The sequence below is a fragment of the Diadema antillarum genome, unplaced genomic scaffold (assembly GCF_040938485.1).
Source record: "Diadema antillarum isolate AM-2024a unplaced genomic scaffold, OU_Dant_1.0 scf00000027, whole genome shotgun sequence".
Lineage (NCBI taxonomy): Eukaryota > Metazoa > Echinodermata > Echinoidea > Diadematoida > Diadematidae > Diadema > Diadema antillarum.
The window spans coordinates 1251518-1368184 of record NW_027270916.1 but is presented as its reverse complement, the minus strand read 5'-3'; the positions used below and the strand labels follow the sequence as shown (position 1 = coordinate 1368184).

The 116667-nt window shown below is 37.5% G+C and overlaps 2 protein-coding genes across 2 annotated transcripts; both read right to left on the bottom strand.

The window, feature by feature from the left end:
- Window positions 1-6652: 6652 nt before the first annotated feature.
- On the bottom strand, window positions 6653-41052 carry LOC139734824 (putative serine protease K12H4.7). Its single transcript, XM_071645613.1, has 11 exons — window positions 40794-41052; window positions 30451-30632; window positions 23347-23483; window positions 21653-21748; window positions 19493-19634; window positions 17327-17441; window position 16898; window positions 11000-11188; window positions 9973-10066; window positions 9192-9397; window positions 6653-7869 (listed from the first exon to the last, which is right to left on the bottom strand). The coding sequence occupies exons 1-11, from the start codon at window positions 40998-41000 to the stop codon at window positions 7751-7753; spliced, it is 1488 nt and encodes a 495-aa protein (XP_071501714.1). The 5' UTR covers window positions 41001-41052; the 3' UTR covers window positions 6653-7750.
- A 23060-nt stretch (window positions 41053-64112) lies between these two features.
- On the bottom strand, window positions 64113-93463 carry LOC139734834 (quinone oxidoreductase-like). Its single transcript, XM_071645623.1, has 8 exons — window positions 93374-93463; window positions 84375-84524; window positions 80541-80701; window positions 80065-80116; window positions 68787-68939; window positions 65578-65679; window positions 65011-65106; window positions 64113-64277 (listed from the first exon to the last, which is right to left on the bottom strand). The coding sequence occupies exons 1-8, from the start codon at window positions 93461-93463 to the stop codon at window positions 64113-64115; spliced, it is 969 nt and encodes a 322-aa protein (XP_071501724.1).
- Between the last annotated feature and the right edge of the window lie 23204 nt (window positions 93464-116667).

The following is a 116667-nucleotide window of genomic DNA, read 5'->3' as shown; positions in this document are numbered from 1 at the left end:
ATTTCTGCCAAGTCAACATTTTCAACTCTGAATCAGAGTCAAAAAATTTTCACTCCGATCCATGTAAATTTAACACCAACCGTGTACTTCTGACTCAAATCCGAGTTATCATTTTGGTTATCGGACTTTTTACACCTGCGCAGAGTCACATCAGAAATACCCAGCGCGGTGTACATGACATACGCGCGCTACAATTGGACAAAACATGTCATGTGTCCTATGTGACGTAGTACCCCCGCGAAAAAAGAAAAGAAAAAGAAGCGTCATTTCTCGACGGGGGGATCCGCCGCGGCTGCAGGATGTCTTGCAACTTTTTGTCTTCAAGATGGACAATTTTGTGTGCACTTTCCTAGAGGAATGCGGAATGGAGGAATATATAGGCCGGTTTTTTCATCGGTGAGTACCCACCTCATTCACAACACTCATATAAATAATTTCCTGAAACATGGTCTAAACAGTCAGTTTTATTTAGGGCAAAATGAACTTTTGACACGGACACATTGACTGGTAATGGCGTAGCCGTAGGCGGCCGTACGGTAGCTCGTACCTTTTGTACGTAGCCTGGGCTATATGCTATACATTAGAACCAATAATGTGAACCTACCTATTGTAATAACATGTAATAAATAAGTTTCAATCCACCCCCTTCGCGTAGTTTCATCGTACCATACGGGTAGGTTCCATGCATGTACAGTGGAGGTGTAGCTAGGTAGGTTCACATCTATTGCAGATTGGTTCTAACGTATAGCATATAGCCCAGGGCTACGTACAAAAGGTACGAGTTGCCGTACAGCCGCCTATGGCTACGCCATTACCGGTCAATGTGTCCGTGTCGAAAGTTCATTTTGCCCCAAATAAAACTGACTGTCAGGTAATTATTTATATGAGTGTTTTGAGTGTTTTGAGTGTTGTGAATGAGGTGGGTACTCACTGATGAAAACTCCTATTGTATTCCTCCATTCCGCATTCCTCTAGAAAAGTGCACACCAAATTCGAGTCATTACTACACCAAAATGGGTTACTTACAATGCGGGTAACGACACCGTATCAGAGTGAAATTGTGATCTTTTGATTCGGAAATCTGTGTCATTTTGCACCTGACCCCATTTCCTTGTCAAATTTGACACTTTCCGAGTTAATTTGACGCTACAGAAATGACTCGGAAAGTGACTCAGAATCCGAGTGAAATCATTTGACTCGGAAGTCCGAGTAGCTTTCACTCGGAAGGAGTTGACTCCCAGCTGGCGCCATTTCCGAGTCATATTTCACACTTTCTGAGTTATTTTTGACGCCGCAGAAATAAAGAGTGTATGTACGTGTATAATTGTCAATCTATATTTGTATTTTTTTCCCTTTTCACTGTCTTACTGGTATGTTTGTAATAAGATCTGAATATTGATGCATGTATCTGTTTTTAACATGTTCCTTGCTTTGGTGAAATAAAGAAACTTGAAACCTCTCAAGGTCACTATCAAGGTCAAATAAGGGTCAAGAAAAATTTCTAATATGTTACCTCTGGTAACGGAGCTGATATGTGGTATCAACATGTAAAAAAAGACTGCGTTTGGAAATTTTTCTAGAAAAAAAAATGAGCTTTCTAAAATCACCCATTGATTGTTTTGTATTCCTAAGGGATCAAAGTTTATGAATTGATCAAACATGAATGAAATCTTTGATGATGAATTTCATCATTTGTACTACTGCAATTGCACATCTATACACACACACGTACTGGATGACTCCCATCACTGCTTACTGCAGCCCGAATCTGCCAGGTCGCACACCTGGAAAGAGGTCTCCTTGCTCGCTCTCCACCGAAGTCAGACATCCTACCTGTTTTTCATCACATTTTGCGTGCTAACCACTGGACATTCCCGTTGTTGAAACGAAAAAGTTTCTTACACTACTTAGGAGTAATTTCTTATAGATTTATACCACTCCTGCACAAGTTTGGTCTTTCTTTGGCTCAGGTGAGCTGACATATGTCATTCAATCTACATAGGAGAAGATAATTCCCTTTCAATCCACTGTTCAGGTAATCGACACCTGCTATGGTATCCTCACAAGTGGACCTCCAACAAGTCCTTTCCCAAGGTAGTCTTGATGATGGAGAGACAAGAATCATCTGCAAGTGTGATTATGCTTTTGTGGTATCAATAAATAAAGCACTTTGTGTTTCAGTGTAGATTAAGATGGAATATCAAGTTCATTTAAAATGCTTGAAATAAAGGGAGATGTGTTTAACATCATGGACACATACATGTATACGAAATAGATAAGCAAGACATATGACACACAGTAATATTATGTATTAAAACAAAACAAAGCAGTGGCATAAAAATCAGAAATGCATAATATCCACATCTTATTAGGCAAGCAGAGAGAACAAAAACAAACACACAATCATGAAGTTGCAAAATGCATACAATAACTAAATATAAAATTGAAGGTTGAAGTTTGCAATCTTTATTAATATACACATTTTTATACTACTCATTCCCCTGCAGGCATCATGAGAGATCTTTCAATCTATTTCTACAAACAAATGCAAGCTTTAAAGCTATCTGCTTACACCAGCACAGAACACCGAATGTGGCAGGAGTAAGATATCAACACGGCTTCATTGACTACCTTGAGTAAGATACTGCCTCCTGTTGGTGCTTCCAAAATTTGACAATGGAAGCAAGTCTTGTTTGTAATACAAAATACATATATACAGTCTACATAGAGGTGACTATACACTACTTCTGCACCTTCGAGCACTCTTCCAATAACAATTGACTGACTTTCCATCATTCTACAAACTTTTGGAGCTTCATCAACAATCTGCATTATAAGGCAGACAATATCAAGTATGAGGTTAATGACAATCTAGTGATTAATACCATGATCATCATTTCGCACAAAGAAAAAGAACAATGAGAAATGCTAAAGTAATATTTACCACTTCGAAACAAAATTTACTACTGCTGCCAAAAAATGACCGTATTCAAATTCATGAAAAAAATTTGATATCATCTTACTTAAGTACTACATAAGAACATTCAGTGCATGAATTATTTTACATAAAAAAGTGTGTGTGTGTGAGAGAGTGAGTGAGCAATGAAAGGCCACACTCAATGCCATGAGTAGGGGCAAAATAAGTTATCCATTCATTTGTTTTGATTTGAACATATGTCTTCCTCTCCTTTCACCCAGTTTGCCTGGGTAAATATGTTGACAGATTTTCAGATGTACCTACAGTTGATATGACATTGTCTGTCCATATCAGATGACCAGTCTATGGGCCTGTAATCCCATAGGCCTAAAATCCTTTGTCGGTCCTATCCAACTTTAAATCAATTACCCGGTACTTGAAGTGCTGCAAAGGTGTAACTGTCGGTTATTCAGCTGATACTGTAATCTCATAGTGCTATGTACTTTTAATTTAAATTTATATGCAATTGCCTTCTCTATCATTCTTTTCCCAAATTTCCATTGTTTCCTTCAGTTTGTTGTATTTTTACTTTGTCATAGCAACCAGAAAAAAAAGGAAAAACCCCCTCAGAAAAAGAAGCACAAATTGAAAAACTAGAAATGTCGCTACGGCGACTGGTATGCCTCCCCCATAATGCATGATTCTCCTTAATAGGTACAGATAGTACATGTGGACAATGTGTGATTACATTTTCACAAAATTGGCAAAATATTAAAACGACAAGTTTGTCTCAAATGTGGTAAATGTTCACCTTCCTTGACCTAGGTTTAATTGGATTTATAGGAGAGCATGTATTTGGAAGTTACGGACTTTAACTTGACTTTGACCCATTCATATGTTTATGCATTGAGTTATTTTCAAGGTACGCAGAAAAGTGCAATTTCTGTATTGAATAGTAAATTGTTACCATTTTCATCTGGCCTTTGACCCTAAAATTCATAAAATAATCACTGTCAGGCAGAACATGCATAAATATGTAGTACGTTTCAAGATAACTTGAGCCACTTCCGAGATATGGAGGAAAAGCTTAGTTCAGCACTTTCACTTGATCTTTGACCTTTTGACCTTTGAGGCAAAAACAAAAGAAAAAAAAACTTTCAAAGAATCTCTATTAGGTTATGCATGCATACACCAAGTGTAAAAAATATAATAATCCTGCCAGCATTGCATAAATATGACGGAAATAGTAAAATTTTGAAGTGTTTCCCTTGACCTTTGACCCCTGACCTTTGACCGCATGAACCCTTAATTTTCTAGATAATCACTGCCAGTCAGTACACTATGTTCCATGAAGATACCTTGAACAATTTCCAAGGTACAGAGAAAAAAGGTGAAGTTGTAATATTTTTACTTGACCTTTTGATCTTTAACCTTTGACCTCATGACCCAAACTTTCACCAGAGAATCTTAATTGGGTAATACATGTATACACTAAGTTTCAAGAAAATATCTTCAGGCACTGCATAGATATGGTGGAAATAGTGAAATTTTATATATTTGACCTTGACCTTTTGACCTTTGACCTTGAGCATGTGCACCCAAAAGTTGATAGGCACAACTTCACCCCCTAATACACATACATGCCAAGTTTCATTAGGATACCGCAAAAGGTTTTGATAGTTACCCTGTCCACAAAATTCTTTACGGACGGACGGAAGGACGGACGGACGGACGGACAACCCGAAAACATAATGCCTCCGGCACCACTTCGTGGCGGAGGCATAAAAATGGAGTTGAAATGAAAGATGAATAAAGTTATGGTAACTATAGCTCCATCGTTTTTCTTCCAACCAATATTCATATTGTTTTTTCTCTACCGGCAATGGACTTGTATAAAACGCCAGGTAGGTAAGTCACATACTGCACTCAAAGTAGAGTAGGTCACAAATATGTTCGAACACACCCACATATAATGTCTTCATTTGTCTAAGTATATGAATGATAGATGTACCCATTGGCAGGAAAGATAGTTCCAAACTGACAGGAAACAATATCACATGATAGATGCTTTCACAAAAAAAAAAAAAATCAAAGTATTTGTAATCTACATAACACATTTTTCTAGCTCTTCATAACTATATTTCACACTTTAGTCACCTTAGATAAAATTTGCATAGAGCTTTGTACTGGTAAAATGTACTTTCATGCACCATATGCTTAAACAATTTAATATTTCCTTTCTAATTGCAATTTTGACAAATGGATTCAAATTTTATAAATTAGTAATATACAAGATGATAAATGTAATAGTACGAAGATGAAGACTGGTGTAGGCACGAACATACATTAAGAAATACATCTGAACAGTTTGATTTAAAGTACTTTTAAGGGTAAACGTAATTCCAGTTTTCATCTGCTAAGAACCTTCCCAGTTTGTTTCAAAACCTGAGACATAATTCTGACGACAAATGACATTATCTGTTACACAATACAGTATAGGGTATTCAATACATTGAGAGGGATGCATTGTACCCTCAACTTCAATTTTCTAAGGTAGCCAGCCATCATTGCAGCATCAACTTCCATATATACCGAGTATGCCACAAATCTATTAACTCTGACCTTGACAGGAATGTCATGCGCATGCATACATGTCTCCTTTCATTACTGTACTCCATGATTATGAATTTAACCACTTGTGAAAATGTTGGGAAGACCTGATTAAAAAAAATAGACTTGCTATTAATTTAGTGTATAAAGCACATACAGCTTTCGATTCTTTGCATCTCGCGCACACAGTGCCTACCCAAATTACATGTACAGTTAAACTCGCCTAAGTCGACATCGCATATGTCGAATAATCGCGCAAGTCGATGATTTTAATAAAGTCCCGATTTTTCCCCATTGACTTACGTGTATTAATTCACTCACAAGTCAAATTTTCTAAGTCGAATACTCGCCTAAGTCGATGAAATTCCAAGAACACTTTCACGAAAAAACCATTAAATTCACTGTGCCTAAGTCGAATAAGATTTTATTGTGCAATAAATCACTGTGGGCTGTGTATAGTCTGTGTAAGTTTGCAGTCTGCGCTGTGCAGTGGATGGATGAAGCTGCTGAGTTTTCAAAGCGGAAAGTAGGGGAAAAGTTTCTACGGGCACGGGTAAATCAAATTTACACCTCTACACGCATTTCAAGCCACGGTATGGTAAACTAATCAATCACTGCTCAAGATCGTTCATATTCACTTCCCCAAGGTTTAACAAGGGTGTAAAGTAATCGGACCTGTGCCAATACTAATGCACTGTCCATGCAAAGTTAGCCGCGGCCCTGCCAGGCGACCCATGCTGCGGCACACCTCTCCAGCTCTCGGCTCCAGAGTAGACAACATACATGTACATTTATTCATAATGTACGTGTGGTGTAACTGTTGTTAAGTCGATTTTTTTCGACTTACGCACGAGTCGAAAATCGCCTAAGTCGATGTGTTTTGCTCAGTCCCGAGAAGATCGACTTATGCGAGTTTAACTGTACTGTATATGTCCATATTTTAATATTCATTACATGTACGATCTCTCAACTGACATTTGTTTAGGTAAGCATGTTCTGCCCATGGGTGAACACCAAAATTGGTGTGACATTCTATAGTCAAGTCTATTCCAATAATGACAGCTATTTGAAAGACCAATACATATATATATATATATATATATACACGTTGTATATACACCGTACTCTCCGCGTAATCGGGTATCGCTTAAACGGGTACTCCATTTAATTGGGTAGTAACGTCAAAATTAGTTCCAATGCACATTAAAATTACCTGATAATCGGGTTGCCTCTCTGCATAAATGGGAAAATAATGTTCTTCTAATCTAATTTCTATCCACATTTTATTGCAGATATAAAACTTTGAAAATCACGAATGTCAAATTTTCCATGGCTAATCGTATTCTCTGCCTAATTTGCAAAGAAGACCGATCATTTGGGGAGTGATTCAACATGAAAACACATGTACCAGTATAGATCGACTTGCCACACGTAAACGAACATTACACATGTAGCTGGTACTCACAATTGCATAGATAGACAGGAGTTGAACACACTTGCGCTTCTCCCTTGCTCCGCAACAACATTCACAATACGAGAAGTTTGCAACAAAAATCGGGCCATGCACCAGCTCCATAATTTTGCTTTTCCCCAGTCACTTCTTGAAAAGTAATCCGACGTTCTAAGTGACTAGTGCACGCAAAGAGACGTGTTCATCAGAAAACGCCTGCGTGTTAGCGAGGAGTCTATAGTCAAACAACAGTTTTCTGAAGACATATTTGTCCATAAACAGAGTGTAAATTATTGCTCGTGACTGAGCAAGTGTAAGGTATGTATAATGTGCTGTGCAAAAGCATACAGTGTAGGTGTTTGGTGCAGTGTACAATGCATGTACATACACATTGTGAGTGTCAATTGTGAATGAGACATGTTCTTCTGTTAATCGGGTACTACACTTAATCGGGTAAGAAACGCTCTGCCCGAGCCTACCCGATTATGTGACAATGAACAATACAACATGACTAAAATGACAATGTACAGTACTGTATTTCCATGTGTAAGTACAGTAAATCAATTTTATTTAATGAATTTAGATTGAAATTTACATTTTCTCTGATAAATACATATTGAAATTACTTTCCAATGATTCTGACAACAATATGAGTGCTTTTTGACAACATAAATTCTTTGATATAAAACCAAAAACAAAAACAAAAAAATAAGGATTTGGTTTTCTCAAAATGGCCAGAATTGCTAATCACCAACATAATAAAGACTCACTGTCTAATCTTTATTTGTTGAAATCCACTTTTGTACTAAGTCCCTAATTTGAAGTCTTGCATTAGTCAGTTGAATTGGGTCATCCGGGGAAGAAGGGTACATGTTGGCACAGTGGGCCGTTCCTGCCACACAAGAAGTAAAGAGAGAAAAATATTTTAGGTCTTTTTACAGTAGAAAAATACATCACACAAGAACATGACAAACTACAAATGTTGCTACTGCAACTGGTATGACTCTTCCATATCACATGGTTCTCCCATTAGGTCTAGAGTATGTCTTGACAAAGAGAGACTACAGTTTCACATACTGTGTAACTGGCAAAAAAAAAAAATTGAAATGACATGTTTGTCACAAATGTGTTGAGTGTTAAATGTGTTGAGTGTTTACTTTCCTTGAATTGTTTACAAGCAAGTATTTGGGAATTTGAGAATTTTTACTTGCCCTTTGACCCAACATTCTTCAAAATAATCACTTACTGGTAAAATCCATTTTCATGACAATACTTTGAGCATAGATTTTAGAACTATTGGGAAAGACTGTGACATTCTATCATTTTCACTTGACCTCTGACCCCTTAGCTAATATCTTTTCCTACAGAATCATTGTTTCTAGGGTTAAAAGTAAATTTTTTGCATTTTCACTTGACCTCTGACCTTTGACCCAATGGCCAAAAACTTTCCCTAGAGAATCTTTATCTGGTAATAAAGGTATACACTAAGAAATACCTTCAGGGATTGCATAGAAAAGGGGGAAATAGTGACATTTTAAGAATTTGAACTTGACCTTTGATCTTTGACCTTGAGCATGTGCACCAAAAAGTTGATAGAAACAACTTCGTCCTCTCATACATACATATGCCAAGTTTCATTAGGATATCTCAAACAGTTTTGAAGTTACCTAGTCCAGAAAATTGATTACGGACAGACAGGCCGACAACCTAAACTTTGTCTCCAATCTCCGACAACAGCATCTGTGTCAACCACTCCAGCCACAACTAAGCTCAATTGTCGTTATTATGGTGGTCAAAGCTCCTCCTCAATTCTCCACTCAGAATCCCCCTAATTACTGCTCATTCCACACCATTATTATATACACACAACTCAATTGCAACACACTCAAGTTGTCCTGAATGATAGCGCGGGCACGGCCAACGATGTCATAGTGGGTAACCTCCTATGGCATTTTGTTTTCTCTGAAAGCCCTTTGCGGTGATGCTCTATAAATCTCTATATATTCCCAGTTTGCCCTTTTCTCATTTAAAACAAAGTAATTTATATCATAGTGAGTTTATTCAGATGGCCACAATGCAAGAGATGACCACAAAATCCACACTAAAATTACCTTGCTGCCTGCCTAAGCATGGTGGATCCCATAGAAAATCTATGGCTATGTTAAAATCTTGATGAGAACTGAAACAACTTATAATTCGTGGTAGAAGTCTCACCATTAATGTAGATGGCAGTGTACATTTCTGTGGAACCAGTTATGCCGAGTGCATGCCAAGGGTCAATGGAGCCATTAGGGAACACAATCTTTGTGGCCTGAATCTCCCTTCCACCATAGTTGGTATTAGTAGAATTGACACCTGCCTGGTTTTCCTCTTTACCAAATTTCACCCCATACACGTCTTCACAGAGTTTGATGGAGAAACTGCGGAGAAAATGGACAGACATTATTAAGATTGCATACAACATTTGGTTGAGAAGCAGTACTAACAGTTTCTTTGACTATAGCCTAATAGAAATTTCTTAAATAAATCATGCTCTGCACTTTACCATGTGACACATAAACTAACTTTAGAATCCATTCCTACCTGTAGCCTACTGAAGCCATATCTTTAACTCTTTACTCTTATAATAGTATATACATGCACTATAACTTGGCTGAACTGCTTCTGGATCCAGAGATTTTGTAATCACGCAGTTCGGGCCATTCAGGTTGTGCCTTTGGGTTGTATGGAGAGCAACTCTGCATTATGAACGACTTTGCATCCCCAGGAGCTGGGAATAATACCTGTCAAGTTAAGTTAGAATCCAACCATGAATTTAAATTGAATGAAAAATGAGTACATTTCTTGAAGATGCACAATGTATGACATGTAATGGACAAAAGAAGGAGAACAGATAATGGAGAAAGATCAACATATTTCACTGGCCTCAAGTCAACTGTAAAGCTGGAATTAGAAACTTTTATTGTGAGTATTCTTTCTGTAACCATTTGTTTACCTGAGTGGGAAGTGACTACCAAATGGCTGATTGGCACTGTCAGATGTCTGGTAGAATCCAAACTCAGTACATGTCTGATATGTCCATTGCCTCACTGTTAACAGGAAACATGGGCTTGTGATTTCACATCTGAAACTTCTTTATTAAGTTCTTCAATGTATTGATTTCACAACTCAAATTATATTTTCATCAGCACTCAAATCTCTTCATAATATTTTGGTCTCTGAGTTGTAGAGAAATGTTCACAGGCAAATCTCTTCAGAAAAATGCAATGAATGAAATCACCAAAATAATATGGGTGCCAAAGCAGTTTTGGGCCGAACCTTGTTTTATCACCACTTGTTGTAAGATTTGGACTCAGCACCTTAGAAATTGGATAAACCCTATTCTAAGATGCTGAATCCAAATATAGATGATGCAACTCTTGCATCCTTGAGGGTTTTGATAAAGTCAAGATGGTCATCAATATGTCAAAATCTGAAATTCCTATAAATTTCCAGATAAATTGTGAAAAATAGGGAAAAAATGGTTTTAACCTATTGCAAGGGTGCTGATATTGAGTTATTCAAGATAGCCTCCTGCTGTAAAATTGAAATACCCCTATAGTTCCTCAGAAATGGTGAAAAAATTGAAAAATATGATGGTTTACCCTATTTAAACGAAAAGTGAATCTGAATCTGGATGATGCAAATTTTACACTCCTGAGGATTTTGAGATATTAAAAATGGCCATCAGAATTCAAAATAGCAGTATTTCCTTTAAAGTACTTCTTGAAAGAAAATTAATTGTTCTATCCTCTTTTGAGGGTGCCAAATCCGACTCTGATTTTTGGTTGCCATTTTGTGGTCATCTTTTAAGCATAAAATGGTGTCAAAGTGAATGTTCCCATGAAATGTTCCTCATGAAAATTCATTATCTTTGTCTTTCACAACTGACTTTTGATGTTATTATTTGCTCATGTGAAGAGAGAAATACTTGCACTTTCTTGAAAAGCAAACATGCTGATGAGTTTCAGTTTGCCACTTACATCCATTAGCAGCCTCACTGTTCCAAGATGTGTTCTTCATCTGAGATACCATCTTGCTGTAAGAGACATCTATGCATTCTCCCTTATTGACCAGCTCATTCACTGCTGCATAGCGCTCAAGCTCTGAACCAACAGATGAGTTGGTCATGATGTTACACAGTGTGTCAATGGTGATATTTGGGCTGGACCCTGCAGTAGAAGTATGAAAAATCATGGTACTTGCTTACACATCACAAATAAGCCTCAAAATAAAATAGGCTCCTCATAGTGCACCAAAATATATATAATATATATATATAAAGATGCAGTTATGACATTTATTTCAAGACCACACAATAAAATTTTTAGCAATGTTAAAGTAGGTTTATCTTTGATTGAGTGCAGTATGCCCTCTGCAGGAAAAGGGTAAATAAAATTAAGAAGAATTCCTGAGCTCATACCCCAAAACAGTATGAAAATCTCTCAAATTTTGACGCACAGATGGTGTAATCATGTCTTTATTGGTAAAGAAATGAACAGATATGTAAACATATTCAGGAATAAATTTCAGATTGGATTGTGCAAAATGGAAGAAGCTGGTGGACTGATTCCTACTTAACATCAAAAAGGTCTGATTGGCACACACTTTGAGCATACCTGCTGTATTCCATACTAAGAGTAAAACAAGAGATCTAGGGGTCTGGCACTCACCTGATTATTGCAAGTTCACCTTCCTTAAATTCTTACAGACTATCAACCATGTGATTTTAGCTTATTCAGGTGGCTTTGGGGGCCACATATGGGAGATACATTTGACCTGAAGTGCAGTGATAATTGACCTTGATCTTTGACCTACCATAACTATCATATTCATGGAAATAATGGTCATTTTTATTTCCTCTACCCTGTCCACTAAGTGACATCATCACTGTATATTACCAGCTTAAATGATGACTGGAAATGACTTTTGAGGTGAAAGAGCAGTGACCACCAAACTTTAACTTGACTGCTATCATTTCATAATTGTCTATTCATTTCTGCCCTTCCATCCAATTCATATAATATATCACTGGCTATTACAAGATGAAGCTGCAGCTAAAAATGCCATATTTGGCCAAAGTTCAGTGACCTTTGACCTTCACACATTATGCCCATATCTACAGCCCTTTTTTCACTTGGTCTTCTTTGCCCCATATTATCCTTAACCCCGGACTATCCTTAGCCCCTTTTCTCACTTGCATATTTAGAACTGTACTATTGAGGCAGCAGGGTTAAGAAAATTGCGCCTGTTCTCACTAGCTATCATTAATCCTGGACTATCAAGGCTTCGAGAGACTCAGTTGAGCAAACGAATACGGAAGCTTATAAGTGCCAACCAGATGACGAGATAAGGAGACGAGAAGACAATTTAAATACCGAGAAGTCGAGTTGTTGGAACTCGGCACGTCGACTTGTTTGGGTCAAGAAGACAAGAAGCCGAGTTGTTGAATCGATTTATTTGGGAGGAGAAGACAAGATGATGAGCTGTCGAAACTCGGCAAGTCGAGTTGCTTTGGACAAAAATACAAGAAGACGAGTTGTTGGAACTCGGCAAGTCGACTTGTTTGGGTCAAGAAGACAAGCATCGAGTTGTCGGAACTCCGCAAGTCGACTTGTTTGGGACAAAAAGACAAAATGACGAGTTGTTGGAACTCGGAAAGTCAACTTGTTTGGGACAAGAAGTCAAGATGACCAGTTGTTAAAACTCGGCAATTTAAGTTGTTTAGAACAAGAAGACAAGAAGAAGAGTTATAAGAACTCAGAAAGTCGACTAGTTTATGACAAGAAGACAAGATTACCTTTTGCTGAAACTCACAAAGTTGACTTGTTTGAGACAAGAAGTTTAGATGATGAGTTGGTGGAAGGCGGCAAGTCGACTTGTTAAGGACAAGAAGTCAAGATTACAAGTTGTTGGGACAAGAAATCAAGAGGACAAGAAGTCAAGATTACAAGTTGTTGGGACAAGAAATCAAGAGGACAAGAAGTCAAGATTACAAGTTGTTGGGACAAGAAATCAAGAGGACAAGAAATCAAGAGGACAAGAAGCCGAGTTATTGAAACTCGGCAAGTCGACCTGTTTGGGTCAAGAAGACAAGATGACGAGCTGTTAGAATGTAGCAAGTAGACTTGTTTGGGACAAGATTTCAAGATGACAAGTTGTTTGGACAAGAGGCCGAGTTGAAAATCGGCAAGTCGACTTGTTTGGTACATAAAGACAAGATAACGAGTTGTTGAAACTCAGAAATTGACTTTTGGGTGATAAGAAGACAAGATGATGAGCTGTTGGAACTCTCCAAGTCGACATGTTTAGGACAAGAAATCAAGGGACAAGGGGACAAGAAGCCGTGTTGTTGAAACTCGGCAAGTCACAGATTTCTTTACGACATTTGCAACCTCATTGCGCCGTGGATTTGCATACTGAGTTTCTCTTCCACACGACAGCAATGTCTGGGAAAATTGATATCCTTCCTGATTTTTAAGCTATTTGCCATTTTCCACAAATTGTTATCATGGAAAAGAATAATGCTGGAATACGTATTTGACAGACGGAAGGCAGCAACTTGCTCTTTAAAGCATCTGAAACTATCTGAAATTATATTAAACTATGAATAAATTGCAACAGTGAAATAATACGTACCTATATGCCTTTCTCTTCAAGCTTCTTCATTTGAGATTTTAAAATTTTGGGAAAAAAACTGAAAATAAATTATACAACTAATTGGGATTAAAACCAAATCAAAGACCGGCACTATTCAGCCATTCACTTTGGAAATTTGAAATAGAATCATTAAGTACGGGTTTGTGAGTTATTCAACCTACAAACAACAATTGACAAAAGTAATATCATAAGCATTCTCAACACAATGTGATATTAACACATAGCATTGATTTACCAAGGGAGAACTTGGGAGAGGGCATATTTATCTACGGCCACTAGCACTAACTTTTTTGACAAGCTGCAAGAACTAGAAAAAAAAAAAGATAACAGAGTCAAGCTTATAGATCGATTTACAGAGGTGGAGGGGAGAAGGAGCTCAGTTCATAAACCTGTCACTTATGTGTATTATGGTCTTTCCCTTACTTCTACAGCAATATCATATTTCGCAAACATAACTCCCAGAGCACCCCTCCCCATCAAGCAGGGGCATAGATAGCTGGGGGGGGGGGGGGGGGGGGGGGGGGGGGAGGGAGGGTGGTATGTACAATCATCCCCGAAGGTTTCAGAAATAGTAAAATATATGTGTTCATGATAAATCACCTGATTTTTCCCTCGTGAAGGGTGGTGGGGGCCGGGGAGCGTTTGGGGCAGTTGGCAATGAAAATATTATCCCCGGCCCCCAGTAATTCCATTCAAAATGAGAATTATAGCAATATTACAAAGCAATGCTTAGAATGATAAAATATTAAAACTAATCTAGCATCAAAACACAACTAAAACAGGACAATTTCGACACGGGCTTTGCGCGGAAAAGGCCAAAACATCAATAACCAACAAACATATCACTTTGCTCCATCCCATAATAATTCCATTATTCCTTCCTTGCACAGAAGAAGGTAATGGTTACAAGAAAAGCTTAGAATCACACACAATTAAGCGTTAAAGAAACCCCCAGAACGGAGTAATTTTTTTATTCACCGCGAAAGTACGATGTTGTACTTTTTTAAAACTAATTTTGTACACCTAATGGTTTGATTGTGTATATAATCTTGCATCATTTTGTTGTTGTTTTAACCCTATTCTAACTGGGCTATTTGAGACCAAGTTTTTAGTGTGGGTGGGGGGTCAATTTGACCCCCCTTTCAGATCTCGACTGTCGGATCGCGCGATCGCCGCAAAATTTTGCCTGAACATAGAGCCGGATGTCAACTACAAGATTACATGGTCATACAAAAGAAAAATTTTGTTTTCTATTTTTAGTAAATTAATTATGCAAATTTATGCATGAAATCATATTTTCACCTATAACTCCATTGAAAAGACTGAATGATTGCTAAATTTTTGTGTAAGAGTTCCTCAAGACACATTGAAACAATTTTCTTGTAAAAAAAAATAGCACAATCAAAATCAGTTTCTTTTGCTTTTATTGTTTTGCTGATTTCTTATGTATTTCATTGTTTTTTGACCTTTTGTTTTCTATTGTTTTTTGGCCAAAATTTGTTGCAGGCACTTTTTCATGCTCATCTACATTAAAATTGATTAATTTCAATGGTTGAAAGTTGAAATAATCTAATTTATATCAATTTAACCAAAAAACACAATTTGCATTGGATTTGCACACGATATCATGAATTTGAGCCATTTTCGGGTTGACATGCATACGCAAAACATTATGTAACTTCAGAACGGTGTACCCGGACATCGCAAATTTGGTCTCAAAATATGCGGGAGACTTCAAAGAAAAATGTCATGAAATGACGCAGCAAAATCTTTGCGCGTTGCGGAATCGCGGCGCGAAATGTCGAGGGGGGGTCAAATTGACCCCCCCCCCCGACCCCCCCCCCCCCCCCAGTTAGAATAGGGTTAATAGTATCCTTTTCCATCATATTCTTTTGTCATATCGTACATTGATCTGGTTACTACTGATTTCAACTAGACGTTTTGCTCCTCACAACTCTGATTGCTTGTTTGTTGTGGTTTTTATGCTTATATTTATGTAACATGATTTATATTTATATAGTTGGATTGTACAGGACCTTGATGTAAAACAGCACTCACCTGCTGATCTTGTTATCCTGTCAAAATACATATATGTTGAAATTGATAAAATGAATAAAAAAAATAAATGTTTAAGGACCTTTTTTTTTGCTTCTTATCCAAACAAGTTGCCTTGCTGCGTTCCTATAACTCATTTTCTTGTCTTCTTGTCCTTCACAAACCGACTTGCCAAGTTCCGACAATTCGTCATCTTGTCATCTTGTCTCAAATAGGTCTACTTGCCGAGTTCAAACAACTCATCATCTTGTCTTTTTGTCCAAAACAAGTAGACAAGCCGAGTTTCAACAACTTGTCATCTTGTCTTGTCCAAAATAAGTCGACTTGCCAAGTTTCGGCAACTCATCATCTTACAAGTCGACTTGCCTAGTTACAATAACTCGGCTTCTCGGTATTTAGCTTGTCTTGTCGTCTTCTTATCTCATCATCTGGTAGGCACTTATAAGCCTCCATAAACGAACAACTGTCCCAAGAACAGACGACATGCAAATAGCTAGCTACTATGGTAGTGTTGTGTGCAATGAGTCACAGATAAGAACAGATATCACAAAGCACTTTTTAGCTATCTACCAATAATATATTGCTTAATATCAATGCAATATAAGCTTTTTATTTCTAAGTTTCCTACTTCCACTAGCGATGACCATTAAACAGTACATCCAAGCTATTTTGTCTGTGTTATCAAATAGCTTGACTTCATCATGATCACGTCAAGGAATTAAACATTATGGCTGTCTTGGCTGGGACTGGTTGCAGTGCAACCTCTTTCTGCTGGCTTCCTAAGTGCCCTACTACATGTCTTTCTGTTGTGTTCTCACTGGCGTTCTTAGCAACGCAATTATGGTGCTAATCCTACCAATTTGCAGTGCTAGATAGGCCCGTACTATCAGTGGGGCTCGCCCATTTAAAAAAAAACCCAGTGAGAACAGATATGATAGATCATGGGATCCTTCTCTCCATGCTGAAGAACAGGTTCGGCATAACCGAAACAGCATCAGCCTGGCTATCATACCTTACTGACAGAGAACAGAAAGTGATAGTTAACAGTAGTCACTTCCGAACCCATTCTACTTCGATGGGGTGTCCCTCAAGGATCTGTAATTGCAACTGCCAGGGCTAAGCAAAATTTTTGTCAGTGAGAAAAGGCCGTAATTGTAGCATAACACCCTCTCGTAGCATATACGGACTAGGTACCCAAAAATCCTACCTCATGTTGAGGAGATATTGGTGGAATGTGAAGATTTTTCTCATCTCTCTCAAGGTCTTTTGTCACTCATTTGCCCCTTTCACAACAATGTACAGCAGAAAAACATTTGCTTACTGAATAATTAATGACAGCTTTCTATTCTTAAAGGTAGCGGATCCAGGAGGGAGTGCACCAGGCATGCACCCCACTTTATTTTTTGTTAAAACAAAAGAAATAAAAGAATAAATGGAGGGGGCACACGTGCCCCCTTTAATTTTGTAAAGGCGCCCCCTCTTTACGGAATTCCTGGATCCGCCCCTGCTTAATACAATGAAAAGCTGTACAGCACTGTGCTAGTTTGGAGGCAGCATGGAGGATAAACAACATACATGCATCATAGTTTTCTAACCTCAAATGCTCGGTTGTCCTTATTGTACTGCACAATTCCCATAAAATTTCCGGCAACGGTTTGGTAGAAGTTTGCAACATCCAGCATGTCTGATCCCTTGAGAGGACTGCAAAGGCTACAAAATGAGCAACAACTTTGAAACAACATTTAATCCATTACTTGCTGTTCACTGAAGGCTCACACCTCCAGATTTCTGTTGTAGACAACAAATTTGAGCAGTTTGGAACAGTGCACAGTGTCTACAATAACTTTCCGTTTTGTTTTTGTTCTCATAATAATGTTTGAGAAATGCTGTCATGCATAATCTCTACTTCAATTTCAAAAAATATATGAGTATTATTTTTTTTTTTTTCACCACCAACAAAGCCACACTATTTCTACCAGAAATAGAGCAGTAAATTTTGGGTGTGTTCAAAGACATTATAAACCAACATGTACATGTGCGCATATAAAATTGGGGCCAACTGAATAACTTATTGCCATTGGCAAAGAAGGGCAAAAACCAAAACCTGGCTTAAACATACAGTACACCTCTACTACTAAACTGTACATTTGTCCTTGTTAAACGTTACTTTATATGATCAATAATGATATGAAAACTTCATTCATGTGTCAAACATTTTCATGGAACCTGGTGAGCTCCATTACTAATTGGTTATTGATTTTTTTTTACAGAATAAGGAAAAAGAACTACACTTTGAACTACACTTATATCAAGCTCTAATATGCATTTAGAAACCCTTTTTTTTTGTATTTCAAGCTGTCATTGTTTTCTTAATGTGCAGTCAGTGTCAAAAAGTCAGGCAGTTAATTGAAATTTGGACTCTCAGCTTTATTGTCAAATGATTCAATCTTTATATCTTAAGTTCAAATAACCATCATTTTAGACCATGGCATGTTTCCCTAAATTTTGTATGAGTGAGGACTGCTGATCAAGACCTTCACCCACTTTTTGATCTGACAACTCATATATCATGCAAAGTAAGTAAGTCAGACCTCATCTAATAGTTCAGACCACTCTGATTGTGATTGTCTAAAAACTATTTCTATTGATAGGTTTTTTTTTTTTAAATCACAGTTAAAGATATTGGCCTTTCCCTCTGCCCATGCATTGAGCAAGGATCATGAACATGATATGTACACTGTATGTAGCATGCAAAAGTTACTCCAGAATTAACTAAAGAAGCTTCTTGTGACCTAAACTTATTTAGGTGAGTTGCAATATTTGTTCTATAATAAATTGATATTTTGATAACTTAATGTACTGTTATTTACTGGCATATTGGTATTTAAAGAATTATGAGAAACTAAGTTTTTGAAACTGTATGTTGCTCCTTTTTTTTGGGGGGGGGGGTTAATGCATGACTTCAGGTTGAATGATTTTTTATGCTTACCAACTCACACACCAAAAATAGAATGCAATCAGCAGAAATTGTGCAGGCTGACATATCACTTGTGGTTATTCATACATGCATTCCACTAATTACACTTGATATGTAGGAAGCTTTCTTTGTAATAGTCTCATGTTTTGTTGAGCTTAACCTTTTACAGAACTCCCAAAATGCAGCAAAACATTAAATATGAACCTCAGGGGACTTGTGTAGGCCACTGCTTAGAAATTTGGAAGTCAACAGTTATCTACAATTTGAATAATGCACAAAACTCAACTACTCAGTAGTTTTGTGTGTCAGCCACACTTAAGCCTTTTTGTTGCAGTCTTCTGTATTTTTTCATCTATAAACACAAATCTAAAAGTATAAGAGCTGATTTAATAACATATAGAGTGTGTGGCAAGAATGTATATAGAAATGTTTGTAAGTTTTGATGAACTTTCTTCACAAAATATACATGATGGACACACATGCAGTGCATGGGTCTGCAAAGGTAGCCTAGTAATGTACTGGAATTTACGGTGAGCCCCGAAAACAATCAATTCAAAATCTAACAGTCAATAAAAATGTACTAAATGTTACCTTCCACTTTCAATACTTTATGGGAGTTTCTAAAATGATACTCTCTTCAACATACCACTGTGTTTATGACCCCTTTCACATTTCCTTCGTTATCAGCCTTAATTATCTACATGTCATCAACTTTTCTGAAGAGAATTCCTTTGCTCTTTATTCAGGCATCTTCCATCATGAAACCTCTCAATCAGGGTCTTACTTGAAGACTTTAGAAAGTGCCTGCCAGCCAGTCATATGCAACATGAGGCGCTCAATGTCTTTTGTTGCTACGCTGATGGCATCATTGCACTGTGATCCAACCTGACTGGTTGCTAGGGAGTCACGCACCACTTCAAGGTATTCTGAAAGAGACGCACATACAAAACGTAAAATTCTATTATTAGCCTTAGTTAGATTAATACACACAGTGTACTTCATATCACTTTCCATAGTTTTGAGCAAACTAATCACACTACTGACAAACTATGTGTAATCATGAGTAATGCAAAACTATGGGAACTAGAAAAGCACTCTGAGAGCGCAGACCTCCGCCAAGCAGCTAATTTCCACCGATGTCTTCCCAAAGAGATTTTCTCCTCTCCACCACTGGGGAAAAGCTCTTTGGACAAACTTACTAACAAACTAACTATTAAACTAACAAACAAACAAACAAACCTGCGGTAACGAAAACATAACCTCCTCCCTTGGCGGAGGTAATAAGGTTTTGGTCCTTCACATGCTGCTCTGCATGGTCAAGAACTGAACACCCTCCTCCAAAGTCAATGCCAATTTGTGTATCGTGATTGTGAGGGTAACGTACAGTAGCACTAATGCTAATGGACAGTGTTCCACAGCACTCGGCACACACACACGCTACCCACCACTAAGAGTATATTCTAGAAACTAGAATATTCACAGTGGTCAGAACTACTAGGAATAGAATGTCAGCATATCAGCACTTCATGCAGTGGTGTTCTGTGTATTATTTGATTGAGATTAACTTTTAAAACATCAAACTAAGGGGCTGGGTGACATTGATTGATTAAATCGACTGCAATGAACAGTAGTGCTCATACTCAAAACTAAATAAATATTAAAATCTGGTATGTTTATACATTACATTATCAGTAGAATTTACTTGATATCCCAGGCCAAAAATTACCTGCATAACCCTTCAAACAACTCTGCTTGCAGTTGACAGGCTTATGCCATGCATATAGCTGCACTGTTGTCAAGAGCAGTTCCATAAAATCTTAGTGCAATAAATACTTGCAGACTGGGATGGACAGCATGATTTCACTTTGTTGCATGTATCAAGCTGGTCTCAGTCTGTCTACGAGGTGCACCACTCCTGCAGGCACGAAACGATATCTTTTGAGCATATATCATCATGTCTAGGGGATTGAATCTGTCCCTAAAAGTCCTCTCCCTCCTCGAGCCTCTATTATGGAGAAGCTTAAGGTAGGCCATAAAGGTTGTGTTGTCATGGTATACATGATAAGTTGCCACTGTAGTATGTCCTGTGACAATGTCTATCGCCCCAGAGACGTTATGATGCCAATCATGCAGCATCAACGTTTACAGCTTGAAGCTGCAGGTTGGAAGTTGACACTGAATATGGGACCTGACATTGTGTCTCTGGCTTTATGAAACAGGGCCCATGAGGGCAGTATCCATTCACATGTCCTACCACACTGTCAAACATACCTGCCAAGTCTACAGGAAGTTTGATAATACATTTTCAAAAAGAAGATATGTGAAAACTGGCCTCCACTTTGCTTCCACCCTAAAAAAGGGGTCCATCCCAGGATTTACCTGAAGTAAACTTGATAGTACACAGCCTTATTTAATTTGTACAGTGACTTACATATACAGAATATCTGGTTTCATAGAAAAAAACAAAAACAAAAACAATTGTAAGATTCTCTAATTTAGAGGTTCATGGGGCCCAAAGTGGGGCATTTGCACAAAATGTATCCAATCACGCTAGCCAAAATACCTGCCAGTTTGGAGAAAATTTGACCATGCATTTTCAAGAATGTGAAAAATGTCAAAATTGGTCTCAAACTTGGCCCACTGTGAACACTTACACAAATTGAGATTTTGTCATCCTCGAGATGATGCCTGCTAAACTTGGTGAAAATACATCACAGGGTTTTTAAGAACATGCTGAAGACTTAAATTGTTTACACACACTGGATGCCAATTGATGAATGACTGCAATAGCTCACTTGAGGCAAAAAGAGTTTTCAGACTGACAACTGGAGATCCCAGGTGCTAGGAGGAGAGAGTTGCTTTCTTTGTAAGAAATGGAAAAGATCTAAAGAAACTGAATGCAAAATCCGTACATTGTTTGATACAAGTATAAGAATGATCAAACCTGGAAAGTCAAGTTGTGCTTCCACGGGGGCACTGCTTGCAACTGCTCCAGTCACAAGATGAGGGTACTTTAGGCGAAACCATGCCGACAAGGATCCTATGCATTTAAAACAATTACGAAGGATATAAAACAATGCAATGTTTCACAATACTTTCTCAAAACAGAACCAACTACCACATCAAAAAGAAGCCCCGATCCCTACCTGCCATTGGTCCTTTGAACATCTTTTGAAAAGCCTGCTGTTTACCCAGAGGTAATCTAGCATATAGTCATATTAAACCGATCTGCCACACTTGATCTTGAAATGCTGCAATGTATTGAACCCTTGCCCCCATCCCCCCCCCCCCCCAAAAAAAAAAGATGATGAAACAAAAAAAAAAACAAATATATATACATATATAAATATATATACATATATATATATATATATATATATATATATATATATATGAATTTCCAACCATCAAAAGTAATATTTTAAGACAATCTTTTTTCATCACAATAAGATTACAATGTATATTAATATGCACCAGATTTAGAGCTGAAATATGCTTAAGCACCTTCCCACATCCTCCACACACCTTAATCCCACCTCCCTCCACCACCTTTTCTCAGCCTCTTTACTCTTATCACTAACCAGATTACTCTGGTTATGCAAGACAGCATGTAAAATGTTATAGGTTGCATTGGGCATTTACACTGCCACCAAATTGCAGTTTTCAATTGGAAGTTGCTGTGCAACTACCAGTATGTGAGCAAAAAAAAAAAAAAAGAATTGAAAAACCCTCCTCCAAAGTGAAGTTTTTTGAAGTGCAGCACTTTTATTGAGGTTTCCTGCAAGTGTAAATGCTTGCTCAACAGTTTATTCCCACTGTTGGTCACATGACATCCACCCACAGGGGGATCTCCTGCCCACCTGCCTACACCACTGACCTAGAATCACACAGCCTACTCAGAGACAAAGGCAAGTTGCACATGCACATTATTGTTTACTTACAAACAATTAAAACAACAAAAAACTTTGAAAATTGCAGTTTTCCTCATGCATGCACATTGTTTGGAAACAATGGAAGTTTCTGTTTTTCTGGCTGTGAAAATATTTCAAAAAACTCTGGTTATCCTATTCTGATTTTTTTTTTTTTTTTTTTTTTTTTTTTGCAATGATATATCATGCCTTTACTGACTAGAACAAATTGATTGGCCTGTCCCACTTTCAAAGACACACTTTCTGGTTACTTTCTGCAGAAACATGCTGCATGACAAAAATAGGAAAGACGTGATTTCAGTTGCCAGGGCATAATAACTGCACTTCCACCAAAGCCTGTTCATTGATGCTCCTGGAGCAAAATATAGGCATCTTCCAAGTTTTCAAGAAAATGCCTTGCTATAGACAAAGTTGCACTCTGTATAATTGATGATTGCTAGAAACATGCATTAAACAACATAGGCCTACAGTGCACTCCTGTTATAACGAACACGGTTATAACGAAATTCCAGTTACAGCAAAGTAAAAATTCAGGCCGCCAGATTATCTACTCTATGTATTTTTATTGTTTATTTGTTCGGTTACAACGAAATTTCGATATAACGAAGGAAAATTGCCGGTCCCGAGGACTTCGTTATAACGAGAGTCCACTGCACTGCCTTCTCACTCCAATGCCTTCCACACATCAAATGACATCCAGCAATGATACCTGGATAAGACCCCCCAAATGAGATCCAGGGATTGTTTTCCAGCCCCATCTCACGGCCAATCACTGTTCGGAAATGGGCAAGATCAGCTAAGGCCTGTTCACTGCTGAGGAATTGGAGATTCTGCGCACTAATGTCTCTGTAAAGAGTGGGAAAGTAAAAGTATGTGTGAGTAATTCTTCCTTATTACATGATACACTGGTATGTGGGGTAATTTCCGACAAATTCATTCTTTATCATTTCAATTAGATGTTACACAACCCAGAAGTGCAGATATAAAGAATCATTTTCTATTCAACAGAAGGCATTTATTAAACCTTTTTGTGTACGGGCATACAATTACGGCCATACAAAATTTCCATTACAGACGTACATTTTGAAATTGTTAACAATTTGATTATTTTGATGGATTTTAAGATCCTTTTACCAGAATTTAGTGACTTCTCATGCTGGAGGCTCTTAATCTTGCAATAATTTCAGATGACAATCACATCTTTTTACAAAAGCTGTAAACACCAAAATCATCATCTTGCACACACTTCTTGCTTCACTGAGCAACAGGATGATTACAGTAACCAAAGAAATATCCCTTTTGGTCAATTAGCTTGTCAGAACTTTGGTCGTAACAGCCTACTGCACCTGTATGCAATACTCAAAAAGAAATGCTAAAATGGTTTGCACCACATATTATACATGAAAAATAACTGGTGTAGGCCTACTATATTTTGCAAGCATTTCTAAACAAATCCTTCAACATTTATCTGAATTATAGACATACCTGTTCAAAGTTATGAATGTTTTTTAATTGCATTTGTACATGAAAAATTGACAAAACTATCATAATGATAAAGCCACTTACAAGATGAATCGATTTCAATATGGATGATGAAAATACATCATCCATGATGTCTCTTTGGTTTGTCCTATGTACTGTTAGTTTTTACCAAAATCTTTTCGCTCAGCATGTTAAAAACAAAATTATTCTATTATGTATGGTTAAACCGAAATATTTCTTTTTTGCTATTTTGTCTTAAAATAATGTAACATGGAAAGATGAAGACTTATGGAAAGGAGGACATAATTTACGGAGCAAAGAGTTTGAAGTTTGAGTTTTTCATGACAATACCTTGAGCTATCTTCAAAATATAGGAGAAAATTCTGACATTTAAACATTTTCCCTTGACCTCTGACCCATGACCAAAATCTTGTCATACAGAATCATTGTGCAATAATGCATGTTTATACCTTGTTTGATTAAAGGCATAATTTACCATTATGTGCAGATGAAACAAAAACCCAGCATTCATGTTTTAAAATAGTTCTAAAATGTGAGTTAGGGATAGAACTAACCACTGTAAAAATCTGATTCCATATAATCGATGGTAAGTATTGTTAAATACACAAAATGTGAACATTAGTTATCATAAGAATGCTTCCAGACTAAACCGTCTACAGTTATGGTTTATTGAGAAAAATGCTGATATCTCCTTATATTTTAGGCTTTATTGTGAAAATTTTATATGGTAGGATGTTTTGTGATACAATAGACCTACACATATGTATCAAATGTGATATGAACACTTTTGAAATCACTGCTCCCAAAGGTAAACTGGACCTTTAAGTTTATGCATAGAATAGTCTCCAGGTATATAGTATGAATAGTGTAATTTCAACATTAAATAGAATTTCAGCATTCTAATCTGACCTTTGACACTTGACCTTTGACAACATGACCCGAAAATTCCAAAGAGAAGCATTGTCAGGCAGTGCACGCACATGTACTAAATTTCATAATACCTGGAGCCATGTCCGAGATATGGAGAAAAGAGTAAAATATTTGTATTTCACTTGGCCCATGACCTTTGACCCCAAGGCCCCGAACCTCTTCCAGAGAATCTCTATCTGGTAGTATATGTATACACTAAGTTTCAAGAAATACCTTCAAGCATTGCATGGATATGGGGGAAATGATGCAATATTTGATACCCTGGGGTACAAAATGAAAATTCGCCATTTTGTTGAATTTTTTTTTTCAGCGCTGTGTACCCTGGAGTACCAAAAATGTGTAAAATTAATTCTTAGTATTATTATGCACAAAAATGCTTTCTTGTTTGTGATTATGCAACAATTAATGCATGCAAAAAATAACTTTTTTTCTCATTTACATGCTCTGTTCAGACAGCGCTACACAATGCCATACCCCGGTATATGGCATGACAAATAAAATAGTGAAATCTTGACAATTTGACCTTGACCTTTGATCCCATGGCCCAAAAAGTCCCAAGAGAAATACTGACTGCACATGCATATGTCCAAAGTTTCATGAAGATTCCTTGAGCCATTTCTGAGATGTGGGGGAAAAAAGTTAAATTTTTGCATTTTCACTTGACCTTTGACCTCATGGCCCAAAACTCTCTAGCTAGAAAATTTCTATGGAGTAATACATGTGTCCACTAAGTTTCAAGAAAATACCTTCAGGCACTGCATAGATATGGGGGAAATAGTACAATTTAGAGAATTTGACCTTCATTTTTTACCTTTGACCTTGAGCATGTGCAAATAAAAGTTGGTAGGCACTACTTTTTTCATTGATATACACATATGCCAAGTTTCATTAGGACACCTCAATCAGTTTTTAAGTTAATGCTGTCTACAAAATTGATTACGGACTGACGGAGAACCCCAAAACATAATGTTTCTGGCAACACTTCATGGCGGAGGCATAAAAAGGGATGCATTACCAGTACTTAGTTTTTAAACATTCAAAAGAACTAAAGCCTTAGCTCAGAAATAACCAGTCATAGCTTACATATAATTTTCCTCTTGTTCTCTGTTTTCCTTTTTATTCTACTTTGGGGGTGCTTTTTTGGAAGAGGCAAAATGTTTTTTTCCTCCCCCCTCCCCCCTTTGTACCTATGATGAAGATTCTCTATTAGCAAAGCAAATTCATTTTGTTCATGAATGATTGAGATGAACTGATCTTATTTGTCATTACTAATCTCATGTTGAAACTAACTGTTGATTATCAAAAAATGACATTATGACATAAAACAAGTTAATTTCTGGTGCAAGTTTCTTCACTTTGTCTCCCTCTACAAATTAAATTTGTTAAGATTTCAACTGCTGATCTGTAAATTAACAAACATGTCGGAAAAAAGGAACCAGTAGGACTCGAACCTGTCATCTACTGCTTTCCGGGCAGCGACACTACCACCAGGCTGTCCCTGGTTGCCGGCAGTGACACGATGAACATGGAACAAATACCTAAGCTCCGAAATTCCGACATTGTTATGTTAAGTAGTCCAAGGCAGACAAGGCATATTAAATGAAAGGAAGATATTATTCAGAGGGGTGAAGGTTCAGGTGCGAGTTTCTCCACTTTGTCTCCCTCTACAAATTAAATTTGTTGAGATCGCAACTGCTGATCTGTAAATTAACAAACATGTCGGAAAAAAGGAACCAGTGGGACTCGAACCTGTCATCTACTACTTTCCAGGCAGCGGATCAGCAGTTGCGATCTTAACAAATTTAATTTGTAGAGGGAGACAGGTTCGAGTCCCATAGGTTCCTTTTTTCCGACATGTTTGTTAATTTACAGCTCAGCAGTTGTGATCTTAACAAATTTGATTTGTAGAGGGAGACAAAGTGAAGAAACTCGCACCTGAACCTTCACCCCTCTGAATAATATCTTCCTTTCAAGTTAATTTCTGTTCAAGATCCCATTTCTCAAACTGCATTCTGCAAAAAAAAAAAAAAAAATACAGGTTTTTGGTGCAGATGGTCAAATATTCTTACATACCAAAAATTTTATTTGAGAAAACAGTAGAATCCAGGCGAGGGAGCGAAGCAGGGAGAGGGTGTGGGGAGGGGATGGGGGGAGGCTTATCCACCTCCCAGAGCAGGGAAAATATGAAATCTGAGAAGTAAAATGGCTCAGGCTATTATATGTAGAGGTTCCATTTCAACGATTAATATAATTATTAATGAGACTGCAAGATGAATTTAGACATCAGTCAATTCTACTTAATTGTAACAATCATGTAAGACCGGAAATACATTAATATGTCTTCATTCAGGATGAAGGACAATATGTGTTACAATTTGCAGAGTTGCTTCATTGAGTCTTGTAAACATATCTTTTTTTAGCGAAAACTGTTTAAAGGGATTGTATAGTTTTGGTTGAGACCTAATTTCAGGTTTCTCACATTTTTTGGTGAGATAATGAGAAACTTCTTATTAAATATGAAAGAGCATGTAATTCTATGAGGAATCCAACATTTATTTGATGAAAATTGGTCTTGAAATGGCTGAGATATCCAAAAAAGAGCAATTCTAATGAAGTGCGGGACCCACACTTTATTACGATCGCCTTGTCTTACTTTGTTTTTTGATGTTTCAGTCATTCCAAACCCGATTTTCATCAAATAAACTTTGAATTCCTCTTAAAACGGTATGCTCTGTACTATATTATAAATGTTTTCTTGGTATCTCGCAAAAAGTTAAAAGCCCAATTCTCATCTCCACCAATACTGTACTATCCCTTTAAGTGCACGGAAGGTGATATAATCACTCTGCCAAGTGAGGTTAGTACATAATTCGTTGAACACGCAATGTGCCTGAAAAAGTTGTTGGTAATTCATGCACAGGCAAGGTGGACACATAAAATTCAAATGTTAAAAGCATCGTGACAGAAAATGTAAACAGTATGTTCGAATGTTTCAATGTTTCCTGCTAAACTTATCCATTATCCAGTGGGGAAGAAAAAAAAAAGAAGAAAAGAAAATAGAAGTCCCCCTTCATGGGAAATGTTATGGGTGACAATGGGGAGGGAATATCCCGCTCTGTCTCACAATAGATGTCTAAGGTGGAACTGGGTGGAAGGTACAAAGACTCGCACTCCACGGGCCAGACAAACATATACTCTCTATTGTCTTCTTCATGCCATCAAGATATCTGAAAAACACTTGACTCATATTTTCATCAGTCAACCGTGCAGTCAGTACTTGGCAGTCTCACTGGTACCCTGTACCTCATTCAACCTACACTGCCAAAACCAAGATGTTCAATATGAATATCATAACAATGAAAGGGGTAGGATGTACCCGCCCACCATCACGATCAAAATATAATAATGCTATTTGGGCTTTGCTCAGTTAGAAGATGGCAGAGATCATTTTACAAAACTCTGAGAAAGCCACACTTCATTTCCCTCTATCTCTATCTCTCTCTTAACATATATGTATATATCTGTGTTTGTGTTATCAGAACAAAACAAAATCCAACTCCACAACCTCAGGATATATTTTTGCAACCCATATCATACACAAACACACACACACACACACATAACTTATATCCAAGAATAAATTTTATGACAACACCCAAACACCTGTTGCTTATATCTTTCTGCCATCGGGTATTCTCACTTCTCATTGCAATACTCTCAAACGGTTATCATGAACACAATGTCTTAGATCTTTCAATCGCGTGGGCTGCAGTCCACAGTACTTTTGCCCACTGCATGCCGACAAAGAATGAGTCATCAGCAAAAGCAGAACGTTAGGAGAGAGTCGGTGGTCATCTATAATCATTTGTCCTCGATATTGGCATCTTTCTGTGGCCATGTGTGGTGCTGACCCTTTCCTTGGAATTTGAAGGATTTTGCGGACACGTTTGAACTCAAAATATTTCCACAACCGATAACATGCCCTCTTTAAGAGCCCTTAGAAATACATAGGAATGTTTCGTCTTTTGTCTGTGATAGGAGGTAAATGTGACCTTGTACTGATTTATCACGCTTATGTGCTCCCCACCTACAATGTGTTTTCAGCTTCTTTTTTTTTTTTTTTGGTGGTAAGGATTACAACACAATCTTAGCACTGACAATAACAGGAATGTTAAGGGACACATTCTAAAAATTTCCAACTTTTTTTTTCTGAGAAAATCATAGTCTACACAGGTTCATAAACAAGATTGTGGTTTTTGGACCAGTATTTGTCTAATCTATTCTTAAAACTATTTACAGGTTGTTGAGACAATGTATTAGGGAGAATATTCCACAAATCGACAACTCTACTGCTGAAAAGGTATTTCCTCAAGTCAAGTGGAGAATCCTGTTTGTCCAGTTTCATACTGTGCCCTCCTGGACTTCCTGTGAGCTAAATGAAAAAGATCATATGGAGTATCATACATTACAGTCAAATATTTAAAAACCTTAATCATATAATCACCCCTCTTGTGCCAGTGAGCAAGAGTTGCTAATTTCAGTTGTACAACACTTTTGCAATATGACAAATTTCAAATCCTGGAATCATTTTAGTCACCTGTCTCATAGATCAGGACACTCTCCAACTTCCTCTGCTCACCTATAGCTTATAGTGACCACACTGCCTGACCGTATTTCAGAATAGGTCTACATTGTATTGTATACTGCATCAAGATTCTCAAAAATTCTTCGAACAATTCCTAGAACTCTACTAGCTTTCACAGTTGCTTGGGAAACTTGCTCTTTAAAACACAAATTTTGAATCTACTAAAACTCCAAGGTCTTTCTCAGCATAAACCTCCTTGAGAGCTACGTACTGAGTATAGTTCTCTCTTCACATAACATTCAGTATGCATTCCCATGCTTTGTTTCCCGATCTTTAACACAGTACACTTCTCAGGATAAAAGTGAAGCTGCAATTTTACAGCCCATTCCTCTAGTTTCAATAAATTGCTGTGAAGCTGCTCTACAATATGTCCTGTATCTGAGCAAACATACAATATTTTGTGCTGTGTCATCAACAAACACAATGACATTTGACTTAACTACATCTGGAAGATCTCTGACAAAGATTTAAAAATTTTGTTCATGAGAGTGTTAGTCTTTGGGGGGCTGATGTATTGACTTGTACTTTCATTTCAGTTTACTCGATCATTTGGTTGGGTGACAGATTAGCCAAAAAATGGTATACATGTATTTCTGTAAAAAAAAAACAGTAGGCGACCGAAATCTCTCACAAGAAGTAGTCTACTGCCAAAAGTGGTAGAGTTGGTAAATATGAATATTCCTTGTCCTACGTCAATTAAATTTTTATTCTATCATACTGTCTGTGGTGTCTTACTCAGTTGGATGACTTTTGCCATAGTAGCGATGTTCTAGCATGAGGCAGAATGCATTCATCTCCCTTGCATACTCAATCCAAGCTCCTTCCACCATCCAGATAGGGTTAGCTGTGCCCTCTCCTCCAATCATAAGAAACACTGGTCCTCCAGGCTGGTAGAATGTGTCATTGATGAAGAAGCGCTACAGGACAATGACATTAAGAGATGAGTCACGGTTGGTGTCAACTGCTTTGCAACTGTACAATATTTTTTTCCCTCATGATATACCAAAGTATTTGATTTTACTGTAAGTCATCAAATTTCATCAGCATTCATTCCTTCATTCTTACCCAACATCAAGAAAAAGAACCGAGCAATTTTTGTTAGAAAAACAGCATTGTACGGGAGCAGATGTAATCTCATGAAGCTCTCTGTTCTTGGTTGTTTGCTCAATTCATATTGTGGAGCTCTTTGCAAGGTGCACCTGGTATCAACAAGAAATCAGTGTGTATGAATCCTTATTCAATTTTCTGCAATCATTCTGTGAGTAGTGAGACACTACTTCTTTCCAAAGTCACAGTTTAGTCCTCTCGTGTCAAAGGAATCTCAACATGCAAATCATTTTCTATCACTTCGCATGGTTTGTTTTTATCATGTCTTTCACAGAAACTTCAAGGGGGTGGCTAGTAACTGATTAGTGGAAATCAGTGGGAATGGTGGAGGATGATTGTTCCAATCCTTATGGGATTCATTTAAAGGGGACCTCCGAATGATTTTCAGACTTTTACATTTGAACAACTATAAATTAGTTAAACTGAGTACAGAGTTTCAGAATATTTAGTGATTGGGATGAGGAATGAGAATGTTTTCAAATTTATGACAAATTGCAATGAACAAGGATGATGACATAGCAGCCTCACCATAAGAATGCATGAGTTGGGGCTCAAGGAAGCAGAACAAAAGAAGAAGGCATGCATAGATTTTTCGCGGGTGAACTTGTTGAACAAGCGGTATTGTAATGGAATTACACTGCTACATTTCTGAAATAGATGAGGCTCTGATGTCATCAACACTGTTCAGTGTAATTTGTTTAAGATTTTCAATTTATTGGTTTCTCTGCTCAAGGACCACTAAATTCCACAAATCTATACATGGAGCTGTCGATTTATGTACTACATGATGTGAAATTATGAAAATCGTCCGGAATGCTCCTTTAACCCTAACTAGGCCGGGCTATTTAGGTAGATCATAGAGCCGGGGGGGGCTTCCCAGGCCCCCCCTCCAGATCTCGGCCGTCGACTGCGCGATCGCGACAAAAATTGGCACACACATTGCCTATGACGTAATCTACGGTACCACGAAGTTGAATTTTTAAGAAATCATCATTTATGCTAAATTATGCTAATTTATGCATAATGATGCATGAAATCAGACAATTTGGTATTAATCACTAAATAAAGCTCAAAATGGGCACATTTTTTTGTGTAAATATTCTTTTTAGTGTCCTGAGCAAATATAAGATTAAACAAGAGACCCGCGGGTCTAGCGCTCACCTGAGTATCGCAAGTTCACCTTTCACGCAGTCACTAATCTAAATCATTCACAGCTCTACCAAAATTTGACGAGGCATTCTCAAGTGGAAGATGAAAATGTACAATAAGGGCCCAATTTTTTCAAGATTCCTTAATTTGGGGGAATTGGGGCCCCCTGGGGCCCTCTGGGTGGGGCATGGTGCCCAGTTTGATAAATTGAGATCCTGACCACCTAGGGATGCTACCTGCCAAGTTTGACAAAAATTCATCATGAGGTTTTCAGGAAGAAGATGAAAATGTACAATTCAGGCCCCCATTTGGACCCTTCCAACCACCCCCCCCCCCCTACCCCCAAGAGGGGCACCCCTGGATCTCCTATGAACAAACTTGAAACTACAGTCATTAATGTACTCACTCATAGTATTATCTCAGCTCTATAACTTCTGATTCTAGAGAAGATTTTTAAAGATTCCTTCATTTGGGGGGTTTGGGACCCCTGGGGGCCCCCTGGGCGGGGCATGGTGCCCATTTTAACAAATTGAGATCCTAACCCCCTAGGGATGCTACCTGCCAAGTTTGGTGAAAATGGGTCATGGGGTTCTCAAGAAGAAGATAAAAATGTACAATTTAGGCCCCATTAGGACCCCTCCTCACCCCCCCCCCCCCCCCCTGGGTCCCAAGGGGGGCACCCCTGATTCTGCCATGAACAAACTTGAAACTACAGTCATCAATGTGCTAACTCATAGTATTAACCTAGCTCTATCACTTCTGGTTCTAGAGAAGAAGATTTTTGCGGATTCCTTAATTTTGGGGGGTTTGGGCCCCCTGGGGGCCCCCTGGGTGGGTCATGGTGCCCATTTTAACAAATGGAGTTCCTAACCCCCTAGGGATGCTACCTGCCAAGTTTGGTGAAAATGGGTTATGGAGTTCTCAAGAAGAAGATGAAAATGTGCAATTTAGGCCCCATTAGAACCCTTCCCCACCCCCCTCCCCTGGGTCCCAAGGGGGGCACCCCTGATTCTGCCATGAACAAACTTGAAACTACAGTCATCAATGTACTAACTCATAGTATTAACTTAGCTCTATCACTTCTGGTTCTAGAGAAGAAGCTTTTTACAGATTCCTTAATTTTGGGGGGTTTGGGCCCCCCTGGGGGCCCCCTGGGGGCCCCCTGGGTGGGGCATGGTGCCCATTTTAACAAATTGAGTTCCTAACCCCCTAGGGATGCTACCTGCCAAGTTTGATGAAAATCGGTCATGGGGTTTTCAAGAAGAAGATGAAAATGTAAAAAGTTTACGCACGGACGCACGACGGACGACGGACGACGGACGACGGACGACGGACGACGGACGACGCACGACGCACGACGGACGCCGGACGAAGGGCGATCGCAATAGCTCACTTGAGCCTTTGGCTCAGGTGAGCTAAAAATTGCGGCATCAGAAAAAAAAATTTTCTTGTTTTTTTGAATTTCTTATGTATTTCTTTGTTTTTTCGACTTTATGTTTTTCATTGTTTTTTCGATGAAACTTGTCCGCGACATTGTTCCAAACAAGAAAATATGCTATTAATTGATTTTAATCAATAAAACCCCCAAATAATCATGCTTTTATGAAATTTGCCTGTAAGCACAGTTTGCATTGAAATTGTACACATATTCACGTTTTTGAGCAATTTTTGGTTTGACATGCACGTACATATTTATGCGCAACTTCGGAACAGCGCGCCCGGGCATCGCAAATTTGGTGTCAAAAGATGCGGAAGACTCAAAAGAAAAAAGTCATGAAACATCGCGGCAAAAGCTTTTCGCGTTAGCGATACATCGCGCGGAACGTCGAGGGGGGCCCTCGGAGGCCCCCCCCCCCCCCCCCCCCCGCCTAGTTAGGGTTAAGAGTACATTAGATATCTATTGTTGTGTGAAAATCATTTGCTTCAGAATGGTCTCAAATTCATGTAATGTGCAGTTCAATGTTTCCAGGTTAGCATGCCTGTACAGTGACAGTACATTTAACTGCACATTACTTGAATATGAGACCATTCTGAAGCAAATAATTTTCACACAATTGATATATAATGTACTCTTAAATGAATCCCATAAGGATTGGAATAATCATCCCCCAGCATTCCCACTGATTTCCACTGATCAGTTACTAGCCATCCCCTTTAAATGCTAAAATAAACACAAAAACCTTTGAAAAAATCAATGACTCGTGATACTGATAATCAAATCAAACTCTGTGAAATAATGCATAAAGAGAGAGTATACATTTTATATCATAGACAGAATTTGCTATTACAGCTCCAATCCTCCAACCTAAAGTTGGCAAACACACACAGTATTAAAGCCAAAACATAGTTCTGGTACGCCTGCAAAAGTTGTCAAATTTCGCTCCCAAATGTGAACGTATGCCTAGGAAATGTGCGGAATAACGCTGTAATAACAAGATATTCGATGGGTAACAACGAAAATGCGAAATATTAACCAAAAAGGTTCAGTCTAAGAACTTACCCGAACGGAGTCAGGCTAAACTCGGACTCAGGGATACAGAGACTCCAACCCCAAGCACCTTCTGATCTGGAGATTCTCCCGCCCGAAACCCCTAGCAAACGGGAGACTCCAAGTTGATGTGTGCGAAGCACGAAGTTCCTAGGGTTCTAGATGTTCTCTGGTGCTATCTAAGGCTTATTTTTTCAACATACAATAGCAATAATAAGAAATCCTTTCCACCGGGAGACACAGAGCCAGGGCGGGAGAAATCATATCTCCAGCGGGAGAACGGGATATTTTGCAAAAATGGGTTTTCGGCGGGAGATCTCCCATCAAAAACGGGAGAGTTGGAGTCTCTGGGGATAACTCGGCCTCGCTTTGACGGCGGGCTGAGTTGTATTGGTTGTCCCTCTGGATTGTACAGTGTTGTACTATGGGAGTGGCCTGTATAAACCAGCGCTTCGCGTTCTGGCTACTCGTATTAATGGTCTGAGTTGTTACAACGTGCGCATTGAAAAGTCATACACTGTTCAAACAAACACTGTGTGCTTGCTTACATTCAATACAATACCAGCCTCAACATTAACTTTCATTGCAGAGTATCCATGTATTGTTAATGCTGCATTCCCACTATTGTGCAATCTGTTACTACAATTTGTAACACCATAATTTACCATTCGTAACTGATCATGAAAGTTTTGTTCAACTCATAATCTGTAATTTCATGTTTGGACATGAGGTGGTGTGAGTCAAGAGGTGGTGTGAGTCAATATGTGCTGCTATGATTTGTTGCATTTATAAAGGTGCGATATATACATGATAAATCAATTTTAAGTGATATGATCTGTCATAGCCTGGTCTCCTGTTCAGATACTATCCTATTGTCCCGATTGAGTCCAAGATTGGCACTTGGGTACTGATCTGACACAAGTCATTACTATAGCAATCCCCGATCTGGTATGTGCAAGTTCATTCCAATAACTTTCTATACGACCATCACGAACTGATGCACTCTGCCGAGGTACAGTAAGATACGATATGTTTCACAATCGCGATCAAGAACAACCACCATTTGAGCTCCGATTGGACCCTGATGGGAAAACAGCCTAATCGTGAAATTCACTGTTTCCTTAACTTCTGTAGAGTGATTGCAACCTACAATCATTAATGCAAGCAATGGTTGACAGGTTGAGGATGACATTGTGACAATTGTTTTTCAGTATTGCTATGTTATTGGGTCATTCCATGGGGTTGGGTCTTCTCTAGATTTTCATGTTGTGTAGGGAATAAAAGTCATATTCTGAAAAATTTATCAAATAACTGTGGTTTGCGGTTATTCTTGGAGAGAAATGTGTGAAGAATTATTTGATGAAAAAAATAACCAAGCCTGTGTACAAATGTATTTTGTCTCTGACTGTTTCACTATTGATGTCTCATGGTTTTTTGTGGTTTATGTTGTGACATAAATATATGCCATTTTCATGGCAATGTAAAACAGGAATATACAACCTTTCAGCATTATGCCTATCATAATAAAGAGAGGCCAGGTGACTTCTACAAAGACTATAAGGCACATAAACATTTGTAACAAAATAAGAACACCAGAGCATCTTGAAAGCCACCTCATACCTATGTTACAACGAAGTCCGCGGCGATTTTTGTTGTAACATAGGTATAGCATGGTTTTACATGTACACTTCCAATCATAATATGATCAGAAACTTTATTTCTATAATGAGAGTTATATTTCAGGAGTATTCTTATCCAAAAATTAGCATCAAAATCCTCCAAATAAACAAGAAAATACGGAACATATCACTGTACTTCTGTGCGATGTCCGGCCTCTTCATGTAACGTAGGTAAAGAAAGTCGCGTCTCGCGACATAAAGAAGAGCTACTAACTTCAGCAATCGTATTCATGTCACTGGCAGTCCTCCCCCAATGGCAGGAAAACTACTCACAGCCAGTATACACCTACCTGGACAGCACAAGATCTGTTTTTCTGCTGATGTCCATGTAATGTAGGTAAAGGAGTTTTGATGTTTCTGATGTCAATTGGTAAGCTTTTACGCTATTTTACGAAATAAATAACATTCGTCATATTCTGTAACTGTATTGGAGGAAAAAAAACGACATCTAAACCTCTGAACTGGCCAAAAATACTGTGGACAATGATACTGTAGTCCCACATACTGAGATATTTGTTACAGGTTCATGTTCGAAATTTTGATCGCCAAATTTTCCTTCCATGCCGGTCTCTGCAAAAGGAGCATATATTCCTCTCTTAGAAAACCATACAAAAGTATATCAGTGTATCTTCACTGCAGTATAAAATTATTTTTCCTCCCGATTATTGTGAATTTTTGGACCTTTCTTTTATCATTAGGTATCTACCAAGGTAGACGTGCTAGAGTTAGTATTAATCACTATTATTTGATACTAGTTTGAAAACGTAGACGTCCAGACTGCATCTGAGCCAGAGAAATAGAGTTTGCCTTATTTTGCTGGTGATATTGAGGGAACTAGGAGCTGTGAAATTCTTTCTCTTTAACAGATTTACTTAAAAAATGTCAATGTTTTCCTTCAAAGATTTCACTGACCTGTTAGATGCTCTGACGAAGTTGTCAACATTTCACAAGGATTCACCATTTCCATTCCATGTTCACCCACTGTGAAGTCTCAAAGCTAAAATGCCAGTTTCCTATTCAGTTTGGGTGGGTAGTGGGTAGGAAAGACTTCAATAAAATTATGAACCCCAATCAAAATTGGACTATTATTGCTCTATACTATCATTCAAAAAGAGGGCGATAATGTTGATGGGGGTTGAATAAAAAATGGGGCCTAGTAATGTATTTTATTTGGAGTCTATTAAGGACCATACCCGTAACCGTAACCCTGACCCTAGCCCTAACCCTAGCTACGTGTAAGACACCGGGGGCAGCGACCTGCCCTTGCTAGCTTACATCTGAAAACAAGTTTTTAGGGTAGAGTATGAAAATGATATTTTCCCATGCTTTAAATGCTATACACGTATCATTATTTTCATGTTTACATCATTTTAAGCATAACCCATTTTTTTTTCAATTTTGGTAGGGGGTATACATGGAACTCTAGCTAATGGGTATGCCAAGAGGGAGAAATGTAACAAAATTGTTAAAATTATTTAATTCCATCGATAAACACACAGATACATCAACAGGAATATAAAGTCAACCCCAACAAAAATTTTCTTTTAATTTTTTTTATTTTATTTCTCTTTACACCTTCTGTTCAGTTTGTTGATGAATCTGCCATTACTCCTCCTCTGCCACCGCTACGTCTTAAACTACATGAAAGAGTGAAAAGGACACATCCACAGCACTCCACAAACAGAGAGGAAGCTGACAAAGCAACATCCGAGAAGAGTGAACATAAGACTAGACAAGAAGAAAACTGCACAGAGGGAAAATGGACAGAAGAAAAACAAAAACCGAGGGCTAAATGGACATTGGACAAAAGAGCACAAATTAACTTCAAACAACAAAATACATGGAGAACATGGAGAAGACAAGAAAACTTGTATGATTTCTCTTTATTAGTTTTCTTAGTTAGTTGACAACTAGTTGATGATGCTGTTAGTGTATATAAGGTTAAATTGTGTAAAGCTTCACTTTCTTCTTCTTCTTCTTCTTCTGATTAAGTCTGCCTTCTTTCATACCAGAGTTACAAAGAATTGAAGTCTGTGTAACATAGGTATTGTTCCACAGGTGTGCAGTAGGTATAATTCCAAAGAACTGTTACAATAGTATTATTTGTGGGAACATACATAAAGTCCATATGTGTAGGTTTTAACATCTCACACCACAATAAAGGAAATCAGTTGATATGTCGTAGTGTACCTATGTTACAAAGACATACTGACCATGTAACATAGGTACCGGTAGTACACTGTGGGCGAGGTTGTTGTACACACATGAAAACCCCTGATTATAACAATAAAATCATGTTTTCACTTGAATACCCGTACAAATCACTTGCTTCAATTGTAGTATTTTTAAGAATATTGTTATTGTGTCACTCTTGATGAAAAAGTTAAATCTTTGATTGAAATTGTAAATGGTTTGTAGAAAAAACATGTTAATAAAAGTGGCTTGCAGTTGATATCAGAACATACAGTCTTTCACTAATAATGATCTCATGCGCCTGTTAGATAACATGTTGATGTGCTATGGTGGAAAAAAAATGTGGATGTGTTCATTGTTATCATTTCAGAACACAAAATTATTAAGGATGTCAAAAAATGAAGTCCGTGTAACATACCAACGTAGGTATTTTGCCATACCTGTTTACCCATGCTGACTGAAAGTGTGCGAAGTATTAAACTGATTTCTAGTAGAATAAGTTGAAGAATGGGAGTAACAAATCAGGGGGAAAAAGGAAATTTCAATTTACTGTAGTGTGTCATATGTCTTCTTATTGCAAAATTTCTATCTCATGGGGGTATTTAAAGGACAAGTTCACCTTCATAGACATGTGGGTTGAGTGAATGCAGCTATATTAGTAGAACACATTATCAGTGAAAGCTTGAGGAAAATCGGACAATCCGTTCAAAAGTTATGAATTTTTAAAGTTTGTGCTCAGTCACGACTGGATGAGAAGACTACTACAGCTTGTGATGTCACATGTGTACAACAATATAAAGAAAGAATAAAGAAAATTCAACATATTTCCATTTTTCTCCCATAACAAAAGAACACTCGACTTCTCTCTTTCAGAAGACAGGGGGAATAATATCATCCAGGTTATAATATGTCAGTAACAAGTCGAAGAAATGTGCACTTTATTCACAAAGTAAAGTTTTTTGAAATTCTCTTTTTATTTTCCTAATATTGTTGTACGCATGTGACATCATACATTGTAGTAGTCTTCTCATCCAGCAGTGACTGCGCAGATACTTTAAAAATTCATAACTTTTGAAGGGATTGTCCGATTTTCCTCAAACTTTCACTGATGTGTTTTACTAATATTGCTGCATTCTCTCAATCCTTATGTATATGAAGGTGGACTTGTCCTTTTAAGTAAAGTTTCATCCGTCTTGATTTATTAATGCTTTACTTCAGCATTTTAACACACGCATGATTATAGTGTACCTAGCATGGTATTTGAAAAACAGTGCATACATATGATACATACTTGTATACGCACCAGATATTACTCCCCATAGTCAAAATGATGCAACTTTGTAATTATGAAAATGCTGCGTAAGAAAAATTATTTTGCGGGGGTACAATATTGTATTGGCATACACATTGACTAACTTCTGTGTGAAAATGAGAGTGATCATTTCAGTTATGTATGATTGAGCACACATTAACAACAATGGTAACTTTTCAAAAGTTACAAAAGTTATTTTTGTGGGGTCAGTGAAGCATTCTGCTTCTGGTGAATGTTTTAGTGGTGCTGTTATTTGTCATCCATTGCATCACCATTCATGCAATATGAACAGAATATTTTTGCTTTTCTTGCTCCATCTTCACAGTGTCCTCACTCAACAAAGACACAACACCTCCCTCTTATGTTCACTCAAAAAGTGCTGTTAAACTTTACATGTTGGTAGCATGTTAGTAATATCAACTGTCAATTCTGTTGGTAGTATCTGATCTAAATTCTTTCCATAAACTAAAAGAATTTTGCAGTTTTTGTAATGGTTGACCATAGCCATTTTCCTCTAAAGTTCACCTGACTTTAAAAAAAAAAAAAAAAAGTGTCAGGATAGGTGTGAGGTCAAATGATGGGTGGTGAAACAAAAACAGCGCTGACTTAATCATACACATACATTTACATTGTAAAAACATTTTATTAATTTTTACTTAAATTACTTTTGTGAGTCTTGTAGTTGTGCATTTTGAAAAGTGACTCCAGCATTGCCATGACTCGATGAGTGTGCTCAGTCATACTTGATTCAGCAAATCTTCTATTAATTTTCATACTCACCAATGCAGGAATATCACTGCCAAAGTATTTAAACTTATTTCGATTTCTTTTCTTTTCTTTTTTTTATATTACCACTGGCACTGGTACATGCATGGTATACGTTTGCACCAACATAGATATTGAATTTACAGTACAAAATGTCATAACAGATCACAGTTACAGAAAAATCTGTCTGATTGGAGGAGCTTTATAACATTTTTTGACGGTTTTTCTCCTTTATAGGCTATTATTATCAAAGACGGATTCCGTGAAGATAGACGTAGAGGACTAGCCGATGACTTTCTAGTAGCTTTCACGGAACACATCCCTGTCGATTGAAAATTTATTTGTCCAACATAGATTGATCTTTCGCTTCGGTCAAGCTACCTACCTGTTTCCATGTTCGAACATTTGCGTCATTGAAGTGATCCAACTGTTGAGTGAACCATTGGTCAGGAGGTAGTTTGTGATTTTCGATGTTTGCTGGAGATAAAAGCATGCCGTTTCGGTTTGTGGCCCTCCCATTCAGAAACCGAGGTAGACCCAACACAAATGGTAACACAACAGCCACCATAAAAATAACGAATGCTCCTTTCATGATCAGTTGGTTTGTGAGTACAACATTCCCTAGTGACTGTGTGACTGTACAGTGTCTGTGACTCGACTGTGAGGGTTGTTTGTATACTAGCGTTCTGAGCAACACCGCAAAACTACCAGCTTCAGTACCCCGCGCCCGCGCCCGTAAGACCGTGTGTGTGTGGGGGGGGGGGAATAGCGGCAGCGTGCTTTATCGCAATCACATGATGCTAAAGGTAGTCATGTGACAGTTTGCCCATCATGTGATTAATAAGTTTTTTTGCACCGGTCTCAAAATCTTCCTCTGCTGCTCTGGACTAGCAAAGATGATAGAGCGCAGCGCGCGCAGCGCAGTGTGGTTCTTCGTCGCATCGGACAGTTCCTACTAAATGCTCCGCCGACGATTGCTCCGAAAATTAAAAATGCTCCGCTTCAAAAGCATCTCAATATGTCGGTTTTTTGTTTTGTTTTGTTTTGTTTTGTTTGGGGTTTTTTTGTGAGGGTACATCGCTCTTGAGATCACAATGAATTACTAGCCCAATTACTATTACTATAATTCTTCTGCCTACGATGATGTATAATCATGACATCAAGAGCCCTGGAAAAGGGAGAGGATTAGAATAGAATCATTTTTTTTCCAATAATGATCTTGACAATTAGACAGTGTTTATTAGGGGCGTAGACAACGGGGGGGGGGGGGGGGGGGTGAAGGTATACATCCCCAAGCTCGTAAGGTGGGGATGACATGTATAATCCCCCCCCCCCCCCCGGTTTCGGAGATTTTTTTTTTATTAGTGGTATTCTTTTTATCGTGACTATGAATATCACTCATCTCCTTTTTTGTGTTCTTCTTCATTTTCTTCTTCTAACTGTTATTATGATGGGTTTTTTTTTTCCTCAGAAGGGATTCATCCCGGGAACAATGCGTGTATAATTTTTCATAGATTGTCGGTTAATAATGCAACCGATGTCTTTTCCTTTTATACTTTCATAGACGACACCTAATAAGAAGTAGGCTATGGATACTCTACATCTCAAATGGCTCTTTAGTGGTTTCTCGGGACCTCTGAAATGAAATCAGACCACCAAACTTCTAAACAGGTTATGTTTTGACGGTTCCATCGGAGAACTGTGTTGAAGAAATCTATTTTTTTTTAATGTTTCCTTTGATTGCAGGCCACGATACATTTCTTTTTTCGGGTCATCAAAATTCGAATTGAAAGATTTTATAAGCTATCGGAACAGGCCACCAGCAAAATAAATGAATAAATAAAATTCAAGTTTGTCTCGGAATTAACTTGTGAAAACTCCATTGATTCCATTATACAGGGAACGCGGGATATTGCGATGAATCATGGTAGTCAATGAGATACGTTGTATGACGCTACGTTACTCTTACAATATACGTTCACGTGTCAAATAAAAGAAATGAATATTTTATTCCACTGCATTTATTTTTTTGTATAGATTTCAGGAGCAAATCGAGAAAAGACAGGAATGCGCATCGGAAGCCAGTCACCAAAGGTAATGTTATTGTAGTAAATAATTTATATGAACTAGAGAAGCACTCTGAGAGCGCAGACCTCCGCCAATCATGCAGCTTATTTCCACCACTGATCTTGTTCTTCCATAGAGATATCATACGTACACACAGCATCGGTGCAGAAAGTCGCCCGATTTCCCAATATAGAAGCCTTTGTTACGTCATAAACCCTCAGCTGCACGGCGCGCCTCGCCCGAGCAGAAACTAGAGCACGCACTTTAGTGCCCGCAGGCAAACCTCAAATACGCGCAGCCTGAACTCCCAAGTTCATTGACCCTACCTGCCAAGATATTAAAAAAAAATCCTTCATAAATTCCCCCCAAATTCTCGGATCATTACCAAAAGTTAATCGTTTGTTACTTGTGTCATTCTAAACCTTCTCTGCAAGTTTCATCCAAATCCGTTAACTACTTTTTGAGTTATTTTGCACACGGACAAACTCAACTAACTAACGAACAAACAAACCAACGGTACCGGTAACGAAAACATAACCTCCCCCCTTGGCGGAGGTAACAAACGTGACCTGTTGTTTTTCGCGTCGTGTGTGTGTGTGTGTGTGTGTGTGCATGTGTATTTATGTTTTCGTTTTGTTTTGTTACCTCCTCAAAGGGAGGAGGTTATGTTTTCGTTACCGTTGGTTTGTGAGTTTGTGTGTTAGTTTGTCCGTGAGCATAATAACTCAAAAAGTAGTTAACGGATTTGGATGAAACTTGCATGCAGGAAAGGTTTAGAATGATACAAGTAGCAGATGATTAAATTTTGGTAGTGATCCGACAATTTGGGGGGGATTTTATGAAGGATTTTGATATTTTGGCATGTAGGGACAATGAACTTGGGAGTTCAGGCTGCGCGTATTTGAGGTCTGCATGCGCGCACTAAAGTGCGCCCTCTAGTCTCTGCTAGGGCGAGGCGCGCCGTGCAGCTGAAGGTTTATGACGTAACAAAGGCTTCTATATTGCGAAATCGGGCGACTTTCAGCACACAATGCTATTAAGTACGTATGGGTGGAATTATCTCTATGGAAGAACAAGATCAGTGGTGGAAATGAGCTGCATGCTTGGCGGAGGTCTGAGTGCTTTTCTAGTTTTTATTATCATTATCATGCAGCGAATATGATTTTGTATTGTTATTATCATCATCATTATTATAGTTTATTATTTTTCTTATCGTCATCTTCGTCATCGTTACCTCGTCTTTATTTCCATATTTCTAATCCGTATAAACAATTTTCTTCTGCCTATAATGGGACGGTGTCATTAAGCATTTATCAAGAGGCTTATACAATGGGGATGGAGCAAGTGCATCAATCTTACACTGTTATCGTCATTACTATCTGTATTATTACTTGTCTTAAAATCTTGAAACTAGCACATAGTAGGCAAGCGTCTTTGTCATTGAATGACGGGTCAGCATTGCACAACACTGAACCGTTCGGTTACCATATCACTAAATATTTATATTTCTTACTTTTTTCGATTGAAAACTTCAACATTCCACCAAAAGAGTGCATATCAGATCATTTCAATTCTAAAAATTCAAATTATTTTACTTCCTCGAAATGGAGGAGGAAATCCATCTCACAACTTACCCCGCAAGTTCCACAGCCACAAACTATTTACACAGTGAAAAGACGCAAACACAGAAATTTGATCTAGTCATTTTTGTCTGAATGGCCTCAATAGTTGTTTCTCAAGCGTTTGATTTAAAATTTTCTTCACATTCCCCCAAATATGCTCCAGATCGTTGAATTTCAGTTCTATATACGGAAAAGCTGGACCGTATGATGAGGGGGGATATCCCCTCCCACACCCTCCCCTTTCTGACCATCTCAGAAGACTTAATCTATACGGTGAAAAGACGGACACGCGGAAATTTCTGGCCGTTCACACTCCCTGAGTACTTTCTTACTTGGGATTGAACATTTTCCATTTATTCCCCTAAAAGTGTGCACCATGGAGGTCGTTGAATACCAGTTTTTAAAAATTCAAAAGCTCCACACTCTCCCCTTTGTTCCAGCTCCATAAACTTAGTACACAATGAAAACACACACGCAGAAAAGAAGGGTGACAGATACCATGCACAATGTAATCATGCGCAATGTTCTTGAATATTCATGTTTTCTTCTTTTGAGTTAACTTTTTTTTTTCTGAATATTCCCCCAAAGTGTACACCAGATCGCTGATTTTCAGTTCTAAAAATGTAAAATGCAAATTTATTTGATAAGCGTTGAACTTCCCGGCCTAAGAAATAATTCCCTGAATTCTTTATCACTAATCTCAAAATCATTAGGACTATCACTTATCTGCAGTATATATGACTTTTGTCATTCTCTGACAAAATATTCATAAATTTATCTGTTTGGACTTTATGCACTGAAAATTTATTTTCTGCCCAAAAATATTGAATGCTGAATCAAAATTTATTTAACCGAACTGCCGAACTCTACGTTGGATTACAGTGTCTTTCTAACTCATTGGTATTACTTTGATATAACATTATCTTATCTTGAACAAACCTTCTCCTTTAATGCCGAGAATTTGAAAATATTCCACATTCTTCTTCCTTCCTTTATTTAAAAGATTTGTTAACTGACATTGTGTGTTTGTGTATCATTATCGTCTCCGAAGCCCAGGGTGACTGTCAACTTATCCTTTATATTCTGTGTGTTCCGTGTTAATATTGAACTTCCTCATCTACCCTATTCTTGCAGGTCGAAGGGTGCGGACGTGCCGTGGTGCTCTCGCTGTTCTACTTGTACTATTAACCGAATTTTGCATCTATTTTCTGCCTTTCAGCTTTGATTAATATTGTTTGTTCTTCTTGATCATATGAGTGAACCTGTTTTTCATTTATTCGATCCTTAAGTGACACATTTCTGCTGAACTTGTTTTGAAATTTGACTGCGGATCTGAACCCAAAGGACAACGCATATCATCGTAAGTTGTTCGACTCACGGCAGTCAAGCACTGCTTTGCACAGTCTGTCGCAGTGCGTGCACGTCCGCTGCTCTTTAGCTTCCGCCCTATACAGTTTGAGTTACCGTGATTTATACATGTTATCACTTACTTTACTACTTTCTTGTGTTGATGTTATATACTTCGTAAGATCATTTATCATTCATTGTAGCGAACAGTATATTGTCTAATTGTTATTTTTCTTTTGTCTTAGATGTGTAGGCCTATTTTCCTCTGTTATGAGTTATAGTATCCACTATTAGTATTATCCATATATCTATATCTTTGATTGACTTCACCTGTAGTTTATTTGTGAAAGGAAAGTATTATCTGTCTGTTACTGTGTTATTATATATCCACTGTGTATTTACACCCAGATGTCAAAATTACATCTGATTCTGTGTATACTTGTGTAAACTGCAGTGTTCGGTCGCTGCACGTTGCCAAAGCTATAGTGTGTAGCTACATGTAGCTGCCATTTTGTTTCTCACCTCCTCTATACACGCGTTCTCTTTTGTACTTCCCTTTGTTCTATACTATCCGACCTATTTACTTTATAACTGATGAGAGGCCTCAGACTTTCTTTAGAGTTCCTTATCGCTTGGTCTCTCTTGTCATTGCCTGGTTTTTTCCTTTTCTTCGTATTCGGTCCGGTGCGCCTTTAGTCCTCCTTTTCCCTTTTATTCATTTCGCCTCTCCCTGCCCCACTTTATTGTTTATCCCCACTCGATCCTCTCCCTACATGGCCGTCACAATGGCGGCCATGTCTGGAATTCAGGACGTCTCTCCCCTCACTGTTCCCGCTAATGACTCCGAAGAAAACCCCAACAACCTCTCAGAAATGGAACCTGACCCCACTCCGATTCCTAGCCGCGACACTGGCTTTACTGAAGTTTCAAGAAAAAGACAGCGACCGAATTCCCAACCCTACTCCGATGACGAATCTGATCTGTTTCACACACCCACCCGTCCTCCCTTCAACCCGCATGTAACTATCATTGGCACAGTCAAAAACATTACTCTCATCAACCCCATCCAGATCGCACGTGAAATAAACAAGCTAGTAGGAAAAGTGTCTCAAGTCCAACGCAAACAAAAATCCTTCACTATCAAATGTTTCAATCCTAAACAGGTTCGTACTCTTATGGAACTGAATGAATTCTGCAAAACCCCAATTCGTGTCACTAACGACAAGTCATTCTCTCCTGTTCTAAAAGGTGTCATCAAACGCGTCTCGCCCGAGTTAACGGAACAAGACATCAAGGAGGCGCTGGCGGGCCAGGATGTGACCGAAGTTAAGCGCATCTCAAAGCGATCAAACGATGGTCCCACCCCAATCAATGTACTTGTTCTCTCTTTCGACTGCCCCTCACTTCCAGAATCAGTGTGCATTGGCTACGAAACTTTCCCAGTAAGTGTATATGTTCCCCCTGTTTCTCGCTGTTTTCACTGCCAGAGGTTTGGTCACACAAAAGATACATGTAGATCTAAACAGCGTTGTGTAAGGTGTGGAGAAAACCATGATCTCTCTTCTTGCCCGTCCAAATCCAATCCAAAGTGTCTGCGATGCGGGGGCCCCCATAGTAGCGCGGCATATGCAGGTTGCCCAAAGTTCAAACTTGCACGTAAAGTGCAAAATTACTCCACTTTGAATCATGTTTCCTACGCTGAAGCTGCCAAAAAGCTACAGGTTACCCAATCCAACACCCAGGCTATGAATTCTAACCCAGATCAATCTGACCCGCAACATCTCCCAGGTCCTCATGTGCCCGATTCTCCTCCTCAATCCACCATACCTGCTCCCATTCATAACTCCAAGTCCAACCCTACCACCTCCTCCATCACTACTTCTCGCTCCCATCCTACCACTGTGAATGTGACCCATGCATTTACTCAACCCCAACAGGCTACTGACAGGGCCCAGGTTCACAGAAGCCTCCCAGTCCCCACAGATACAAATACGGCCTCCACTCAAACTAACAAACGGCAACTCCCTCATACAACATCCATTCTCCTAGTAGAAAAACTAGTCTCCTTTGTGAGCACAGTTATCAACAATCTTCATGCGGCTGATTCTGACCACAAGAGAATCATGTTAGTAGTTCAATCTGCAAACACTTGTTTCGATGTGGTCGTTTCCCAGGAAAAGATATTCGAACTCCTACACCAGATCCAATAATGGATCTGAGCCTCATTATTTGGCAGTGGAACGCCAGAGGGCTCCCCTCTAATGGCGCGGAGCTGACTCAACACATCTACTCTTCCCCTTCTCCCCCACATGTTATCCTCGTGGAAGAGACCTGGTGTCACGATGACACAAATTTCTCCATTCCTAAGTATACTGCTCTGTGGCGCAATCGCGTCTCATCACGTGGAGGTGGCTGTGCAATTTTTATTCATCAAGACGTAAATTTCAGCAATGTTCATTATTTCCCTCACCTAGAGGGCTTAAAAGTCAATATTCTGTATAGAAATGTTTCTGTCACTGTGATAAATTTTTACAATCCCATAAAAAGATTGTCCACACAAGATTTACTTTCACTTACAGTCGACTGCCTGCCATACTATGTCATTGGAGGAGATTTTAACGCCCACCATCCTGCATGGGGAGGAACCACTATGGACCTCAACGGAAAAGTCATATTTGAATTTTGCAATGATCACGATATTGTTATACTTAACGATTCCTCAGCAACACGCTTTGACATTGCTAGAGGATCTTCCACATCAATTGACCTCACCCTTGTTCCTCCGTCATTAGCCCCCCACTGTAACTGGTCGGTATCCCCGTTTTCCCTCGGGAGTGATCATTACCTTATATATTGCAGTGTTCATTTTACTTTGCCATTAAAGCGACTTTCCATACCTAGCGCTTCCTCTCAAAATCATGACAATCTTCCGCCCCGTTGGGCTTTTCGAAGAGCCAATTGGGAATTATTTCAGCGTGAACTAGAATTGTTACATCATTCACACAGCTCCCGTCCAGCAAATATTTACGATTTGTATGATCTTTTTCTACAATGTATTACCCAAGCTGCTAATGCTTCTATTCCCCTCCAGACCCCGACCTGTCGCCCACCTCTTCCCTGGTGGTCGGCGGCCTGTTCGAGAGCTGTCCGCGACCGTCATCGTGCCAAACGCAAGCTTGATAAGTCATATCTTTACGATGACTTAATCACTTATCTACAATTCAATGCTGCAGCCAGGCGCACCATTATATCAGCCAAACGTTCTCATTTCACTACTTTTTGCAACTCTTTGAACCGTTTTTCCCCACTCTCAGATGTATGGTGCAAAGTAAAACTATTGTCTAACAATAACACCAGGAGTACCTTCCCACCCATACTTATAAACAATACTTATACTCATGACGCCCACTGTATCGCCAATGCTATGGCAGTTGCTTTCTCTCAAAAGCCTTCTTTAACTCCCACTCTCCCTCTCCCTACTTCCCAACCCCCATCCTATATACATGACAATGATTCTCCTCTCAACGCTCCTTTCACTCCCAAAGAGCTCGAAATGGCGATCAAAGCTTCCAAGAACTCAGCCCCTGGGGGCGATGGAATCAACAAACAGTTGTTAAGCCATTTAAATGACAATATGTTTTGCTCTCTGTTAGAGATTATTAACATGAGTTGGGAAACGTCTGTGATCCCGCCCCAATGGAAACACTCCATTATCAAGCCCATACTAAAGCCTGGCAAGGACAAACACTCCATCAGCTCCTACCGCCCAATTTCTCTCACACCTATTGTATGTAAACTCATGGAACGTATGATTGTCCGTAGACTCTCGTACATTATTGATAAATATGATTTAATTTCTTCCCATCAGTCTGCTTTCCTCCGACATCGTAGAATTCTCAATAATCTCCTTTGCTTAGAATCCGAAGTAAGGAAATCCCTATTCAGTAAAGGATATACGGTCGCTATCTTTCTTGACATTTGTCAAGCCTTCGACTCTATTAATCATCAGGCACTGCTTTCCAGACTTTACTCAGTGGGACTTCGAGGCCGATTTCTAAGCTGGGTACAAAGTTTTCTGGACTCACGAACTTTTCAGGTGCAAATAAACTCCACACTTTCAGACAATCGTACATGCCAAGCTGGCCTCCCGCAAGGTAGCGTCATTAGTCCTCTATTATTCAATTTGTTTATTGATGAAATTATACATTATTGTGCATCAAACGTGTCTATGTATGCTGACGACATCGCTTTATGGCATTCTTCTACCAGTCTTCGTCACATCAATACAAAACTCCAGTCCGATGTGAATAGCATCTCTGATTGGATGACACAGTATGGACTCTCTCTGTCTACTAATAAGTCTAAAGTGGTTATATTTCACTCTCGCCCAGTTTCTCCCACAGGTTTCTGCATTCGTCTCCAGAACGCTCCGCTTGAAGTCGTCCCTTCTCATAAATACCTAGGGGTTACCCTTGATTACTCCTTGTCATGGTCCCCTCATGTTCAAGACATCTTAATGAAATGCAACAAACGGTTAAACCTCCTCCGTTCGCTAACCGGTTCAAACTGGGGCGCCGATACACAAATCCTCCTCTTACTCTACCGGTCTCTAGTCCGCCCTCATCTCGACTACGCCTGTGAAATCTATGGTTCTTTATCCCCGCTCTTTTCAAGCAAACTAGATACAGTACAGGGCCATGCCCTTCGAATATGCACCGGCGCGCTACCATCCACTGCCCTGCATGCACTTCAAGTAGAATGTAACGAACCACCACTCCATATACGCCGTGAAAGGGCCGCCTTCAATTACTGCGCCTACGTCATATACACACTGTCCCCACTTCACCCCGTCCGAAAAGCCATTGTCAACTGCTGGCAATACTCTTCGAATAAATGGCCACAAAACAAACTTCCTTTCGCTCTCCGAGTCAAGCCGCTTACGGACACTTTCCTAAAGCTGCAACCAATGCATGTTTATCCCAGTCCCCCTTGGTCCATTGAACATCCCAATATTGACTTCTCTCTTCACAGCTCATGTCCCAAGACCGCCCTCCCTTCAGCGCAATATCAAACTGCTCTTCAAACCATAAAGACCACATATTCAAACCACCTGACAATTTACACTGACGGTTCCCATGATCCCTCCACTAACTGTTCTGGCATTGGAATTTACGTACCTCACTATCGTCATGAAATAAGTGAAAGGGTTTCACCCATCTCAATTTGTCGTACAGAACTGGTAGCAATTCTTCTTGCCCTATCATGGCTGGAATCCTCTCCCCCTCTCAGAGCTGTTATTTTCTCAGATTCTCTCAGTGCCTTGACACTTTTGAATAACCACACCTCAAATATCCTTGACCTTCCCAATGAAGTCCTTCTTAAATGCTCAAATCTTGTAATGAATGGGTGTGACATCACTTTAGCATGGGTACCAGCTCACTGTGGTCTAGCGGGCAACGAAAAAGCCGATTATCTTGCCAAACAAAGTTTACGTAAGAACATTACAATCAGTGTTCCTCTAAGTGTTGATAATATACGACGTGTAATTAAACATAGGTGTCTTGACGCTTGGAACGCGTTATGGCGCTCGTCCAAGAAAGGACGCCATCTTTTCAACATCCAACCCTGTGCCTCAAACACCTTCACCTTTGAAAGTCTGAATAGACGTGATGAAATAATAACTCACCGACTCCGCATGGGCAGAGCCAGATTAGCAACTTTTTATCATATTATCCGTAAGCATCCCACTGGTCTTTGCTCAATATGCAATGCACTGGAAACCGTGGAACATTATCTATTACACTGCAAACAACACACAAATCAACGTACAAATCTCATGCGTGCTATCCATAAGCAATCACTAAACATCTCTGATTTACTCGCAAATCACAAAGCTCTGGACGCAGTTATTGCCTATGTCAAGGAAACCAACAAATATCACAGTATTTAAGATTGCATAACTTTGCTGTAGCATGGACTTTGCAAAGTCTTGCAGAATGTACATGTACTAGTACTTTATCATTTTGCAAACGTAGATTTCAAGATATTTTGTGAGTCGTCGTATCATATGTTATTATGCATTATTGTTATTATCAATTACTTGTTTATTAATAATGTCTCCCACGTTGCTGTGGAATGCATTTGAAGATGTATGTACATGTATCATACATCTTCATATATAATTGCGAGTTACCTATATACACGTCATGTTGGCACATATCTGCTTATCAATGATATGTGGGTTTTTGTGTTTGTGTCGTTTTTTTTTTCTCATGCTTGATTGTGATAAATCTCACTTATGTTTTATTTAGTCTCGTTTTCCCCTTCCCAGTACTCAGGGGAAGGACTTTCAATCTCTCCTATCCTCAGCGTAATAGACCTTCACGACATTCGCAGCGGACATCGCTCTCCGGTCCCCTCCGACAACAAGCCGACCTTGGTCAGCCGTCACGTCGAGGCCTCCATCCGTCCACCTCGCCTCTAGGTGCCGGAATCTGCAGCAAGCGGGTTTGGGGAGTCACTCGCTGCTGCAGATCCCGGCATCTCCCTCAATGGGTCTCTATTATATAAAATATATACATGTATATTGTCTTACGTTCCTTGCGGGCGTTTCCCTAGCAAGAACAGGGGATCTTTTCGTTCATATACCTATAGTGTAATTTTATAAATGATACATTTTTCATTATTTTTGTGGTGAGAACAACTTAAAATGTTTGTTAACCCTCTTTCGTATGAGTCGCCTGCACCTAATTAATACTTTAAATCTGTGGTTTGAATTTATTTTGAAGATTGTTATGACTCCCACTTTCTGGCACTAAATTGTACTTTTTATTTTTTGGGGCTTGAAGCCCGCAGGTATACTCATACTTCTTTGATTCCAGGATAATATCTGTATCATATTTCTCCGTTGTTTGCTGCAAATATTTTTCTGTATCAACGCCTTAGAGCTCCTTGATATAAACACTGCAAGTATTTTTCTGTAAATGCAAATATTTTTCTGTATCATCGCCTTAGAGCTCCTTGATATAAACACTGTATATAAATTTTTTTTCTTCTCTCTTTCGAAACAATGATACAGTTATAGTAATTTTATCTATTTCGTAAAAAACATATCATTGTGTGTGTGCTCTATTTAAATACTGTACATTATTTTGGGTTGAACCATGATATGGGTGTGTCTGTGCGTGGTTGGAGGTGTGTGTATGTGGTTGAGTGTGTGCACGTGGATAAGTTAGTGTGCGGTACACGCGCGCGTGTATTGTGTAGTTATTTGAGTTTGTCTGAAGAATATGAGGTATTCATCAATATCATATGAGCTCCCTCGTGGAGACGTAATGAGCTCCTTTATGGAGACAATATGAGCTCCCTCGTGGAGACTTTATGAGCTCCTTTGTGGAGACAACATGATCTCCCTCGTGGAGACGTTATGAGCTCCCTCGAGGAGACTTGGTATGCATTTAATATTCTTGTTTATAACTCTTTAAGATCTATAATGTTTGTTTTATGTTATAAGTGCTGTCTAGGGCAAATTATTTGTATAGGGCCCCATTTCTCTCTCTCTCTCTTCTTTCGATCTTTAAAATAACAACAACAACAACCTATTCTGCTCTTTTTTTATCATTTCTTCCCGTTGCAATGTTTGGCAGCAATTTCTACTCATCTTGAGTTCGACACCATCCAAGTTCTTCAATTTCTCCAATATTATATCGCATACCTGGTTGCTTTCTCGTATTATGTGCATATTCATGGCACTCTAGTTTCGTTGGCAACGCAGACTCTCATAGATATGTCCAGTATTTTCAATGACTGATTTTCTGAATGCACAATTTCATTCCGTATCAAATGATGATTTTTTTAAGTGCTCATGCACACAATTTCAGAATCAAACCCTGGCAGTGGGGTAACTGTACCCGAATAACCCATTTTGATAAGTCTGTTGCTGATAATTTGAATTCATCAGCAATTGAAATACCCCACGATTTTAGCAGTGATTAAAAAGTTTTTCATTCTCATATTTCAAAAATAGGTGAAAATTATGCCCAAAATGTCTCTGTCACAGAAAATCATTTCACTGAATTTCTAGGTCAGCGTTGCCCTAATCTAATTCCATATTTTTGAAGCTATAGATATGAGAGGACTTATATTGTAGTTCTTTTTATAATGAGAGAAATAATTTCGTTCTTAAAGGTGTTCTACAATCAGTTGCTGATCCACTTGCTCATGCTGTTATCGATTTTTAATGGCGTGTTCCCTGACAAAGTGATATTGGCTGAAGTGATTCCGATATTTAAGATGGGTGACAAATTTGAATCAGTATAGTTATCATCCAAGTTCATTGTTATCCTCTCTGTCCAAAGTCTTAGAAAAACTCATTTGCAAGAGAATTATTAATTTCTTTAAGCTGCACATTTTTTTTTTTTGGGGGGGGGGGGGGTAATTCTCAGTTTCGCTTTCGAAATAAATATAGTACTACTCATGCTCTTTTAAATTTCGTTGATAGGATGCCTCACCATTTTGATGATCATTCTCATATAATTGTATTTTCTTGAACTTCTCCACAGCCTTCAACACGATCAATCATGATATTAACTCTACCGCATTATCGCATTCGCATTATCGCACTATGAAAAACGTGTGAAGGCCTTGGAGTGGTTCAAGAGTTGTTTATCTCATAGAAAACAATTTGTTCCAATCAAGGATAACCCATCAATTAGAGAAGTTAAGTGTGGCGTTCCACGAGGAAGTCTTTTATGACCGTTATTATTCAATATCTATAGCAATGATTTTGTCAGGTATCTTAAGTAATTTCCTCACATACATGTTGTTAAATCCAATCTACCCTTAATGATATTGATTATCTTGTTCAAAAAAGTTGATATTGAATTGCAAAAAGTGACAAATCTGTTCAGAGATATTAAGTTATCGCTGAATGTTCAACAACGAAGTATATGATCTTTTAACTGACACTGAACATATAGTTTTGGATGATTCTCATTTACAAAGAGTATCACATTTCTATTTCTTTGGTGTCTTTGTAGGTGATAAACTTTCTTGGAAATTACACATTGATTATGTTTGTAACACAGTCTCGTGTAATACAAATTTAGTTGTTCAAAAAAGACTGAAATTGCATATCCCTCAAAAATCATTACTTATAATATATTCGATCGTCATTTATTGACTTATCTCAATTATGGAGTCCTAGTTTGGGACAACATTCACCAGAACCTGTTGGATAGAGTGTCCCTTTTGCAAAAGAAAGCTCTCCGCGATCTGCTGTTAAAAATGACAGATTTGTTTTTTATTCAATTTAGGGCAGTTTATAGCAACAACTCACTTCCGCCCATCTTCGATTCTATGTCCCTCAAAAATGAGTCATTCCATGAATATCCCACTCGGCGTTCCAATGAATTTCATTTACCTCTTTTACGGACGATTTTTGGTAAGAACACATTTTATTTATAATGGCCCCAAATCATTGAAATTCCTTTGATTATGAGATAAGAAACAAACCTGTTCGTTGTATATATTCATTCAAATGGAGATTGAAGGTCTCTCTATTGCAATTTTATGATTTTACAATATTGAACTAGCTTGCTGGCTTATTTTGTTACCCTTTCGAGGAATTTGTGGTAATTTTTGTTTTGATATAATGCCTCCTATATTTTTGCTCCTATTGTCCTAACACACTTATTGAGCTAGGAGTTGACTCTCTTCATCTTGTTTCCGCAAATATTTCCATTTCCGTGTTCCTTTTCACGCGTCACATTTTTTTTTTCGATATACATCTGTCGAAGACTTCTGTCTCTGTGGTGTGTTCTTGTTTGTTGTGTTGTCTTACCGCCTGTTAGTCTTGTCTCATTCTGTCTTTTCCCATACACAATCTTTCCTATAGTAGATTTATTGTTGTCCAAGTCTCGTTTCATGTTCATTCACGTCTGTGTACAGTATCTGTGTTTGTTTGGTACTCTTTCTTATCAATGGGCTTCCTAACCTTTTTCTCTGTGCTTCTACTTATCTTTTTATATCAATGTCCTTTACCAGAGGGGCCCACATTCTACAAGCTCTGATTTTAGTGGATCCCTCCATGCCTTTTTCGCACTTTGCGTATGGTTTACTTCATCTAGATCACTTCAGTTTTCATGACAATGTAATTATGATTACTATATGGTTCCACAGTTATTTTATGTTCTTTTCATTTTAAATTGTTTTGCTTACCTTATTCTTTGTTACCAAAGAAAGTGAAATGTATATGTTTTTGTCCAAAAAAAAAATAAATTTGAATTACAACTGAATTGAATTGCAATTTCAAATTTCGGCGGTCATTTTGGATACGTCAAAAACCTCAGGGATACAAAATGACCATAATCCATATTCGGATTCAGCACCCTCGAAATAGCTTAACATCATCGTATCTTTTCAAGTTTTCATCATCTAAAAAGAAATGTACAGGAATTATTAATTTTTTGCAGCCATCTTAAATACCTTAGAATCTTCTTCTTCTTCTTCTTCTTCTTCTTCTTCTGATTAGGTCTGCCTCCTTCAATAGGCTGAAGATTCTTGCAGACTGTGCTATTTACTTTATGATAAAGTTTATTTACAGATACCAACAAGTACATAATAAATTTGAAGAGAATAACTAGCCACTGTGATCAATCGTTAGTCGTTTACGGAATGATCCTACAGATGGCGCTGAAACAATTTCTGACGAGAGAATTCCAGCTCCTTACAGTTCTTGGAAAGAACGAATGACGATGCGATTCAGTTCTCGAGTATGGTACCTAATAAGAATGTGGTTGCGTGGCTCTCGTCAACTGAGTAACCTGTTAGACGCTATAGTCCTGTGCTGAAAGATGAGTAAGATTATTGTGTATTTTGTACATCATAACTAGCCTGTCATATTTTTCTCTGCGCTGTTCCAGCTCTTCTCTGGACCATTTCCACTTTGTGGATGAGGTTCTTGGAAGATGGGTCCCAAACTGTGGAAGCATACTCTACAATTGGTCGAACCAACGTTTTGTAGGCTGTGGCTTTAACATCAGAAGATTTTATGCGAAGATTGCGTCTTAGAAATGCAAGGACGTTATAGGCTTTATTGACAGTATTATTGATATGTTGGGTCCACTTCAAATCAGAAGTGATGGTTACACCCAAGTACCGGTACTTCACGGATTCAACAGACTCAAGAGGAACGTTATTTAGATGATACACGTGCTGCACCTTTCTTCTTTTCTTGGATATTGTCAAAACCTTTCACTTATCTGTGTTCAAAACCATCATCCATTTTTTCGCCCAGTCACCAATTTTGTTTAGGTCCTCTTGAAGATTTTGCGCAATAATTATGATGTTGATTGTCAATGGTCATAGGAAATTGCATCATCGGCAAAAAGGCGAGCCTTTGACGCTAGACCGTCAGGCAAGTCATTAATGTAAAGCAGAAAGAGGCAAGGCCCAAGAACCGACCCTTGAGGCACGCCAGATCCTACCGCTATTGGAGAAAATTTGATACCATCCAAAACGACCCTCTGACTTCTTCCATTGAGAAAGCTTTGAACAACCTGAATAACCTCCGTCCTCTTACAGGCACACCAGCAAGACAATCAGAGGTGAGAGAAAGTACACTCCGAGCAACTGAAAACTGTTCAGGAATAAACGTCGTAATAAATTATTACCCGTATCGCCAGTACCGACACAAGAAAATAATGAACCGGTATGAAAACCTTGTGCAGATAAAGACGACAAAACGCTGCCATAACTCTGTAACATCTCATCAAAAAAGATATTTGAATCTCCCATCGTTTCTTCTATGCAACGCGAGGTCACTCAATAACAAATTAGATGAAATGGAAATAGTTCTGAGAGAAAACAAAACCGCTATAGCAGCAGTAACGGAAACATGGTTCAAATCCAATATGCCAACGCACGTCGCAGAAATAGCTAATTACAACTTGTTCACAAAGTCGCGACAGCATAGACAAGGTGGTGGTGTTGCGCTTTACGTGCTGGAAACATGTAACCCAAAACAAATGAAAATTGAAGTGCCCACAGAACTGGAGGTTCTTTGGGTGAAAATGCGACCTCAACGGCTTCCGCGAGCAATTTCGCAACTGATCGTAACAGTAGTATACCATCCGCCAGACAGTGTACTGACAGACAGACTCATCGATCACTTACAGGATACCATGGACCAGATCTTAAGCCAACATCCAGATACTGGCATAGCGATTATGGGAGATTTCAATCAGCTTGACTTAACTACCTTGCTTGCTAATGCAAACTTCACACAAGTTGTCAAGACGCCAACGAGAGATAATAGGATCTTGGACAAGATAGTGACAAACTTCCCTAACTTCTATGACCAACCACTCGTCTGTTGCCCATTAGGAGCTAGTGATCACAACATGGTGGTATGGTCACCGAGTACCCCTCCTCATTATCAAAACTCTACCTCAAAACGAATAACAAGACCACTTAGAGATTCAGAATTGAGGCGATTCGGGTCCTGGATCACAAGCTATGATTGGAGTTCTGTTTTGGACAGCATCTCATCAGACGAGCAGACGGAATCTTTTTATGCCACTCTTAACTCCCAGATTGACCGATTTCTGCCAACAAAAATGACCAGAATACACTGTCGTGACAAGCAATGGGTTACTCCTGTCATCAAATCTATGATCAAGGAAATAGACAAGCTGCTTTCAATAGTGGTGACAAGAAACTTGCCAGGAAACTTGCTAATCGTGTTCAAAAAGAGATACGTAAAGCCAAGCGCAGTTATTACAACGACCGAGTGAAGAAACATAAAAAGGCCAATCCTGCAGAATGGTATAAACAAATAAAAATTATGACCAACATGAGAACTAAATGTCAACTCACACATAACTGTTCCTGGAATTGACAGAGATGACACCGCCGTCATAGCGAATATGATCAATGATGCCTTCTTCACCTCGGTCGCTGAAGATGTACCTGCTATGGACACTAAAGACTTACCTGCATACTTACCTGATCCTTCTCCTCCTCCCCGCGTTGAACCATGGGACGTCTATCAGCAACTTAGGAAGGTGAAGGTTGGGAAAGCTGTTGGTCCTGACATGATACCTTGCCGAATCATTAGAGAATTTGCACTTGAACTTAGTATCCCATTGGCCCATATATACAGTACTTCACTTGCTGAAGGTGCCGTCCCGACGATGTGGAAGAGAGCTGTAGTTGTCCCTGTCCCTAAAACCACTCCTGCGAGTATTGATAAACTCCGTCCAATCTCTCTGACTGATACTTTCGCCAAGGTCTTTAGGGGTTTAGTCTCTAAGTGGCTGATGAAGTCCATTGGATCGCAGCTTGACAACAAACAGTTTGGTAATATAAAAGGATTATCCACTACGCATATTACCTAGTTGACTTATTGCATCACCTTTATCAGCACGCAGAGACCAGTAAAGCTGTATCTACACTTGTCATGACCGACTTCCACAAGGCTTTCGATCGAATCAACCACACTGTTGCCGTCCAAAAGATGATCTCTCTGGGAGTGAAACCTACATTGCTTCGCTGGATAGTACACTTCCTTACGGACAGGAGCCAATGCGTGCGCTACCGTGGTGTCACATCCAAGTGGGCGACTCTAAAGGCCGGAGTACCTCAGGGGACCAAACTTGGACCAATTGTGTTTTTAATCGTCATCAACGATGCGCTACGTGATAGTGATATAGCATATTGGAAGTATGTCAATGACCTTTCCATTGTTGACTCAAGATTCGCCGGAGAGCAACCCCTTTTATTGGAAGCGACTCTCCAGCGTTTAGCCGAATGGTCTACGTCGAATGGAATGTCTATTAACCCCGCTAAATGTGAGAGTCTGTTTCATGAAAAATCCCCCCAACCCATGGCCACTGCAAATTGACCAAGAACCCCTCATACAATCCACGTCTGTGAAATTGCTGGGAGTCCACATTCGTCATGATCTAAAGTGGAATGATCATGGTGATTTTATGATTAAGCGAGCTAACGGACGGATATATCTCATTAGGATTTTGAAAGGATACGGATTGTCAATTGAGGATTTCTGCACCATATACATTGACTTCATTAGACCCCTTGTGGAGTATGCCTGCCCTGTCTGGAATGGTGGCTTAACTAAAGAACAAGTATACTGTTTGGAAAGGGTGTAGAAAAGAAGTCTGAAAATAATCTTAGGCATGAATTCAATTCATCATACGAGACAGCTCTGACTCTCCTGAACTTGTCATCCTTGGCTGACAGAAGGAAACAATTATGTCTGACTTTTGCTGAGAAAATGGTCTCAAATGATAAGGTCTCCTACCTCATACCCCCTTGTAAGAACATTAGAAATCTACGCAAATCAAATGTCAGAGAACAATTAAGATGCAAAACAAAGCGATTCCGTAACAGTTCAGTACCGTATTTCATCGATTTGTTGAATTCACTTTAATCAGGCTGATGATTATATATAGTAAAATTAAGTTGCACATTGGTTGTATGTTACATAATTTATATTTTATTGTTCGGTTGCACTATCTACGAGGCATTATCTCTATAGACCTTTATACCTATCTCGCTCTCTCCTCTCCCTCTCGTTCTCGCTTCTCTCTTCCCATCTCTCTCTCTCTCTCTCTCTCTCTCTATCTATCTCTATCTCCCCTCTTCAAACTACTTTTATGTGACATAGTGCAAAGCTTTGTAATCACCATACAAATATAGTTCTCAGTGGTGTTCAGAGTACATTGGTTATCATTTGAGATTTGAGAAATTGTTTTCAAATGATAAGATTCCCTGCCTCATACCCCTATGTAAGAACATTAAACATTTACGCAAATCAAATGTCAGAGAACAATTAATATGCAAAACCCAGTGATTCCGCAACAGTTCAGTACCGTATCCCATTGATTTGTTGAATTCTTTTTAATCAGGTTGATAATGTTATATTATTTGTATGGTATATTGTAAAAACTAAGTTGCAGATTGTTTGTATGTTACATAATTTATATCTTATTGTTCGTTTGCATTATCTATGAGGCTTATCACTGCCCGCTTAATTTTTTTTTCAGTACATGTATAAACAAAATTTGAAAGTTGCTGGAGAAGTAAATGATTTTGTGTGTTTATATATATATATATATATATATATATATATATATCTCCGTTTCCATACACAAGTGTTTGATATCTCTTATGTTATCACTGCCCGCCTAATTCTTTTTTCAGTACATGTATAAACAAAATTTGAAAGTTATTGGAGAAGTATAATGATTTGTGTATCTTTGATATATTTTAGTCTATACGTTTGTGTATGTATATGTGATGGTGACATGAAGATTATGTATAATTTTTCTGGCAGATTTCTCAATGTGTATGTATAAGTGTGTGGTTAATTCTGCTATTTTGGTTATCAGGTGGTTTTGTATATACATGTATATATAATTGTGTAGTTTTATATTTTAATCGTAAACTGATTTTATGACTATGTATGTTACCATAAAATGAAATATCACATTGTACAAAATTCTGCAATTCAGCCATCTTCATGGCTGCAAATGAATTTTTGAATAAACCATTACCATTACCATTACCATTACAATCCATTTCAGATTTTTCCCCCTGATCAAGAATGCAAAAGTTGCATCATTCAGATTCAGATTCAATACCCTCGAAATGCAGTAAAGCTTCATTTCTGCGTCCAATTTTTCACCATTTATCAGGAAATGTATAGGAATATCTGATTTTGGCGGCCATTTTGACGGCCATTTTGAATATCTCCAAACCCTCAAAGATGCCAGAGTTGCATCATCTAGATTCGGATTCAGCATCCTCGAAATAGGGGGAAACCATCAAAACACATCGCGCAGACGGGAAAACTTGGTTAGGCCCAAAGTCTGACTTTTGCACCTGGACTAGTCCACCTCTTTATTTTCCTGGTTTGCGATATATCTGTAAATACAAAAATTGTAAGTCAGGGTACTCAAAGACTCATGAATATTAAAATATGTGTGCTCAATATATCATTTGAGAGAGCATAAGTCAAAGTTTGTCTTAACACGTGCATTCAATCACACACTCCATTGTTTCCACACATTAAGCCTTTGTTTTGGTGTTATTTTCATTATGGGGACTAAGAGCTGTCCATCTCTTTCTTTCTCTAATGCACCGAGGGTCTAAGCCCCCCCCCCCAAAAAAAAAAAACAAAAACAAAAACAAAACAAAACAAAACAAAACAAAAAACAGAAGAAGAAACTGTTGCAAATGGTTTTTCACATTAGATTTTCAAAATCACAATACGCAGAGATGAGTGAATAGATAAGCTTGTTTAATATAATTATTTGAAAGAGCATCAATATTGAAAGTTCATTTTTAACTCAGGTTTATTTTAAACATTGTGTTCCAATCATACGCCAAAAAGCCAAAAAGCCAAAAAAGAGTAGCAAATGGTTTTTGGCATTACATTTCTAAAGTCATGGTACCAAACACGCAGGCATGAATAAATGAATTTGCTTACTGTATCATTTTGAGAGAGTTTATTTTGAATTTCACCATGTGTTTCACTCGTACGCTCCATAACTTCAGCACAATAAACCTTTGTTTTAGGAGTCTTTTATTTCTAGGACGCACTGTATAGAATGAGCATATAAGTATATATTTTCATAGGCATGTGAATGTTGCATGTTTCTTATGTAATGATATATGCATGACTTTTTTTTTTTTATAAGGGGTGTATGTATATGTACATAGATATGTAAATAAATATGTATAATTATACGGAAAGAAGCACATTAAACTGCGCAGCCATCTTTCTGCCATATTACGTAGAAACTGTGCAACTTTGCCAGAAGCAAGTAATTTTGCATAATGGGTGTGCATAATTCGTACTATGTGCCCAAGCACTCGTGCCAACACATCATCTTATCCCCCGCTGTACCCTGGTGCCACCACTCACCAGCGCCTGCCATTATGCACCAGCGAGATGAGTGAAAGACAGATAATGACCACCAGAATGCCTGTTATCATGCATTCCAAAAACAATCCTTCATGTGACACATGGGCAACCCACCTCTGAAAGCCGCCACCAGACCCAAACCCAGATAGATACGCACCCTGCCACAATCCACACCTGGCAAAATACGTGATATTATCTGCTAATCCCGCCACAGACAGCCCCAACACAACCCAAGCAACACACGGCTCTGCCAAACAGGTAACTTTACTCAACTATAGTTTTATTTATTCATTTCTGCTTGCCATTACTTAATTCTTCCATTATATGATATGTTCGCATACGCCAACAACGGTTTTTTTTGTCTTTTATGTCCTCCATCGTTTTTAATTTTGTAAACGCCCAAAAGTGTTAGCCCCTATAGTATATATATATATATATATATATATATATATATACGTATATATATACGTATATACATGTATATGAATATATACAATCTTACGTTACAAATTTTCAAACATGATATAAGTTATTTCCTTTACACAAATATCAAATTCACTTATGGAATAAGGTTCCGCAAGCAGAAACTTAATGAAAGGGTAGTACCACTCGTACAAATAACTGTCCGATTAATTTCCTTCAGCCGATGTTTTCATTTTCTTGCTCAAGTTGCTGCAAAACCCTTAATATAAGAACATTTACTGCTCCATGAAAAGTTAAGACATCAAGTGAACAGATGTTTCAAAACGTTACATTTTTACATCGTATTACTGTGACATTGATACCCGCATACACCACGTATGACCACATCATTGTATGATTTAATTTGATTCGATTTGATTTGCGTCGTGCACTTTGAAATAAATATGTACGATACCAAGAATTTGTCATAGATAATCAGTGGTCTATGTTCCAAAACGTTTAAATCATATGAGATGCAAAAAGAAAGAAATGCATGATTACAATTTAGAATTTTGGCTCAACTAAACTGTATGGTTCGTTCGGCGTTCGTTACTCAAAAATCTTTGGTGTAATGTGACGTATTGATGTAAATTCATGTATGTATATGTCATCAACTTAGATGCATAAGACAGCCATTTAAGAAGATACTTGAAGATGCTTAGTGTGAAGTTGCACCCAATACAGCTGCTAGTATCACGTCACACACTTACTCTGAAGAAAGAAGAATATCTATGTATATAAAATAAAAATATATTCTGTTTTCCTTTAATCACTATACATTGACGCCTCTGTTTTTCTCTCTCAAAACACTACAACAAACGACAGGGCTTTTAGTCTCGAATTTGTACACCAATATTCAAGCAGCTCTATATAAACCGTCTTTTTTTCGTCATAACTAATACGTACGACTAGACATTTTCAAGAGATTTTCACTCTGGTTTAAAGGTTTTCAGTGAGATATTTCCTAGGAAACAAAAAGTATAAGACATTCAGCATTAACTAATTGCAACTAAATATGACACAAGAATCGATCAATTATTAGTGAACTCTATTTCTCTATTTCCAAGCTTCATTTACTACAGTTGAGTAATGGAAGCAGCAGACACCAATTTCCCGTAACGTCAAGTGCTATGGAGAGCCTTATTGGTGGAGGAAAACTGATAACCCCGGGATTTGGCGATGGTACATATTTTGCAATTACCTTGTACTGCACATTACAAAACGTCTACCCATCATATAAACTGTGATGCTAATTTCAATCAACTAGCAGTATTGTTTTGCCCGTTGATCCTTTGCGATTCTCGATGTCCTGGTGACTGGCAATGACTTCATCCAACTTGAACGTCCCACCAATGTAAGGCTTCAACCAGCCATCCTCTGTACCCCGATAGAGCACTTCATGCATGGTGCTTCTTGCTTCCTGTCAAGGGAATGAAGTGAAATCACACGCAAATAACCAGGCTAATAGCCATGTTTTGTTATAGGCTCGGAATTTCATTAGCTACGTAGCAGCTAGTCTTGTGTGTATGTTGTGTAAGTGTAAAGGATGGTCTATTGGGACACTTTTGTATAACATTATGTTTGTATGTATATGATAATACGTATACCTCACCTTGAGAATTGGGAGATATACCCAACTACTATATAATTGTTAAACAGTCCCATGATTCCAATTATATAGAGTTGGCAAAATGGCCATTTTCTAGCATCTGAAGGCAAAAAAGAGTATTTTCCGTTTTTTGTTATCTCACTCGTTATTAAGACTAGATAATGTAATTCCCATCCGTCAATCAGCCTTAACTGCTACTCCTGTATATTATCACCTGATTATCAGCGTATACAAGTAACCTGAAAAAAAAAATGGTAAAAAAGTACTATGAAATATATGGCACACATTTACATATAGTCTTCTATAGCCACATAAACTGGTGATCAGGGTATCATGAAACAATACAAGTCAACATACATCTGTACTGCATAGTCCCTTTAAGTGAATCAAGTTAGATTTCTCTAGAAGTTCAGATTTGTCTTTGGGCCACAAACGTCGTCCAATATTTTCAGACAAGAATGTTCGCAGAAATTACATTACTTAAAATCCGCAGACCTTTAACAAAATGCACCTCCAGGCATGAGCAAAATTACGAAAGCTTTACCGTGTCACAAAAGAAGAGAGCACTTCCGGTTACTGTGCTTTCTTTTGTGACCATGTCCTGCGGGGTACAAGTCGCTTTTCCTCTTTTGCCCACAATCTGTCCGGGAAATAAAGCATCATAGGAAAGGAGAATGTCAAATCAATAATATTAATTGCCAAAGTAGTGTCCATAAAGAAACATGACATGGTTATTCAAAGTTATCTCAGAGCTATTCGTAATAGGCAACTACATCAAGTTAGAAATTATGGATGTGGTAATCATTGTCACTATCTCGTTTCTATTTACATATGTATCACGATTTAGACATGTATTACGTGGATGCTAAGAAAGTATTAAGAAAGCAACCACGGGACAGACGATTGTAATTTCTCTCTAAATGCCCAAGCGATGGGGATAAACCTGCCGTGCTCAAGGGTTAGCGCTGCAACCAGGGGACTCAAAATACAGACTTCAAATTGACCCATAACAACTCCTCAAATCATGCTCTAGGTGAGACTATTCATTTGATTTTGCTTCTGCTGTTTTACCACTAATTACTTTCACTTTTTCGTAACCATGACAACGTACCACGATGTGACCATGCTTGCTGATGAGCTCCAGATCCATATCAAAGTTAACGTCGACATTAGTTTCAAGGATTACATTAACACCCATTGGACCGATGGCATTCTGTAAAAGAACGGGTATAAACAAAATCGTTGCAGTATTCAGAATCTGTCAAAGCTCATTCAACTCAGGGAAACTTAAAGTAATACTTTAGAATTTATTATGGATGGCAAATTATGCGTTGATAAAGATCAATGACAGTCTCAAAATGCGTGATTCTTTCTGACTGACGTTCAACGCTGTGTTTCACTGTTTCATTTTGTGATGAATCGCACATTTTTCTTTTCTTGTGACAACCGCGAATAAGATTTCTGGCATATCCAGTAGAAAATTCTGAGATATTGTGTATAATTTTAGTCTTGACAGAGAATTTAGGGAATCAGGTTAAAACTTTGCAAAAACTGTATGTGTCGAGCATTACCGGTATTAAAAATGCACAGAGTTCAGACACTATGTCTTCCTTCGTTAGTATTTTCGCCATGAAAAAAAAGAGAATGGCAAATGGTATAATAAAATCATTTTGCGAAATCAAAATTAGAATAGACTTTCAAAGGCTTGAGTATGAGTTCAAAAATGTAAACTATATCAAACCAACAAAAGTCACTGCAAAATCATATCATGAGTTAACATTTGGTAAAATTTTAGATTCATTGTCACACCAAACCATATCAAGTATATAAAAGGAGAATTTCACAAAGTTAAATTGGGGTGGGTGGTCCACATTGCTTTCGATATCCACTTATTAATGTGTGTTGCCCTCAATGTCATCCGGAAGCGCTGACTTATTCTTGTGATTGAAGTTGTAAAGAAATTGTTGAGTTCTCTTCATGATCGGTTGGCAGATGACTATCAACCATAACTTTAGCTATTCAAAACTCTTGAAGGGATTGCCTGATATTCCACAAACTTTCAAGGCTGTGTTTTGCATAGGCTTTCTACATGTAGGCCTACTAAATTTTCAGACATGTTTGGGACTATTTTGCTGACTATACTGACATTCTTCTATAATGATATATCGGATGTACTGTATATATATAGTTCAACAAACAATCATAACAGTATTAAGAGAGGTCGTTTAGGAAGGGTTTATGAGAGAATCCATTGTCTAGATCCACATAGCAATGCTAACTATATATGTTACAATTTTGAAGTTCTACCTATGTAATGGTACCACGTATTACGCACCACATTACATACACACGCACACATAGAATACCTGAGGAAAAGAAAGGCCCAAATCCAGTGGAGAAATTTCAAGAAAATGATATTTTGAAAATGCCAAATAAAATCCGAATATCTTGATTTTTCAGTTATTGGAATGTTATACATGCAATTAATAAGGTAAAACAGTCCTTTGAACGACCAGCAGCTACTAGTATAATCATTTGCATTACTTGGCAAAGGTTCTCCAAAGATGACAACCGAGATTTTACTTCGGCCGTCCTTATAATAAAGTATTCTATTGTACATTATGTAGCCTATGCATATTCTAGTTCGTGTCCTCGAGTTTTCTAACTATACAGTGATACAGTATCACCTGATGTGTAGTGTTCTTTATTCATTCCCAAACAGAGAGAAGTAACAGACATATGCATGTGTCATTGATACACTTCTAATAAAAGTTGTAATGGCCATGCCTTGTGCTGTCGTAATTGTTCGAATGATTTACTTCTTTCCATAAAATTATGCTGTCATATGAATCTGTTAAATCAGATTCATATCAATTATTCATATTGATTCATTTTAATTCATCTGCTCTGGTCCTCCAAGACTTGCAGTAATACCCCTTTGTTTGAGTCCTATGATTTATCTAATTTATTTGCCGTGTTTGTTGATTATATCTCAGTTCTGAACCTCAACTGAAGATTACCGGTGAAAATATCTCTTTAGTGTCTGTATCTTTATGTGCATCACCATTCATTGCTATTATTACCTGCACTTACAACAGCGTCACGTTCTTTTTTATGCAAATGTTTCTGACATTTTCTTTTTAATTAGCAATGAAGGATGTAACTGTGTCTATTGTTCATCTCAAGTGTTACAGGAGGATGATGTTAAAGCTTGAAAATGTATTAAGATGATCAAGAGGATTGTTTTAGAAGTAGGGCCTTACAGGGTGCAGAATATGATGCATATTTTCATAAAGTATTGAATAAGTAGTTTATGTACAGACCAAAAGGCAACAATGGAGTTCTATTGCAATGACCTTTAAAGGGTACCCCACATCATACAATCGCTACTCTTTATGGGAGTCTTCGAGTTTAACAATTGTACATTTGCATTAAATTGTGAAAAGCAAAGCTAATGATTTATCTTATTGTGGTGTATTGAATGGTTAAATACGATAATTCGTGCATCATACAGACCTCTTTTGTCTTCTGCTCAACTTTACATCTTTGCAAATAATCTAGTTTGTCCTCTGATACGAAATTGATCTAAACTTGATCTTAAAATAATTACTTTTCAAAATCTTCGAGTAATATTTTGTAAAAACATGCCTCGATTGAGAATTTATTTGAACGAGAGGATTCAAAACAAAACAAAAATAAACGGATAACGTCTGAATTAATCTTGGAAGGAAAAAATACACATATTCTTAGCTCTTGCATCCGTCGCGAGATATTTCTGTTATGTTAAAAAACCATCTAAATCTCAGAGTTTCTTCACAAGGTAACATTTAACGCTGTTTTCTTTGGACATAGGCTAAATTTTAATTTATCTTGCTGCTCACCCTTGTTCCCCTCAATGTGATTTACAATCAAGAGAAACAAAATTGAGACTCTAGTCGAAGACTGATTTGTCGTGTCATGCAATTGGTTCTTTCGTGGACATGGGAAATGAATTCACATCAACCAAATAACTTAATTATCTGTATGCTACATGAGATTTATCTGTTTACTATATGAAATGAATCTCATTTTTCATCAGTACTCGTCATCGAGGAAATTTTGTATTGTTACTCTTGTAGGTTTAAAGACGTGGAGAATATTGTTAAAATATCATATCGAAAGATATCAAAATTACAAAATACTAAATTTGGAAAGGAGAACATTACGGAAAGTCAAGCTGCAAGATAGAGGTTCTTTCATTTATCTATCATTTTTTCTTGACTTGATGCGGAAAAGGCAGTTATATATAATAAAACGAAGTCAAATAACTAAAATGTATACCTTTATTTCTTTTCTGAAATCAACAGCCTTATAGTCGAAAACTTCATCTGCTCCCATCTCTTTAACAATCTGGCGCCCTCTCTCGGTGCCGGCTGTGCCGAATATTTTCGACGCACCAAGTCCACGCGCGAGCTGAATTCCAGCCAGACCCACCTGTGGGAGATAAACAAAAATAGGCGTATTTGTTCCATTTTCTAGTTCTCAGTACTCTTAACACATCAATTTTCATAAAGTCATGACAAATTACTCATCAAACTTTCTTTCCGAAGGAACTATATATTTGAAAATTCAAAGGTACTCAATCAAAGTTAAACATAGGGTTGCTAAAGAAAATGAGTGTATCTAAATATAAAGACAAATGTGTTACAAAAGGAAGCGTTATAGAAACGTTCTTGCAACTGTCCTGAGAAATGCTGCAAGAAATTATTATAGTCATCTGTTTGAAAGTCAAATTAAAGAAGAATAAAAACCAAACTTAAAACTCAATCAATTAATTGTTATATGGTAGACATAGATGTAAGTCCCAGTATGTGGAGAAGTTGCGTGTAGAAGATGATGGCGGTGAAAAGGTTCTGATGTCTCAGACGGAAATATGTAAAGCTTTTAATAGCTTTTTTGTAAATGTTGGACAAGATTTATTTGGGAAGATTATTCATACAAATAACACAAAATCTTTTCAGGAGAGGAATATGGCTTTAAAAAAAAAAATCAGTAATACAGTAAGTAGTTAGAAATCACTTTGTTAATTCAGACACGAGAAAAGCATTCGGCTTTGATAATATTCTGGCCCAATTGTTAAAAGACGGCGCAGACATAATTGCCCTTCCATTGTCATATATCTTTAATATGTCTTGGATTGTAGGAATTTCCCTGATGCTATGGAGATTGCAGAAGTTAAGCCTAATCATAGAAAATAAGGTGAAAAGGATGTTCTTGTAATTATCAGCCAATATTAAGAGATAAGCCAATCAAAGGTTGCTAAATTTCTTTGAAACTAATGATTTGTTCTACGTATATTATGATGAACAGTATGGTTTCATAAGAAAAACAAATAGTACAGAATTATCTCCTGTTAGTTTAGTTAATGAGATGTCGCAATTTGTGGATGAAGGTAGAATAACACAGAAATTATGTTTATTGATTTCCGGAAAGCATTTCATACTATAAATCATGATACATTGTGCAGTAAATCAAAACATGATGGAGTCAGGGGCGTACTTTTCCAGTGGCTGCGAGGCTATTTGAGTAATAGATATAAATATCTTAGTTATGATGGGAAAATGTCTCCCAGACAAGTTATTATTTGTGGTGTTCCTCAGGAATCTGTTTTAGGCTCAACGCTGTTTCTTAACTATATTAATAATTTCCTCGATTCAACTGATTTCTTTAAATTCTGGACTTTTGCAGATGACACTAATTTTTTTCATACTTTCCCATTCAAATACAGCAGAGTAGATATGTCTCAAGTCAGTGTGAATCTTTGTGAGGTAGTTAACTGGTTTATATACTGAATTGACGATTAACTTATCAAAACTGAAAAAAAACCCCGAACTATATCATTGCTAGGGGAAGGCATAGATTGGTCAAGTTCGAAGGGGAATTACAATATAGCAAATGATGTGATTACAGAAGTAGATGTTGTATTGTTGGCCTGCATATTCACATTTGAATTGGAAAACTCAAATGGAAAAGGTAAACAAAAAAAAAAAACATGAAAAGGGTTGATGTATTATTTTGACCGAGGAATTATGTGCCAAGGTGTATTTTGATACTGATGTAACATAGTAAGACACTACTGCAACCTCATCTTGAATATGGAGTAGAAGTTTGGGGGAGTACTTATGAATCAAGTTTAAAGTGTCTGTATGTTACCCAAAAGAGAGCAGTAACAGCAACTTCTTTCAACTTTATTATGAGAGCATCAATGCCAATATTTCAAAATCTATGGTTTCTCAATATTTTTCAATAACATAAGCTGCAATATGTGTCTGTTCTTTTATATGATATAAATTTTTAACTGGTAATCTGCCTCATTCAGCTTCTAGACATTTCTCATTTGTATCCCATTGATATAATACTAGAAGTAATACACACAAAAAAATAAATTTGCCTAAAATTAAGACTAATTACAGAAAGTTTTCTTTGTCATTTGTTGGTGCATCTTTACGGAATGACATGCCGTTACCCATATGGGAGTGCAGCTTAACATACTCATTCCGTATCATATAGATCTCTAAAATCACATTTGTTGGCTGTGTAGTACCCAAAGTGATTTCAGGTGATAACGCCAATTTTACGGCTGAATATGTGAAATTATGTTTATATAGGTATATATATATATATATATATATATATATATATATATATTCATATATTCTTCCATTTAAGTATTATCTCTTTTTAATAGTAGAGTGTAGTCATACTGGGTGTGTGACGTGCGCGGTCACGGGAACAATTGTAGTGCAGAATACAGTGTGAACACACACAAATTAAAAGAGAAGAGCAAAGTAAAAGTGCAAATAAAAACCAAATGTCTTGATATTTTAATGGAGGATGACTGACGAGAGGCGGTGCTTGAAGACCTCAATGGATGTCATTGCTTATTGTATTATAGTTACTAGTACATTATTTTAGACCAACATAATCATGTAATTACACTTATACTCGAACATGTATTATCATATCAAGTTTTCAACTCAAATATATTATGATGTGAATATAGATGCGAATATATTCATATTTCATGTATTTTCAAACTAGAGATATTCATTGTTGAATATGGAAAATAAACTTCAACTTCATATCCCCATGTCAACACAAGGGCCCGTGCAATTAAACATGCCATTTGACTGCCTTTTAGCATGGACGTCCCCTTTGAAAAAGAAGCTCGAGCCCTATTTGACATTAGCAAGAATAAAATCAAACGAAACAGAATGATATTTCTTTCCTATCAGATAAGATAAACAGTTATAATTGATACAGTGATAATTTGCTATATTCGTAAGTGACTAGGTTGCAATCATGCTATTGCAGTTTAGATTCATTTAAAAAGATAAGATTGGGTGTGTGTATGCATAAGACTCAATAACTATGGCTGTATCGAAAGATTGAGTTATCGAACACGTATTCAAGATCATCGATTTTTTTTTTAAGATGTAAAATCTCATGGGGGTGTCAATCGTGTGTATTCATCTGTATATATAAGTTTAAAGACCCAAAAATATGAGAAGTTTGTTGTACTCGGAAATTAAGACATGCTTATTAATTTTTTATCAAAGATGAGACACATTCTATCTCACAAAAAATTGGGTGAAATTTTGAATGACGGCTTCAGTTTTTATTTGTTTGATTTCCCATTTAGTAAAAATCATACATAAACAAAGAGTACATGTATTTGAACAGAGATCCATATACAGCGTGTCCCAGAAAAAACGAAACCGAGTTTCATTGCAATTCTTTGCGATCATAATTACATATTTGCTTTATGAGTTGTACATGGATTGAAAGATACACTTCTCTTCTTTCATTTGATGCACAACTCATTGTTCAAAATTCCTGCATGACTGAGTTAGAACAATAGACAGTAGTGCTACTAAATTTTCATTTGCACGAGCAAATGTCGACTTTGAATGAGTTTTTCAGACTTTTTCAGCAATCTTTTGCAAAAAAAAAATAAAATCATAGCCTTATTATCCATTTTTTTTTCTTTTCATATGATATCCCATGCGTCAAAAATGATCAACGCCTGCTCTAGAAAACTGAATTTGAAAATATGCTTCCATCTTACCCAGATGGATAGATAATAAATAAGGAGCCAGTTAGCTTTCCCGATATGCCCAACTTGGCAGATAACAATGGCCTTCATGCTTCAATGAATTTACATAAACATGAAGGGAGGGGGTAAAAGAGATTGTTACACATGATCATGAGCTTGCCTGACCATGCAGCTAACTACAGAGCAAAGGGTGTTGGTGTTCATCAGCGGAATGATTGGGAAGGTGGGGTGGGAGAAACGGACCGAAAAAAACCTTCCGAGCCCCCCCCCCCCTCCCGAAAAAAAGACAGAGTATAAAATATTAAACAAATTACAATTAGATCAAAGAATTCAAAGATAAGTTATTTCCATCTTAAGAGAAAACATGATCAGGAAATCTGCCATCTGAAGCAGGTACTTGATAGTTGATGGCAGCCTGAAAAAAAAAAATACACTTAATGAACACACAAACACAAATGGGAAACTAAATTTTTGTTCAAACTTGTCCTGTGGTAACTGAACGGAATCAACAAAGGACAACGACTGAAAGAAGGAATGAAGCAAGGTGAAAGACTGAGCGTAAAGATTAGTGAATTAAGTTACATAAAGTATATATAGGTGCAATTTAGCATGTGCTTGTATTATTACTGAAGATCAGTAGAATATGTTACATGAGTAGCCTATATTCTGCTACAAGAGCTGGTCTTCCGTATGGATGTAAGGAGGGACCACTTCACACAGTGTTTTGCCTCTGTTAGACGGGAGGGTATGATTACACACAACATTCTCAGTGAGACCCGAAAATCGAACCTGGGTCCTTTGGATCGTGAAGCAGACGCGCTACTGACTGAGCTAAATCACCGCCCACTGAGCTAACTCACCGCCCGAATATAAACTATTAAAAGAAAAATGAAAGCATTACCAACATATAGTACAGCGTTGTAGTAAATCTATATTGCTGTCACCTACTACTGAAATGCTCATCTTTTTCTTCATTGGGAACAGTGTTTAAATATTAACCATTCTTTTTTATATCAGATTAAATCTGTGGTGTTGATTAGACGGTTGATAAAGATAAGGCCTATATTATATCTATATACAGTATTTGTGGTTTTGCTGTTTATGTCAATAAAGGGGTCTCCAGTGCTATCAATGCATAGATCCGGTCTTAATGATTTTGATCGTATTTTAAATGTACAGGACTACCCACTTCTTTGAAAACGATCAGAACTGTACGTTATAATTTCTAAGGTAAAGAATAGAGAGGAGTTTTCATGGAGACAGGTTTTTGACATTCATGATATTAAAAAGTGAAAATTGTGGAACTAAGTTTTTGGTTTAGACTTCTGGCATTGACATGAGATATTAAAACTCAGAGATCGAGAACCTGAGTATATTGCTGTGTGAGTACATGACGTAATATTGGGATACACTGAATTTAACAATGCTTGGTTCTGATACATGGTCAAAAACATGTCTATTTAGCACATTCGTTACTTTGAGCTACACATGTACTGCTATAATTGACTCGGAAATGCCTGTTATTTAAAGATATCGCAAACTGATAAATATCTGTCGTGTACCCAGACTTCTTGTTACAATAGTATGAGCAATTAGTTTGGCGATTTTTATCTGATCTAAAGGCAATATAGACACGTCGGAATCCGAAGTGCTATCCCTACTGTAGTGAGCAACCCTTGAAACGCCAGCGGCGATCCCAAGTATAGGTCTACCGAGGCTCTGGGCGCAAACATAGACAACAACCGATGGAGCACACAGAAAAAGAAGATGAACCAACGGCAACGGGGACAAAGCAAGTACCACTTATACAAACACCAATGACTTGCTAGTTACTATCATCAGCAAATTAGATGATACCAACAAAAAAGTCAATGATATCAATAGCAATCTAACATCTAGATTGGACATGGCCCTCAAGGAAATAGTTAAGTGAGAACAGGAAAACAGTGACATGCTCAAAGACAAACAAGAGAATGAGTACTAGAAATGTCGCTATGGCGACTGGTATGCCTCCGCCATAATGCATGATTCTCCTAATAGGTCTATAGTACATGTGGACAATGTGTGATTACATTTTCACAAAATTGGCAAAATATTAAAATGACATGTTTGTCACAAATGTATTGAATGTTTACCTTCCTTGACCTATGTTTAATTGGATGAATAGGAGATCATGTATTTGGGGATTTAAGAACTTTAACTTGACTTTGACCATTTCATATTAGTTTATGCACTGAGTAATTTTCAAGGTATGGAGAAGAAGCGCAATTTCTGTATTGAACAGTAAATTGTTATCATTTTCATCTGGCCTTTGATTTATAAGAGAAGCACTGTCAGGCAGAACATACATGAATTCAGCATGTACTAAGTTTCAAGATAACTTGAGCCACTTCCGAGATATGGAGAAAAAAGTAAGTTCAGCACTTTCACTTGATCTTTGACCTTTTGACCTTTGACCTTCTTGGCAAAAAAAAAATCCTAGAGAATCTCTATTGGGTTAGACATGCATACATCAAGTTTAAAAAAAAAATATCCTGCTGGCATTGCAAATATAAGGAAAATAGTAAGATTTTGAAGTATTGCCCTTGACCTTTGACCCCATGAACCCTAAATTCCCTAGATAACCACTGCCAGTCAGTAGATGCATATACACTATGTTCCATGAAGATACCTTGAACAATTTCCAAGATACAGAGAAAAAAGTGAAATTTTAACATTTTACTTGACCTTTGACCTTTGACCTTTTGACCTCATGACCCCAAACTTTCACCAGAGAATCTTAATTAGGTAGTACATGTATACACTAAGTTTCAAGAAAATATCTTCAGGCATTGCATAGATATGGGGGAAATAGTACAATTTTAAGCATTTGACCTTGACCTTTTGACCTTTGACCTTGAGCATGTGCACCCAAAAGTTGATAGGCACAACTTCACCCCCTAATACACATACATGCCAAGTTTCATTAGGATACCTCAAAAGGTTTTGGTAGTTACCCTGTCCACAAAATTCATTACGGACGGACGGAAGGACGGACGGACGGACGGACGGAAGGACGGACGGACGGACGGACGGACAACCCGAAAACATAATGCCTCCGGCACCACTTCGTGGCGGAGGCATAACGAGGTAAGCGAATTGACTGAGAGAATGAAGGAGCTAGAAAATGAAAATGACAAAATGAAGAGCGCTTTGTTGATCCTGCAGCCAGAGAAATGAGATGTGCAGCTGTATTCTTTGGCTTCCATGGGGGTGCGAGAAGGTAAATTGTGAAGGTCTGATCCAGAACTTTGCAACGTCACATCTAAATTTTGAGGGACACGATTTAGGAATTGAGAGAGCACACCGCTCCCCAGGCCAAGTTTCACGACGAGGGGCTCCACGTCCAATCAACAAGAAGCGCCATACTTCTAATGCCAGAAAATTTTTGAAAGACAGACCGTACAGCTACGAGGAGAAGGAGAGCCGCATCTTCATCGATGAAATGTTGCCGATAGAGATCAGGAATGAGCGGAAGAAGCTAGCAAAACACGAGACAGAAACTGAAGGAGCAACCTGGAAAGGACTATTTCAAGTACCCAGTGAGGCTGTTCTACCGGGACAAGGAGACAAAGAAGGGAGTCGAATACAAGAAGTGACACTTACAGGACCTGGCAACTGAAAAGAGATGTGTAGTAACAAATTCGGACAAACCAGAAGAGAAAAAAAAATGAATGTACAGTTAAATATTAAGATCAAGATTTAAAAAAAAAAATATTGTACGTGAAACTCTTGAATAATCAGGCACAGAGAAAAAATATTGTTATGATGGGAATCAAACTCACTCCCACTGTGCAAAGCACCACATGAACACAGTGAAAGATGTTGAGGGAATAACCTCGTGCAAATTAGATATTTCTTTCTTTTTCTTTAGATCATTGTTACTGTTATGATTCTTGTTACATATAGTGGGACAAAGAATGAGATTTTCCATTTTGGATAATGGAGTTAGAATTGATGACTCATAATGTTAGAGGTTTAGAGAACTTCAAAACCAGGAAGCGATATCTTAATTTTCTTTTTAAGCCTAAAAGGGACATCATACTATTGCAACAAACTCATTCAACTGAGAAGGCGGAAATCTGTTGGAGTAGTCAGATTAGAGCAAACATAATATTTAGTCATGGGACGTTCACAAGCAAAAAAAATTTTTATAATATTGAAAAGATCATCTGATATTAAGCTTATTGACTCCTGTAAAGGTAACACCTGATGATTTGTACAGATCAAAGTTGAAATTTATGAGAACATTTTTATAGCCAATATTTATGCACCGAATAATGAAAAAGATCAGGTAGAGGTTTGGACAAATGTTTATTCACCATTGCAAGAGTTTAATGATGAAGGGCGCATGAGTTTGATTGGAGGAGATTTTAATCTTATTCAAGACTTGGTCCTTCATAGACAAGGGGGTGCTATGAAGTCAATTTGGAAGCATGCATGTGCCCTGATAGATAGACTGAAAGATAATTTTAGTCTCGTTGATATGTAGAGTTAAAAACAAAACAACGAAAAGGTTTACTTGCAGACGGTACAACCCATATGAGCAATCGAGATTAGACATTTGGTTGATAAAAGATTGTTTATGGAACGATGTGATGAAAAATGATATAATACCATGTGTATTATCTTATCATGATTATGTCACATTACACCTTCATGTTTAAATAAACAGAGAATTGGACCGTCACATTGGAAATTTAATGATAGCTTACTAGACAATCTAGAATATGTTGAAAACTCTTCGCGCTAAGTTTCCAGTGTGGGTTGATGAATATGAAGATAGAGACGGTAAAGAAAATGTGAAAAGGAACAATTCAGGCAGAAAAGTAATAATTATTTCTTATTATATTAATGTTTCCGTATTAATGTCCTTAGAAACGTCAGTATTAAGCGCTCTATAAGTGTTATTTCATTATTATTATTATCATAATTATTAGAGAAAAGTCAGGCTGAAAGTACGAGTCGTTATCAATGTTTTGAATACAAATGAAGGAAAATAAGAAAACAAGCAAATATTCAAAAGTTTATCAAAGATTCATTCCACGAATTTTTCAAGGAACAATGACGATTACGCAGGAAGCTTGTATGGACTATATTAATCAAAGTAAAATAAAACACCAATGAGCAGATTCGGGAAAGACCTCATATGCGAAAGAACTTTAACATGTGGTGAAGTCAAAGAGGAATTACTTAAATGGCAAGAAACAAAACTCCAGGAAATGATAGGCTCACAGCAGAGGTTTATGAAACATTCTGGCATGTAGTCTGTAAATTCAAAGTTGGCTCTTTTAATTCTGCCTATAATGATCAATTCATGTTATTTTCACAAAAAATAAGGGGTCAAAAAATCAATATCCAAACCCAATAAGGATAAATTATACTTGGAAAATGGAGGCGAATCACTCTGATTAATGTTGATGCAAAAGTTCTTTCAAAATGTTTGGCCAAATGGATTTTCAAAGTAATAAAAAGTTAATAGATAGTCAACAGACTGCTTTTGTGTTTTTGTAAAAGGAAGATATACTGAAGAAAAGATCAGATCTTATTTTTTATGCCGAAAAAGATGTATTAGGTATCATATTAGGATAGGATCTCACAAAGTCATTAGACTCATTCAGTCATGCATTCATTTTTCAATGATTGGAAGCCTATAACTTTGGGCCCTCAATAATACAGTGGGTAAAAACCCTTTAAAATGACATACAAAGCTGCGTGCTTGTAAATGGATACATTACAGGTTATTTCCAAATTAGCAGAGGAGTTCGTCAAGGAGATCCTTTTGTTCATTTTGGGATTAGACTCTTTTTTTTTTAATAGGATGAAAAATAATGACCCTATCATAGGCCTGGAAGTAGGAGGAAAGGAAATAAAGTACACGACTTATGCCAATGACATAACCTGTTTTTGCAAAAATAATGAATATCTGGAGAAGGTTTTTACAGACTTTGAGGAATTCTCAGAAATGTCTGGCCTTTGCATTAACAAATCCAAAACTGAAGGCATGTGGATTGGTAATAACAGAAAAAGAGGTATTACCTGGCCAGAGAAGGGAATAAAGGTGCAAGGTATTAATTTTTCATACGATTTAGAAGAAATAAAAAGGAAGAATTTTGATGTTCATCTTATTTAGATGAGAAATACACTTGCTAAATGGAAAACAGAGGTTTAATTGTGATTGGCAAGGTACAAATTTAAAAAAAAGTTTGTAATGTCTAAAATAGTATATTTGTTATCACTATTCCATTACCCACTGATTTTGCTAAAGAATTTGAGAAGCCGATGTTTTCCTTTCGATGGAATGGTCCGGACAAAACATCAAGGACAACAATGTTTGCTGATTAAGCGGAAGGTGGACTCAAGTTTCCAAACATTCTGTGTATGATTAATACTCAGTTAGTAAAATGGGTTCATAGATATTTTTTTTATATCAGACCATAATTGGATTCTCCCTTTTGAAATTTTTTCAGGCCATATTGTGGTAAAACAATTTTTATCAGTAATTTCATTACTAAGAAATTACCCGGACTTGAAGATATCCCATCATTGTATGTTGATCTATTGAAAGCATGGTCAAAAACAGATATCCACTACCAAGTGGCTGTTGATGATCAAAGTCATGTTGCTATTCTGAAACAGTGAGTGTGGAACCACCAATTCATTGTCGTAGGGAAAAGATTATTAGGTCTATATTGTAAATCATTACATGAGGCTGGATTGTGTTATGTCTGTCTACCAATTGTTTGATGACAATGGAGAAATTATCCAGTTTGATTTCAGGAATGGAAGTGATGTACCAAACAGTCATTATCAGAATTATATGGCAATTGTGCACTCTGAAAAAAAGAGTGGAAGACCAGATTATTGATCAGTGTTGTTTTGATGGACATGTCAATCATCTGATCAATAACTTAAGTCTCAAAAGAAAAAAAAAATTCGAGAGTTTCCCCGGAGATTATTGCTGTCAAATAAGGGGGAGGGGGTGCCATACACGGACACGAACACACACACACACACACACACACACACACACACACACACACTAAAAAACAAAACAAAAACGTAAACGTTTCTCGGCCCCTGCAGTGGTGTTCATGCATCTCTGTACCCTATCACCTATTCAGAATTCGTACTATTATAAACCAGTGGTCCATGATCTTGTGTCACCACATCTAGAGAAGATACGAGAATAATTAGGCATACTGTATGAGAACACAGTGAACACCAAACTGATAATGGTTGCTGCTGGCGACTGTGATAGCATCATAACTTTGACGTTTGTTGAACGTTGAATTATTTGTATCAATGAGTAGAATTTGTATAAAGGGTTTTCCTTGCTGAAACATTCCACTTGTAAAATATATCGAACAAGAATAGCTTCTTTTAGAGTTCTTTAATTATATACATTATTCGGATAGAAATAGTGTGCAATCGAACCGTACGTGAACAAAATGCTTTACTTACCGCACCACTAGCTCCTTGGACCAGCACGCTGTCACCATTCTTAAAATTAGCTCTGCAATTGAATTGCCAAAGCATGGAAATCAGTAAGTATGGTAAACAAAACAAAGACACCACTCACACACGTGTAAAACTCAAGCTTACTATTAGTTACAGTACTTCTGAACATCCGCGATCCGACATGCAAATACGCATTATTAGGTGTGTTTTTTTTTTCTTGAGGATCAATGTTTATTTTCTTCAAACAGTAAAATCAATCCCTACTGCAATGTGCTCTTAGATCTGATTTTTGATAATTTATGTTGATGTTTGATAATTCTAATTTTCCATATCTCAGAAGAAAATTGGCATTTCATGAATTCCGTTCTTACAATATCTTTAATAGTACCACAAGCATTAATTTGGCACCAAACGTTTTCAAATAGATATGATTCGTCTTCCCAAAGCGTACATGGATACGGGGATCCACTTTAACCCACCTCGTCAATGCTCTTAACGCACTGAAATAAGGAATTGGTAGAAGGGCACCCTCTTCGAAAGTCAGATCCTCATGAAGTTTGTAGACTCGGTCTGCATCTGCTAGGCAATACTGAGCGTACGTTCCCGTTATCGGTTGGCACACATAAACACGGTCTCCAGGCTAGTAAGAGGGAAAAGCACATCATAATTTCAAGTGACTTGGTAGGAAAATAGCTTGGAGTGGTATATGGCAGCAGAAAAAAGAACTACAACATTCTGTTCCTCTCTGTGCAAGCTCCTAATATCAATTTTTTTAAGAATCACTTTGGTAGGGATGGGAGAAGCGAAGTGCAACCCTGATGTATTCCGGTTGGAGAAACGATGTATGCAACCATCTCCCCCATGTTTTGGAATCGAATGGAATGTACAGAATAATGTGCAAAGTGATAACGAAAACAATATTTTCAAGCAGAACGAATTGAAATTAAAATTAGCCAGGTTCTTTTCGCCCGATCTCTTCTTGGTCGCACATTAGCGTACACCAGATTGTGTCATTATTCCTTACCAATGGGGTAGATTTACAACCACATATCACAGACTTAGCATTAGATTTTATTCATCACAAGTGCACGTTGACTTTATTAAGAATGTGAAATAAGTAAAAGATTTCAGCATGAAACGAGATATGGAGTAAAATAATATAGATTACGTTACCGAGTATTTGCTAATCGTTAATCTTGTCTAAGTGCCCTGAATGTATCAACTGGGTTTTGAAAATAAAAGTCATTCTTGCTCTCGGAATATTCTCGGAATATTGGTGTTATCCACAGAGTAAAATTTCACCTCCCAATTACTCCGCTACTTATGCTGTATTCCTCTCAGATATCACCCTATTTACATTACGGTTTGTTGGCTTGGGGCAACGCTCATCAAAATCTCTCAAACAGGTTGCTGCTTCCGCAAAACAAAAGCACTCCGTGTCATTTTCAACTCTAAAATCTCACGCAGATCCATTGATTTTTAGAATAAATTGCTAAAGATAAAAGATTTATATCAACCTATAGCCTGCTCCGTGCATTTGAATGCCCCTACCGCATGCCTTTCCTCTCTCCCTTTTTTTTTTCTTTTCTCCTTTCTCAACACCCGTCCCGATTTTCGTTGTATTGCTACCTTTGTAGTGTTCTGTTTGTACTTCGGTGTATTTTAGTTCATGTACTTGTCTTGCATCTTGCTTGTTTGTGCTGTTAGTCTCGTCTCTACCGGGTTTTTCCGTTTCATTTAGTGTATCACCCCTATGAAACAATACAGATTTATGTATGTACTCATGTTTAAGTTGGTTAATTGTCCAAGCAACATTAATTGGATTTGGTGACCATGAATATCTTCTTTTTTTTTTCGTAAGTATATTGTATATTGCAACGGGGGGGGGGGGCACAATTTATAAGCTTTGCTTTTCAGTGAGTCCCCCCCCCCCCCATCTGCCTAATATGCCCCAATATAGGTTTTTCGGCCCAATTTCATAAGATTTGCATTTGATTTAACGATAAGATCATTCAAGTTCAATTAAATTTGAATGATCAATGAGATCAGCATTCAAAAAGGTAACTAGTCCATTCTGTTTAATTTAAGCAGCACGCGATTCCACGAGTTTCTCAAGCTTACGTGTAAAAGGGCGTTCAAAACACGCATGTATTACACATTTAAATTCGCATCAGCACTGCCGTGAAGAACGCTAGGAATTCAAATTCACGATAAGGCAAACATTTCCAACATATATGGGCAGTGTTTGTCATTGTTGCTTATGTTAGAATGGAGTTAGAATGGTTTACATCATTCCTGACTGACAGAACTCAATGTGTATTTTATGATGGAGCACTGAGCAGTTTTCTCAAGGTTAAATCAGGTGTACCACAAGGATCAATACTTGGACCGCTTCTGTTTTTTTTTTTTCATATGAATGACTTGTGCAACATTGATTATAATCAATTTAAAGTATCCTTATACACAGATGATAGTATTACGGCCATTTTTGTGGAAGGGAAAATGCAAGTGCTGTTCAAATTACATTACAGAATAATTCCAAATTATTCCAAATTTTGGTCAAATTTTAATCCTCTGTACAAAACTTGAATTTTTAACAGGAACCAATGATGTGTAATGAGTGTGTGCTTACCAATTGCTTACAATGACTCTGAACAATAAACATGAAACCCACCTGTTCAGAGCTTTGCTGACTAGGCCTCTGGTCTCTTGCTCCAAGGCACATGAATGCTTTATCATTAATTCATGATAGATTGCCCTGGGCACTGCTATTTTTAATTCATGGTAAAGGGTAAAATGCATGCACATTGTAAGCACATGTTTCCATGTTCTTGCATACACTACATTTCCGTATGAATTAAGACTAGCTGTGAAAGGGAATTCCTCATGAATAAATTATAAAGCATTCTATCCCTGTCCATTGTCCAGAACCATTGTCTGGGTATTAATCACACACTCTCGTACACAGCAATTGACCCCTGTGCAAAGTGAAAGTTTTGTACAGAGGGTTGAAAATAGAGCAAAATCTGAACCTTGACTTAAAAATTAATCTTGAATTTGATGAAACTAAGTTATGTTTCATTATCAAATTACCTCCAACAAAATAGTTCACTTTTCAGTTATTGCTCATGTCAATGTCAGTGTTATCTAATCATTTGTTTTTAAGGAACAAAGTGGGAAATGTTTTTTGTAACACCCAGTACTAGCATATAGCCCGTATAACTCAACTTTCGTACACATACATGTACATTTTATTGATACACAACTTTAGCGGCTGCTAGAGCAGAGTGTACATGAATATTTCGAATAGGGATAGAATTAGTGGGTAAAACATTTGACAATCAGCAAGACTAAGATCACTGGCGATACTCTTGAATGAAAGGGGTCTATACAGCTGAGCTGATTGTGACAACTTATGGTACGGACAAGGGCAAGGTAGGAATGTAATCAAGAATGTAAATATGGATGTGGACATCTAACAAATTCTAAGATGTAGCCATTCCCTAAATGTTGCATTCATAATGTTATGGGATAGATTAAAAGTGGAATACGACAGGTTAACAGGAAGGAAATACGTAAAATACTATTGAAATTAATTGATTACATGGAACTTTAAAATGAAAATGAAGTATGTAATCCAATATAACAGCAAAAAACAGGCGCGTAAAATTGAATACTCAAAGAATTAAAATGAACTATGACAGTAGAGTTGTAACGAAAATCGCTTGAATTGAACGTTTGATTAATTCGAATGCAAATCTTATGAAATTGGTTGGAAAAGCTTTATTATCATCCCTGCAGTCACCCTATCTTTAATGTGGCAGAACATATAGGACATTATGGCTATTTTTGTTCAAATACGAATACAATGTATTATGGGAGCATTATTGAAATACATGATTATCGTAACATACGGCCGAAATGTCATCTTCTCAATCATCATTTGCCAAAGAGCTTTGATAGAAGAACTAAAATGGTCACATTTGCAACGGAAATAATAGATGTTATGTTCAGACATGAGGTCGTACACTACGCTGTTTGGAATACATTTGAAACACTTTGTCGACATGACACCTGACAGCGTATATTTATGTTGACAAAAAAAAAGAGAGATACAGACTGCAACATCCCCCCCCCCCCCATAGTCGGCAAAGACCGAGTGACAATAAACAATTCCTGAGCTTGCACTATTCGCTCGCAATGATGAATATCTGCTAACTTTCGTTGTCATAAAACCATACACATGCACTCTTGGATCGCTTTTTCGTAGAAATTTGGAATATCCTGTCAGAGGAAACGTTTTAAAATACTACCTTGACATTGATGACTCCATCGCCAACCTCGTCGACGACACCTGCCCCGTCCATTCCAAGGATGAATGGCGTCATGAATCCACGCCATCCCTTCGCTCTGATACGAATCTCTAACTCGTTGACACCAGCTGCCTTAAGGCGGACCAGGACCTGAACGGTAATCAGACACACAATCACAACTGTCAAACATTTTGTTGGCAAAACATTTGTAGTTCCGGGTGCTGCAGAGTCCCTGACGTTTTGGCTTGGGGTGGGGAGGCATAGTACCCAATGCATGTGAAAAGTAAAATCGGGGGATGCATCACAATAGTTGCTTGTCCATGTAATTGACTATATGTTTTTGTGGTCTTTCGTATAATTCGCCAGTCAAATTGATACAGCGATCGTTCAATTTCGGGGGTCTTGGCCATACTATCTTGTCGTTCAAATTCATTTTCGATCAGTCAAATTTGTATTCATGTCAATCAAATCTAAAATGTTATCATGTAAATTCATAGAAAGTAATCCAACTATGCGCAAAGCGGTCATTCAATTTCTCGCGAGACGGGAATGTGATTGCGCAGTGCAGCTATTCCAACATTCAAATTCGCTTCGGAGCAATATATTTAACACTTCGAGCAATCAAATTAGCACGATAGTATTCTGGTCTCAGCTTATAATCATTAGACATTCGTGTGTCTTCATCCATTAACTTATTGTCCCCGCTGGAAAGAACACAGTGTTCCACAGAGTGTTCACATAGTCGGCTACATGATGAGGATGATTTCACACTGTGGTGTGGTTTTTCAGAGAGTTGTCATATAGTAATGTTCTGTTTCACACTGTAAATTGATGATTCACAGTATGTTCACAATGTTGAAACACTCAAATTCAACAATATGACGAGATTTCACACTGTGTTTCACATTCTGTTTCACACTGTGAGACACTGTGTTCTTTCCAGGAGACCTGTCCATGTCTTTTTTATTTTTATTTGTATTTTTGCATGGGTACATGAATCAATTTTACAAACTTCATGAAATCCCTTTCTATCATTTTCATTGTTACTCACAGTTACAAGAAATGCTCATTTCCATTGATTTGAATACTTAGTACATCATGTTGTGATATGTGTTCTTCCTATAATATGCATTACATATAGACCGTATGTCTTCTTGGGAAAAGTACATATTTCTATAGATTTTCCTCTTTTTTTTTCTTTTTTTTTTACTTGGGGAACGATTGCTAAGCACACTAAGATCATTATTGATTTTCTTTTTATTTCCGAAACGGTACAATCATATACAAAATCAATAGTGATGAACAAGACATACTTGAAACATGAATCAAGGGTAAAACAAAACACAATGAAAACAAATAGACAAGTGACAATGATAGTAATATTTTATGTAAAGATGGATAGCCCATTTCAGATCTATCTATATGATAAATCTGTTCTTTCATGGGGTCCGAGATTTATAAATGTATATGATAACTGCATGTCTTTAATTCATACAAACATCATTTACCATATTAATTATCACAAAACAATCCCTCAAAACAACCCCTTTTCCCTCCAGGGTGTTCGTCCGAGGCCTCTGATGATACGGGGTAATACACACACACACACACACACACACACACACACACACAGACATTCATAAATTCATTTTGAATAATTCTACTATGTTCATCATACAAATGCAGTTAACAGTTCAAAATCCACATTAAAAAATACGTTTTTTATTTGTTAGTTTTGTTCGCTGCTGAACTGTCTAACAGACAAAGGCAGATCATCATATAATTTGCTGCCACGATAAAAAAAAAATGTATGTTTACAATTTTGCGAATTAGGTTTCGGTAAAATTAATTTCTCACGTTGTCTTTAAGAGTAACCGATTTCTTTGTAAATAAATATATCATGTAAATTAGTAGGTGCCATTTCATTTGTACATCATCGAGTAAACATGCCATGTGCTGCGATTTTCTACAGTTTTCCAACTGAATTATCATGAATGTTCACTTATTGATTTATGTTCATATTACTTTATTTTTAGTATTATCCTGTGCGATCTGGTCTGCAGTTTCTGTAACGTTTCTACATTGGCTTTGGCTGCTGAGTGCCAGATCATATAATCACCATAATAAAAAATTATACAGTAGTATCATAGTTGACACGTTGACGAATCCCCTCACTCTGCTCAAACGCCTTGATAACCTATTTACACAATATGTAAGTTCCATTTTAACTACGGAGTGAATCAATGATGATGCGTAGATATTTGAAGCTTCCAACTTGAGATATATGATATACTCTCAGGTTCAGTATACCATGTTTTTGAGCAGTTTATTTTTGATTTATTATGATTCATCCACATGTTTGATTTCTGTAATTCTTCATAAAGTACATTTTCGATCATTTTGGGATCTCTATTCGAGAAGTATATGACAGTGTCGTCTGCATAATTCTTTTTGAACATTAAAACAGTTTAAATACAACAAAAATGTATCGGACAAGTATAGATATGTGTTACCCCATGAATTACTGGTAATTCTGATGATAGCTTACCGTTAACTGTACGTCTTCTGTATATCTATCTTTTAGGTGTGATGGGTTAGGCATTGAATTTTATAAATGTTTTTGGAGGGATATAAAAGATTTATTGGTTGAGAGTTTAAATGAAGCTTATGTTAAAGGTGAGTTATCTGAAAGTCAAAAGCAAGGGGTTCTTACACTTATATATAAAAAGGGAGATAAACGAATTTTAGATAATTGGAGACCGATATCATTATTAAACACAGACTATAAGATAATTGCTCGAGTTATGTCTCAGCGATTGCAAAGAGTTATTCATAAAATAGTTTCATGTGATCAGACTGGTTATATAAAAGGGCGTTCAGCTGTAGATAATTTGAGATTGATTCAAGATATTATTGATTATTGTCATGTATTAAAAAAGGAAGGTATACTTATTTTTTTGGATTTTCAAAAAGCGTTTGATTGTGTGAGTCATGTTTCTTTTGCAGGTTTTAAAAAGATTGAATTTTAAGGAATCATTTAGTAAATGGATAAATGTTTTATATACGGATGTAATGGCAAAGGTTATTAATAATGGATGGGTTACAAATGTATTCAAGATTACAAGGGGTATTAGACAGGGTTGCCCCCTATCAGCGTTATTATTTGTTTTAGTAGTTGAAGTAATGGCAACACGTATACGCTCTAACATGAATGTACACGGCATTAGCATACCGGTTTGTAACGATCCGTCCAGTGATGTTTATGATATACGTGTTTCACAGTTAGCTGATGATGCTACTTTAATTGTTGACTCGGTAGAGTCAGGTAATATTGCAATGCAAGAGGTATTAGTGTTTGGTGAACATGCTGGGTTACAGTTGAATTTTCAAAAAACAAAAATATTACCATTGAATATTGATATCAATGAAGTAAATTGTTTTAAAAGTTTAGAATGGACAGAAGAGCCGGTTACACATCTTGGTGTTGTTTTGTGTCAGTCAGAAAATGAATTTAATTGTTTAAATTGGTTAGTTAAAATTGAGAAAATTTAGCGAATAATAAGAATGTGGAGGATGAGAAATTTAACTTATTATGGGAAAGTAGTTATTATTAAATCTTTACTTGTACTCAGTTAATTTATCTTTCAACTTGTTATAAAATTCCTCAGAAATAAGTAAAAGAGTTGAATAAGATATTATTTTCATTTTTGTGGAATTCTAAAAGAGAAAAGGTTAAAAGAGCGGTTGTAATGAATTGTGTTTTACAAGGTGGTTTAGGAATGATTGATTTAGATGCAAAAATGAAGTCACTTAGGCTTTCTTGGTTGCCGAAATTATTAGATGCTAGTGATAACTCTTGGAAATATATATGTAAATTTTGGTTATATAAGATTAGAGGGTTTTATCTATGTTTACATCATAATAATTGTTCAGCTGCAGATATGGTGTTATTGTGTAAAAGATATAAATTACCGTTATTTTATTTTGATCTTCTTTCTACATGGGCAAAAATGCATTATACAAATATATTGCAGGTAAATGATATATCAAATGAAATTATTTGGAATAATACGAACATCAAGTATATGAATGAAATTTTATTTAATAAAGATTGGGTTGAAAAAGGTATTATTCATGTTAAACAGTTGATAAGAAATGAATCATGGAAAAATCATGAACAAAATTGAAATAATGAATTTGAATTCTTTATTAAAGGGATCGTATAGTTTTGGTTGAGACTTAACTTCAGGTTTTCACAGGTTTTTATCATTTTCTTGTGAGATAGTGAGAAACCTCTTATGAAATATGAAAGAGCATGCAATTCCAAGAGGGATTCAATATTTATTTGAATTTGATGAAAATTTGTTTTGAAATGGCCGAGATATAAAAAACAGAGCGATCCTAATAAAGTGTGGGAACCACATTTTATTACGATCGTTTTGTTTTACTTTGTTTTTTGGATGTTTCAGCTATTCCAAACCCGTTGTTATCAAATAAACTTTGAATTCCTCTTAAAATGGTATGCTCTGTACTATTTCATAAGTGTTTTCTTGGTATCTCACTAAAAAGTTAAAGCCCAATTTTCATCTCCACCAATACTGTACCATCCCTTTAATATCGTTTCAATATGTAAGAATTAAAAAAGCATTGCCACAGGTGTGGTTTGATTATTTGTGTAAAAGGCAATGTACCCGAGATGTTTCGTTTAATAAAGAATTGTTTCAGATAAATACTGGGGATATAATTGAATTGATAGTTTTAAAAACAAAACAGTTTTATTTGTTGTTGCTGGATGAAAAGAAATCTGAGTTAAGTGTGATATATTTTTGGACAAAAACATTGCATATACCTCCAGAATTGATTGGAAAGTGTTGTTTGATTTCAAGTTTGGAAAGTTATTCAATAATAAGGTGAAGCAATACAGTTTTAAGTTATTACATAGAATATTACCATTTAAAGAAAATTCAGTAAAATGAAAAATTACGTTTGATATGATTTGTAAGAAATGCAGCGAAGCTGAATCTATTTGGCATGTTATGTTATATTGCCCAGATACAAAGTTATATTGGGGAAAAATATCAAATTTTACATGCGCTTATTTTCATATTGATATCACTGTTAATGAGCGAATGATATTAACAGGATTTAATGTAAGAGATAAATCTTTGATGTTGTTGAATTTGATATTAGTTTTTGCCCAATATACGATTTTTCGTTTGTATGTACTTATCAATTATACAACAAAAGCAACGAATGTTTACGCACTATTGACAGATTTTAGAACGGAGCTCATTTTGAATTAGAAATTTTTGGTTAAAAAAAAAAAGCTACTTGATTTCACGAAAAGGCACCTTTATGAATTAGAGCAGAAGTTGAATCATAAAGATTATATTTGATTACCTGTGGATGCACAAATTAATATGCTGAGGTAATGTTACATTCAGGGAATATTTTGGATATAATTTATTTGAAGTATACTTTCACCAGAGGAATCGAAATTTATGTGATGATATGATTTTGACAATTAATTGTTCGCACACTTATTTTCTATGTTCGTACATCCTGCTCTCTATATGTCTTTGTGAATTTTTTTAGATATTTGAAATGAAATAACGTCCCTCGAAGGAGGATTAAGAAAAAAAAAATCTTTTAGATAGCTATGAAACCAGTCTGAGGAATTAAGTCCTGAGGTAGAAGCAAGCTTTTCCAGTAGAATGTCAGTGTCAACAGGGCCAAAAACCTTTTGAAAATCGACCTAAAAGATCCAGTGTGCATGCCATGGTCAAGTTACATTAAAAATAAGCCAATCATCCGTTACCTTAATGATCTCAGTACTTGTTGAGTGCAATTTTCGAAATCCAGATTTATGCGGAGTGATAATATCATTGTTTAAACACAAATCGGATTAGTTGACGTTGAACGATTTTTTTCTGAAAGTTTCGAGACGCATGGTTACAAAGAAATAGGTCTATGATTATCGGGATCGGCTTTATCGCCCTTTTGAACAGTGCTTTGCTATTTTCCATCTCTTCGGAACCAGCCCCTCACAAATCCACATATCAATAATGTGCGTTATACCTTTAACTAACTCAAGTCCGCATAACTTCAAAACATACAAACTTATACCATCAATGCCTAAGACTTTTTGTTTTAAGAGACAGAAATTTCTTTAAATACATGTTTCCCTCGCTGGTGATAACACAAATGAGTTTTCAGTCTTAAAATATATAATTTAATGGGATATCTTTAAATTACGACTCAACACACACCTTTTCATTTATTACTGTTTATTTATCAAGTACATCAGAAACTTTTGCAGCGCAGAAGAATATGTCTATAGGTTTTGGCTTTATAAACTTATATATTATTATCATTATATTATATCTTGCGACTCATTTTCCTCATAGGCAATTGAGTTGGCAACATTTTAAAAATGGTTATTGAATTCCTTGGCTATATTTTTTCTGTCTCCGGTAATATGATCAATTCTGAAGAATCATTAATCCATAGAGCATGGAAAGTGCTTTCTCTTTACACTTTTGACTCTGATTGGCATATGCTTATCTACAACTTCCATTACCAGTTTTTTCCCATTGAGGCACTGCCTCATCTAAGCAACCACATTCTTCTATTTAGACCAATTTTGTGACCGAATCATATCTTTAAATGCATCTACATCAATACCAGTAGTTTTTTTCAAATCTGTTCATCTGCTTTAATTTCCATAAAAGGTAGCTTAGCGGATGATCAGTGAACCCCACGTCATGAACACCCCAAGAGATTACCTTAACAGGTTAACTACACAATTATGATCTATACATGAGAGATTGTGAATCAGGAGATATACGCATAATGCTAATGCTGCATAATGTTAAAATCAATGTCCCCCGTCAAAATCATAGGCGCTCCAAACCCTTCATTAAAAGCAAACTTATCTTCATACTGTGAAAGAGCGTTCCAGTTTGAATTCGGTCTGTACCAGTTCGCAAGAAGTAGAGGCGTGCAGTTTGCAACATCAGTTAATTAATAGCAGTATAGCCTCCACCTGTTTACAATTCAAACTTGAATGACGATATTCATATGGCACTCTCTTTTGAATGATCTCGTTATCAAATTAAACGAGAAACGCACAAAAATACCTGCAAAAAAAAACCCCTATATTATAACGTGTGTTCATTATACAGTGTCCATTGTTGTCTCTGGAGAGAAAAAAAAGTCATTTCAGTGAAAATTTGGCCTACATATTGTGTCAAATACAATGACAAGAAGATCTAGAACTTTGACTGAGCCCATTGAAAATGATGTGTGTGTGTGAGTGAGTCACTTTCTTTTCGTGCACATTATTCTTATAAGTCTCCGTGTGTGTGCCTGTTATGCTGGAGCATGCCCTGTTACAACACCTATCCTTTTATGCACAATTCCTGGTTTGACACGAGCATGGTTAGGTTAAGGGTAGCCCTATCCAACCAGTATAATGAGTACGATGGTATTGACATACACTATAGCCTATTTGACGCTGCACCCCTGCCAGTATCAGCCAGCCTGTGGATTGCAAACAAATAGTGTTTGTCTCTTTATAGTTTGTCATCAATCTTTGATTATAGAGATGTTTATATGAAAAGTTTTGAAAGGTCCTCGACCCCCCCCCCCCCAAAAAAAAAATGTTATGTTGATATGTTGAAGGTCTTCGTTGCTATCATAAGATATCATAAGCGGTCTTCTGCTGATTTGGAGAGCACACAGCTGTTTTCATAAAGGCTATGAAAATTATGTTGTGCTGGAATTAGTTGTACATTTTGGTTGTCACTTTTATTTTCTATTATTAATTATGAAAGACTTAGCCCATTGGCTAAGTCCACTTTCATAGATACTCAGTATACACAGTCTCTCAAAAACAAGAAATCTGCGTGAGGACAATTAATAACATAGCCCTAGTATAAGGTGCGGTACACTCGAAGGAATTTTCTTAAATTAATTGAAAAGTTGCGTTTCAAAAAAAAATATTACGCAACAAGGATTTAGGGGGGTTGTCTTGTGTTTGTCTCTGCTAAATACATTTCTCGTTATCCTATTTAGTGCGAGAATACCAAGAAATTTTCTCCTCTCATTATAAGCTCTTTGGAGAATACAAATGACACTATCGTGACATCTGTTGCCACTCCGTGCTTTTACAGCCATTATTTTGTCACTGCTGGTGAGCTGTGTTACAAGTTTCAGTCCTAGAAATAAAAAGTCTCTCCATTCCCATGGGAGTATGATACATTCCCTCCCCTTTGATCCTCATCAGTATACTTCATGCACAGTGGAAAGATGTACACGCAGGAGAAAAGTCAAGATTTAACCAATTAGCCATTCGCATCTTCCCCGGAAGATCATTATTATTTTTTTCTCGAATATTCCACACAAAGCATGCACCAAATCTTTGAATTTCATTTGAAGGGAGGACACTCCTCCCACACCCTCCCTTTCGTTGCCCGGAATATTAATTTTTCTAGCTTTTTTGTATTGGAAACTGTCCAAATATGCAATAGATCACTGGATTCGGATTGTGATTTGTAAAAGGGAATTTCAGTTCTTAATTTTTAAAAGTTCACTCGTGTGGGAGAGGGGGATACACTCTCCCTCTCCGCTCTACTTCAAACACGCCCAAGCACACGCGAGTCAAGCAGTGACAAATACCGATTGTTTTAAGTTTTAGCCATTAACTTTGTTCCTGGATATTATTCGGCTCAGGTGAGCTATTGCGATCGCTCTTCGTCCGTTGTGTGTCGTGCATAAACTTCTTACATTTTCATCTTCTTCTTAAGAACCCCACGACCGATTTTCACCAAACTTGGTAGATAGCATCCCTTGGGGGATAGAATCTCAATTTGCACAAATGGGCACCATGCCCCACCTGGGGCAAAATCTTCTTCTCTAGAACAAGAAGGGATAGAGCTAAGTTGCTAGGAAAGTAAGAAAACAACGAATACTTTGACATTAAACTTGATTTTCCTTACCTTTCCGGCGACGACCTTGGGGACAGGAATATCTTCTTTTATTTTCATTGTGTCCGCGTCTCCGTACTCCTCAATTATGACAGCTTTCATCGTCCGGCCGGCCATTTTCGGATTCCTTTCCTTGTGTGATTCTATCGGTCAATCACTTCTATCTCTTTTTGTTTCCCCACTAAACCTCCTTAGCTTCACTATCAAAATTGTCGATGCTAAGCAACTTACCTCCTGCAATATATGATCAACAAGTAAAGAGCGAAATAACTGAAGAGTGATGCGTGTCGTGTGAGGAACACAAGTGCCTGCAACAGTGGGTCGTTGCAATAATGACTGGCATGCTCCAAGAAATTCCTTTAAACGATTACAGCATACCAGCAAATATCACTTAACCGATACTGACATATGCAAGCATGTAATGACATTTAATGACACTACGTTGTTGTAGTACCTGAAAGCATGTTCTGCGTTTGTGATGTTTTTGAGCGCGGAGAGTGCGAGGAAACTTTTTTAAATTCATATCAAAGCCTTTATTCGAAGGTATAAAAGATATAGTTTCCAGAATAGGCAAGAGTCTTGATCGGGTATTGGCTCGTATGAGATTGCAATGTCATTCCCTATACATAAAAGTTATCATCAAGGGCGTTGGAAGCGGGGGGGGGGGGGGGGGGGTGGGGGTGGGGCGGGGACAGAGGGGGCACTTGCCCCCCCCCCCCCCCCAATAAAATTTTGGGAGGCAAAACGAGTTTTGCCCCCCCCCCCCCGCCCCCTGATACAAATAATTAATCAGTTATTTAAAGACCAAAAAAATACATATAATTATATTGTAATCAAATTATAATACACTAATGATATATACATTATTATATATGACGTATGAATAAATTTAGTGTATAGATGGTAGCCTCGCGTCCTCGGGTGTGCCCCCTGAAACATACCTTCAGTAAACCTTTCATTTTCCTCTTCTTCTATGCTTTCTAGCAATATAAGAATAATTTTCATTGCTTGAACATTGCGATCACGTTTAAGACAGATGGCAAAGTGAAAGCGGCTCGCCCGCTCTTCCCGTACTTATAGTAAAATGAATAGTTTTCATAAGTTATGATCATAGTCCTTCGCAGTGATTTTTTTTTATTCCCTTAGAAATTGAATTTCAAATGCTCTATAAACGCGACTTTTATACTTTGTTTTCACAAAAACTCCTTACCGTGGGAGGGGGGGGGGGGGGGTATCCCCTCCTACACCCTCCCCCGCTCGGTCGCTTCGCTCCCTCGCCGAGGATCTCACACCGTCACATTAATGTGCCCCCGTATGTTATAGGAATCATAGTCCTTCGCAGTGATTTTTTTCACTATGTGTAACTTCCTAGAAATTTGCTTTTTAATGCTCTATAAACGCGACTTTTGCACTCTGTTTTTACAAAAAGTCCCTACCGTGGGGGGGGGGGGGGGGGTAGCCCTCCTCCCACACCCTCGCCGAGGATCTCACTCCATCACATTAATGTGCCCCCATCGAGATTTTGCCCCCCCCCCAAAAAAAAAACAAACCAAACAAACAAACAAAACAAAACAAACAAAAAAACAAAAAAAAAACACAAACGAACAAACAAACAAACCAAAAAACAAACAAACAAACAAACGGCGCGCTTGATTATCATGGTGGCGAAATGATAATGCCTGATAATTTGGATCAGTCCGTCACGGGAACTTGAAGATACACGAGTTGTTGGAGGTTTTGCAAAGGGTATACAAATAGCCATATGATTTCTTTCCTCATTTAGCAATATTAGTTGGTCAATTGAGAGCAATTCTGACACGCGCATTTACAGTGAGATTCAAACATATTTGAAGAAGCCAGAAAAGTAACACTGTATGTACAAGTATTGGTTGTTACATATAAAGCTGGCATCACTGGAGGGGTAACGCCAATGAAGGGAAACAAGTGAATTGACATGGCGTATATAAACTAATGATAAGGCCTAGGAAGCGGGATTTCACATGGACTGGTACTAAACAAGAATAACACTTTACGAACATGCACGGTACGGTACAAAATACACCCTGTCCCTTCCGTTAAGCGAGTTTTAATAGTACACTGAATATCGAAAGAAAACTAGAAATATCACTTAAGGTGATTAATACCCCCGCCCCGTGACGACAGTCTTACCCAAGGAATGATCTTTCCTTGATCTTCTGCCATTTAAATGCCGTTACCATGGCAACGCAGCTTCCAACACGTCCGAAAAATATGTCTTGCACATCTTCCCACCAAGACTATTGTGTGTGCCACATTTCATAAGCTTTTGTCAAAAACTGAGGAAGTAATTCAATCCACAAGATCTTTCCTTGATCTTCCACCATTAATATGCCGTTACCATGGCAACGCAGCTTCCGACACGTCCAAAAAATATGTCTTGCACATCTTCCCACCAAGACCAATGTGTGTGCCACATTTCATGAGCTTCAGTCGAATACAGAGGAAGTAGTTCAATCCGCAAGATCTTTCCTTGATCTTCTGCCATTTATATGCCGTTACCATGGCAACGCAGCTTCCGACACGTCCGAAAAATATGTCTTCCACATCTTCCCACCAAGATCAAGGTGTGTGCCACATTTCATAAGCTTTGGTCAAAAAACTGAGGAAGTAGTTAAATCCGCAAGATCTTTCCTTGATCTTCTGCCATTAATATGCCGTTACCATGGCAACGTACTTTCGGGTACTGTCAAAAAATGCGTCTTGCACATCTACAACCAAAGGCACACATCTGTACCAAGTTTCATGGAAATTGGGCAAAAACTGAGGAAGTAGTTTGCAACACAAAATTTTCCATCATTTTGGCTCATAATATGTGAGCTGTTACCATGGCAACATACTTTTTGTCACTGTCAAGAAATGTGTCATGCTGACCTATATCCTAAGACAAACATTCAATATGAATTCCATGAGAATTGGAAGAACACTGATGAAGCAGTTTTGCCATGAAGCATTTTGCCCTATATTTTACCAATAACATGCCGTTACCATGGCAACGCACTTTTTGCCACTGCGGAAATATGTGTCTTGCACATTAACATATTCAGATGAACATCTGTACCTAATTTCATAAAAATTGATCAAAAACTGTGGGAGGAGTTCGCGACGCAAGATTTGTACCCATTTTTGCCCATAATATGCCGTTACCATGGCAACGTACTTTTGGGTACTGTCAAAAAATACGTCTTGCACATCTACAACCCAAGGCACACATCTGTGCCAAGTTTTATGGGAATCGGTTGAAAACTGAGGAAGTAGTTCGCGACGCAAGATTTGCAACGGACCGACCGCCCGACCGCCCGACCGACCGCCCGACCGACCGCCCGACCGACCGCCCGACCGCCCGACCGCCCGACCGCCCGACCGTCCGCTGATTCCTATATACCCCCTTCAAACTTCGTTTGGCGGGGGTATAATAATTCTTCTTATTTTGCTCTATTACACTGATATCGTTTGATGTGAGATTGTACATAAAGCTTACATAAGCCATGAAAATCGAGAATGAAATGACATTTCTGAAGCTGAACAATTGGACTGAAAAGGTCGAAAAGAAACGTGGAAAGTTACTAGTGTTTTGAGCAGGTTAAACGAGATCATGTGGAATGAAATCCTCTGTGACATTGAGGTATCTAAACAGGTCTTGACGTACATGTAATTGATGATGTCATTTTCAAGTTGGTAGTGGTGCAGATAGAGCCTTCATTATCATATGCCTACTTAAGTAAAGATATAAAAGATACGGGTACATGTATTGCCTGCTGTTTATGCGCTTACATGTTAAGGGTACATAAAAACCCGTGTTCAGTTATATCCATTTGTAACTAGTACAACTGTAATGGCGTACCTGCTTGATAATTTTTACATGCAACTTGCAGCAATTTGCTTGAACTCAGCTTAAAGGAGACGCAAAGTATATCAAATTGCACGAGATAATGACAGAATTGTTATTACCTGGAAACAAAGATTGGTATTAATAATTATCTTATGTACCATGTATTGACATTTTATAACAGTACACGATGTTGACTGCTCAATGTTTTACATACCTTCCGTCCTTCCTCCATTTTGTTTAATTTCATGTATTGTCCCAGTTGTATTTTTTTCTTCTGCCTAATATACTTACAAACAGTGCCTCCTATAGTCTGCATTTAGTCACAAAGTTAAAGGGAACCCAAACCCAAAGAGCAGTGTGGATTGAGTGAAAGCAGCAACATTAGTAGAACACATCAGTGAAAGTTTGAGGAAAATCGGACAATCGATGCAAAAGTTATGAACTTTTAAAGTTCTGGTGTTGGAACTGTTGGATGAGGAGACTACTAGAGGTTATGACGTATATGTGAACAACAACATAAAGAAAATATTATAAAGAAAATTCCACAAAAATCAAATTTCTAGCAATATGAAAGAGCACTTGACGAACATAGATGGTCCGACATAGATTGCATGGAGGAGACAGATGGAAATAGTTTTGACCCTGTGCGGACCCACATTCATGTCCTTTTTTCATGCTTGGCTCAGGTTATCAACCTCACTTACCTGATTTCGTTACGTAAGAAGATTTCTGTACAACGCAATTGTACATAGTCAACCCGCAGGAAAAAAAATACAAACCTATCGATTACGTAAGAGCAGTGACTCACTGCGCTCGTGCGTTCAATAGCATTAGCGTATCGTTATCATTTTATAGACATAATTTTCATAAGAATGAGAGTAGTTGTACGCATTCCAAATGCCACGTTAACTGGCTGCGGCATTGTCCACTTCAAATGCAGAATACGTATTGCAGAAGTCTGTAGGTGAGAGTTCATGACTTACCCTATAGATGTCATCCTTGTAGCGTCCTTCATGATGGAAATTGGGTGAGGAACGCCAGCACTATGGTCACATGTGTTGCTCCTTTTGTTCTTATTTTTGTTTCATCACGAGTTTGCACCATTGGTTTGGCAGTCTTGGGCTGCTCGAAGTTTACTAGATTTGGTTCTTAAGATGTCGAGATGTTGGCAAGTCTCGCTAGTCACTCAATCTCTGGATTTTAATTTTGTTTTGATTTCTACTTTATAAGTGAGATTCAATGAAATACTCTAATGTTAACTATATACAAGTTAGGCACCTTGATAGGTGGTAATACTCTTGACAATTTATAAGACGATTTGTGTTTATTTGGCTCAAACAGAATCATTGACTCAGTTTTATCGAGGCTCTAGGGACTCTCCAATTCAGCTGTTTTGATATTATGAAACAAGCTCCCTTATTTTGATTAGGAAGTGTTGTTGTATAATTGTAATTTGGTCTGATTCGACTTCTTAAAGCATGATAAAAAGTTGTTGCAAAATCATATTTATTCCAGTCAAAAGCTTGTTGACACAAGTTGTTCTATTCAAATATCCGTATTGCCAAACAGACTCATTTATGTGATGCGCTTATCCCACAGCGTGATTTCTTTAGATAATTTCAATGGGCTTAATGTCCAAAGGTACCACTTCATTTTTATTTTTCGATGAGATCGAACAATAATCCTCATATTATGCCGCAATGATACGGCTTATTCTAGTATGCATAATCTCAGCCCTGAATGCAATAACTTTCTGAGTTTGAAGCACACGAAAATTTTGTTGTTCTTTTTCTTGTTGTTTTCTCACGGATGCGAATATTGTACTCATTTTATACACCTTGCACCTATAGTTTCATACTAAATTGTCCAAACCCTGATTTTGATTTTGTCTGTCACGGTGCAAAGTTAATTCGCATCATTGCTCTGTCCATAATGATTACAGGATGATTTTGTAATCCTTTTGCTTAAATAGACCAACTTTATTTTTTAGAGCCTATCATAGATATTATGTCATTTACAGACATTTCGAATATTCTTGTGTGTTGTGTTTGAAAAACTGAGCGAAACTGGTATTACAATCATTATGAAGCAATTGCCCTATTGCTGTTGTTGCTTTTGCTAGCTGTGAGCTAGTATACTATTGTAATACAATGTTCTATAGGATGAGGATGGGGGGGGGGGGTAGCCTGACATAGTTTCTGTGGTGGAAACAGATGGAAATAACTTAGGCTCTACGCGGGAACCATGTTCATGCCTTCTTCTGTTATTTTTCCATTCATTGTACATTGTTTGCTTAGGGTATCAACCCTGCTTGCCTGATTTCTACGCGGGAACCATGTTCATGCCTTCTTCTGTTATTTTTCCATTCATTGTATAATACATTGTTTGTTCAGGGTTCCAACCCTGCTTGGCTGATTTCTTTATGTAAAAAGATTTCGGTTTAACCCAATTTATATAGGCAACTGAGAGAATTTGTTTTGATTACGTAAGAGCAATGACACACTGCACTTGTACGTGCAGTGGCAATAGCGTACCATTATCATTATCCTGTAGTCGTGATTTTTATAAGAATGTGAATAGTTGACCGCATTTAAAACGTTATCCAACCAGACTGCATTTTCCCCATTATACATTTAACGCATAATAATGCATGCCGAAGTCTGTATAGACAAGGGTTTGACTTACCCCAGCATCCCAGTATAAAGTCCTTCATGATGGAAATTTTGGCGAGGATCTCAAGTCACCGTGGTCACATGCAATGTTCCTTTTAATTTTTTTTTTTTTTGTTTCACCATGATTTCGTGCCATTGAGTTGAGGGGTCTCAGGCTACCCGAAGCTCACTAAAACCTGGTTTTTATCACGTTGTCAAGTCTCGCCATGGTGTCAGTCAACCTCACTCTGAATTTTATTTTGTTCTGTTTTGTTTTGATAGATAAACCTTTGCGGTATTTTGATGCCCCCAATCTCAGTATAAAGATCCATAATATTTGTTTTGCATAGGATTTTTCCCTTCAATATTGCATCAAACTTTGTCAGTTTTCACAAGAATAATATAACATCCCTTTTATAATCTGATACTGTGTAATAATGTATATCTCATTCATATCGTTAAAAAAAAGTATGATTAATCTTACGCTTCTTATTGATTGCAGCATGATTTATGTCTGCATTTTCTTTAAGTCGCTCTTTTTAGTGCTGCTATATTTTCATCGTTCACTTCGGTCATTCTTGATTATCTTATATTTCCTCACATACTTTTCGCCAAGACAAAACGTAGGGAGCTTCTACCGTTTTTTTTCCCTCTGTTCATATGCCCTGTACTGATTCTGCTGAATTCCGTTTGCAGACCTTGTCATTTAGTGTGTACGCTTTCTACTTGTGTTGTTTATCTTGTTCTTCTGTGTTCTTTGATTGTGTCGCTTGAACTCTATGTTAATATGTTTTTGCCTACACGCTGTACTATCCCCGAACTCGATATTGTTTGTGATTCATTTACGTTCACACATATTATTCTTTTGCAACCTTGCCAGTTGACATGCCTTCATATACTTTATGTTCTGCGTTATGGCTAATCGACTTAACGCAGCATTTGACTCCCTTGATGACGATGAACTCTTTGATTTGTTTAGACGCTCGCCTACAGAATCAACAAGTCAATTCAATTCACGTTCTTCTGCACTTTATGAAAACCTCGTTGCCAATAATGTTAATTTTTTTTTCTAATGATTTGTTTGATGATTTTGACTTTGAACATGATTCCACTTTAATCTCCTCCAAATATGTTACGGTTGATCAATTTAAAGATTTTGTGAAAGATTTTTCAGAAAGTATATTTTCTATAGTACATTTGAATATTAGGAGTATGAATAAGCATTTTGATGAATTACAGGTATTGTTAGATAATCAAAATAAACAACAAATATCTGTAATAGGTTTAACTGAAACATGGTTATCATCTGATATCAATTTACCGTATGCATTGAATGGTTATGATTTGATTGTAAACAATAGAGTGAATAGGACCGGCGGCGGGGTTGCGATTTATTTATCCAATGACCTTGAGTTTGATACTTGTGATGATTTGAATATAATGAATGATATAATAGAGTCTTTGTTTGTTGAAATTTCCATCCCTCAAAGTAAAAATATTATAGTTGGTGTTGTTTATAGACCCCCAAACTCCAGTTCTAAAGATTTTTTAGATAGTATGACGAATTTATTAAAAAGCCCTCGTTTTGTTAATAAATGTATTTATATAATGGGTGATTTTAATATTGATTTGATTAAGAGTGATGATAATACGTCACAAGAATTTCTTGAATTATTTTTGTCATCCTCTTTTTTGCCATTAATTTCCGAACCTACACGTGTTACAAATCATTCTGCCACCCTCCTTGATAATATTTTCACTAATTCTTTACAAGTTTTGAATTCTTCTATAATTTTATCCGATATGACCGATCACTTTCCAATTATAACATGCTGTGACCTTAAACATTCGGTTAATAAGTCTTATTTTCCTTTATTTAAACGTAGAGCCACACCAGAAAATTTAGCTAGTCTTGACGCTTGTTTAGACAGGGTTGATTGGTCAAGTGTTTGTGATACTGATGATGTTAATGTATCATTTGATAATTTTATGGAGATAATCAATAAGCATTTAGATGATTATATTCCTAAACTAAAAGATAAGTCAGTAAATTATAAAACAACACCTAAACTTCCATGGATTTCGAAATCTCTCCTCCGTTCAATTAACAGAAAAAATAGGTTGTATTATAAATTTAAAATGAAAAAAACTGAGGAGTCAAAAAATAAATATACATCATATAAGAATATTTTGATTAAGGTCATACGATCTGAAAAGCGGAAATATTATACCATTCAGATAGAAAAATATAAACATGATGTGAAGAATACATGGAAGATATTAAAGCAGGCCATGAATATATCAAAAAAGAAATTGAATATTACAAAAATAATATTTGATAATAAAGTTGTAGAAGATCCTGGTAATATAGCAAATATTTTTAATTCTTATTTTTCAATGATTGGAGAGAATCTGGCAAAAGAAGTACCGCAGTCCGATACGCATTTTGCAAAATTTTTAGGTCAATCCAATCCCAGTTCTATTTTCTTAGCTCCAACTACGAAATATGAAATAATAGACATTGTTACTGCAATGAATGATAAACGAAGTGCCGGTTATGATGATATAAGTAATTTTATTATAAAGGGAATTATATATTCTATTGCTGACCCACTTTCTCATATTTTCAATAAATCCATATTACATGGTGTTTTTCCTGATTGTATGAAAATTGCTAAGGTGTGTCCTTTATTTAAAAAAGGAGACAGTTTTGATATAAGTAATTATAGACCTATTTCTCTACTTTCATCCCTATCTAAGGTTTTGGAAAAATTGATATTTACAAGAACGATTAAATTTCTCAATTATTATAATGTTTTTACGAATTCTCAATTTGGGTTTCGTCAGAAACACAGCACCATTCATGCTCTTTTGAAGTTTATTGATAACGCCGCACATACTATAGATGACCATTCTCATCTTGTTGGTATCTTCCTGGACTTCTCCAAGGCCTTCGACACAATTAATCACGAAATTTTACTTCATAAATTGTCTCATTATGGTATACGAGGGAAGGCCTTGGAGTGGTTCAGGAGTTACCTGCAAAACCGAAAACAATATGTATCTTTGAACGAGCACAGCTCTAGTCTTGAAGTTATTAAATGTGGCGTCCCTCAGGGAAGTATATTAGGACCTTTACTTTTCATCATTTACATAAATGATTTTTGTAGATCATCCGATATACTTTCTTTTATACTTTTTGCCGATGATTCAAATATTTTCTTCTCCCACCAAAATCCAATCACTCTTGTCGATACTGTTAATTCTGAATTAAAAAAAGTGACTCAATGGATAAGAGCCAATAAATTATCACTGAATCTCCAGAAAACTAACTACATGTTATTCAGTAAGTCTATAGAAGTTTTACGCACAGATATCATCTTTGATGACGTTCATTTAGAGCGTGTATCACATACAAAGTTTCTCGGTATTACAGTAGACGATAAACTTTCGTGGAAGCCTCATATTATTAATATTAGTAAAATAATTTCGCGTAATATTGGTATTATTAATAGACTTAAATCTCATATCCCGTTGTCTTCTTTGCTGACGTTGTATTTTTCATTGATATTACCTTATTTAAATTATGGAATTTTAGCATGGGGCAGTGCCCATCAAACTTTATTAGATAGATTATTGTTATTACAAAAAAAGGCACTTCGTATTATTTGTGGCGTTTCTCCATGTTCCCATGCAGATCCATTATTTGTTAGATATAAGATTTTAAAAATCAAAGACTTGTTTTTCTTTCAGCTGGGTCAGTTTATGTTTAATTATAACACAAATGCACTTCCTAGCATTTTTGATTCAATGTTTCCACGAAATCAATCTTTTCATAATTATCCCACCAGGCGATCAAATGAGTTTCATTTACCCCTTCTGAGAACGTTATTGGCTCAAAATACATTTATATACAGTGGCCCTAGATTTTGGAATTCTTTAAGTTGTGATATAAAAAATTCTTTATCCTTGAATTCGTTTAAGCGTAAGTTAAAATTTTTTTTGTTGAACTCATATTAAGCTATATATGATTCATTACCTAGCTGGTCTTTACAGCCTAAGGGTTCATCGTCAATCATTGATTTCATCATTGTGTATTTTTTACATTATCTTATTTGTATAAACTTTGTTCGGCTGATCGAGCTGAAACACCTCAATTCCCTCTTCTGATCCAGATGTACAGCACCTCAATTCCATCTTCTGATCCCGATGTTCAGCGTGTTGGCTTTTCCTTTCACTTCCTTTTTCTTTCTCTCCTTTCTTTCCATTGTTCTTTTGTGTTTTATTACTGTCATGGTATACCCTACTGTAAAGTCATGTAAAGTCGTTGTGTTTCTACTGTCTTGTTCTGTCCTGTCTTGTTCTGTCCTGTCTTTGTAAAAAAAAAAGTTCAATGTATTCATAAGAATCCTTTGAGTGGTTCACAATTTACAAGCATGCTTTTCAGTGAACCTCTCAGTTCTTTCTTTCTTTTTTTTCCCTCCAAACATAACTTTGTATTTTGCCGATATGCATGTATAATTTCATATTTGTTAAACATTATCTACCATGTAAAGTCGAATACATGCCTATGTTATATCTTCTGATTCATTTCGTGTTATGTTTGACGAAAAAGAAAGAAGGAATGAAATAAATGAAATGAAAAAATGAAATGAACCGCTTTGAGAAAGCAGGGGGAATAATTGCTACCCTTAACACATGTCAGTATCACGTTGATGGAATGTGTAATTTTAATGAAAAATGAATTTTTGTGGAATTCCGTTTATATATCTTCTTTATTGTTGTCCACACATACGTCATAATCTCTGGTAGTCTCCTCATCCAGCGGTTCCAACACCAAAACTTAAAAAGAATCGTAACTTTTGCATCGATTGTCCGATATTTCTCAAACTTTCACCGATGTGTTCTACTAATGTTGCTGCTTTCACTCAATCCACATTGCTCTTTGGGTTTGAGTTCCCTCAAATGCCACCTTTTTTTTTTTCATTATGCATTATTAGTTTTGTTAAGATCTCTTTTGGAGACCTAAGTTGCAAAGGTGCACTGAGGTCAATTAATCTCAACTATATTGTTAGATATATCCTCGGTACGCGTATGTTGTTGTTGAACTTTTTTTTTGGTGTTGACTCCGTGATTAAGGCTCCAAATTTTAGCTTTCTTTTACAATATACTGATTACACATCTCCACACTGTGTTCATAGTTCTTTTGTCTTCACATATCGCTCTTCCGCTCCTATTTCACTATTATCTTAATGTTTAGCTCTATTAGTTTTAATCACTTCCAGAGAATGCTCGAAACCCCTGTCACTAATGCACTGAGGAGATCGAACTTGATAGAATGCAAAAGAATTCAATTCAATTCAGTTCAATTCAATTTACTTTCATCAAACTAAAATGCATAATACGGAGTATACAATTTTCAATTCATCTAATTGAGCGATTAGAACAAAAAAAAATACAAGTCATGAAATAAAATACAAAATATACGTGCGGATAATGATACTGGGGAGAAACGACGCTTGTAAAACGTAGATCGCTATTAAAAAAAAAAACCCGATAGCATAATATTCAAAATTATTCTAAGTATGTACCGTGAAAGTATTTGAAATTGATATACGCGTATATGATGCTATTGAGATAAAGTACATCGTAAACAGTATTTGCTTTAATTTACAAATATATATATATAAACTTATACTAACATAACAATGTTACAGTAGACTCTATTCATTAAGTCACGTGTACCAAGAAAATATGACGACCAAACAACAGTACATACAAGGACACACAGGCTGTCATGCAAAGAAAAAAAAATGCACGCATGAAGAAAAGGCGAAGTATTGTAACAAGAACGAGAATGGAATGATATTACAGCAAAACAATGAACGAGGAGAAAGGGGGAGGAAGAGAAAAAGAACAAGAAGAGAAGAAAGGAAGAGGGATCTGTGAATACGCCATTCCATCGCCAGGACAGATGAAAGCACAAATCTTATTGCATAAGCAATCTAATTATCTAATACACTGCATGTAGAAAACTTTATATCGAAATGTAATAAGCTAACAGGATTCTTGTGAGCTGTTACTTAGTATTCCAAAATCTGGATCCAGGATAAATAAATTTGTTTTAAGTTTGTATTATTTCGATGAAATCATTCTTGAAATGTTTTAGGTAACTGATTGCAGTCATAATCAAACATGAACTGACCAAGCTGAAATGAATACAAATGATTTATTTTCAAAATTGTACTTTAGACAACAAGCGTTAGTATGTGATCGCATATGGAGATTTGTGATTAGATAATTCTGAGCGCCATCTTTTCCAAGAGAAAATGTTTTTGTATTAATGTCTGATATGTATTACCCCAAGCAAGGATTGTATAATTCAAATACGACAATACTAAACCTGAATAAAGTGTTATCAATGCACACGAAGAAAGGTGATATTTCAATCTATTCGTTACACCTATATTATGCAATATAATTTGTAAATATGATTAATAGACCCCCATGACACTTCCATTAAAGCTAATTTTCAACACAGGTATGTAGAATTAACCTTGCTAGGCCCTATACACTGTAAAATCCATGCAATAGCATTTGTAAAAGAGATATTTTAAAGAGAATCGAATCAGTGACATTAAACTGCTCTATTGGTAACTTGTACTCGGACTCGAAATACAACGATACGGGGAGATAAAATTGGTAACACGCTGATGTTATTCTAATTTAAGTGATAATACCAAATACCAGCCTTTTAATGTCTTCCGGTATAGAATTTCAGGTGAGGACTAGTTCTCACGTAGAAATGCTGGTACGATGTGCAGGCATATCACGAGGCATGGTGCCAGTAATTTTCTCCAATAGACAAAGTGTTAACAGCATGGATACAGAAAAATTCACTGTACTGCGGGCAAACACATGCATGTACATGAATTTGCTCTAAAAAAAAAAAAAAAATCATACGTTCTTGGACATTGCATGCAAGTTTGTACGAAGAACACATTTTAACAAAACATATGATAATAATGTATCAACATTGAATACTTCTTTTCCATTGAATTTTCGAGACGAAGTGGATGTTATACACAGCAAAGCAACACTTATTTATTTGAACTGTTTTTTCTTCTTCGCTACATGACTATAATAAAATCAAATTCATATGAAAAGGGGAAAAGGTAGCTTCGAATTATAATGTCTTTGCCATTCCCACCAACGATGGCAGGAGTGGATGTCGAGAGCTCTGGTTCTGTATTGATTGGCATAAGTTATTCAGCTCCATTTTCTCCTCATTTTTCTCTGATTATCTTATATCACTTTTGTGAAGGACATTGTAAAAGAGGTAAACGTTTTTCCTAATTTCCTAGTTTCCCCCAGTACCGAAAAAAGGGAATGCCTCTTACCATTAAACATGATTGACATGATACAATGTGTATATCTTTTGCCCCTCTTCCTCCGTCTCTATTACTCCTTCACCATGTACATTCCAAATTGTGATTCGCTAACTATACGATTGGCACTCTCTACTTAAAAACTGCACTTTACCTCTTTTGTATGGATACATTGTTTGCTTAACTTTCTTGACGTATGTAAGTGTCATGACTTTCCAACATTAAACTTTTTTTTTAGCTAATTGTCACGTGTTTTTGTGATGAAAACAACAACATCACATTTACATTGCAACACGATATTAAATGATGACACGAAATGGTGGTGTTGGGTTATGATCTCAACCCCGCAGGAATAGTCAGGCAAGCCTTTTCAAGAGATGCTTTGGAGACATCAAATTTCCCAAATTCTCAATTTTCCTACCAGTGTCAGGTTGGGAAAATCGATATGAATATTGATACTCATTTTGCACTGATGGCCAGAGGTAGAATCTAGCAGTTGCGTTGTTCGAGATGACTTACTGATTTTTCTTTAGTCTTCCACAAAGTTGTGGAAGACTGGTATAAATCAACAAGAAATTTTTCATGTTCATTGCTGAGATGCATTGGAAACTTTTTCGTTTCAGCAAGGGGAATTTCCAGTGGTTAGCACGCAAAATAAGAAACAGGTATGATGTCTGACATCTGTGGAGAGCAGGAGACCTCTCTCAACGTGCGACCGGGCAGATCCGGGCTCTAGCAGCAGTCGGGGAAATGATGAAAACCAGTACGTATGTGTGTATAGGTCATGGGCGTAAATCCGGGGGGGGGGGGATGGGGGGGTATATCCCCCCCCCTGAAATGGAGGAGGGGGGGGGGATGGCCTGTACAATCATTCCCCCCCCCCTGAATTTTGAAAAAAAAAATGGAGGAAGCAAAAATCCGATTGTATCAATTTTGGCATATTGCATGACGTTTGTACGCCGTCCTTCAGACAGGTAACAGAGTGACAGAGCTGAACAGTATTCTATCTTGTACGAAAATGTATACATAATTTTCTCAAGCGCTCGCTCGCGAAGAACGTATCATCGACATACACTGTAAGGTATGGCTCAGACGTTGACAACGTCAAATAGTATAGGCCTAGATGTAAACATGCTATGACGCGAGTAACTGGGGACAATCTACAAAATATGTACGAAAACAAACAAACAAACAATAACAAAAAATATATCGCCATAATTGAACCCCCTCCATATCCTGAATCATTCCTGAGAAACGACAGTGAGTGATGACTCAGTCAGGATACATCTATGGGCATACCCAGGCAACGGCGTAGCCAGGATTTCATCTTGGGGGGGGGCGGTTAGTCTGCGAGGGAGCTGAACCCGAGCGAGCGGAGCGAGCGAGGGGGTAGGGGAGGGTGTGGAGGGGGTGTCCCCCCTCCCACAGTAAGAACTTTTTGCGTTTTGATGTTGCAAATGGTGCAATTTGATGCATGTTTTTGCGCGTTTTATCAACGTGAAACAGTCCTACTTGTTTATGGTAGCAGTTTATTTTGATGTAGATTATTATTGAACAATTTGCCTATAAAATGGCATAATTTAAATGCACTTCTTGTATTCTTTTTACTGAATATTATGAACGCGACTGAACCCGAGCGAGCGGAGCGAGCGTGGGGGAGGGGAGTGTCCCCCCTCCCACAGTAAGAACTTTTTGCATTTTGATGTTGCAAGTGGCGCAATTTGATGCATGTTTTTGCGCGTTTTATCGACGTGAAACAGTCCCACTTGTTGAAGGTTGCAGTATATTTTAGTGTAGATTATTATTGACCAATTTGCCTATAAAATGGTATAATTCCAATACACTTCTTGTATTAATTCTTTTCACTGAATATCATGAACGCGACTGAACCCGAGCGAGCGGAGCGAGCGAGGGGGAGGGGAGGGTGTGGGAGGGGGGGGGTGTCCCCCCTCCCACAGTAAGAACTTTTTGCATTTTGATGTTGCAAATGGTGCAATTTGATGCCTGCTTTTGCGCGTTTTATCGACGTGAAACAGTCCCACTTGTTGAAAGTTGCAGTATATTTTAGTGTAGATTATTATTGACCAATTTGCCTATAAAATGGTATAATTCCAATACACTTCTTGTATTAATTCTTTTCACTGAATATCATGAACGCGACTGAACCCGAGCGAGCGGAGTGAGCGAGGGGGGGGGAGGGTGTGGGAGGGGGTGTCCCCCCCTCCCACGGTAAGAACTTTTTGCATTTTGATTTTGCAAATGGTGCAATTTGATGCATGTTTTTGCGCGTTTTATCGACGTGAAACAGTCCCACTTGTTGAAGGTAGCAGTATATTTTAGTGTAGATTATTATTATTGAACAATTTAAAATGGTATAATCTAAATACACTAGTCTTCTTGTATTAATTCTTACACTGAATATCATGAACGCTGTCTGTTCAGCAATCAAACAGAAAAAGCATGCACCGAGGGTGTAGATAGGGGCATATCCCCTCCCACACGAAGGTGATTTTGCGTTTTCAGACCTGAAATTCAGCGATCTGGTGCAAATTTTTGTGCAATACTTTTTCATCGAAGTGTTAAAATCACGGAATTTAGCTCTTATTCCGAATGTGCACCATCTGTGCCTATGTATAAAGTCTAGTGAGGTAGAGCTTAGGGGAAGGGGGATTTTGCGTTTTTAGAATTGAAATAAAGCGATCTGGGTATAGCCACAGTCTACTTCTTTGCATGGCGGGGGGGGGGGGGGGGGCGAGAAGGGAGAAGGCGTGGGCGAGTGTTATCTCCACCCTTCCCTTCCGATGGAGCTTTTATCTTTTTAAGGTTGAAATTGAGATATCTCGTTTACGCATATTTGATGGAATCAACATTTGGGAAATCACCAAAAAAAAAAAAACTGATGGGGGGGGGGGGGCTGAGGGAGGAAAGGGTCGATTAAAAGGGGAAATTCCCCTTATACATGAGGGAACCTTCAGTTTTCTGAATATAAGTCTTGTGCACTCAGAATTATTCAGAATTTTTTGTAAATCTGAAAAGTGTACTTAGCTAGGGAAAGAGGCACAGAGGGGAGGGTTTGGGAGGGGGATACAAGCACGAGAGATTTTGCGTATTTTGAATTGAAATTCAACGATCTGGTGCACACTTTGAGTGAAATATTCAAAAAAAAAACTTATTTGATGAAAGGTTGCAAAGGAGACCCGCTTCATGTGCATGCATACAGTATACACGCATATTTTTTTCGCCTCCCAAATCCCCGGTCCAAATCTTAGGGGGGGGGGGGGGGGCGACCGCCCCCATCGCCCCCCCCCCCCCCCCCCGGCTACGCCAGTGCCCAAGGGAGGTAACACATTCATTGAACGTTGAGATTAATAGTTTGTTTACATTAGAAGAAATAATGTCACTTGTGAGAAAGCTTAAAAACAGTAAAGCACATGGATCTGATAATATAATCAATGAATTTTTAAAGAACTGTCCACCATATGTTTTGGCTGCGGTGGTTAAACTGTTTAATTTAGTATTGAATACTGGCATCGTCCCTACGGATTGGTGTATTGGTATCATTGTTCCATTGTATAAAAATAAAGGTTCGGTGAACGGCCCAGATAATTATCGTGGTATCACCCTTCTGAGCTGCCTTGGGAAACTTTTTACGTCAGCTATTGACTCTCGCCTCACAGCCTTTCTCGAAAGGGCTGGAGTTCTAGGGGATGATATAGAGATTTATTTGAGATTGTTTGTATTACTCTATGCTGATGATACGATCGTAATGGCAGAAAGTCCGTCTGACCTCCAAAAATCCGTAGATGCTTTATTCTGTTATTGCGAATTATGGCACCTTACTGTCAATACAAGCAAAACTAAAATTGTTGTCTTTTCTAGTGGTAAAATTAGAAATAAACCTACCTTTAAGTTTGGAGAAAATGTTTTAGATATTGTAGATGATTACGCGTACCTTGGGGTAAATTTCAATTACAATGGCAGCTTTAAAAAAGCCATCTCAAAACAAGTGAGCCAGGCAAAGAGAGCGATGTTCAGCGTACTGAGTAAGGTCAAGAGATTATATTTGCCAGTTGATATTGCTTGCGATCTATTTGATAAACCAGTAGTCCATTGCTTTCGGAGCGAGGTATGGGGATTTGAGAACATAATGCACATAGAGGTATTCTATAGGAAATTTTTACGGAATATTTTGAGAGTTCATAAATCCACAGCGAGTTGTATTGTTTATGGTGAGACTGGTCGTTATAAACTATCAAAACTGGTAGAAAGTAGAATGATAAGTTTTTGGTGTAGAATTTTAATTGGGAAACAAACAAAATTATCATGTATGTTGTATGAATTGATTAACAGTTTACATCATGATTTAAACAACTCTTTCCATTCTAAATGGATCACGAAAATTAGAAGCATTTTAGACAACTGTGGGTTGGGGAACATTTGGTCACAACAGCACGTAATAAATTCTAAATGGCTAATTCCCCTCTAGAGCTACGCCAAAATGATATGATCATTCAAGACTGGCACAGCGAGATTTTTGCAAATAACCAATGTGTAATTTACAGGATTTTTAAAGACAACCTTACTTTAGAGCCTTATCTTAGACAACTTAATGATAAAGATCGAATGAATCTCTGTAAGTTCAGATGTGGCAATCATTATTTACCCTGTACCAAGGGTCGTTATGAAGGTATTCCTAGACAGAATAGATTACGTAATCTTTGTAACCTGGGTAAGATTGGTGACGAATTTCACTATTTATTTGAGTGTTCTTATTGTACGTTAGACTGAAGCAAATATATTCCCTCTCAGTTTGCCAAACGTCCAAATGCCTTAAAAATGAATAGTTTATTCAATACTTCAAATGCCAAATTACTGTCAAAACTTGCCAAGTTTGCTCATATCATTATGTCAAAGTTTAATAGATAAGTTCATATGTATATATGAATATACATATATATATAAATATATATTTCTCTTTTCTTTTCAAGTCGTTTAACATACTTATTATCATATATATTATTCAAGTTATATCTGTTCAGATTTGCAAGTGTGATGAAAAAGCGAATTGATATAGTTGCAGTATTTAATATACAAATAGTTCCATCTTTCCGATACTTTTTGCCATCTTGTTGTAACTGTTAGCTTGTTATAATATACGTGTACTCATATTCCTTTCTCTTTTATTTCATGTATTTATGCTTGTATGTATGTATAATAGACATGTATATACAATGTATGTTCTCATACTCCGAAAGGGGTCGAAAGGGCAGGGGCGGATCCAGGAATTCCGTAAAGAGGGGACGCGTTTACAAAATTGAAGGGGGCGCACGCACCCCTCCCCCATTTTTTTCTTTTTATTTCTTGTTTCAGCAAAAATTAAAGGGGGGCGTGCGTCGGTTGCGGTCCTTCCTGGATCCGCCCCTGAATAGAATAAAGTTCAAGTTCAAGTTCAAGTTCAAGACGACCATAAGAAAGCAACACAAGTACTGGTCACAGAGTCCACGCGCATGCGTACAAAAACCTACTAGTACACTACTGATAGCCTTTACTCAATCGACGCGTTTTACTCCGTTTTACTCTAGTAGGCCTACATAACTGTAGCTAGTTTAACGCAACGTTAGAGTTTCGGAAAAGAAAATTCGCCGCCCGCCGGCGTTTTTTTTTTAAGACGGCACAGATTGGGGCATGGCGCGTTTTAAACCTATGGGAAAAACGTTGGGTTAGGGTATTTTGGTTATGGTTATGGTTAGGGTTAGGGTTAGGGTTGGGGTTAGGGTTAGGGTTAGGGTTAGGGTTTGATGGTTAGGGTTAGGATTAGGATTAGGGTTAGGTTTAGGGATAGGGTCCCCGATAGATTTTTAGTTTCCCCAATCTGTGCCGTCTAAAAAAAACACGCCGCCCGCCGCGCTTCTGTGCGTACTGTGAGTATGGAGAACTCGTTTGTGTTTTTGTTGGAGGAATCCTTGTACGAAGCCTTATTTTAAAATCATCATTGCTGAATAGAAAAATAACTTTGAAGCCACTTTGAAATTGTCTGTAGATACTAGAATGCTAGGACACCGGTCTAACGCTGTTCTAGATCTCTGCGTTCGTTCTGTCTAGTTCATGAGTGTTAGGTTAGGGTTGGGGTTGGGGTTGGGGTTAGGGTTAGGGTTAGGGTAGACAGAAAGATCCGTCTGTCTGGAGGACTCTTTTATATTTTGCCATTAACGCTGTCCTAGTGTATACGGAGGGGATCCGTGAAGCCAGACGCAGTCTCCGCGGAACATTCCCCGACGGACAGATACAGACCGATCTTTCGGTCAAGGGTTAGGGTAACCCCGTCGCGGGGCGCTGTAACACAGTAACTTTACGGTACGTATTTGTCCGTATGGGGTCGCTGCTGCGGTAAGGGTTTAATAGGGTTTGATGGTTAAGGTTAGGATTAGGGTTAGGTTTAGGGATAGGGTCCCCAATAGATTTTTTAGGGTCCCCAATCTGCGCCGTCTAAAAAATGTACCTCGGGCGCGGAGACAACGTCTCCTATTAATGATCTTCTATGGCGAGGAGAGATGTAAATGTCGAAAAAGTGATTAGAAAAACTAGACTTCGAGAACCCTACTTCGTACAGCTACAGACGGAGGGAGGCATCTAACCTGCAGTAATTTTAAGTTTGATTTACGGTACGGCTTACGGCCGGGTGACATAACTGGAGATCAACACTTAACGTTAGCAGTTTTAAAGCTGTTTAACGTTAATATCACGTCATGAATTTTCTCTTACACTAGTCTAGTCTTACATTAAAAATAAGCAGCTTCCTCTCCGTGGGCCATCTCTCCTTCCTTCTCCCTCTCTGATCTCTCTCCTCTCACCTCTTCTCTCTCTCTCTCTCTCTTCCCCCTAGGCTAGTCAGGTCGCTTAGTGAAATTACTAGTACATGGCGGATAAAAGCATCAAATTTGCCACACGGATTCCTGGAGGACTATTAAACAATATTACACTACAGTAGGAGCCCTCCTGGAATTTTTGAGAAAACACTAAAAAGATGAAGTTTTAAAATGGCCGACACTTAACTAACTGGCAAACCCCTCACTTTTCATGTCTTATTGGTGAGTGGTATATGATGACAATATATTACATATTTTTTTTACTTTTGGTTTGGTTTAGAGCCTTAGTATGGGCAAAAGGGACGGGACACCCCCCCCCCCCCCCCCCTTAAAAACTGGTTGTTCGTTTGTTCTTTTGCGTGTGTTTTTGTTTTTGTTTTTGTTTTTTCGTGTTGCTCTATGCACCGCAGATAAAAGCATCAGATTTGGCGCACAGATTACTTGAGGACTAGTGAACAATTTTGGAGCCCTCTTGGAATTTCTAAGGAAAACACACACACACACACACACACCATCACAAACACAAAGTTCAAATTTCAAAATGGCCGACACTTATGGCCAACCCCTCACTTTTCATGTCATATGGGTGATACGATGACAGTATATTTTAGTCTTGGTGTGGTTTAGAACTTGAGTTAAGTTGGACATTGCGGTAGGAGCATTGTTTGTATTCTTGCGTAATGTAAAGTCTCAGAAAGGCTGGGGGAGGGGGTAGGGCAAAAGGGGCGGGAACCCCCATAAAAAATGTCTTGTTTGTTTGTTTTTTTGTTTGTTTTTTGTGGTTTTTTTTTTTTTTGCTTGTATACAAAGGCTGATAAAAGCATCAAATTTGGTGCACGGATTCCTTGAGGCGAGGACTATTACCGGTAATCAATATTAGAGTAGGAGCTCTCCTGGAATCTTTAATGAAAAGACACACACACAAATCAAATTTCAAAATGGTTGACACTAATTGCAATCTCCCCGCTTTTATGGGTGATTTGATGACAATATATATTTGTATACTTTTTATTTTTGGTTTGGCTAAGAACCTAAATTTGGACATTTTTGGTCGAAGCATTGTGTACAATTTATGTGGAATATAAGTGTCTGAACTCGGGGGGGGGGGGGGGGGGGGTGGGCAAAAGGGCCGGGACTATCTTAAAAAGTGTTGCTTGTTTTTTCTTTTGAGTGCTCTCTTTTTCGTTTTGCTCTAACACTGCTGATTGAAGGTTCAAATTCTCCACACGGATTCCTTGAGGATCATAAAACAATATTAGAGTAGGCGCCCTCTCATCTATGTTTTCTGGCGTCTGGCCTGCCTTGCAAGTGTGACTGCGATAGCGATTTCTGAGCTTGAGGAGACATGTCAAATGAAATCTTGCTTCCATTGCAATATATCTCTTCCAACTATTCTGGCCATTAGTAAGGTGTCATCGAGCTCTGTGATCATGTCCCGGATATTTTTATCAGTGTCGAGTGTTGACACTTCATAGAGGACATTATCCACCCAGAAACATTTTTGAACATCTTATGCTCTGCACTTAGTGGGCCTTTTCTGATCTTCATTTGGGGCATGAACTCTTTTTCTTGGCCTTCTCCTATTTAGAATTACTGAATTTCAAATGGCGAGATCTGTGCCATCGAGCTGTGTGTAACAAAGCTTTCAACAATTTCTTCACTCCCTAAACGGAGTTCAACTGGAACAGCATTAATGACTCGGAACTGTTCGGCATTGGACAGGAATGACTTGTAGGAATCTGTCTTGTCACCACTAGCCATTGAACTCGTCAAGGGACACTTAAAGGGTTCAGCGGTGTCTTGCTGGCAAACACACAATGATCCCACTTAAATACCAGTATTTAAGTATTGGAATTTAATCCAATTATCGTGTAAACCTTTGAATTCCATCACATCATTTCACTTATGGTGGATTGGAGTAATGTGTCATGTATTTGGCAGCAAAGACATTTTCTGGTGAAAACTGATGTTCAAGTATGTACACATATGTTGCCTTGGGATGGTACAGCAGAAAGCACATGTACATGATAAAGGTAATCCTCTAGAGAAAAAAAAAAGGACATTATACAGTTTCTTGTAAAGCGACTATGTCAGTCAGCTAGATTCTTTTGTCTAATGAAACATTCTGCAAAACAAATCTCCCTCAGCCCACAATAAACATCTTTAAACACAAATATAGATTATGGCCAGCACAACTATGACAAGACATCTTACTGTCATCATTTGGTATAATTATCAGTGAAATTCCTGTTAAAAGATAAAGCTCACCCATAATCTCAGAAGGGAAGTTTTCGATTGCTGAGACACGTATCGGTGGCACAAGAAGAAACTTAGACTTAGACTTAGTAGCTCCTGCGTCATCCGATGCATGAGGCGGTCATCTTCTTCCAGCTTCGTCTATCGGCGGCTAGGGCCTTGATATCCTCCCACTCTTTTAGGTCTTTAACATCTCTGCGGACAGTCTGTTGCCAGTTCATTCGTGGTCTGCCTCTTCTCCTTCTGCCTGGAGGAACCCAGCAGAGGGATTGGTTAG

What these genes read in the sequence shown, in the direction of transcription:
- LOC139734824 (XM_071645613.1), bottom strand. Translation starts at nt 41,000, where the DNA reads ATGAAAGGAGCATTCGTTATTTTTATGGTGGCTGTTGTGTTACCATTT. An exon ending in CAGTGAGGCTGCTAATGGAT is followed by an intron (nt 10,067 to 10,999) that starts GTAAGTGGCAAA and finishes TCCTGTTAACAG; the next exon opens with TGAGGCAATGGACATATCAG. An exon ending in CACTGCCATCTACATTAATG is followed by an intron (nt 7,870 to 9,191) that starts GTGAGACTTCTA and finishes CTTGTGTGGCAG; the next exon opens with GAACGGCCCACTGTGCCAAC.
- LOC139734834 (XM_071645623.1), bottom strand. Translation starts at nt 93,463, where the DNA reads ATGAAAGCTGTCATAATTGAGGAGTACGGAGACGCGGACACAATGAAA. An exon ending in CCAAGGTCGTCGCCGGAAAG is followed by an intron (nt 84,525 to 93,373) that starts GTAAGGAAAATC and finishes ATTACCGTTCAG; the next exon opens with GTCCTGGTCCGCCTTAAGGC. An exon ending in TCCAAGGAGCTAGTGGTGCG is followed by an intron (nt 68,940 to 80,064) that starts GTAAGTAAAGCA and finishes TATCTCCCACAG; the next exon opens with GTGGGTCTGGCTGGAATTCA.